The 144,179-nt window shown below is 46.7% G+C and overlaps 4 protein-coding genes across 4 annotated transcripts in view; 1 reads left to right on the top strand and 3 right to left on the bottom strand.

The window, feature by feature from the left end:
• LOC149364610 (beta-hexosaminidase subunit beta-like) overlaps positions 1-9,651 on the bottom strand; it is a 24,307-nt gene extending 14,656 nt beyond the window's left edge. The window contains exons 1-4 of the mRNA XM_089570150.1: positions 9,139-9,651; positions 3,550-3,874; positions 1,641-1,709; positions 1,504-1,553 (exon numbers count right to left, since the gene is read on the bottom strand). Of these exons, the coding sequence (XP_089426276.1) occupies positions 1,504-1,553; positions 1,641-1,709; positions 3,550-3,874; positions 9,139-9,237 (543 nt within the window). The 5' untranslated portion in view covers positions 9,238-9,651. The remainder of the gene's footprint in view (positions 1-1,503; positions 1,554-1,640; positions 1,710-3,549; positions 3,875-9,138) is intronic.
• Positions 9,652-25,590: 15,939 nt separating this feature from the next.
• On the bottom strand, positions 25,591-30,206 carry RpLP2 (ribosomal protein LP2). Its single transcript, XM_089574562.1, has 4 exons — positions 30,105-30,206; positions 28,935-29,106; positions 26,885-26,986; positions 25,591-25,704 (listed from the first exon to the last, which is right to left on the bottom strand). Exons 2-4 carry the CDS (start codon positions 29,104-29,106, stop codon positions 25,631-25,633), a joined length of 348 nt encoding a protein of 115 aa, XP_089430688.1. The 5' UTR covers positions 30,105-30,206; the 3' UTR covers positions 25,591-25,630.
• Positions 30,207-35,878: 5,672 nt separating this feature from the next.
• Positions 35,879-73,120, bottom strand: LOC149364608 (ATP-binding cassette sub-family C member 9-like). Its single transcript, XM_089574560.1, has 32 exons — positions 72,134-73,120; positions 71,582-71,779; positions 70,002-70,058; positions 69,553-69,741; positions 68,471-68,626; positions 65,219-65,356; positions 63,646-63,780; positions 59,887-60,049; positions 59,556-59,596; positions 58,604-58,741; positions 57,335-57,460; positions 56,160-56,349; positions 55,917-56,022; positions 55,101-55,196; positions 54,671-54,836; positions 53,912-54,049; positions 53,112-53,318; positions 51,299-51,680; positions 49,322-49,590; positions 48,130-48,290; positions 47,145-47,214; positions 46,395-46,552; positions 45,086-45,178; positions 44,890-44,992; positions 44,234-44,347; positions 43,379-43,502; positions 41,439-41,557; positions 40,853-41,040; positions 38,735-38,835; positions 38,604-38,653; positions 37,434-37,580; positions 35,879-36,762 (listed from the first exon to the last, which is right to left on the bottom strand). The coding sequence occupies exons 1-32, from the start codon at positions 72,677-72,679 to the stop codon at positions 36,622-36,624; spliced, it is 5,010 nt and encodes a 1,669-aa protein (XP_089430686.1). The 5' UTR covers positions 72,680-73,120; the 3' UTR covers positions 35,879-36,621.
• A 49-nt stretch (positions 73,121-73,169) lies between these two features.
• On the top strand, positions 73,170-114,176 carry spt4 (Transcription elongation factor subunit spt4). The gene is made up of 4 exons (XM_089574559.1): positions 73,170-73,329; positions 73,665-73,771; positions 80,820-80,875; positions 113,974-114,176. Exons 1-4 carry the CDS (start codon positions 73,255-73,257, stop codon positions 114,090-114,092), a joined length of 357 nt encoding a protein of 118 aa, XP_089430685.1. The 5' UTR covers positions 73,170-73,254; the 3' UTR covers positions 114,093-114,176.
• Positions 114,177-144,179: the final 30,003 nt, after the last annotated feature.

The raw sequence follows: 144,179 nt of genomic DNA, 5'->3' as shown, positions 1-144,179 counted from the left end.
ATATAAACGAAATGTGCCACGGTTGTGTACTGTATCATTGTCTTGAATTTAGAAAAGGTATTCCCGCAGTTATCAGTTATTGGTTTAATATTCACGGCTCATTTTGGTTATCTATGGTTCAGTTCCACTAGCTTTGTGGCCCTCTTGCTCAGACGGTAATTACATCATCAACAAAAACTGGCAAATGGCTATGGCGCTCAGCTGCTGACCCGGAAGACGCGGGTTCGATCGCGGCCGCGACGGTCGAATTTCGGAGGATGCAAAATTCACAAGGGTAGAAACTTGGGCGAGTCGGTAGCTGTGATCCATGGTATGAGAGGTAGCGCAAAACGGGACAAGGGACAGAGAAATGTCAGTCGGAAGTTAGCGCCTGTGTTGTGTGCGTCTTTCTCTGCCCCTTGTCCCATTTTGCACTCTCACATACCATGAATGCGAAATTCTAGAGGCCCCTGTCTATTGTGCGATGCTTAGTGAATGTTAAAGACCCCAGGTGGCCGAAATTTCCGGAACCCTTCACCACGGCGTCTCTCATAGCCTGAGTCGATTTGGGACGTTAAACGCCCATACACAATAAACCATATCAAATGGAACTTAAAGGGACACCAAGCACAACTCCATCGAAATATTGTTTTCATTAAATATTGATTATTCGGCTCTTTCTGGCTACGCTGACATTTGTCAGGCAACAGAAGACGCCTTTATGGCTGAGAAACTTGAATTCGAAAATACCCCCCCCCCCCCCCCCTCCCCGATTGCAAAACGTGACGCCTGCACAAAGACGAAGTGGTTGCCATCGTTCTGAAGTTCATGGCGTTGTAGCCTATACACGCTAAACACGAAAGGTGTCACAAGGGAGTAAGCTGTCCTCTAGCACACTCCCTTCACGGGGAAGGGTACGCTACCCAAGCACTGCGGTAGATTTTCATCAGTAAAAATACGGGATACTTGTGGTCGGTAACGGAAACAAACTCCCTCTTCAAAACATGGGAGGTTCTAGCAGTTTCGAAGATTTTAACCGCCATTGTCAGCCAGTCCTACTTGCCAAACTTAAGAACGCTGGTGCCGCATTTAAAAGCCTCTTCCTATTGCTAACTGCATCAAGATATTATGCTTTGCAGTGGCAATATGCCTCCAATATGACTCCGGAACTTGGGAAGCATACCCTCCCCATAAAAAAAAGAGTGCGCTTGAGGACAGCTTACTCCTTTTTACTCCCATATAGGTGTATTCGTGTCTAAAGCGTAGCCCCTGGGATCCATGGCGAAAATTCGGTGTCGACGAAAACAGTTTACTCGCGAAATCGGCCGGCGATGGTGACACCTGTATTGCGTTATTTGGTCTTTTCTTGCTCATAAAAGCTCCATTTTCGGTGCGAGTGATCTCTTTGTGGTTAGTACCCGGCATCCTATCGATACAGGCCCACTCCAATTTGTCCTGAGCGCCCTTTTAAACACTTGCGAGGCATAAGAATTCGTCCGTTGCTTGAATTTTTGTAACTCTTACCGCCTTGCTAACGGGATCTTGGTGAACAAGTTGGCTGAAGGTTTCAAGTCCTGAAAGAAGACAATACACGCAGCTTGAGCGCTTCAGGGGATCAAATTGTCTGATCATATTCTTAGTATACTAATTACACATCCTACCTCGAAGAGCTCCCCACACCGTTCTTGATGTTAGCATAGCATCGCCGTGTTCAGGTATGTTGAGGGTATCTGCAACAAAAAAAAATAACGTCACTGATACTCAGGTTTGTAACAACGACGCCATGTAGAAGTGCTTGTGACCAATATCAGTCGCTTTCAGATAATGCTGTCAAACCGGTACACTCGCCGGATCTGACAAGGGATGCAAAGAGCAACAAAGCCAATGGGAGAGCTAAACGACTCTTGGCTAAAAAAAAAAAAAAAAAGATCGACTAGGCGACAGGGGCATGTCATATGAGAGAGACAGATGAGATCTGTCTCTCTCAAAACAGCAATATCCTGGCAAATTTAGTGAAATTAAATGTTAAAATTTCGTCAGGTCACTTCACAAAGAAACCCGAATTCTAGAAAGTTGATTCCACTAGAACAAATTACGCTGAGCAAACCCTGGAACACCGTATTCCTTCGGTTTTATATTCCTATTTGTCTAAAAACATCGACGTTTCACAGCTGAATGCTAGGCGGCTAAAGAATATTTTTCTTCGATAGAACATGAACCGTACACAACCGGTATCAGCCTTGTATAATTCATGAACTGATTTTTCGCTGCCATCTCAACTGTGATGTATTTCTGTTTCGGACAGTGTTTGAATGCAATTGCGCTGCAATTTCAGATGTACGAGAATTTCGTAGTGCTTAATTTTTTATGACTAAATTTACATTCCTTAAATTCCACCACAGAGCATCAGGTTTTGTTTCCATGTATCTTCACTACCAGTATTGTACAATTACATGTCAACTAGTTTGTGTGTCTGATGTTTTTCTTGCATACAATTGCATGTCAACTAGTTTGTGTGTCTGATGTTTTTCTTGCATAATTTATGCTGTCAAGTGCCACATGTCATTTCTATGTAGGGGAGCGAGGACCAGACAAGCTGCGGTTGCAGCTTTTATCCTCGTCTCCCTCCCAACCACTGATGGAAAATAAAGCTTACCTATCTATCTGTTCAGCTGCCGTGATCCTGTTAGAGCAACAGATATGCTTTTTCAGAGTACTTAAAGTGACCATAACTGTCTTGCTCTTTTTTTCTGTCCGCCTACCTCGAGGCAAAAATGGAATTACATTATGTATGGCAACTAACCAAACAACCGAGACAGCAAAGTGCGAGCGGATCAATATTACTATTTGGGTTTGGTATCCGTCTTTGTAGTTTTTCAATGTTCGGGCCTTGTACATGTTTCACTATAGGCTTTTCTGACTAAGTGCACATACTCCCTCAGACTTGTGTTCTGTTGTAGTGAATTACGTTGCGAAGGGTAGATATACTGCGCAGTAAACGAAAAAAAAAAACAAAGCGGAATCCCCTTTTTGCGTTTCACTGCAGAATTTCTATACCAGAGTGTAAATATGCGTGTATTGAAGCGAGATCCTTGAAAGCTGTGCATTATTCGCTCACTATAACAGCAAGGCAACATATCAACGCAACGCGCACCTCACCGGCAAGGCGAACGCATCAACTACTTCTGGAACAACAAACTCAGTACAATTAACCCAATGCAGCTAGTCCATAACCACTAGATCGTAGTATCGAATGCCCTCAGTTTTGCTCATGATCCCTAATAACGAACGAACACTCGGCCACCCCAAAATATTTGTAAATAACCACAATGAACTACACATGCATCTCCAGTGCTAGAAAAAGCGCGTTTTACCACCGATGGACACCACGCTTTCGCTGCACAACCTTGGCACGGCGCACAAAACAAATACTTCAGCTGTGGGATACTTCGAGAAGCGAGGAAGGCATATATCTAAGAGTGTTGTGCCACAGCGTTTTCAAACAAAAATTTCTGCCAGGCTTCAGAGCTTTGTATTTGTTCGACTAGTGACTCCCCTCTGCTGACTCACAGCTCTCGTCGTCCTTGTGCTGCGGATAACCGCAGTGCTCCTCTCCCTGATACTGGGCCACCTCGACCCTGAGCGCGGGAAGGAGCCCGTGGTCGACGACGGCCGAGAAGCCCCTCTCGCCTTCTCCTCCTCCTCCCCCCCTCCGGGTCGAGTCCCCGAGGAAGACGAGCTTGCGGTACCGGGACAAAGCCTTGGCCACCACGTCACACGACTCTGCGGCTGCAGAGCTGAGGGCGAACGTCTCCGGGTCTAGGCTCCTCTGCAGCGGCCAGGACTGCCAGCTCCGGGGCTGGGGCCACGGAGACCCCGGAGGAGCACGCTTACCCTGCGCTCGGAATTCGCCGCGTTTAGTAGTATCAGCAAAATAGTTTATTCAGTAAAAATATATGACAACAGAGGCACCAAACCGAGCACAGATCACTTAGCACAGGGCCGCACATACCCAACAATTCTGGGCGAAAGCATTTTGTAGCGATAGCTACACTACGCCAGCCGCTTCGCGAGGTCAGCGTGGCTGCGCGCTGAGCCAGCTGAGCCGCGGTACCACGCTCGGCGAGCTGTGCGCATGCGCGGAGTGACGTCAGAGCACGTAGCTTATGTGCTGGAAGCCCGGGCGCCGAGCAAAATATAGAAGATAGAGAAGCCTGGGAGACCTTGCTGCGGAGCGAGGACCCCGCTAAGCAGCAACAAGCCATCCGCCTGGCGGCTGAGGCCGTGAAGAGACAATGTGTCTTCACCAGACCTTAGTTTGCGAGGCTCCTAAGTAGGGCTCCCTTAGGCCTGCGTGCCGGGGGGTCCAAAAAGGAGTCTCATTTCGGTGGAAATAAACGTTTTGATGATGATGATGTGTGCACGCGGCGCTCCTCGCCGCTGCGTCGACGGCGGAGCAGACGCCGCCCGCCTCATCAGTTGTGCGCAAGTCTCCCAACTTTATTGACCACCGGAGCTTCTTCATTGGTATAAACAATAAAGTTCAAGCCGTTACGTAAACCGTGTGTCTTACTTTCAAGCGAAACCCAAGCGTAGTCAGGGGTACCTCTCGCTACTCTACCAGGTTTAACCAGAGCTAAACCGCAGCCAATTTTTTTGAGGGGCAAACAGTTTATGAACGCGATTTTTTGATATAATGCAAAAATTCACTATAACAATCAATATATCCGAAGATAACCAGGCGGCAGTATTGCATTCTTTTTGCAATAACGTTTTTGATGTCGTCAAAAGCGTTACCCATTAGTTTTCTATGGCAGTCGTCACTGTTCGATGAGATCGACGTAAACACTTTAAAAGAAAGATTTTACTACATATCAGAAGAATGGACTGTTGCCTTCAATATCTCCATAAGAGTATCTTACAATTTTGCAATTTAAAATTTTTTTTTCCAAGAATGTTGCACATGAAGAGAGCAGTTTCTGAGGCTTTTATCTGCTGTAAGCAAAAGATGCGTGCTCATGCTTTAAGGCCCTTTGGAGTAGAGTTCGGCAATGCCAGTCAGAATGCGAGAATTGAAAAATTACGTGCTATTTCGTAATAAAACATTAAACTATGAGATCTGCTCAGATCTAGTCAAATCGCACCCGTTTGGACATTGCTGCACCATAGAAGCCGGTTGCCAAGGGGATGACTTAAAGGAAAGCAGAATGTTTAGAACACACACTGCGAATGTACTTACTTCCCACAGTATACAAATACTACATACAGTGTGTTTCACCTTAGACTTTACACAATTTTTAAAAATGGGCTTTTTGAGTTAGAAGGGCGCTTTTTTCGACAAAGCATTGTCAGCGGTATAGTACATCAGAATACAGACAAGAAGTTCTAACTAGTAGCTTGGTTAACCAATACTGAATAGTTAACTTTTAACTATTACTTTTAGGCTACCTAATTATTGAGAGGCGCGTAACCCACCGTAATATCCATATAAATTTTTAGAATTTCGAAAAGGTAGTTACAGGCCTCGGTCCTGTGGTCCATCAAATTTTGGCTACATCGCACCAAAATGCATGGCAAAGCAACTCCTCCAGTGCACGTAACTCGCCGAAATAGCTAAAGTTTTTTGGGTCACAGCGCCGAGGGCAGCCGCGTTTCCGAAATTCTAAACACCGATATGGATATTATTTGCGGTGGGCTAGACGCCACTCAATAATTAAGGAGCCTAACAGAAGCAGTTAAAAATTTATATATTCATTATTAATTAGCCAGCCTGCTAGTTAACACGTCTTAGTTGTATTCTCATGTACTACACCGCTGACAATACTATGCCGAAAAAAGTGCTCTTCTAAGTCAAAAAGCCTATCTTTAAACATTATGTAGTCTTAGGTGAAGCACCGTGTATAGTCTTCATATCAGTGCATGGGCGTCCGGAAGGGGGGGCAAGGGGGGGGGGGGGGGGGGGGGGGCGGTTGCCCCCTCCTGGAATTACGGATATTATTTATGCCCTAGTAGAAAACAACTACAAATCTACCGCCTCCCCATCCCCGGACATCAGGTGCCCCCCTCTGGAAAAAGTTCTGCGGACGCCCTTGTATCAGTGGCATCAGAACACAGTCTTCCCGCTTGTCATCATGGTTGCCCATGTTTCTTTCTTCAGCCTCGACTCAAAACGAAGGAGGAAACATTTAATTTACGGCATATGCGGCGAAATAAATGCCACGTTAACGCTATACCGGTGAAAAAAACAGCCAAAATGTGCGAATCCGGAGTGAAACTTTGCTCATTCAAGTCTTGGACTTGGCATCTCTTGTTGAGTGGGGCTGCTCATGCCTATTTGAAACATGATGTAGCCTTCATGAATTATTTGTTGAGATGAAAAGAGGGAAAGCAAAAAAGAACGACGATACCACTCAGAACAAAGAATATTGCTGCTCTTTTTAGCGCTACATCACGATGCCAACAGAGCTGAATTGTCACTATTGTAATTCATACAGGATGCGATGCTACATCCCCACTTATGACATTTGCGATATTGTTGTGCCTCGCAGAATCCTGTCGGTCACTATCTGCCGGCAAACGATCTGCCGGTAATAAATCTCTTTCAGACTCTTTCAGCTTTTGTTTTTAACTTCATGAACCACAGCCGTCTTGCAGGTTTCACGGCAGAACATGCAGGCGCAATGCATACGTGTGGCAATGATAAAAACGTCTGTCTCGTCCCCCCCCCCCCCCCCCCCCCCCCCACACACACACTTTTTTTGGACGAATATAATGATACCTGGTGTAGCGCTTACTACGAAGCAAATCAGTAAGACGGCCTCGCGTGCAGCTTTGGGCCCATAGAACCTTTATTACAGAGTCGCGCGAAGCCGTCTTAAAGGACATGACCGTCGTCGAGGATCCTACTCGTTGCAATCCTTATTGCCGAAGAATTTCGCCAATACTCAGTATCCGCTCCAAAGACACTTTGGCAACTAAAGTGTTGAGAGGCGAAAGCCGAGAACACTATGCCGTGATGAGTTCCGGTGGATGTGACGTCACACCGTTCCTGCGTCTATATCGATACCCAAATTGTACGTTTTTCGGGAATCTTTAGTGTTAATTATGCTTAATTACACATTTCTCCGTCTAATTTGACTCAAATCCGACGTTTTTTCGATCATGCTGTGACAATTTTCACTATGCCATGACGACTTCCGGTGGATGTGACGTCACATTGCTCCCGTGGCTATATCGACGTTCGCGCTATTTCGACGCAATTTTGACATTTTTGCCTATAATTCGTTAACTGATTAACCTACAGCCATCAAACTTGGCTTCTAGGTTCATTTTTTCCTCCCCTATCTGAAGCAATCATTGGTTTTCTTCTATCTTTTTTAGTTCCCGTGTTAGACGCGTGTGACATTCTTTGTTAACGGACGACAGTATGAGCCATTAAAGGCTTTCGCCTTAAAACAGCCACTTTCCCCCACTCTCACTGCGTAACCGGCGCGGAGAGATCTCAGCGGCTGGCATTCCGAGGGGGGTCGATTACGGTAATTGCACCCTGACGCTGAATCGGGGCGGCGACGGAAGCATGCAACTGGTCAGCGGGCAGGGTCGAGAGCGAACCGCTTTGCCCCGCTATGTGGCAATGTGGGGCACTCGACCGGCAACAGGAAATGCAGGCAAGGCCGCGGTAGGGAATGCCGTCTCAGACGCGAGAAAACATTTTTTTTCTAGCATTTACATACGCGGGGAAACTGACCGAAAATTTCGCCTGAGTCCTTTAACGATTTACTAGATTGGGCCAAGCGCTAACTACAAGCATATAACCGAAACTTAATTAATTTCGCGTCACAAATAACTAAAATTGTGCGCTTGACGGGTAATTAGCGCAAACTTTGACGCTTTGTATCTCGGAACAAGATACATCGTAAAGTTGACATGAAACGGAGTAAATAATATCACCTGGTATAAAAGGAAGTAAAAGGAAAGAAAAGAGCAATATACATGTTTTCCGCACTATGAGGCGTTTAAAAAGTGGATTTGGTTTGGTTTTGTTTATTGGGGTTTAACGTCCCAAAGCAACTAAGGCTATGAGGGACGCCGTAGTGAAGGGCTCCGGAAATTTAGACCGCCTGGGGTACTTTAACGTGCACTGACATCGCACAGCACACGAGCCTCTAGAATTTCGCCTTCATCGAAATTCAGCCACCACGGCCGGGATCGAACCCGCGTCTTTCGCGTCAGCAGCCGAGCGCCGTAACCACTGAGGCACAACGGCGGGGTTAAAAGGTGGATTTAGAATGACTGTAAATAAAACAGTGCGATTCAGTGTTACTCATTAAGCAGAAGTCCCACGTCGCTGTTCTTCCCAGTGAAGCCAAAATATTGTTTAAAAGCTACGATCCACTCAGCAGCGAGATCATCGCAAGGTATTATTTTCTCACCGCGATCTAATCTGGCAAGAAAACAACTGAAGAAATCTCCCACTTTGTGCGCCCCGGTTAACCTTACTAGAAGCCCGCTTTGTTGCCTTATGCAGCTGCAGCGGCATGGGTAACAACCTGCTCAGCTCTCGCTCGCAGCTGCCTACACTATTTTCTTTGCAATTATTCGCTCAGTTCCGGAGCTTCTGCAAAATGATCTGCCCTTCGTATCTGCCCCTGTGACGACAAGCAGTCGCACGCACTATGCAAAATTTCCTCCCTACCATTGAAGTTTCGCGTTACTGCTGCATCTGCGATTTGCATCAGCCAAGAAGGAAGAGAACAAGGTTAGCTGGTCTGGCTCGTCCTGACCGAAAAAAAAAAGATAACAAAAAATACGCATACATGTAAGGCCCCAGTTTATGGAGATGGTTATACAGTGCGCACCTCATTACGAAGCACGGTACGCCAGGAGGTTATCGCTGAGTACGTTACACAGTACCCTCATGTAAAAACCTAACATAAGATTGACATAAAAATATCCTAATGCAAATATTACAACGCACGCACGGATGTATGGACAGTAAAGAACAGGATGCGAGACTATAACACCACAATGCGACGTTCTAGCTTGGATGATGCCCTATTGCTCATCGTTTTGTTTATCCGAACCAGTGCCTAAGAAAGCTCGACAAATGAAAGCATGTGGCATCCATTTCCCGTTTCCCAACAAGCAGACGAAACTCACCGGAAGGGGCAGGCGGACTTCGATGTATGTTATGAAAGCGTAGGCCAGTAGGACCGGAGCGAGGACCAGTAGGAGCTTCAGCCCCGAACCGCAGGCCATGGTTCGAGCCGCGTCTTCCCTGAGAAGCCGTACGGAAGCCTAAACAAAGGAGTACAGAAATGAAAGGACGCACGGACGCAGCGCCAGAGACGGAGAGAGAGAGAGAGCAGTGCACGCGTCGACTGCTGGCCTCCTACTGGAGTCGCTCTCGGTGGCACGAGCTCGTGTGTGTGCGTGTGTGTCAGTCGGGCGCTCGCGAGCTGTTACGCTACCGGCGAGGCGAACCGATCTGTCCGGTGGCGTCGGTCGTCGTCGTCTAGTTGTTGCGACTCGCGCAGAGACGCCGACTGTGTAAACCAGTTTGGGCTTTGGCGACCTCCCTCCCTTCGTCCTCCGCCGACAGTGCGGCGACTGCGGCCCGACGACGAAACGATCTCGTTGCAATAAAGCTGGCTTCACTTGGAGCAGGACTCCCTGGGTCTACTCATGGGCAGGCTCTTATAATAAAAAGAACAAGCCGCAAACCGGGACTGGTATCGCGACACCGCTCCTGATAACGCATGGCCGGGACGGTCAGCCTGAAGCCATCCTCTCGACGTCGATGCTTTTGGCATGTTTCCATGCTGTACTTAGGACCGGTAATGAATGAATGAATGAATGAATGAATGAATGAATGAATGAATGAATGAATGAATGAATGAATGAATGAATGAATGAATGAAAAAGTAAACAAAGAAAACGATGGAGAACGAAGAAGAAAGAAAGAAAGGAACAAAGAAAGAAAGAAAGAAAAGTGATTACTGAACATGAGTACCGTACATCATCTCCTTGAAGCTAATGGCCACGCACAGAAACACACACGCACACGCAAAGAAATGAAAATTAAGGCAATGAGAGGGGAATTGTGTTTGCAGTTTCGGCAGAACTTCATATGCATATGACTTTCCAGATACCGTCCACATCAGTGCGTATACTGACGACATCTGTACCACCGGGGCATTTGGGGCCACGCGTCCGCAAACGTATACGAGTCCAGAGGCTACTGCCAATTATTTCGAATCGCTCAAGGGCTGTCTGCCTTCGAATGGCTGCATGTAGTAACAGAAAAGTGTGCTCAGATTACATTTGCCTGAAAATTCGATTGCTTTTTCCCGATAAATTTGGAGTACGATGTGGAGGACGAAGAGCACCATACCGTTGTTTACGGATCCCGGAACTCCGTGGGCTGCTTGCGGAGGAGCGTACTGACGGAGACGCTAAAGACGCCCTTCAGTGACAACTCACCTTTCCAGCTTTCGAGATCGAACGCCACCTGCTTTGCGAGCCTCACCTGTGGCTTGCGGCGCGCAGACGCTGGATTCAACTGTGCATTCCAAACATCCCTCGCCAAAGGTTCGATCCCAGCGTGGCATTTAAGTAACGCCGCCCGGCGTTAAGCGCTGTCACGTGAACCGAGATTTGCGTCACTTTTATGTGGTGGACACCTCCAAGTAATCGGGCGTATTGGCTCACCATCCAGCGTTTCTTGCAAATCCATTGTTCGGAAAGCAGTGCAAATGACGACAGGGTAAAGAGAAAAAGAGACTCTATCGTCGTCTGCTTTGTGAACAATGGATCTCTACTAACACGCCCAACTTGATTTTCCTGTCTTGTGGCTCATTCCTATAGTGGGGCCGTAGGGTGCTTTACATTGGGCTGAAATCAAGCCCATTATTCCCGTGCTCGTGCACATTCGTTCGTCACCTCTCCCCCACTTTCTTCTTCACCGCTTCCTCATCCCCCGGTGCATACAGTAGCAAGCTGGGTAGCAGTGGATCATGCCGATTCCCCTGTTTTTCAATGAAAAGAAGACTCTCCATCTTTTCTTGTCTTTTTTTTTCTGTGTTGTCAGTTCACGTTCGACATAAATGAAGAGAGGAAGAAGAAATTCCCTCTTCGCATGTTGGTATAAAATGTCACTGAGTTCTCTTGCCTTCCTAGGGCTTTTCACTGCTGCCATGTCGGAGTCACTGCTGCTTGAACAGCACACGTGTGCTACCTTGGGGGCTTGAAGCGAGCTGCGCAACGCCAGACATGGGTACAGCCTCGTACTGATCCAATAAATGTGTTAGCCAACAAAACAAAAAGAAGCAGCATATATTCTTTAAGGACAAATCAGCTAGGACTAGAATAACAATGAACGAAATTTAGCATTATAAAAAGCATCGAAAAAAGGCAGCTAAGCGCAGAAGCCGCTTTTCCTCCATGCAGCTATAGGTGCATAGCGTCACTGCAGTACTGTAACCTTTTCAGATTTCCTGCAATATCGGAAGCATTGAGGAGGTGTTTAGCGGCAAGAATGCATTTTTTACGAGGATTTCCGGTGATTCGTAATGGATAACGAGGCTTTCAGCTGTTAGGAAATATCTGGCATATATTAGCGAAAAGAGGAACGGGTTCTCGGGTTACACCCTCGCGATGTTAGCACGCGCATGTGAGATGACGCTAAGACAGAGATAGCGGCGATAACTTAACGCGCTGACGCAGACCCCTACTTCAGCGGGTAAACTTGATACCCGTGCACATAAGCGGCGCGAGGAGGGCTTTTCTCGTTTCTCAGCGGTTATGCTCCGTGGCCGTGGCCGCTTGACTTTTCCGACTTGCCGTCTCTCGTTGGATACGCTCTGCGGCCTCTTAACATCACTCGACTCGTCTGCTGAAGCGGGTGCACGCAGGGACAGACGTGATACGAGGGCAAAAGTGCAGTCATTCCGTTACTACGAAAACGACGAAAAGTTGACTAGTACAACACCCTGTTTGAGGAGATTTCATTCCATCACATGGAATGGTTTCAACATTTCGTGTTGAAATCGTGTCTAACAAATTTTCGGTGGATTCACAAGAACAGGTTTGGTGTATTAGCGATATTCACGAAATCGACGCCACACTGTGGCAGCGCCGCGAACTAGTTCGTGGAGGATCGGTGCGCGCGGAGCCCCGTTCGCCGGCACGTTCAGACGCTAATGTCATAGTTTCGCTGCAAAGTATATTTCAGACGTGCTGTTACATAGAAGCTTACGCGGAAATGAGATTGGAGAGACGCTAATTAGAGTTACTCTCTGACGCCAGTGAAGCAGTGAAAGCTAAGAAAGTTTCCACGCTGTAGCAACACGAGGTAGAAGGTCAATTTCGGCAGTACAGGCCGCAGCACAATACATGTCAGATACAAAAACTATCAAGAGAGCATGTTGTCGGGCCAGCTGATGCTGCATAATGGGATGAATTCAGCGCGAGAACCAGACTAGGGACGTAAGTCTCGCTTAGATCTTCAAGCTTAAATTTCACCCCTATCTTCCTTAACCCATTCAAAATGTTTTCTTTATCGGCCACGTTTCATGCCATGTGCTTCCAGATTTGTCCCTCGTCCGGTTTTTTGCACTGAATTAAACCAATCATGCAAAAACTATCGTGAACTGATATTTCGCTGCGTGTTAAAGAATGTCCAGAGGCTCCAGGTGAACTCGGAGCCTTCTACTACGGCGTCGTCATATAGCCTGAATATATCTCCGGCAAGAAAAAATTTATTTCGCTGTGGCCCACCCAAATGCCAGCTCAGTTCTTAACAGGCATCTATAGTATATATTCCTACAAAGATGATTCGCCCGGACAAGAACCGTCTATGTAAATACGAGGGCTGTTTGTTAACAAGCATTGCCAAGCACGCATGGCTAATGGGCAACATTTCAAGCGCAAATAGTTTTTTATATGACTGTGCCTCAGTAAGATGCCTTATTACGGTATACGTGCATCGTGATTGGTTTGTTATCCCTGGTGTGTTACCCTTACGAACGAAAGGAAAGCTGAAGACGCGATTGCTCAAATTTAGAAACCAGAGACAGATGAAAGAAGGCCTCATCCTTCTCGCTTTCCACTTGTACAAATTATTAGAAATCCATTCACGTATTTAAAGTAGCACACTGATCATAGAATGCATGAGAGCGAATAAACTCAAAAGGATCAGCTTTATTAGTTAAAACTCAAGCGACAGTGACTGAAAAACTTTTTTGCCTTGTTTTCTGCGTAAGCAGTGTGACAATCGCTGGGTCTTGTTCGCCAGTAGTGCTGAAAGCAAACAAAAATAAAAATATGATTTCAGTTCGTAGTTCGCGTATACCGCTCTTCTTCTATGCGGGATGTTTACAAACACTAGGCAGTGATTTCTTCCTTTTCCCGTTTATTCCTTTACATCCTCGATAAGAGAAATAGTTCTTTAGCTAGCAACAGGTTGCCCCCCCTCCCCACCCCGACAAACAAGCGCGAGTTTATCGTCAAGTTTCATCATCATCATCAGCCTGACTACGCCCAGTGCAGGGCAAAGGCCTCTCCCATGTCTCTCCAATTAACCTGGTCCTGTGCCAGCTGTGGCCACAGTATCTCCACAAACTTCTTAATCTCATCCGCACACCTAACTTTCTTCCCCCCCCCCCCCCCCCCCCCCCCCCCCCCCTGCGACACTTCCCTCCCTGTTCTTGGAATTCACTCCGTCACCCTAAAGGACCAGCGGTTATCTTTCCTTCGCATTACATGTCCTGCCAAAGCCCATTTCTTCCTCTTGATTTCGTCAAGAACGTCATTAACTCCTGTTTGTTCCCTCACCCACTCTGCCCATTTCCGATCTCTTAACATTACACCTATCGTTTTTCTTTCCATAGCTCGCTGCGTTGTCCTTAACTTAAGCTGAACCCTTTTCGTTAGCCTCCACGTTTCTGCTCTACAGGTGAGTGCCGGAAAGATACAGCTAAACACTTTTATCTTGAGGAATTGTAGAAAATGGAAATCATGTTCCGATGCTGCTCTTAATTTTTTCTATCTTTCTGACCTGGGATTTTATTGCACTTGTTTTATCTTTTCCTGAAATAAGAATCACGCGTGCGTTTAAAGGCATCGTCTTAGTCTGAATATCCTGGAGGTTTCTTATTTAGTACAATGTCGAACCAAGACGCGAGTTACTTTTACTATGCTCAGCTCAACTTCATTTCCTCATGACTCGAGATATGAAATAACGCATGATGAAAAATAACGCAGTGGCCAAGTGGGAGGCGAACCTGCCACTGTGCGTGCGAGGCCCGCAGCCGACTGAAACGGTATACGTCCACGCTAAGCGCTACTAAGTCTCCGATACACAAAAGCACTTAAAACAGGGGCCAACAAAACACCAGAAGGAGCCAAACGTGTGCGGAAACAAACGAAATGAAACACGACAGAAACATGATGGACAAGAAAGAAGTGAGAAGAAGGATATTACATTGCTGCCAGTTTGAATCGGTTTTAATCCGCATTGTTCACGAAAAAGGATCACTTGAGATACTTTGTTACCTTTTCCGAGAGCGTCATATAGGTAAATTCACTGACGGCTTACCATACAAGCACTTCAGCTGATGCACTTTCAGCTAATACCCATTGGTCATGCGCACGTACCGTTCTCACGTCTTTGTTTTTACTACTGGTTACCATGAGTCCTCACGTTAAAAGAAACCCACAAACCCAAGAGCAGACATTTTGGTGTTAATATACTGAACATAAAATACGCAGCGCGAAAAAGGAGAGGATAAAAAGAACGTACACACTTAAGCGCGGTTTGGTATCCACCGGCCCCATGGTGGGCACACACTTTCTCCCGGCCTGATGCTCGACTTTGTCTAGGAAAATTTGTTTGATAAAAGGGTCTTTGACTACAGGCTGTTGCTTCGACGGGTCGTTGATGCGTCGAAGGACTGAAATCCGCTTTGTGCGGTAAAAGCAGGATTGTGGCTCTCGAAGCAACGAAAAATGCTCACGAAGGGTGGGGAGACTTAAAAGCGGGCCATCATTTCTCAGGCATTGTCAGGAACAGGGAGGGTAGAAGAGTCTTTGCAGTGTTGCATCACAATAAATTTTTTTTTTTTCTGCAGCCTGCCGGGTTCGTTAGCATGCCATGAAATACACGTGTCCGCCAGTATAGGACAAGTAACCAGACGCAACCTGTCCGAATCAACGCCGGGTGTATTCTCAGAACGGGTACAGTGTCCTCAGGCTTAATGGCACATACCCGCAGCGGGGTATTGGCCAGTGTGCAATACAGGCCATGGCTGGATGTCGCGCGGCTCGTGTCACATCATCGTCTTCTCCAGCGCCGGCGACAGGAACGTACCGCTTCCATACACTATGGCAAGAGGGCTTTCCCTCGTTAAGCTACTGCCAGACCACGCTGGCTCTGCGACCGGAAGAAAACAATGCCAAGATTTAAGTTCAAAGCTGTCTTATCGGACAACCGGTTAAAAAGGGGCAGGGCTAACGCCCGGAGAACGTTACCCCTGAAAGGAAAGGCGGCGTCGCAGGAACTGCGTCGGTGTGGTGCCTATAGATAATGGCACTCGCCGAGACTGGGCTTCAGCAAAGAAAGCGAAAAGAAGACGGGGGCAAGAACGAACAAGTCACAACAACGAGCAAACTGGTTCTTCGAGCCCGCGGCTATTCAGCTATTCAGCGGTGTCGAACGACCAAGCGAAGCAGGATCACTTCGCGCCGAAGTCTGGCTAAGGTCCGAACAACCCCGCACTGATCCCAACATGAACCATACTGGACAAGAAACAAAAAATATTTAGTTACAACGCACTGGCGGCTAAGGGTCGAGAGAGGAAATGATTGCGAAACCATGCTATCAAACGTCAAGTTGTCGCTGTTGTTATGCTCTCGTCAAGTTCTATCTACGGTGTAAACTTCACGTTCGAACTTCCGTGGAACCCAAGGACAGAATCCCGGGTACCTATCCTGGGCAGAGAGGTTTAGCTCAGCGCAATCCGCCTTCCGCTACCATGATCCGCTTTCGCAGAGGTAGTGATTCAGCCGGACCCTTGGGGCTATCTTCGCATCAGCAGACTGTTTTCAGCGGTAGCGGATCGCGTTATGCTAAAACTCTCCACTGCATTACATTTAGCAAAAGTTTTTAACTGCGTGACGAAGCAGGTAAACGTTTGTAAATAAGCCCCACGTCCGCTAGAGCGTCAGTCACAAATACTCACGTGCACTGTGTCTGCGCTTGTTCGCTCATTCGTATCTCTGCGCTATTTCAATAACCACAGAATTATTCGGCTTATTTATTCACTCGGAGCAAGAGCATTACCCCTTGATGCTAAACAAGCCGCAAGTTTTGACGTTGTCCATAAAATATCGTGACCTGCGCCGCTTCTTGTCACACCCTTCCCGTATACACAAAGAACCGGGCGTGGAGCGATGCGCGCCGTCTGTTGGGGGGCTTGTACTGCGCAATTGCAGTGGACCGGTCACGGCGCCGTTTTTTACAGTTGCAATCTGTGTCGATCGTTTTGCAACATTTTGCAACAAAGTGGTGAGTTTCCGCATGGCCCAGGGCAGCGGTTTAAAGGAGTAAGTATACCGAAATTCGAGCTGTTTTCGGGGCCTCAATACAATACAAATCCAACAGCTGTTGTCGACACACAGTGGAACAATGGCCCCTAGGAACCATTGTTTGACGGGCGGACAAGCAGGTGGACTGGCGGGTGTACGGCCGGATGTGTAGATATCATTTCCACCAAAGCAGAGATGTGGTGAGCGCCACCCAGCTCGCTCGCTTTTTTTTTATATATGTAACAGCAGTTTCGGCCACCCGGTAGAAAAAAAAAAAAAACATTGGTACCAAGTGGGGATCCCAATTGGTATTGGATCCAATCTGGAACCACTTTGTTTCAAAAGGATTCAATAGGGCTTAGCAATAAAATTAGATTATCCAACTGGCTTTAGGGATTGGTTCCTACGATTCCAGCTGGTATCATGTCTTCCAGTTTTTAATAGTTTCGTGTTTGTTTTTTTTCTGGGGGGGGGGGGGGGGGGGGGTTAAAGTCCCGAAGTGACTCAGGCTATGAGGGACGCCGTAGTGTAGGCCTCCGGATAATTTCGACTACCTGACGTTCTTTAACGTGCACCGACATTGCGCAGGCAGTACGCGGGCCTATAGCATCTGCATCGAAATGCGACCCCCGCGGCTGGAATCGAACTCGCGTGTTTCGGGTCAGCAGCCGAGCACCATAACCACTGAGCCACCTCGGCGACTTTTCCGGTTGTATAATCCAACGGGAAGAGATTACAACAATTGGAATTTGCAGTACCAGTTGGATATATTCAACATATTCTTAAGATTCCAACTGGTTCCTGAGATTCGAAGTAGTGTTCCAGTTAAAAATGTAGTGCCAATTAATTTTCCAATCGGAAAATTCACAATTGTGTATTTTCCAGCAATTGGAAGCTTCAACTGTAATGTTCAAATAGAATGCCTTGAGCATTGCAAGTGAGTGAATTGTAAGGTCCAGTGGTGTGTTCCAATTGGTTCCAAATACGCGAAAGGAAATTTTCGAACTGGAAAGTTCACCAGCAAGCCATTGAGTCCCGTGAATGAAATCTGCATATTGCTAATAAAACATACTAGGGAACTAATTAGGTTTTTTGTAAATATGATGAGAGCAGCTTTATCTGCTAAATTGTTTTGATCTTTTCAACCTTCACTAAGGCGGTGGTTATATGAAGTAACTGCGTAACTGATGAGCGCCACTGATTACAGCAGGAGGATTCCGCACTGCATTCAAGGCCGCAGGAGGGTAGGTTTTCTATTCATGTTGACAGAGATAAAAATGAAGATGAAGAAAAAAAAGCCGCTTTCTTCCGAGGCTGTCACAGGCTGGAAAGGATGTACGGGCTCTCGTGCGAAGACAAAGAGCAGCGGTAGTCCGTCATGGATCGTAAGCGCAATCGGTAGCGATATTAATAATAACAGTAGTAATTGATTACGAACAAAGCAGAAATGCAGTTATGATCTCACTAAAGGCCGAACAGCGCCATGAGGGAAGGGACGGAGGACGATGAGAAAGGGAGGGAGATAGAAAGAAATCGCTCTAGTGATGGAGGGCTTCGGATTAATTTCAACCACCTGGGGACTGAACATAAGATTTGGGGGCGTTTTTTTTTTCGAAATGAGCCAAATCCAGAAACAGAAACTAAGCTAGATTTTCCTATAACGGAAAGCTCATCCCTAGATTTTACTTTTTAGGAGGTTGTCAGAAAGAAATGTGCCCAGTAGTGCCGACAAATCCTGCGCGCAAATCCTACGTAAGATAAAAAAATTAGCCAGGTCCTGCTGATGTGCAGATCAAAATGAACCAAATCCACTCGTGGGGGCCTTCTTTATCAGTTTGAGCCTCATTGGTCGGACTGTTTCTCGAGTGTGGCTTAATTTATTCCTTCCACAGCGCTATTTTCTCATTGACTGGGAAGGATATGAAGAGATCTGCGAGAATATCTGCACACAGAAGGCGACGATAACGATGGGATCATTAGCTCCGTTACCGATGTGCCTCTGCTACAGTGAGCGTTTGTTGGTGTAGTTGGTAGTAGCTTGATCAATTCATTATTACAAGCGAAATAGCAGCGGCACACAGGAACCCGGATCCAGGATCCGGAAACAGGATCCCGGCCGCGGTGGCCGAATTTCGATGCAGGCGAAATTCCCGAGGCCCGTGTACTGTGCGATATCAGTGCACGTTAAAGAACCTCAGGTGGTCGAAATTTGTGGAGCCCTTCACTACGGCGACCCTCATAGCCTGAGTCGCTTTGGGGCGTTAAACGCCAGTAAACCAAACAGGAAGCGACGATACTAGCCGCTGTCTTGTCGTTCTGTGTCCTGCACGCGTCTACCGTTTCGCTACTACTCATGAATTTAGAACGCTTATGGGGTCACTCTGCGTCCGGAAACTCCGAGGCCGGACGGGACGAGCTGACGGGAGCATGTTCCCACCACAAGGTCGACCGCGGGCGAAGAGCGGAGCGCCGCGCGACACGTTCGAACGCGGCCGAATCCTGAGACAAAGAGGAGTCTTCTCCGCGCGCGCGCGCAGCAATCACGCCATTCGTGGCGCTCATGTCGCTGCGACGCCGGCACCCTCCCTTGTTAGTTAAAGTAACTAACACGACTAAAGAGGGTGCACTGCGGGGAAGCAACACAGCTATGCAGGGTGCATTGTGGGGAAGCCAACCACAGGAAATGAGGTCCCCACACGCAACAGTGAAGTAAAATATATTCTAGCCGCCGCGGTGGCTCAGCCGTTATGGTGCTCGGCTGCTGACCCGAAAGACGCGGGTTCGATCCCGGCCGCGGCGGCTGGAATTTCTTTGGAGGAGAAATTCTAGAGGCCCGTGTACTGTGCGGTGTCAGTGCACGTTAAAGAACCCCACGTGGTCGAAATTTCCGGAGCCCTTCACTACGGCGTCTCTCATAGCCTCAGACGCTTTGGGACGTTAAACCCCATAAACCAAAACCACTAAAATATATTCTAGGTACCATATACATTTTAGCTATAGTAGGATACAACTTAAAAAAACAGCAGTTGCGAACACTGGGCCGAGGTACGCGGCGTCTTGTATTACTCCGCTGGCCAATCGCAACTGTAAACGAAATCAGCTTTTTAATGTTTGACTATATCAAACAATTCGTGAATAAAAATTCTAGAGGTCATAATTTTTTTTCTTGTCATAAGCTTCTTGTTAATGTAACAAGAAGCGTTTAAGCAGCGGACTACTTTTTCGTCGTGGAGGAATTCTGTGCGCGAAGGCTGAATATGGGCGGAGCTTCACTGCAGACTTAAGTTGTATCCGACTATAGTTTTCGCTGCCGAAGTCTAACACTAGAAAAAAAGTCTGTGACGTCAGTGCCTGCAACAGAAGCCTGCTATTCGCATTTATCTGCTTGTGCTGAAGCACAGCAGTGCCGCTGGTTGCACACAACAAATGTTCGAATTATTTTTCTGCTGTATTCACAACCGTTTTTAAGTAATAATTTCATAAACGCAGCTTGAAAACAAGTGTACAGAAAATTTTCTGAACAAAACTGGGTGAAAACCAAAGTTTCACACCGCAGAGAGTCAATCAAATCCAAAGTTAGCTTGCTGGAATTGACTAAAATATTTCAATTATTTTTCATTACGTCGTGGTGGAAAGTTGCTCCAACTAAAATGTAAAGAATATCATATAGCAGCCTGGATAGCGTCACAGTTTGTGCGTATTATGTGCGTATAACAAACTTTCGGGCTTTTCTCGGCTTGCGTTTAGGTGGATTTGGCTCATACTGAAAAAAAAAAAAAAACTCATATACAGTGTACGCTTATTGAGGCACAGGTCGTACTCAACGTTATCCGCTCTGCGCGCAGTGCAGACGTGAAAATGCGTCGGCGAAAACCTGGCACACCAGGCCTAGACTGCATTTAATAAAAGCGCAATAAAAATGTTTGTCTGTAATTATAGGAAGAAATATGCTTGCGACCGCAGAAGCACTGCGTCCGGGAATGTGCGTAGCTGTCACTCCCTCTGAATGGCGCTGCTGAGTGGACTCGTACTATGTGGAGGCTACAAAAGCCTTTGCGACATCTGTGTCTTCCACCCACAGATAACAGCAAGAGCACGATCGATTGAAAACGGGAAAACCGCACTGTTATCTTATCCGCAGCGTCTCCCAGTCGCCGCGTCGTATGTAAAGAAAGGCGCGTGTGATAGAATACGCTTCCCACGCTTCAGCCCACAAGCACAGAGGAGTGCATGGCTGATGCGCGACTCACTGTCTTAACTCATGTTAAGGGCAGCGCTCATGTTGCATGGGAAGGGCTTCTGGTGTATATGGTCCTGCGTGCGCGGAGGGATTATTGAAAGGGTATAGTACTTGTTCGGAAAGGAATGAGTGGACTCAAGACGAAACAGACGCAGTAGTCGCTGCCCCGTGTGGCTCAGGAAGACTAACTGGTTGGTGCGTTGGACCTCTATCAATTCGGTCACGTGGGTACCGTTGGCCAGGAGACGAGCCGTGCTAACCTAACGTGGAAAGCGTAGAGCGGAGATCACGGCCGTGCGTATTATGGCGTCCGCCTGTTGTGTTAAACGGACCCTGAAATACGCCTTCTGAGGAGAATAAATGAACTCTCTCAATCACTATATTATGTTGTCATGAGCACCTGAGCCAAACAATACACTTGCAAGAGAAGATTACCACAATTGTGCGCGAAAGTTGGCGAGCCCTTTCCGGCGACTGATTGGTGTTCGCACCCTCCTACGCATCGCACACTCCTGGGTAAACCGGTCAAAAGATGGCTGTTGGTTAGATTCTTTCAGGCAGTCGGGCCAGCGGAGGAGCGCCGACATTTCAGCGTTCAAAAAGTGGCGAGAGGAGAGAAAGGCGCGAAGACGCTCAAAGAATTTTGACCACAGATAACTTCCACAAAGCGCATTTAAAACATCCTTGCTGGGAGATATCCATAACGCGGCATCTCTGAACGTCCCAAGCATACCCAACTTTATTGAAAACCCCATTCGGAGTCCCTCTATGTGACAGAGGAGCACAGCACAAAAGCAGCATCGTCCTTGTTTCCTTTCTGCTGCTCAATTATACTATCATGAGCCAACTAGCTCACCAATCAGAGGAGTTTCGGTAGTCGGATGATCATAGATTTATGCAATATACTCCTACAGGCCGCTGTATTCGGACTTTGTCATGTGCCGATAACGCTTGCAACCATCCAAAAAATCATTCCCTTGCTTTTGCGATTGTCGTTCTAAGCAAATGTTTACCACACTAATAATTTGCAATTACATCCAACCAAAAGTTTTCAGCACACAAACCCAGTGCCTTTCTACCCTTTCTTTCAATAAATGCTTCCCCACCACATAAACATACTTACTGCACTGGCTGTCCCAACCATTACCGATAGCAAATTTCAATCATGCAAGTTCCAACTGAGTCTGGGTCACTACAGTTAAAGGTGCCCTGCGACGTAGATAAAGCATGGGGTCTTTATTCTTTGTATGCAGAGTAAGGGACATTGTGAGTCCCGAACGCGCAATGAGATCACCGAAATCATAATATTTGATATTTTAATCTTCGCTAGAAATGCTTGTTTCGAGCCGATGGTGTCGCAACGCAGCGGCCATTTGCGGCAGCGGAGATGAGGTGGCATACAGATAGGGCGCTGCATTTCTCATTGGTTGGGCGTCCAGTTTGCATATTGTTCCTTTATACTTGCGAAATGAATCCAAAATATTATGTCTGTGAGCACTGAAAGCTTTTCGCATGCCACAAAAACTGGAAAGAAGCAGGGAAAGCGAACGAAAACTAACAAGAATACAGCTAGGGGCGACACTTTCCATTCCGCTTCAAACGTTTCGTGGCGGCCAGCGCTGTTCAAAAAACGTTGGCTCAAAACAGAAAGCGCGCGCAGATGCAGCAATAATATGTGTTCTGTATACCTATTGCAATTCATGAAAACCCCAAAACAATGTCACGTATTCATTAACCCTTTACAATAAAACAAATTTTTCCTTCCAGAGGATTTCATTAAGAAGAGGAACAGCCGGCCTATTTGCACTTCATGCTCGCATCGAAAGCGCAATTCAGAGTTCATTCAAAACACTGAAATCCCCCGGTCAGTCTGATGAAGCATGGAATAATTGTACTCCTATACTTTGATGTTTATAGCCCAAGACAGCTGCAGCCTAAGGATGTGCTAACATTGGCCACAGTGCTCAAGTTCATTTTGTCCGCACAGGCGGTGAATTACCATGTCACCGTGGCCAAGCCTACCTTGCTAATGTGAGAGCAGTGAAAACAGCAGCACAGCGTGTGAAAGGAGCGTTGAGAGCATAGAAACTCAATGGTTGAGGAGTCTGCTCCACAATTTGTGAAAGCGAAGTACTGTCCCCCAGTGGGTGCAGTAAAAATTTGGAGCACAAGCTTAAGGGGGGACGAGGGTCTTAAAACTTTTTTATTTGTGGCCAGAATCTCATGAAATTTTGCACACAGATGCATTTTTCTCTTCTGATTCCAAATATGTAATCATAACTGAGGTGGTGGTCTTAAATCCTGCAAAGTCTAGAATGTAATTAGGTAATTTCTTACGCAGCTTTAAGAAACTTTCTCATTGCATTTTGTTTACATGGATCGATAGCGAGTTGGTTGGTTGGTTGGTTGGCCTCGAGTAGAATGGCACATACCCACTACGGGGGAGTGGCCAAGACACAGGCGGTGAACTGTTGGAATGATTAGGAGCTTTAGAGGAAAAGGAGAATTAATAGGGTATAGGCTGACAGATTGGACGACGCAACGAAAGGGGTCCTGTTAGCTGGGAGATCGAAGATGGGAGGACGGCATAATGTGCAGATTTGAATGCAACATCTGGAATGGTTCAATTTTGTATTGACTGAAAGAGAGGCAGAAAAAAAAAAAAGTTCCCATACCCGATGACATTCTTCGTTTTTCTCTAAAGGCATGTCATCCTCACATAATATGTCGAGAGAAAAAAGTCGCAGTATTTGACACTGCAGCTCGTTAAGCTAATTGTAAATTGCTATTTATACATGGCCTAAATGAAAAAAGTAAGAATGTCATCGGGTATGGGAATTCACTGGCTATCAATTCAAGTAATTAAAAGAAACAAAATGCAATGAGAAAGTGCATTAAAGCTGTGTAAGAAATTACCTAATTACACTCTAGAATTTAAGATAACTTTTGATCTATGACCGTCAGCTCAATTATGACTACATTTCTGAAATCAGAAGAGAAAAAAGCATCTGTGTGCAAAATTTCATGAGATTCTAGCCACAAATAAAAAGGTCAGTTTTAAGACCCTCGTCCCCCCTTAATAACTTCTGTCCGATTTCCTGCAACAGGATCAGTGCAGATAATGCAATGAATTTAATGCCAAGGCTCCAACGGACAGCAGAGGGGTGGAGAAAGCGCTCCGCACTGGTGAGAGAAGCATCAGAGTTCTTGATGAGCATAGTTAGCATCGCAAGTTTGGCTAATTGATATACTAAATGCATAATTAATGTAATATTCAGATAAAATACAAAAAGGTGCAGACTCGCGAGTTTGATGAAATGTACACAAAAAATGGTGCATGCATCATTTTTCTACAAGGGAACAAATAGCAATTTTTCATGTTCTTGTACGTCATCCCTGTCTGAACTATGAGAGTTCGTACATTCAGAAAGGTGCACCAGATTGGTAACTTAAGCACTGCATATTATCAGAAAAAAAAAAAATTCAGGGGGCTCTTTGTTGACCTAAAGTGCGGCGAGGCAAAAGCCTTTAGCGCAGTGTTGCTGCTTGTGTCACTGATGTGTGGTTAAGATATTAAGTACACAACTGTTGGTGAACCTTAAATGCTGGAGACACTGGAGGGCATCTGGGAGGCATCCGTCTGATTTGACACCTTTCTGCAAACACTCTCCAGCGTCCTAGCCAAGGAGAACTACATATGCGTTGGTAGGAAGTAGCGTGGCCATTAGCACGCTCGGCTGCGGAACGGAAGGATGGTGGTTCGAATCCCATCGTGCACAAAGATTCTTCTCTAGTCTCACTAGAAAAGCTTGAGACCTCTGCTGACAACCTTCCGTCATCAATGATGAGGCATTGAAGGCTTTTGCCTTAATAATGGGTGTATTAGCATGCAATCTGCAACGCCATCTTCTCAGGAGATGAACATGCTTCAGTGGTTAACAGTTTGGCGGTATATTCACGTGCGAGGACATATATGGTTGACATGGCGCATGTACACAGCTTTAGTGTTGTGTAAACCGATGTGCATACTTGCAACAACTCGGTTGTATGTTCAGTGCCAGTGTGTGCCCCTTAGTAAAGTCAATGCTTCCTGTTTTTCACATCTGCCAACATTGGTATTACTATGCCGCAGAGAGCTTCTACCTCAATATCCCTATTTTTAAATTTGTGATCGGTTTCCCTGAAACACCTGATATACAGAAACCACTACTATGCCATCAAAACGTGCAATTTTGCAAACGGGAGAAACGTGTGTGGCACTCTCTGCACTGGGAATTAACCCAAAGATTAGTGTTAAACTTGATACAAGGCACCAAACAGACAAGTCCAGCACCTTGTTCATCCTCTCAATAAATATGTCCCCCACCTCCACAAACCTGCTCATTATACTGGTTGTTCCTAACATATGCTGGACTTGCACAGTGTTTACACTTCGCAAAACAAATACAGACCACTGCTTACACAACTGACATTCAATGGTTGTGACATATTTCCAAAAAGATGCAGTGGCACTGATATTAGTTTTAAGCCCTCCACTACCAAAATTTAGTTTAGTACGGGAGGCTCAAAGGTATTGGTGCATGCCTACACTCATTTCATCACTTAACATGTTCGATTAGCTGTGTCACTGACGCACGTAAAAGGTGCAAAAACTAAGCTTAATTAGTGTTCCTGGAGCAAAGGAGCTTGGCCACCAAAAAGGTACCAAACATAACCAACATGGGAACCACATGGCTTCCGACCATCCATTCAAAATGAAGACCAGAGTTCATGAGTACAACCATGAGTTTCATTTACAATGAAATGGCTTGTTTTAATGTTGCGATGTTAGTCAAACAGGCCGAAACCCATGTCGTCGTCCTCCTCAGACTCTTCCTTCTTTTCCTCTTTCTTGGCCGATTCTGTAAGACAAAGAGGGGGGGGGAATAAGTTGAACAATGCAAAGCAAGTATTGTCTAAAAAGTGACAAAATTGTGAAAACAAATTGCACAGGTCAATAACCCATGCAATATTCGTCACCAATGCATGATGACTGAAATCATCATGTACAAACAAATCTGGCCGTGCCTAGCACTTATGCTACAATAAAATTAATGAAACAAATTACTAGAACAACGGTGCACCTTATAAACTTATTTAAAATATGACAAGTCCAACACTGAAATCCTGAACACACAGTGCACTAGTTTTCTGCAGCAGTTTTATAGCAACAGTTGTTAACGGAAGTTCCCTAGGGTGCTCACACAGGTGAGCAAAATACTGAATATGTTGGCTGCACGCAGTGCCGGAATGCCATTTACGAGAAAACCCTAGCTGCAGCGAAATAAGCTGTACAGAACAAAGGCACTTCGGAATGGCTCAAAGCGCACCTGGCATGGTGATCAGTTAGGCGCCTGTCTAACCACCTCGCGGTAAATACAGACGACTGTTGTACGCTGCTATTAAGACAAGGGTAGAGCAATGCCTATGCCCAGAAAAGTATGCACTGCACCCAAGGAGTGGGAGGTCAAAACAAAAGCCCGTTGATAAAAGCTGTCAGTGAGGGATGCCAGAGATGCGGTGCAAGTGACAAGATCATTATCAAGTGCACAGCACTCCTATAGCTATTGCAGCGTTAGATGCACTTCAGCCTGACTGCCAAGATTAACTGTCCTATTCTCTTGTACTCTGGAATTTCCCGACCCAACTTAGAAATTAGGCACTTCAAACCGAAGCCTTTAACCAGTAAAATGGAAGCATGCAATGAGACATTAATATTGTGCCAGCACGTGATGGCCAAATGCTGTTTCCACTCGAGCAGTCAGACGAGTTGAACAATTCGTCCTTAAAGTGCAGCAACGGAGTTACCACACGTCCTTAGCTAGGGCTAGTCATCGCAACTCCAGATGCTAGAATATGCAGGCCTACTCAGCACCTCCTTTATAGCAACGAGTGTTCCCCTAATAGCCACTGCCACGGCTACCAACTGCCTGCCCTGTTCCATGGTCTTCCAGAACGTTCCAAGGGAAAAAAGGTATTGGTAACAAAGCGGTATAACTCATGACCAATGCTTTTAAGTTCGTCCCAGGTGTGGACACTCACCCTTTGGAGCTGCTGCACCACCACCGGCAGCCGCCGCAGGGGCGGGCGCTGCGGCAGCAGCTGCACCACCACCAGAGGGCATGGTAGCCAGCTTTTCCTTGCCTGCAGAGAAAAGTAAAAAAAAAAAGGGGGGGGGGGGGACACAAGTTTATGACCAGCAGCTCATAGGCCTGTTTAATTAATGAAAATCTGGCTAACTACCATGCACAATAACGATAAACGATATAGCGGTCTCTCTGCATCAAAGGCAGAGGCTGCAAGGACAACGGACCAACACCCCAAAAGATGCTCAGCGACATGGTGCACCAAACCTCATTCCTTTAGCTGGAATTTTGCAAAGACGTTGAACTTGCTGCAAAACTTGTCTATTAAAGATTAACCTCCCTCTCTCTCATGACACGCTGCCCTTCACCTTTATACCCCAAGCAAAAAGGCCATTTAAAGCTAAACCAGAGAAGCTATATTTTCCACTATTCTCACGGCAGTGAAACGTCTATGTCCGCGGTAACTGGAGCCGCCATACTTTGTGGACCACGGTAGCCGAGAGCTGAGAAGCAGCAGCAAAAGCACATGCCCAGTAAGCATGGCCAGCTGCTCGTTCCGCAAACGCCCTTGGTGCCATACATTCTCACTGGTTGTAATCGGCAGTACTTTCTTGCACCACTCAAGCGCTCTCAACAAGTTTGCTCATAAATGTACACTGCTCCACACATTTGCCCGAGGCACTTGAACAGCGTGCTCCAACAGGTGTTTCATACATCTACTGCTGCCTCCCACACTCAAGTGAGTTCTTTGCAGCCTGAGCCCGGGGTCTCGAAGTCGCAATTCATACGAAAGTGCACGCAGAACAGAACGAAGCTGCGAACCCTAGCCTGACTGCAAATGATACTAATGACCACTGATGTGTTCTGTCTGCACGGTCTAGATGTGTGTGTGTGTATAGCCAGCCGAGCCATAAGAGTACAGGCTAACAATTCAGAGAAGATTTTACTAAAATAATTGATGTATTCTTCATGGCTCTTGCATGCATTCCATGTAAACAAAGGTAACGTATGGTGAATAATGCATGCCTTACAACAATTAGTAAATACCCCAACGAATAATGGCTCATAATTCCAGTCAGCTCAATTGCAAGGTATCTGTATGGAACACCCTCCTCTGCTCTTTCCCGTCTTCCCTTCCTTTTCTCCATGCTACCTTGCCAGATTACACAATCACCTACAGCACACACAACACTGCAATTGGCTGGCCCTCACTGGAGGGCCTCATCAATTTCAGTCAGCTGAGATTCTTCAACATGTCGACATCACAGAGCAAGTTTTCGCCACCACTGACATGCAGGCACCACGGCTGGGATTCCATTCCACAACCTTGGGCTCAGCAGTTAAATGCCACAGCTGTTCCAGTGGGCCGACTAATGGAACGAGTGTACAAGTGCAAAGCCAACAGATTGATCAAGATGAAATGCGTTCACACACGATTTGCTAAGCATTGGGAGCAGCGCACTTCACAGCAGTTTGTTGTACATGCACATGAGCTCCAACATGGGCATGTGCTGGCTCTGCACTCTTCAGCACGCCATCTGAGTAACATGTTTCAAGGAACTTAACAAGTGATTTGAGGTTGTCACACAAAGCAGAGTTCTTGTTCATTGTAAACCATGTAGGCATGCTTTTCTACCTACTCTGCAACAGGCATTGTGGTGTATGACTGTGTAAGTTAAGGTATGCCACCAACTTGCCCTGTGAGCAGCGAGTAGTGACATTCGTCAAATTGCCTGTCCAATCCACATTTATACTAGAACCGGTGATCAATGATTACGCTGATAAAAACATAAGCACAAGGCGAACTAACTGCCAAACAGTCCGGTTCTAACTCGACTGCAACTTGGGCCATATTTATGGATAACGCTCTCGCCACTGCATAAACTCACAAACTACCTCTACGCTAACAACTCGAAATTCAGTTTTCATAACGCACACTCTCAAAGACACGGCTTCCCTTAAGGATTCAGTGTAGTGATCAGTTCGTCACGAGAACGTTTGCTCACCCTTCGCGATTACTTCGTCGACGGACTTCCCCTTCAGCTCGCTGATGACCTTCTTGAGTCTTTCGGAGTCGGACTCGATACCGACACTGCCCAGGATCTTCTCAATGTCGGCGGCGGATGGGTCCTTGTTTCCGCCCATGGAGGCCAGCAGGTAAGCGGCGACGTAACGCATCTGAAACGTCACAGTGCTCATTCGGTCATCAAGCTCGAGTCAGAAACTTACGCAGCAGGGGCGCGATTACGAGTCGCTCAAAATCGTCTCAATCGGAAAGTGTCTCAAAAAGTGTCTCCAGATCAAAATTTGGGTGCAGATTACTTGATGGTCCATAAAGAATTCCGGAAAAGCTGTGGAGACGACACACGGAACGCGGCATTCTTTCTATGTGTCGTTAGTTGTGCTGCTTTACTGAGCATATCACCGCCTTCGCAGAACTACCAAGCGCGTGTTCTTCAGGTTTTGCCCAAGCACTGCGCCGTGGGGGGCTAACACAGGCATAACACGTGCCAGCCGACTGCCATATGCTGACTGGATTCGCACTCTTCCTGTTTCATAATAAGCTTCAACGCCAAGACCAAGACAACTCACGCAGTTTTAACCTTACACTTGCATTAGAGAGGTGAGAAAGCTGCTCAGCATACGAGCTTCACATTAGCGGCTTCGCATTACACACCGCTCGTCCCGCCAACCGTAACAAGCATAGTTAAACAGTAATTCTAACAACTGTAGTATTAAAGAAGAGAATGAATTGTGCAAAGCATGAAAGAACCTGCTTTGTCATGCGGCGACGACGACGCAGTCCCAATCTATCCCAGAGTCGGACGTAACACTTCGCCTACGCTCGGAAGCAATGCAGCCAAGAAACTAAACCACTACCACCTACCCCCTAAATACAAACAACTAGTGTTCATTTGGATAAAGTGATCCAAGGATTGGTAAAGTGCAGTTTATTTACAGGTAGGACAGCGTGCATGCAGCACGCCACAGTCCGCGCGCGCAGCACACGTGTTGATCAGCTTAGGCTTAATGGATCACAGATGGGACATTCACTTTTTAAAGTAATCAGCAATTCAGCGTTAAATTCAGCACTATCGGCAAAACGAAGACAAAGCTATCTTCTAATGTGACAACTTATAACCTGTTGGGCAAACATTAAAATGCTGTTAACTTACGTTTTAAGTCTCGTGGACACGAAACGTCTTCCACACCGCAACACAAAAACGATGAAAGGGAAGAGGAAGTTCGCAAAACGCCGGTTCTCGTTTCGACGCCAGGTGTCGCAAAGCTCCACAAATTATATGTATTTAAATAAAAATATTGCATATAAATAACGCATACAACTAAATAAAAACACTATTATTTTATAGTAAAACAAATTTATTGCAAGGTTTTAATAAATTTTTACAAAGAAACGTATTTTTGGCGCTAGTGAATAGCCAACTTTAGGGTGCCTCGATGCGCGCGCCCCCGCTTAGGGTAAAGCCACCCTTTGAACCACTGGGCGGCGGGCGCCTGTTTTCGCGCGCTCCCCCGCTCCCTCGGCTATAGTGAACTAGAATATTTCTAGTGGCGCGACCGCCTCCGCTGCAGAGGGCCTCGAGCGGAAGAAAGTTGCGGCGGCGCTGTAGTCGCCCGCACTTGAAAGCGCGTCAGCCGCGGCACCTTTCAGGCGGCCGTCGCGCTTGCAGGACACCGCTTCCGCCGATGTTTTAGGCGATTCAAGTTTACCACCACGAAGGGATGCAAAACTACTAAGGGACAAAAATGTTTGCTTTCCGCTTTCTGTCCCGTGTAGCTTCGTTGTGCATGTGGAAATATTCCGATGCTGTCGCTGGCGGACCGAAGAGTTCCGTAATTGTCTGGCCGGGGACAGCCGCTTCACATTTCGCGGTGGTATTCGTTGCAGTTTGCCTTGATTAGTATTGACCCTGTTTTATCCATGAACGAGCAAAATGAAAAAAAAAAGTGATTTTGCAAACGCTCACTACGATTCTCGCGGGCGGCTCAGCTGTATAGCTGAATGCAATATACATTCCTCGCTTCGCTCATACTCTTTGTATGGTAAATTTCATCTCACTGATGGTGCGCTTCACACAAAATATGTGCTTGCGTCCTCGCTTTCAAGCGCCAATAAATACGAAATAAAAAGGATTCCCTGTCTATGATCAAGATACCACCGACCATGAGACAAGAGCACATAAAGAAGGTAGTTCGATCGCCGTAAGTGAAATGAAACGGCGATTAATATTGTCTCCTTACTAGCATTTTGAAAGAAATACGCTTTGTCAAAATGTTAAAATTGCTCTCCGTGACTCATACGACCTCCTCCCTCTGTAACCAGCCTCGGAACTAGCTGCGGCATTTAATTACGCCGAGTCGTGGCGCTATTCTATTTGTGCTGCGTGCGTGCGTGCGCACGCGCGGGGCAGGGGACGTGACGCACCTGAATACCCTGTGTGGTACTGGATACATGTTCTTGGTTTATTAGGGAGATTCCATTATTTTTCAAAGCATTTAATATCTTCATCTATGCTTCTGTATCACAAGGAATTTGCACTGCACTTACTACTACTACTTGGTACGCACAGGTGCTTGGCACAGTCATGAACAACAAACAAAGTTTTCACAGACCACAACAATGAGTTTTACTGCACAATATGTCCACTTTTAAGCCGACCACTGCACAACAGCTTGGTTGATATGTGATCATCATATGCGACTAAGCTTTAAATGCTGGTGCGACTTTCTGCGTGCTGCATCACGAGACTTATTCAAGCCTTTAACATAAAAGTGCATGCGGGTCACCACATAAAATCCAATCATGTTGGCTGTAAGTGTTTGGTTGTGCTCCTCACATCCAATAGCTGCAATGTGCTTGTTATGTATGACAGCCAGCACATCCATGATGCTGTCGTGATGGAGCTTGTTCGAGCTGAAGCAGCCTGTAAATATATCTTCAAGGTTGGTAATAAGTTTTATAGAGGGATAGAGCAAGCCACCGAAGTCACAGGCTCTTGTGAATACTGCTGCGTTCAGCATCTTTCCTTCCGAGGCAGGTAGTAGCAGCACGCTCCTGTGCTGTTCTCGCGTAGCCAGTTGTGCAACCTGGTGCATAACAGTGGTTTAGCCGTCGCTTGGGAGGCATCGTAAACACTGATGCAGAAAACGCACGCACGGAGCAACACACCACGACGCAAACAACGACACGCAACTGCGGGAGCAGAAGGCGCGCGCAGTCGCTTCAAGTGCGGGCGACGACAGCGCCGCCGCTACTTTCTTCCAAAGCAGGGTACGCGGCGCACAACAGGAGGCGCCTCCGCTCGAGCCACTGTAAAACTTCTAGTACACTGTACCTCGGCGCTTTATCTAGCGCAGTCTACATCAACCGTCAAACGCAAATAATAGCGCAAATCCAAAGACAAACTATCGGCAACGGGCAGAAGACTACTGAGCAGATACGGCGGTGGAGCTACCATAAAGACGACACAAAGCGCGGAGACGATACCGAACGAATACAGAAACACCATCAAAGTAGCACCGATACCCAGGAATATGTACCCGAACCTACACATGGTGCGAAGGGAAGCAAGAGCAGAATATATACAAAGAACACTGGCAACTAGAAACGACACAGTGCACGTAGACGCCGCTACATACACTGAGGACAGAAACCACAAGAAAAGCAAAGTGGCAACTGTGATCACCTCGGATAACTCGGACCTAAAAGAAATCACAACCGCATCAATCCGGAACTGTACGGTAGTCGAGGCCGAAGAGGCAGCCGTGGCTCTAGCGGCAGCGGAGGGCTACCGATCCAACGTGTCCATAACCATACTCACACACTCACAAGCTGCATGCCGCAACTACCTAAACGGCAGAATCAGCCACAGCCCTCTCCGCATCCTCCGCTCAAGTGGCAAAACCGAAAACAACCAGGCCAAACACACGATAGTTTGGGTGCCGGGACATACCGACCTTACAGGAAATCAGGAGGCGGATAGGATAGCTCGAAGGTACGCAACAAACCGAGCATCCAACAATCCCGACCCCGCTGAGGAACCCGAGCCGGTAGCCCAAAGCTATACAGAGATGCTAAACTACTAGAGAGGGATCAGACGAAAATACCCGCCCCCACACAAACAACTAAATAGAGAAGATGCCGTAGCATGGCGACAGTACAAACGGGAACATTCCCATGCCTAAACGTGCTAAGCAAAATCTACCCCACGCAGTACGAGAGCAAGTTTCCGTGGTGTGGAGACAAACCAACCCTATACCGTACCACATGGGCTTGCCAGAAAATAGACGAGCTAGCCATAATAGAAAACCCGAGTGCGGAACTGTGGGAGAGGATGCTATCCAGCGACATCCTGAAAGTCCAACAAGGACTATAGTTAGGCGTGCACGCAGGGCAGCTACCCTCAGCGGAGCCCTGGACTATAGGGGAACCGACCCTGAAAAGAAGATGGAAGACTCCATCTGAAGCCGCAAAAACCACTGTAAAATAGAGCAAATAAACATTTTCCATCACCACCCGCTCCCTCCGCCATTGTGTTGTCCGCGTCGACCTCGCCGCTCTGCTGTCGTGCAGGTCACTGCTGCGTGCCTGCGCTCGCCCCGCTTTCATCACCGTGCAATGTCTGGATGTTGTGTTCCTGTGCTCCAACCATGCGAGAAATGGTTGGAGGATGTTCCATTTTCCAAGAGATCAGAAAAGGAGGCTTTAATGGCTGGTCCAGATCAAGCGTGACAAGTGCCAACCGATGAACTCCTCATGTGTCTGTAGTGTAAGTGCCGCATGTTGGTTCAGTGCTGTTTTTGTTAAGATTTATCTGATGCGTTTTTAGCAATTATATTAAACTTCGTAGTTAAAATTAACTAAAAAAAAAGTGAACAGAATTAAATGCTTTCAATTGAGGGAGGTGTGATGTAAAATAAATTTTCAACCCCCCCCCCCCCCCCCCCCCCCCACGCAGTGGATTGTGGCATTTTTCAAGTGATTTGTTTGCCTGGAGATTAAACATGCATAGGAAGGACAACAACGGGTCTGCCAGTACCCACGATGGTATGCTGAATATGCCTTGACATAACTGTCATCGAGATTTAACTCATATCTTAAAAGCGGTCCAAAACTTTTTATTGCATGCTCCTCTGCTTAGTAACAGTTCCCTTCATTGTAATCTGTCACAAATATCGGTAAATAAACGTTTTCAGGAATTTTTTTTCCTCTGCTTCTCTAGGAGGATGGTTGCTTGACACTAAGCTAGCTGATGATGCAAATTTATGTTGGGGTGGAGTGCTGTTTCGACACACCAACGGGGTCGGTGCATAAGAGATCAGTTTTGATTCTAGAGAAGCTTCACTGACATAACTGGCGCATATCTTGCATACCCGCTTTCCTTAATACTGTCCATGCCTTGACGTTGGCTGCTTGTCCCGTTTTTAAAAGCAGAAGGCTCTCCAACAAGATTTAGTATTCTATTCTCATGTAAAACAAAAGCGTACCGCAAGATTCCTTATTTTTCTTATCTTAAGCGCCCGCAAGAAGCGAGCAGCCCTCCCCCCACGAGAACAAAACCTGCATGCCGCGGGCACAAGAATGGCGGCCGCCGTAGCAGACAATGCAGCTGTCCTCACCCCGAGTGGGGGCGCGCGCTTCGAGGCACCATAGCTAACTATCTCAACCTAAAGGTAAAAAATTTAAAAGCCGCAAAAAAGTATTACACTCGTTCTTATATGAGTAGAGCACAATAACTGTTAGTAAACAATATAAGTAAAATATACTAATACGAAAACAAAACTAAAAATAAAAGTGCTGCAATCCTGTAATTATGGTAACTTTCTCGACCGCGTGACCAAAAAGAATGACAAGAGTGAAACTACGGTGAGAAGAAGAAGAGCCACAAAGGGGCAAAAGCCTAACGGCACTACACAGCCAACGCAGGTGCTGTATTCCGAGCATCACAAGTGAAACTAGGAGCTTGGCTAATGAGTTCACTTTACATGTATGCAAAGAACTACATAATATAACAGTCTGTCTCAGCCAGTATGCGAAATTTACAGCAGACACTTTCTCAAAATTACGACACACTGTAGCTTGAAATCTGCACAGGGACTGGGAGGAGGCAAAATGTGATGTTAAAGATACATTCTATCGTATAACTGGCCTGCATTTCGATGAAGGAGATACGCAAAATGCCCGAGCACTCAGTTGTAGGTTTGCTCTGTGAATTGCAGTAATCAAAATTTTCTAAGCAATGTTAGTACAGAAGGAGGCCTCTAAGCTACACTTAATTCAAGAAGGTTCAAGCTGATAAAAGTTAAAAGTTATGCAAACATAAGCACGACAAAACTCATCAGACTAGTCATTATTAAGAAGCCATTTTCCAGCCAAGTATAGTTCCATCACAGTAAGCAGAATAGCTTGCAGAACACTTCATAAAAGCTTTGTGAAGAAAGCACAATGGCGTGAATAACCTTAGTAGATTTGTGGCTTGTTGGGCTTGCTGGCGCCTATAGCTAATGAAAAGAAATTACAGCACAACAGAAGATGACAAAGTGGGAAATACTTTTTTCCTCATTCGACACTTTATCCTAGCGTTCATTCTGTTCGTGTCTTTGTCTTCTTCTATTGCACTGAAGTTTCTTTTCATACACAAGAAATACACAAAGAATCATACACAAGAAACAAGAATGTACAAGAAACAAGAATGTACAAGAGAAGGGTATATACTGGCAAGCACTGCTCTTGCAGTAAATGAGACATTTGTTTTGGGATAGTCTGGTCCATTGAGGTTTTTGCTGGCTTGCAGAGAGTTGGCCTTTCATGGTTGTTGCCTTTTATGCTCTAAATAAGCATCGACTTGCTCTACTCCCAGGCAAGTTAAGCATTGCTGAAAAGAAGATGCCACGCATGGAGAGCCACAGATCAAAGTGATGACAATAATTCTTGCTGTTTAAAAAAATGTTTATTAAATAACTTCTGAACAATGTGTACAATGTCAGCAAAATAGAGTATTCCGGGTGTAAAATAAATAGTTGCTTCTCTTGAAGGCTCTTTTTGACAATGCATTCGTGCGGTGCAGAACACTCAGGAACAGGAAAGAAAACTTAAAAACAATAAAAATAAATAAATAAGCATAAAACCTGCTCAGCACTAACCACAACACTGAAGGACAACAAGCAATACCAGTGGACCCTGGGACATGAAAAGCAGCACAAGTGCAAAAATGTGAAGCAGCGGCACTCTGCATATTTATACACAAGCAAGCGGTGCGTAGGTGATGCAAAAAAAAAATGCCTCAGGAATGGACACCCACTAAAATACTAACCCGCAATGTCTAGATGCTGCATGGAATGAGGTGGTTACTACACTTGGCACTTAGAAGCGACCCTTGAATAAAACTTAAAGCATTGTCTAGCAAGTATGATGCTTGCCAATGTACAGAGTCTATTGCAACATGCTCTCCAGAGATCCATCTTGAAGAGGTTTTCTGAAGAGCCATACTCTGAAGAAATGACAGCCTACAAAAAAGGCCAAGTAGTTCGCGTAGTTTCAGCACCGAAGAAAGCTGCTCTTGAATGAAACTACAGCATTTAGCTTTTGTACTTCCTAAACCTGTCAGCTTTGTCGCACAACAGAGCAGCCTGAGAACAAGAATTGCAAGCTGTGCTTCAAGAAAAAGATGCCTATTGTTCGGCTTCCTTCAGAAGGGACATGAATATGCTCCCTCTTCTCTGTTTCAACTCTGCTGGTGAGCCAGACTCAACAATCTGCCCAGCTTCAAGGACGATGACCTTGTCGAAGTTGAGCAGGCCAGTCACCCGGTGCTGGGAAAAAATAAAGGAAACAAATGCTGCCATCAATAAAGTCATATTTCCCATACAAAGAAAAGAAAACCCCAAACTTTCTATCTTTCCATAAAGCAGGAAGTGAAAGTGATGGCTATAGAGTAGCCTACATTCATTCGTGACCACTGTACCCAGTCCCACGCTAACATATACCACATTTTTCATTCGCCAGCACGTGAACGGAGAACTTTCTTTTTTTTGAACGACATAATGACTACAGCAAACACCACAGAACCTAGAGAAAGTCCCTCAAACGACCAGTGCGAAAAAATGTGCACAAAACTGAAGCTGTGAATGTACTGAATGACTTTGCCCACTCTCTGAGGTAAAGAAAGGTCAGTAATAACAGTGTCACAACACGTTTGCCAGTGGCATCAATGAGCAGGCCTAAATGGCCCAGAACCACTGCAATTACATTTTCACTGACTAAACGAGTGCGGGAGTTTTAATGCAGGAATGCATTTAATATCTATGTGCCCACAAAATCCGTCCTCTCTGAAATTACTGATTGGCCGAGTGCTGCGAGGAGGAATATGAGCACAGGCAAAATGTAGATGTAGCTTCCAGATGCAGCTCTTAACAAAAGGTTTGTGCACAAAGTTCTTCAAAACAACATTTGCGCATTTGTGCAGTCTGATGTGTGTACTTACAGCTATGGCCAAAACAGTTGAATCAGCCCATTCATTGAGGACGGTTTCCTGTATGAGACTGTCCAGGTTTGCATCCAAAGATGACGTTGCTTCATCCAGAACCAGCACCTTTGAGGGTTGCAGCAGTGCCCTAGCAAAGCAAAACAGCTGCACAACAGGCAGAAGAAAAGATTAACAAGGAAAAGGGTTCCAAGATTAAACTTAAAGTCATTGTGAAGGTGTGTTCTAAATGGACTGACATTCACTGCTACTGGCCTCAAATAAAGCAGTATAGAAATTGAGGGGAAAATTGAATTTCACAGCTTAAAATTGCATTTCAGAGCTTAACAAAGGTAAGCAAAATTTACTCAACGAGATGCTAGTAGTTCAGTTGGTAGACCACCAGACACGAAATTGGGAGGTCGTTGTTCGGATTGCACCTATGGCCTCTGTAAAAATCATTACTATTATCTTTTACAAATGAAATTATATGTCCCAAAGTTACAATTATGCTCTCATGGATACCATGGTGGAGACTTCCGGACTAATTCTGACCTCTTGCAGTCAAGCATGTAAAATTAGGCATCTCAGGAAACAGGTATCCAAGATATCTTGGGCACAGGTATGCACAGCTATGTACAGTCGTGCGCAAAAGTGCAGAGACCACGGGAATGGCGATGATTGCGATTTGTCTGTGCATAAAGACGTGTCTGGAAGAAATGGGTAGAAAGACAGGTTAACTTATTTGGTCAGGCACCCTATGCATAACTCGAAAGCAGGCGCTGCGCCGTGAGAAAGCGCTGACGTGCAGTTCTATCAGTTCGCGTGGTCTCTCCACTTTTGCGCATGGGTGTACATGTCTCTCCATAAGGGGAGGGCAGGCAAAGTTTATGGTAGTGTCTGTTCATGTCTTCGGGCAGCAAGGAACAGTATAGGATGAAATTTGCAGCCGCCTCCCCCAAGTTCGTTAGCCCCACTCGCCTCCCATCTAAACACGCTTATGATCCTGGTAACCAGCCATTTCAGTACAGGACAGTTCTTGCATTCCATTTCTCTTGAAACGAGACTGCATTTGCTGAGTATCATTCCTGCTGACAAGACTTCAGCAGAGCTATTATAGAGATCTCCAAAACGGCTGGGTCAAAAATATGCACTAAAGTTTGTACCAATGTGCAAATCACAACACCCAACCTGTTTCTGGCCAATGCTGAAGTTTGCTCCCTCTTCAGATACCTCCCCATCTGGAAAGTAAAAGAAATAAAGCAAAGGCTGCACAATGGAGTACACACATTAGCAGTGTCTGAAGAGATGTGTGGACTTACCTAGACCACCAGCAAGAATAACAACCTCCTTGAGGTGGGCCTTTTCCAGCACATTCCAGAGTTGTTCATCCGTGTGAACCCTTTTTGGGTCCAAGTTTTGCCTGGAACATGGTAGGGACACCACGAAGCTTGAACACCAGACACGTTTGTCTAGAGTGCTTGACCAGTGTGCTGGTGAGCAGGTGAAGTGAATTCTTATTGCAGCTGCTCTGCAAAGGGTAAAGCACTTGTGGCTGTGCAGTTCTCATGTCTACATGTCTACTAGGCTATGCTAGAGCACAAACATTATCAGTGAAAGTCAACGCTTACTTTAGAAATTCGCTTTATTTCCTCCCCTAGGCACCATTCGAGCACTCTAGACCAGTGTGATTGAGTCTGTGCACACACATATATCAATGAATAAAGTTACCTTGATATGGCTAGTGCATGCAGTAGTGAAATAAATGTGGTAAATATAATACAATCTTCAAGACCTTCAAGATTTTTAACAACAAAGTTAATTCATTTCATCCTGCCTAGGATGAAATTAAAAGACTAAACAAATATGGGATGATAACACCCAATACAAGTTGTTTCCCTGTGTTGAGACTAGCATACAAGAAAAGCCAGCATATACAGCAGCACCTAACGTTTTGCCACAAAAGAGTGAAATCTTAGCATGCCTAAAAATGGCAACAAAAGGACTTAGAGAGCAGTCTAGGAAGGCACAACACCCAACTGCAAGAGACAGCAAAAGAATAAAAAACATGAGAGCCATTAAAAGTAACAATTTTCTTTTTGTACAGCTCTGTACTGAGATGTACGCTGCAGAAGTCACCTCCAGAACTACAGACTGCATGTCCCAAATTTTTGTATGTGTGTTTTGGCTGTGAGCCAGATCAGTTTCCCTTGACCTACTCTTGCATGTAGTAGTTGGATATTTTCCTACTGGACACCTTTACAGGTCTTCTAGGATGACGTCATGTATTCTTTGCGTTACCTATATGTTTAAATTAAAGAAACTGAACTTCACAAACTGGATTTTCTTGGCAATCTATATATTTATCAGAACTATACAGCAATGGGTTGCCTTAATGAGGAACACCACTACAACAAGCATAGAAATGCCAAGAAATTAGACCAGAGTGAAGTGAAAATTGCCTTTATCATAATCCTTTACCATAATATTGTTACGGTGCATAGTCGCGATACGAAGACGACATTGTTTGGACGCTCGCCAGTTGACGACGACAAGGACGTGGCAGTTTGTGCTAGGGTGATTTGGTTTTGGTGTGCCTTCTGACTGTGGCCTGTCCCATCTGCTGCTGGGCTAACCCCCCGTAATATTTGGTGGAGGTACACTACCTTTATCATAATAAAAAAGAGTAAACACCTCTCTGCAAAAGGTATGTGAGTATCCTGGCCTTGAGAAATAATTTCTTGACATCAGTAAGGGCAAGAAAAATTATCAAAATGCGTGCACTATAAATAATAGTAGCACTGTTTGCATACATTGCAAGAATATAGTGGTACCTTTCCATAAAGTAAAGGGTAAAATTATTTTGAAAAATGCAGTCTAACTACAGGCAATATACCACACAAGCTAGCACAGCAAACTGAAGTATGAGGATGCTAAGAGCGCTTACGGTTATTCCATCCTGCTTCCAGCAGATAGAGGTAAGAGCAGAAGAGGGGAAGCAAGAGGAAACAGGAAAAGATGACCAAGAGGAGGAAAGAGAGAGAAGGGAAAGGCATGAGACAAAATGTAAACAATTTAGTGAGCGATAATCTATTTCATTCACACCAGATACTGTTACTATAACGCGTTTCTTTAATGTTGTCCATAAATTACTCATTTACGTAACACTGTCCAGGAATGCCTGAGCTGAGCTCTTTACAGCATACAAATGCTTCCCTAAACATATGACTGTGAATGTCTAGATGTCCACAAACTGACTATTCACTAAAAGAGATTGACACATGCAGACAGCAAGCTTCATTGAGCAGCTACATTACAACATCTACACAACACGGCTCAGCTGCAGCTATCACTAGTGTTAATATTTACCAGCCATGAACATTGCTATTTGACGAAAACTGAGGGATTGGTATCACTTCATTAAATGTATTCGCACAAACCTCACTGTTCCAGAAAAAAGAACAGGCTCCTGGGGAATGATGGAGAGGCGAGAGCGCAGCACATCATAGGGAACCAGGGAAATGTCAATGTTGTCGACAAAGATCTTCCCTTCTGAGATGGGAACCATCTTGAAAAGACCCATGACCAGGGATGACTTGCCACTGCCAGTCCTTCCACAGATGCCAACCTTGGGGAAGAATTGCCAATATAAGATCTGCACTGCGCAGTAAATTACTACAGACATAATTTGTTTCATGTGCCACTAGGTACCGTCAAAAACACATCTTGCATGACGGCAAGGTGTGCAACTGATACAATGTGAATCAGCCGGTATAACAGATTCAAGTCGACACAGTGAAAAGCAACAAAATCAAACAACGGCATACAGATCGAATTCTGAAGTCAGAAAGTTGCTGTTCTGGAAGCTAACTGAAGGATATTTCGAAGCCCAAGACATTATCCTATCCACCTGAGAATGAAATAAGCGCATGACGACCTAAGAGCCACCTTAGACACTGGGTTCTTTGACAAAACATATATAATAAAAAAAAGAACCCATAAAAAGTAAATTTTCCGGGGCCTCACCTTTTCACCGGGTGCGAAAGTGACTGAGATGTTCCGCAGTATGGGGTCTAGACCAGCCTCGTAGGTCATGGTGACTTTTTCGAACCGCACCTCACCTTTGCTGGGCCAGTCATCAGGCACTGAAGGACAGACAATGCAAGTCACTGTTACAAAGCATGCTAGAACTTTGAACTTCGCTTTCCACAGTAAGAAATAAATAGGTGCGTGCGTGCGTGCATGCAAGTTGCATATGAATTTCTCTGGGTACCAGGAGAGATTTGAACCTGAAATTGCACATTTGTGAATGCATATCCAGGTAGTTACGGGCCACCACCATTCTCGTTATTTTCATTGTTGGCTTTGTCATAAACCGGAGCACTGTGAGCTTGAGATTATTTCGCACCAGTGATCGATCACTTGCGCTAATCTTTTTAACTTGTGACTGAACATGCTCCTCCACAGAACAGCGATGCATGTGAAATGCTTGTAATTCCTTAAACAAGTGCTACTCACTACAAAGTGCAAAGTGATTTAAAAGTATGCTGCTGGCTGCTACCTTTCCGTACCATTTATTTCAGGCAATGATGTTGTTGTTGCATGGTGTTCAATGTCCCAAAGCAACTCAGGCTATGAAGAGTACCATAGTGGAGGGCTCCAGATAATTTTGACCAGCTGGGGTTCTTTAACATACACTGACATCATACAGTACACAGGTCTAGCATTTCACCTCCATCGAAACGCGACCGCCGTGGCTGGGATTGGACCCACGCCTTTCAGGTCAGCAGCCCAGCACCAAGACCACTGAACCACCGTGGTGGCTTTATTTCAGTGATGCTGCTGTTCTTCCTTATACTTAACGTTTAAGGCATAGTTTCAAAATATTAATGCACTGCTCTAAATTTTGACGAAATGAGATTGAGCAAATTTGGGTCATTTGCCAGTGGGACATGCTGTACCTATGAGTGCAGGTCACAGTGAGTGCAGGTCACATGCATTTAGGCTCAGGTACACTTGGCTAAGTAACATGTAAAGTGTGACAGGTTTTGCCAACTTTTGCAGAAAAGCTGACATGCCTACTTTCGTTCAGCAGCATTTCGTTCATGCTGTAACGGCAAAGTAATAAAAAAAGTGAAGCATTACAACACTTTGACTACATTAATCTGGTGCAGAAAAAAAAGACGAAGTAATATTTTTCTAGTGAATAGGTTTGTTAAATGCAGAATCCCATCACAACAAAGACATACTGTAGCATGACATGACGTGAGCAGCTCTAAATTTACGTAGGAAGCCAGACAGATACAAGCTGTGCAACACACAGAAAAAAAGAAGAGAGAGAACAGAATTCATTCAGTACGTAGCATCATCACAAAAGTACAGGTCATGGCACCAGTTTGTCAGAATCAATGGCGGCTGTTAATAATGCGTTAGCATTAGAAAGGTTTGTTCAAGTGGAAATGGCGACCGCCATCTGTCAGTGGCAGGTGACAACCGGGCTACGAACGAACTTATTATGCTATGTATTTGAACTTAGTTATACTGGCTCAGATAAAATGAGCCTCAGTATGCCACATCGGATATGTTCTGTTTTGTTTATGGGGTTTAACGTCCCAAAGCGACTCAGGCTATGAGAGACGCTGTAGTGAAGGGCTCCGGAAATTTCGACCACCCGTGGTTGCCACATCGGATATAACGACATTTCGCTTGTTAAATTCGGATATAATGAACCCAAAATTGCCACCTCGGATGTAACGAACTTTTGCGTCTGGACCTCGGATGTAATGAATTCAGTGCTGACGTCGGATATAATGAACCTCATTGCGCCACCTCGGATATAACAAAATTTAGTGTGTCACCCTTGGATATAATGAACATTTGGCCGCAACGCATTTGAATGATCCACCGAGTTTTGTCCTGCGACAGATGGTACAACAGAACTGTACACAAAGAGGAAAAATGCCCACCTTGAACTGGTGAAGGAATGCGTTCAATTGGCAGCTGACAGTACTTGGTGACTCGCTCCACTGAACTCATGTACATCTCCACATTAGAGACTTGCCTCACAAGCCAATTCAGGTAGATGGGTACCTGCATGACATGTCAAAAAAGCATCAGTTTTGCATGTGATAAAAAGACATTACAAAAAATAAATTCTTTAGTAAACCCCTGGGTCAATGCTTTGTATGAGTAGCACTGTATTTGCTATGCACAGCCAGGAAAAATGCTGTTTAAAAGTTAGAATGAGATCAAATTTAGCTCATATAATTAGGATTTGGCAATAAATGCTTAGAATTAATAACTACATGGACTGTTACTTATTGGGGTGCCATCTATAAACACATGGATTATCTATAAATGCACCATAAAATAGTAAAAAAGGAAATGATAACAAGGCCAAAGGTGTTGAGGGTTACAAAGGGCTAATAAATCATGAAAAAAAATGACAGATGCACAAAAAACCCAAATCTATTGAATAAAGATATGCACTATGCACCTGAGGTGAAAATTCTGAAGACTGTATTATTCAGGTTAGGTGGTGTTAAATTAGGTAAAATCAATCTGCTATCGAGCAATATCTTGACAGAGGTTACGGTAAAAATGAAATAAGTACTATGAAATGAGGTATAACAGAAATTAGACACTGAATAACACATTTTATTAGTAGACAACAACATTTGGCATTGTCTATAACCAAAGAGCAAATTTAATTTAAAAACCTGCCTCACTAACAAATCTGAGTTCAAAGCCCCTCATCAACTAAACTGAAGCTGGACTATACTGCCAAATCACAACAAAGGATCTAAGAAGGGTCCACTTACAAGCAGTGTGTATGTCATTGCAATACCAACAAAAGATGTGCTGGCTGTTCCTGTAATGGCTGCCGTTACAGAAGATACAGTTGCCAAAAACAGGATCACACCACCTAAGTAGTCCTGAAAAGAAAATGAAAATGTACGTGTGAGGAGGAGAAGAAAGACTTTTACTAAAAAAATATTGAAGACAAACACCATGAGTGGAGTCAGTACAAAGTGAGCAAAGCAAAAAAAAAAACAGTTTATAAAAAAAGTGCGCACTATAAACACATACGAGAAGTCAGTGCAGTCATCCTACTGAAACTTCCGCAGCTGTGCCTGTTTATGCCTTGACCGCCTAACATGCCAAGTTGCAGCTTTGCAGGCTGTTGGTTTGATGCAACCATATGAAAACCTTGATGGACTCACATGCACATATAGCCTTAGGCAATGCCTCGAGGTTTAGCATGGTTTTGCCAATTTCCTAGGTTCTTGATAGAAATCAATGTATTCTGTCATACACAAATATAAACTTGGTTTCCAAAGTGAAGTCTGGCACTGAGTACTGATTTGCAAAGCTCAGTGTGGTCAGCAACAGCAGTACATGAACGAGGAAAGCTGTGCTAATGTCCTCAAGCGGCTACGAGAAAGAAAAAGGATGAAGGTAAAAGCATCATCCTCACCAGGGAGATCCCGAGCCAGCAGTTGGCACAGTTGACCATGATGAAGGCTAGATTGTTGTCGTTGATGTGCTCATTCATTTTCTCCACAAACCTGTGTTCCTCCCTGAGTGCAGAAAAGAATGAAAAACTCAGAAACAAGAGACACTGAAGGGCTAAATATACTTCTGAACATAAAGAAGGAACTTCTGAAACTAACCTGAAGGCTCTAATTGTGCTCAGTCCGGCTAATGTCTCCGAGAAGTGAGAAAACACAGGACTTTTTGTAATACTGTCAAGGCGCTGCAGTTCTCTGAAATGAGAAGGAAAACAAAAAAAAAGGCGAAAATTAGACCAATAATCCTCTCAACATTCTTGTGAGAAATGAAACAACAGATTAGCAGAGTCAAAGACGTTTTTTTCACTTGGTCTATCCCATTTCAAACGCACAAGTAAGCTGATGCACCCCCCCCCCCCCCCCCAAGCTTCAGCTTGCCAAGAGATATCTAATTCAGCATTATAGAGTTGCTACTTACATAGGTAAACTGCACTCCCTATATTTTTAAAGTCTTAAACCTTATTAAGTGCCCATGTCTAAACACTGCATGTGGGCAGAAATTTTCACCACTTGCTTTTACAAATTTTGCAGCTCCCATAGCACTAAGCACAACTTGCAGGTACGCGTGAACTTGGGGATTCACCCCCGCCACTTCCTGTACATTTTATAATTTTTTAAAAGGTATTAAATAGGAATTTACATGGGCTAAGCCCCCCCCCCCCCAAAAAATACTTGGAGGTGCTCATTCCACCCCCTCTTGCTTCCCCTGGTTCTGGCGTCCCTGACAACTTGTGTCTCATTAGTGGCTTATTCAAAATGATTGAAATGTATGTTAATCCAAGTCATCTTATACATACTTACAACTCTGGACTAAGATATCCCGGTTTGTCAAAGTAATTACAGTTGTCTTTTACCTTTACAAGTTTCTGAAAACTATGTATATATATATGCCTAGCAGAACTACGTCAAACTTAGCAATGCATTATAGTTGCAAACAGCACATACATGTTGTAATTACTATGCATTTCCAAGCTGGACTGCCATGTAAATTTGTTTTTCATTTATTGGCTGGTTATAGAAGTGCACGTACCATATTTGAATCATCGTGACTTCTGACAATGTCAATTTTAAACGTGGTGTGGTCAAGAAATGCTAATGCACAACCCACCACTTGCTAATACAATTGATAGCAATGCTGAGAGTGGGTCTCAGATCAATTTTTTCAACATGACATCACCTCATAAACAGAAAGTGCCCTATGCTGTCTTCAGACTTATCGTCTAGTTGCACGATGATGTGACAGTATAAGGTGACTTTCAGCTCTCTGAGTCTGCGTGCACCTACATGCATGGCATTCAGCAGTGTCTATCTCTCCACAACATAAGCTCGCTTTTCGTGGATCTGAATTCTCATCCCAATTTTTCTCAAAGCAACTGCTAACAGTATAATGAAAGCAAAAGTACAAGTTCACCTTGAAGAGTGCCGGAAGAAGGACTGAATGTAATAGTAGGCTGCCACGACAAACACCACCACAAGCAGGAAGTAGGGGGTCACAAAGACATCCACCAAGATGGCCGAGATGCAGAGCATTAGGAACCGCAGCAGAACGGGCAGGGTGACCGGCAGTTTCTGTAAGGGGCGCATAAAAGAATGGAACTTGGAATGAAAAAAAGTGGGTAGGCAAGATCTGAGCTGCTGATGTCAAAGAGAGCTCATGAAAGTCCGAATGATTCTAATTAACATATCCACACCAAGTACAGTCAACAGCAGAAGTCAGCGGAATGTGTGTGCTTGAGAACAAATTTACTGTAGCAATGCTTTGCGACACAATTGCCTGGTATTGATACCAGTGGATGAACCACAGAAGCCCCCCTCTAAGTACAGGCATTTTAGGCAATTGGCTAGCATGACAGAAGATAAAAAAATTTCTTCCATACACCTGCGTCCCGCAAACGTTTGCTGGCAACTGAACATTTCAGTCTGGATAAAATAGACAACCAGGCTGAATTGTATCATAAGTGTCACAACTGAAAAAGAAAACAAATACTCTAGCACTGTCATAGGACATAAGGTTAATAGAGCTCCCCACAAGAAAATACAACTAGATTTAAACAAAAAAAATATAGAAAAAATTATGATGTTGAAGACTGATCGAATGCATTCAATGAATGCAATCCAGACACGGCAGTGAATTTCCCCATGTACTGTAATGCAACTATACCTTGTCAATAACTCCCATGTCACTTGAAAATCTATTTATGATTCTTCCAATGGGGTTGGCATCAAAGAATCTGCAAAAAAAAACATTATAGCAAGAAGTTATTAGGAAAAAGGCACATAACTGAGAACATACTGCTGCACTGTTTTAACGATGCTACGCTGACAAATAATTTCTCGGACTATCTTTCATCATTAGAGCTGCATGATGACATTTATTCATAGCTCACTGACGTTATGAGTCACAGATAAGCTGACTTTATAAGGAATTTTTTGCTATTTCGTAAAAATGCTCCAACGATTCCATTTGTCCACAGCTATCCTATAGTTTCCACTACTATGAGAATTCAACAAAACATGGAAACTTTTATCTATGGGATGAACTAAGCACAATTCACTGCTATGAGGCATTTACTAAACTCTGAAGAGGACAAGCTGTGTATTTTCTTGCGGCCACACACTAGTATTTTACAAAAAATAACTGCAGCTACAGGTCACTCTGAACCACTTTTCCAAGCAGCAGCACTTAATCTCTTTTTTGCGCCATGCAGCCATCCCTTCTGTACTGACCTCTATAAACTTGAAAGCAGGGTCTTGAGGGTTTTATAAAAGTTAAACAAATAAATAAGTTGATCATATCCATCCATGTGCAAATTGTTTCATGTGGGAACCAAAATATAATGGTTATGGTAGCATTAATGCCTGAAATATTACTTTAAATGCTTCAAAATCAGAACAAACAACTTTAAGAAGATGCTTTATGTATTTTTCTATCAAATTTCATAAAAAATAAGTAAGCACTTGTGGTACCAACATATATCCAGCTCCTAAACACACCTACTAGTATTTCTGTTAGTCACAAATCATGACAAAGAACAAACATGCTAACTTCTGTTAATCCAAGCTACATTTTCATTTGTAAAGTCTTTGTCAAAACAGGGTAGAGCAGCTTAAAGAGCTGTTTCCGCAAAATGCAGCACAGTACGTACCTCATGGGACACTGGACGATGTTGTCAATCATGGTGTTGTGGAACACCTTGACTGACCGAAGGGAGACAAGCTGAGCAGACATGTTGGTCACCAGTGAGAGGACGATGCAGAAGAGGGACAGGCCCAGGTAGCCCATCAGGTAGCTCCATGCCAGTTCATCCTGCATTTAATGAACTGCTTGTTTGTGACCTTAACCCCACAATTCAATTACCACTGGCCACAGAGCAAGAATATGTGAGACAGAAAACTGCTCCCTAGCATGGTGTCACAGTGTCACATTGTTCACGCGGCTCAGAGACAGTTAGTTGCAGCCCAACACCATCTGGTGAAGAGAACCGCAACTACCCTTGTGTAGTTGTCGTTATCTATCATGGTGCTAGTTTTTACCATAACTCATCAAATCATTTTCTTATACAAATGTACATGGTTGGTCAAAATACCCAAGCCACGATGTCTGGTTATGAACACTATAGTAAGCCTTTACAGCACCTATAGTGCTCCTCACAAATGAAGATGATATTCCCACCCCACTCTCTCTCCACAGATTTTGAGATTCGGGGGTGTGATAAGTGACCTGCTGCAAGGCTCGAAGGCAGACCTGGTGGTCTGGAAATGTTAAAGGGATGCGGAGGACAACTCCATGCAATTTATGTTAGATTCATTGTTGAGAAAATTGCATCTCAAAATTTTCCCATCAGACGATTTGATATTGCGACGTCTGTACACTGAAAAGGACTCTGTGATCGCCAAGTGAATGGCAATGCAGTCCACTTTCTGGGATCTGTGTCCCCAAAAAGCTATGTTGACGCATGCAGTTTACTAGCGAAATCGATCGATGATGGCAATACCTGTGCGTTATCTTTTGACCTGTCCTTGCAGCTCTCGTATTAAAGCTATGTGCTGTCTACTGATACAAGTCAACTCGTATTCAATTTGTACTCAAGTGTGGCTTTAACTTGTACACGCACTGCAGCCCATTTTTGAATGTGAAAATATTATAAATTTGAAACCGCATTGCACATACAGCAATAGGTATGTCCTGCACTTTTCAGCATGCAAGCAATGCCAAGACAGAAAAAGGCTCACAAAAAAAAAAAAAGAAAAAATTGTGCCCTTGGCAAGCTGTACTTCAAGGCTCCCAATAAGAAATGCGTAATAACCAGCCATGTGAATAAGACAGCACAGGCCAACCTTGGTTGCTGGAACAGTGGCATTGATGTCTCTGGACGCTTCCGACCAGCCGGTGAGCCAGAAGTCAGATCCGAGCTTGGCCCCCTGGTTTGCCGCAAACAGAACGCACACCAATGCCGCCAGCACGAAACGGCAAGAACGCATGTATGCCATGTAGACCGAGCACGGTATCTTGCCCTGCTCCCGGTCTTCGTCCTCGATCACCTTCCACTGGGCCTCTTCAACAAGAGCAAGTGAGTCGGGCCCACTCAGAAGGGGGCCGGTCGCCCCTGGGTTTCGGACAAAGAGAGCACTGTTAGGGGCCCCAAGGTCACATAAAACAATGCCAGTTATTGTTCAGTTGAACAAAACCTTGCAGGCCTAGGCATTGCCTAAATCACATGTAACTGTATCACAAATGCCAAAATTGTGTGACATTTGGAAGCTTTGCACACCCAAATAAAGCCTGTCAACAGCAACTCTAAAATGGATAGACACCATCATTAAGAAGCCTATAATGATGTTTTAGGTGAATGTTGTACAATGAGACGTGACAACATAAGGGCCCCATGACTGTCCAAACCAAAGTATTCCTAGCCCACATCAGATGCAAAGCATACTTATTACTGTCACATGCTACATACCATGAGACCTTTGGAAGCTTCACTTGCTTTTCTTACATGACTGCTTTCGTATCATTATTTGCCACTATTAATTTGCTATTATTTGCCCCAACACCACTGTTAAGGTCAAAATATAACCCTGGAACTTTCAACTGAGAGTGCCAGGCACGGTGTAGTTGACTGAATGCACCAGCTAAAACATGGTTACCTTAGTGTATGTACTACCAGCAACAAATAAAATGCTAACAACAGAACTGAAATGCCACCACAAAAACATGAACATATTAGGCCCTGGAGAAGAAATACTCTCAAGAACAGCCTTCATGCCTTTCAAAGTGAAATTAACCTTTGCTAGTACAGTAAAACCTCGTTGATACATTCCTGGTTTATACGCTCAAAATCGGGTGAATTAAAAATGTCCCAAAGAGTTACACTACTTTCATCCCGGTTAATATGCGTTGCCAGATAACATGATTTCCTGGCTACAGCATTTAAAATTTCCACAAATCATTGTTGTATAACACATACGCACGAAAAAAGCAAAAATACTGCGACAGGCGGCAGCCGCAGTGGCTTCCCCGCATTGCCTACATGCAAGAGGGCAAAACATAAAAAAAAGCTAAAACGATGTGTAATATTTCAGCTATTCTCGCCATTACTGTCGCGGGACGGTGTGTCGTGAAGTTCATTCTGCACTTCAGGCAAAGCAATGGTGACCGAATTCTGCGAGCACTAGATAAGGAGCTGTTCAGCCCATTCACCAGAAGTGCTAATAGACATTTTCATGAAGTGAAATTATCTATAAACGTCTTCGCACCTCATTCACCAGTTCCATTTCTGAAATTTATGCGGTTTCGATCAAACATTTCAATGGATAATGTGTTTTTCTGCATTTTTTAAAAATGTATTAAAGAGGTTTTACTGTACTGAGTTTTCTCTGGCTAAGATCTCATCTCACTATTCTTATTCCAACGCGGTGGCTCAGTGGTTATGGTGCTCGGCTGCTGACCCGAAAGACGCGGGTTCGATCCCGGCCGCGGCGGTTGAATTTCTTTGGGGGAGAAATTCTAGAGGCCCGTATACTGTACGATGTCAGTGCACGTTAAAGAACCCCAGGTGGTCGAAATTTCCGGAGCCCTCCACTACGGCGTCTCTCATAGCCTGAGTCGCTTTGGGACGTTAAACCCCATAAACCAACCAACCAATTGTCTTGTTCGCATTTCATTTCTTGTGTTGCTGATAGCACCTGTCGACTGCAAAAGGATGAAAGGTATTGTATCAGATGCTGCATCGTGAAAACCAGAGTCAACACTGAAAGTGGCAGTTGGACAGCACGGCGCTCTGGCTACATTCTCGGCACTTATCTCGTACTCACCATCCTCTCCACGCTGATCAGTGCCGTTGCCAAGCAGCATCTCATTTTTCTTCCCTTCGTGATCCTCCTCCTCCTCTTCTTCCTCGATGAAGTTTTCCGCTGTGTTTGAAACCCGTGAGCTCAGGCGGGACGGAGGGCTCCGCATCCATGCACCGCGAACGAGTGACGGAGTGTTGGAGCCAGCGGTTGACGTCGAGTGCATGCTGTCCGTGGAGGCACTGGTCCTGAACCGGAAGCCCACCGAAGTGGGCCTCGGAGTACAGGCACCGCGCGGCGCCGTGCCGGCTTCATCGTTGCTCAAGTCGTGCAGGGGCAGCGGGCTTGATGGATCGTGCGACAGCTGACGACTGAGGGTCACGGGGCGTGGTTGTGGTCGGAGATCCTGGGGACGACAGCAAGAACACTATGAGTAGTGCTATTTTTAGCTTTATAGAGAAAAAAAAAAAAAAATCTAGTGTAACATGTTTGAGGAGATCACTGGAGGTTGACCGTAATATGTATTTAAAAAGAAAGAATATTAAAAACTATAATTAACACCAGCCTAGGTTGGTTTGGTTTGTGGGCTTTAACGTCCCAGAGCGACTAAGTCTATGGGGGACGCCGCAGTGAAGAGCTCCGGAAATTTCGACCACCTGGGGTTCTTTAACGTGCACTGACATCGCACAGTACACGGGCCTCTAGAATTTCACCTCCATCGAAATTCGACTGCCGCGGCCAGGATCGAACCCGCCTCTTTCGGATCTGCAGCCGAGTTCCATAACCACTGAGCCATCGCGGCAGCTAACAACACCAGCCTAGAAGCAGCAGTATGGGGATAAGAAAAAGCTATGTTGTTTTCAAACATAACTGCATTCACTGATAAATTTGGACTCACCCCGTCATTTGCTAACTATGCCCGCTATGTCGGTGAGTAGAGCAACTGCCCAGCGAAGCAGCTACTTTCAGTTTGAGCCCCAAGTGAAAACTATTAGGTACTTTTTAAATTGTAATTTAAAGGGACCATGCAAAGAATTAAAAGCCGCTTGTAAATGTTAGAAGTGATGCTCAGAAGCATTGACACCAAGTATGAGTCTTCGGAACTGAGCCGGCAATTTATTATGAATTTTTAAAAATCGTGTTTTTTAAAATTCGCGGGCCGTTTGGTGTCTTCGTAGGGAGCCATTTTGGAACCAAAATCGGGAAAACAGACGTCCCTAGTCCCATGACGTCGGCAGGCCACCACACGCTGTCATTCGCTCGAGCCGCGGCAGCTACGACGTCACGGGCACACTTCCGGTAGCGGTGAAAATCGTCTGCTCGAGCCGCCGCGCGACCCCCTCGGGCAAGCGCAAGCCAGCTAGACATTGCCTTCGCGCGTATGGTTTCAATTTACCTCTGCCGCCTCTTTCTGTTGCGAGTTTGGGAGCCAAGAAAGCGCAGAGACCGGAGAGACGCTGTCGACGCACGCTGCTCCTCGGGAGTGCGACAACCGGAAGTCGTAAACCGAACGTCAGCGAATGACGTATTCATGGGCGGAGCCCAGTCCTGGAGCTTTTTTGTTTATTTTTTTATGGTGACCCGCGCTTAAGAGTTGAGGGGCGAGAGGAGAAGCGTGATTTTTAATCGTCTATAACTTCGTTGTTATTGATGCTAGCTCAAAAATTCTTGCGCTGGGGTGACGAGTGATGGATTGCCTATCTTTTTGTAATCTCAATAAATTCATTTCATAGTCCCTTTAAAGAAAGCAGTAAAGCCTTTCTTTTTGCAGACATATGCTTATGTTCAGGTAGATGGCGATGCAGACTGAAGGATTGGCAATGTCATGTGAACTTGCCTGCGTAGAACCTGAGTTGGTCAGGTAGAGGGACTGCTTGGTGATCATGCGCATGAGCTTGTGGCGCTCCTTGGTTGTGTTGTCCCTGGCGGACGGAGCCTCCTTTCTGGTGGAGCGACTCAGCACCGTCGCCAAGTCTGGCTCCAGCTTTTCGATCTCTGCCAGGTTACCTTGGCACCTAATTTTTCCTCCTTCCAGGATTACCACCTGCAAGCAAGGAACTCTCGTCATTCCTTTTTCACATTCCTTTCAAACCTTTGCCTTGCTTAATTTGTGATCATAATAGTAGCTCCTACTATGTCCCTAAATACAGATCTATACATTCGACTGATAACAGGGAGAATATCATTATAAAAAGGAGACTCATTACATATATGAACACAGATGCACACTACTGGGCACACAACGTCATACCACAGCTTTCATTTGAAATATTCCACTCTAAAAACTGACACACATCTACTTTGAAAAGCTTACAAACATATTGCGATTTTTCTAAACCAGCGAGACTTGAATGTGATTGATAATTTGAGAGAATGATCTGTGTAGATTCTTAAGGCCAATCAGGATATCAAACACAAAATATGAGAAATGTAAGCACAAGCATGTGAAATTGGTGCACAATAACGGCAGTGCAATAGTATGCAGATCACCCGTTGTGCTGTTAATTAAACCTTAACAGCTCATAAAATTTTCGGAATAAGGCTTTTGCAGGTACACCACTAAGTGGAAATAAGCTAATGGCATTTTCAGAGACATAAGATAATGCACAACATGCAATGACAGAAAACAGTCATCACCTTTGAAGCATGAATCAGCAGTTCCTGCTTGTGGGTCACAAGGACGACAGTACGATGCCTTCTAAGCAGAAGGTTCCTGACACCTTGTTCAAATACATGCATGCCAACATGGGTATCAAGTGCAGATAAGGGATCATCCTGAGAAGCAGATAAAGAGGGGGAAAAAAAAAAGAGTGCATACATTTATGAATAAAAGCTCTCAAGACATTCATTGCTGAACATCTGTGAACCGAACCGTTCTGCAGTTGTGTAATTTATGACTTATCTAGAATTTGTTCCCTCACAGTCAGTCTGCCCCAGTCTGATATTTGGCAACTGCTGCCTGCCTGCTGAAACCAGAGCTATGTGATCACTCAATGAGGGATATCTTCTGATTTATTTTATTTATTTATTCACAATACCTTACAGGGCCCAGAAGAGCATTGAGTAAGGGGGGCAAAAAATGACAAATGTGCAAAAGAAACTAATTAATACATGAGATGGCCTCAATAACAAAGCATAGAGACATAAGAAGCAGGCACATGACAGCACACAGTTAAAAAAAGACAGTGTATCTTCAACACTTGCTCAAAATGGTTTGGTGCAGGTGAAATGCAAAAATGTTCATGCACTGAGATTTTAACGCATGCTAAGAGACCTAGGTGTCTGAGATAGGCCCAGAGTACACTCTGCTCAATGCGCCACAGAGCTTGCCATGTTGCTTTGGCTTGTAGAAATCCAGCTACCGTTAACCATTAATGAGCAGTTGCATGGTCTTACCAGAATAACTGTCTTTGCTGATGAGTAGAAGGCTCGAGCAAGAGCAATCCTCTGACGCTGCCCGCCACTCAGGTTGAAGCCACGTTCACCAATTTCTGTCATGTCACGCGCTGGCAACAGGTCTATGTCTGGTTGCAATGCACAGGCTTGTATGACTTGGTGGTACCTGCAGTACAATAAGTTGCACCGTAAGATTCTACACATCAAATTCACAGAAGCATGGAGACATATATTACATATGCAATGAAGACGTGGATGTACAGAGTGTTCAGACACTGGCTAATCTAAAAGGGGCCCTTCAGTCAAGTATTCATCTGCAGATTCTTTGTGGCTATGGAGAGCCAGTCTGATTTACACATCAAAACTAGCACAAAAGTATGACATGAACAGCGGAAGACGAATCGATACTGCATCAGCACTGGTGACGCACCTCCGACCATCGTACTGCTGCCCAAACAGGATGTTCTCTTTCAGGGTAGCATTTAACAGCCATGGCTTCTGTGGTACATAAGCAATGCAACTGGTGCTGGAAGAAAGAGAAAAAAAGAAAGAAGGAATAATGACGTTTTCATTTTATCATCTTACCTTATTTGATATTCACTATAGGCAGTAAAACATTGCTTCAACTTCTTTTCCTTGCACAAGAAAATGTTTGCATTTAATACATGAATTACTATAAGTCTTCTTTGACCTAATATATGGTTCTAGACAAAAGCTTCGGGGGCAATTTACTGAGTAAATTCTAAGCAAAAGATTTCGCTTGAAGTTTCACTGCAATGGTTCTGCAATGCGTTTTGAGCATAAAATACTTTTTGAAATTTTATGTTTCACAAACCTCAAGAAGACGTGTGAACTTAACTTCCATGTAACTAAAATACAAATCTGCTTATAATAAGGCCAAAGATCACAGAAAATACATTAGCTAATCAATGCCATACTAAATCAGCAGCCGTATTTTCTTTTTGGCTACTTCACCAGGGAAGTCAAAACAGCATGACAAAACTCTGGCAGTCAGTCTAATTGGATTGCTTTAGAGTACGTGTTTGGAGCAAGAAAACTAACAAGCACTAAATGATGCTTTTTTTATTTTCTTTATTTTCAATATGTAACATCATATGTTACGTCTGGAGCTGTTTCTAAATAAAGTACTGTGACAAATGACACATCACACGCTGCAAAAATAACATGAAAAGATCAAATGAATCCGCTTTACATAAATCAAAACACAGAGCCAAAGGTTACCTACTTGGCCCACTGCACCGTTCCTTTGTATGGAGTCAGCTCTCCTAGCATGCCAGACAGAAGAGTAGTCTTCCCACTGCCAACTGGTCCGATAATGATTGTGAGCTTTCCTAGAGAGAGTGAAGAACACTTTTAAAAGCAGCAACTTGCATTTAAAATCGATGTGCAATCCTACCAATGTATATCCCCCCCCCCCAAGAAAAAAAAAAGAGACAGACAAGCAGGTACACCTTCAGTGCTTTCTCACCAGTGGGAACAGTGAAGTTCATATCCTGAAGGATCGGTATTTTGGTGTTCATGTCATACGTGAAATAGGCATGGTTCATGTTGATCACAGCCGGGCTATCAATAGGAGAATAGGCTTCCGATAGAAAAACATCAGAATCTTCTGCGGACCCCAAGAATTTTTCCAGCAGTTCGCTGTCCCTGATGTTGAGCTGAAAAGAATGAGAGTAACATAAAGCAATGGATGTATTTTCAGCAATCTGTGAACAAACTGAAAAAATCTAAATGAATCAATGCAATTTAGCAAACTAAAAAAAAAATGGCACAAACCAACAAAGCCAAGGTATGTGGCATTTAATGCTGATATCTTGAGCATGAAGCTTTACATAATTGACTCCACATAAGGTTTAACCTTTAGTGTGATTTAAAACGTGCTATTCACCTGCCTATCAAATCTTATATAGTAATTTTCAGATAACTACACTTGAAATTCAAATACAACTTTAGTGGCATGCTGAAATGAGGAATGAAAACATCACAAAAAGAAACTTGCATTTAAAACATGACGAGGTGCTTCAAATTAGCAAGCACAAATATCCACATACCTTATAAACACATACTATTAACCAAGCACAATTATAACCATGCGAAATTCTGAACAAAAATTCCCCTCACTCCCTTAATTAAGGGCAAAGAGTAACGCATAACAAAGCATTGAGACAAAAATTAAAGGGAACACTTAAGGTCCGCCTTAAGTGTATGATGCAATAGCATAATGGGTTCAATTCCCATACATGCAGAAGGCCATTCTCTAGTTTACATGCATAGATCCCTGGGAGTCATCATACCCCTCCCGGCGCAGTGGTGCAGCGGTTAAGCAATGTGCCACTGCCCTGCGAAGGCAGGAGCTCCCAGCGGTGGGCCTTATGCGACCCACGTTGCTCTTCTTGAGCGACCAATCATTAATTTAATTGCCATCTGCCACGGTGGGCAGGTTGTGATGACACCACGAGGTCACGTGACCTAGGTGGGCCACCTGCTTCCTAGGTTGCCCTCTGGGGACCCAGAGCCATGCTCATGATTTTTTCACTCACAACGCCGACTATGTTGGCACCGGATTTTCTGGAGAACGGGGTCTTTAACACTATCGCATTAAAACATTGCAGGGAAAATAAGACAATCAATAGAGGGCCTTACCAGAACACTACCACTCTCTGGAATGAATTCAACAGTAGCCTTGGGTGTGTCTTCCTTCTTTCGCCATGGAGTATCAGAACCAACTTCAGGCTGGTTCAGAAATTCTGACAGCCTCTTTGTGCTCACCTGAAACAATGTTTATCCCATCTTACAGTAAAGATTTGCATCACCAATTTCACCCCGGTCATCAACATTCTCAAGACGAAGCTAGTCCCTCAGCAAAAGAACAACTTTCAAGGGCCCAAGAAATTGGCTTATGCCTTAATAAAACACTTCCAAGAGCCCCGCCGCGGTGGCTCAGTCATTACGGCACTCGGCTGCTGACCTGAAAGACGCGGGTTCGATCCCGGCCGCGGCGGCTGAATTTCGATGGAGGCAAAATTCTAGAAACCCGTGTACTGTGAGATGTCAGTGCACGTTAAAGAACCCCAGGTGGTCGAAATTTCCAGAGCCCTTCACTACGGCGTCCCTCATAGCCTGAGTTGCTCTGGGACGTTAAACCCCAATATATCAGCCAACCGAAAGACTTCCAAGAGATCACAACAGCCGGGCCGTATGACTGCTGCAGGCAGAAAGAAGCAAAAAGCAGAAAGTAGTTTCTAATCAACCAATAAGATATGATGCACGTTAAGATCACAGTTACAGGTTTGCCAAAGCAAGAAGATGTTCCGTTACTCTTCGTGCTTTGGTTGTTCAGTTGCTGCGATAACACACTCACTTTACATGCATTATTCTTGCATTACATGCATTACATGCATTACAAGTCTTAAGAAAAGATGCCATTGGCATAGATGTTCACTTGGCCGTCTATCAATTCGACTGAAGATAACCCCAAAAAAACTAGCGCGTGATTACTATATGCTGTGATGTGACAATTTTGCATTAACACTAAGGGTGCACATTTCAGTTTTACACTGATGGCCTTCCGCTGTGTATTTGAATTTTCTTTCACCTGCTGCTCTGTGGGTTTCTGGAGGGTGGTGGGAGTGGGTGGGCCTTCTGGATGGTAGAGGAGGGTGGAGGCGAGCTGGTGGGTGGAAGGTAGAGGTAGGATGGGGCTGGGTGGGTAGGTGGGTGGGTAGGTGGGGGCTTTGGACACAGAGACAGTTGCATTTTCGCTGAATGAGGGCTATACTGCTAATGCAGTAAAAAAAAAAACTATCTTAATGTTACTACACGCCTTCCTTGGTAAAACATTAATGGAAATGTTTCAACTAGCCACAATACATCTATCAGGAGGTGGTGGTTATAAGAATGGAAATTACTCACAACAGAGTTGATGACAATAGGAATGACAACTGGAATGATGTAAAGTGGAACCGTGAGCTGATTGAACAGTGCAAGGCCAGAGAACACTTGCGATGGTGTGAGTGGTCTTCCTTCAATGACGGAGTAGAGTGAGAAGGTCTGGAAAATAACCAAAGACCATGGAAGTGTGCACCGTCACACCTGAATGTGCACTTGAAATGGGCAAAAGAGCATTTAGTCATTTAATGTACTCTGGACAGTGTAATTTTTTGTTTTCACAGACAATAGCACAAAGCATAAGGCATGTACGTCCTGAGACGATGACGATGGTGGTGCTAGAAGTACACTACACCAGGTGCAGTGCTCATGCTTTGCAAAAAAAAAAAAAAACACAGGGTAGACATGAAGCATGAATAGCACAAGTGTTTTTCTTTCCTTTTGGCCGATACTACAAGCTGTTTGCATCCTTTTATGCAAAACATAAGCCCCTTTCGAGTCATCTCAGCATAGCACTGTAACAGTCATCATAGCCGCAGCAGTGAAATGTGACGCATTATTGCAGCATTTGTTTCCTTGCGGTCAAATAGCACGTCTATCTTTCACTACATATCCAGGCTGCTTTTCAATGCCGGCCAAATGTACAAGATCCTCGTGTGTTTTATAATGTCAGTGCATGTTCAAGAGTCTCAGGTGGTCAAAATTAGTTCAAAGCCTCCCACTACAGTGTTGCTCATACATCGTGTGCTGCTGTGGGAAGTGAATCCTTACGTACCGCATCTCTCCCTAATATATCAGTTAACTCAGAGTCAAAAAGACTTGCAATGAAATGATTCTGCCACTATAATAAGCCGAGAGATTGATGAAAACTGCTAAAGTTGCTGAAAATACTGGAAGGCTTATGAACTTGTAGCACAAGTAGATAGTTAACAGAGCAAGAAAATACACCTTCGCATGATGTGAAGCTTATACATACCACAAGCGTGAGCAATATGGCTGAACCTTGTGTGATGAAAGCTGGAAAAAGAAAAAAAAATGAACAGCCTAAATACAAAAAATGAAGAACCCTGAATGCAAGAACTGCACGACTAAGCAAGGCAATAAAATAAAAGTTGCAAAAATACAATAAAAAGAAAACAATCTGCTTAGTAACATGAGGTGACTCTCTCTGGTTACACACACTAATGGTTTTCAGAAAAAAAAAGTATTTGAAGAAAAAAATGTCAGTGACAACAGCCCTACAAGGACCTAGTGTAGTTGAAAACAAAATAATCGGTATAAAATACAAGGCTGAGATGTTCACGTACTGTTTAGGGCAACAAATATTGCATCTTTTCTGAGAACTGACAGTTCCTCTTTCCGAATCTGTTTGACCATGTTGGCGTACACTTTCTCCCAGCCATGCAGCTTCAGAAGCTTGATGCCCTGGAGTAATTCACTGGTGTGCTTTATTCGTTTGTCTGAAATGGTCTAGAAAAGAAAGCATGCGATGCAAAATGTTAGAGAATCCAGGCTCCTAATATTAACTATGTGGTATTAGATGCAATTAGTGTAGCATTGGCAGCTAACTAGAACAGCCAATTTGTCCACATATTATAGACTGCATGGAAAAAGGTCAACATTAATAGGCATTCACTGTACTGTTTATGCATTTAGAATTAACATGCTGTGCAGGAAATAGCACACATTTTTTTTTTCTGTCTATTTTTAACTGCTTAATTGTGACCTATACTGTGATCTATATTGTGACCTACATATATAATTCGACATTTGGATCATTCGGCCGCTTTGACTACGCCCTTGAAGTCCGCATTAATGAGGTCTCACTGTACATGAAATTGAAGATGGCAAGATTTCTTGATACAAAAATTTTAACATATATTTTTTTTCCTCTACTAAAAATACCAATTCATACAGGACAGTAGGCAGCTGTCAGCAAAACAGCAAAAGAACCAAGAGCTAAGCACAGACAAATAAGCATGATTATCATAAGCTAATGGAGGACACAAATGAAAGCTGAAACCCTAGTTAAAAACAAAGTGTCCGTGACACTTACATAGCTCAGACATTTTATTTGTATAGTCACACATGATCTCAAGCACGTTTCATGAGCATGAAGCAATGTAGACTGCATTTCTGTATTGAAGCCTTGTTTGGCTCAGCAAACAAAAGGGCAACAGCTTTCTCAATTATCTTTTTCTCCATTGTTTTCTCCTGGCAGCTGAGTTCCCCCTCCATTTAAGAACCCCAGATGGTTGAAATTTCCAGAGCCCTTCACTACGGCGTCCCTCATAGCCTGAGTCGCTTTGGCATGTTAAACCCCCATTAGAACATAAACCTTTTCTTTCTTTTATTGTTTCATATCAATTTTCCTGGTTCCTTGCATTCAATACGAGAGAGAGAGAGAGAGAGACTCTTTAATGAAGAGCAGAGAATTTAGCCGGCGTTTAAAAATCGCTGGCATGCTACTCTGCGTAGGGAGGGGAATTTGGGAGATAAAGACAGAAGGAGAGCAGAGTGGAAGAGGTAAAAAAAAAAACGAAGATAAAATGCGGCCATGAAATGGGTACTAAGGATGCAATGGCGAGTATTGATGTAACCTATGGAGTGACGGAGTGCATAGTCCGTCAAATGGGCTGACGAAGTTCACTGCATGAAGAATGCATGAAGGTGACGTGCAAGTGAATTTAAAGCTTATCGAGATGTCCAATGTCTTTTAAATATGTGAATAGAAAGTTCATTGCAAGTCTCTGTTGCCTAAGGCAGGCTAAGGGACCTAAAACTTTGTCCATTGTAAGGGGCACTGAGCAGAGCTTCTGCATGCAATGTTCATAGTACGCACGCTCGTTAGCATATGCAGGGCACTCAAGCAAGATATGCTCCAGAGTTTCTATCGCGGCACAGTTGTCACAGTGCGGACTGTCCATTTGTCTAAAACGGTATCGTAAGCCGTTTGTATACGCAGCATTAAGACGAAGTCGATGATAAAGTGTTTCCAGATGTCGAGGAATTCTGGGTGAGAGTCTTGATCTAAGATGTGGGTCGATTGAGTGAAGAAATTGGTACTCATGTGTCGGCAAACTCCAAAGCCGATACATTTCTTCGGAAGCAAAACTTTTGGCCACCTGGGACGCATCAGATTTCGTAAAAAAGTTGTAATGTAATGTATGTTCTAATGTAATTCAATATGACTATATATACCTCCTCCTTCTCCACGATGCAGTGGTCACTATGCACGTCTTGTAATCGAATTACGCTACTAGCAGCAATGTTTCAGGCAAGCTTCACCAGAACAGCAATGTGGTTGCCATCATCTTCATGAAATCTCTAAAAGGTGTCAAAACCAAGGCAGTACGCTTTTATTTCCCACAGTGCAGATACAAAGTTAATGCCACGTGTTTCCAGCAAGGGCACGATAGCTGTTACTCTGTGCAATGTGTGAGTCGGACTATAGAAACGCAGCACAGACAGCGAGGGTTTGCAGCATGGTGGGAATGAGTCACCACGGCATGACACAAAACAGCTCTGCTCTAGTAGGCAAAGCGGAAATGGGAAGCACCGTGCTAAAGAGAGCGTGGCGCAGATAAGAGAAATTTCACCAAAAGAAAGCAACATCACACAAATAGTACAGCGCAACAGCTTATCACTTGATTCTCACATTATGCAGCATAGCTTAAATGTCTGCCAGTTGTTTTTTTTTTTCGGCTTTCATTTCAAAGTACTGCAAGTACTGCTTCAAGAGAAATTATGCCAATCTCAAAAGTAACTACAGACAGGCCTCAGAAAGTCACGTTTGAGATAGCTGTAGGTCAAAACCAAGCTGCAGATATCTTTGGGTCTATTTACAGCTTTCTGGAGCCACTTATCACGACACCTGTTGGTCAAAAGTAAGTTGCACATGTATGTGGCCCATTTAGTGCCACTTGACCTATCAAGACGCCTGAAGAAAAAAGGAAGTAGGTGTTCACACTCCAAGGTGCTCTTAACCCAGATTGAGCCTTGAGTGCCAAAGATAAGCCAGTTTCGAGCAGCAGTTACATCTGTGGGTTTCCCATCTTCGGTTGTCTCCAGTTGTTCCGTGTTGCTCATTGCATCCCAGCTGGCATCACTCTAAGCACACAGTGATCTCAAGAGAAAAGATACTGTCTGCAGCCATCATTTTTATCAAAATACAACCGTATCAAAAGGAAGAGGAACATTTTGTAAGAGCTGTACGAAACAGGAAAAACCCAATGGGCATGACGCATGCTGTGTCGACTTACCTATCTATGTCTGGTACATGCATTTTGATATATATACAGGGTGCTTCTAACATAAAAACACATAATTTTGCCTCACTTGCAGTGTGCTTTCCGAGCTGCCAACATCAAATTACAGCGATTGTAATCGAGGAAGTTTTACCCTTGCAAAATGAGTAGCAACTCCTTTTTGAAGGTTTGGTGCAAGTTACGTGAGAAACACTGTAGCCTGCATGTATGCAATGTGCACATATGCATGCGTGCACACACATGTACACACACTTACAGTGAGCAGCAAATGTTTGTGGGACGCAGGTGCACAGAAAGAACTTTTTTTCCAGTGCAGTCACGCAAGCCAACTGCCTGATATTCTTGCAAACATGTCAAGGCAGGCATGCTCCATCTGCTGGTACCAGCAGCAGGTGACAGTGCATGTGCTCCCAAGGACATGCGTCCCATAAACTTTTGCTGCCGAATGTAGATACACGCATGCATGAACGCACATACATACATGCACATGTGTAGATGTACTCTACGGAGCAAGAATGGTCAATACCACACGTTGCGGCATGGTGTGCTGCTCTTAAGTGCCTTTGGCACTTTTACGAAGTAGGAGTGATAAGGATGAAAACAACCAACAACTACCTGACATGCCTACAGACAAAAAACAGCCACCTTCTCGTCTTATCTTGACAGCAGAACTGCTGGAAAATGGCACAACAGTGAAGTCTAACCAGAGGCATATAATGTTAGGTAAGAGCTGCCTAGCATGGCAAAAAAAATTCAAAAAATCCTTGCACAAAGAGTATAATCGGTGGCTCACGCTACCAAAGACTCCTTCTGTAGCTCAGACAGCTTGGTGCAGACCCAGTACTGCAGCGGTGCTAGGATGTAGATGGTGGCTGCCCCGACGAGAGCACTGTAGCCCAACTGCTTGTACAGCAGAGCCAGAAGAATGATCAGCTGCACACACAAGGGCAGAGACACATGGGAGAAACGAGCTTTAAACATCCACACCTTTACACCCCAAAGCTGCAGGTACTACATACTATAGGAAACACTACAGCACAGAGATTCAGTTTAATGTCAACTATCTGGTGAACTACTTTAAAGAGGCACCAAGGATAATTCTATCTGATTTGAATGCATTTAATGCAAGGCCAAACAATGCGATTTTATAAAGAAGAAGAATTAGATTGTAGCAACATAGCATAGTGGGAGAGTTGGTATTGCATCTTTAAGGAACGAAACAGCGCAACTAAAACGAAGGACCAAGAAAAAGAGAGAAAAAGAGGTTTTTCCTTTCTTTTTATGTTAGTAGTTTGCGATGATGACGTGAGGCTGTGACGCAGCAATTAGAGATTATTTATATGTGCTTTTCCGATTAAAACAGTCAGTTGTAAGTCAGCGCGTGTTCGTGTCTCTCTTTTTCTTGGTCCTTCGTTTTAGTTGCGCTGTTTCGTTCCTTAAAGAATTAGATGGAGTGGATGTAGTAGCTGCCTTGTCATAAGAAACGTGGCAATGAATTGCTGTTGGCCAAGTTAGATTTTTCTTCAGTGTCCATTTAACTTGCACTAAGATGTCAGTATGTGAGCTTTCCTACATTCTGAAGAAAAGTTACACACGTACGGCTATAGTTGGATTCCGGCGACGTCAAGTTAGCTAGAATGTATTCACTTACCACCATGACTACTGGCCACAGATAACAACTTAACACGTTCATACCTGGTCTGGCAAATTAGCAGACAAATAATTCAGAAAGCACCAGAAACGGCCACTATTTTTGCTCCTGGAAAGACTTTGGTATGAACTGCTCACTTACAGACACTTTTGCTTCCTGATGCGTTTCCACAGTGAGAAAAACGTGTCAGATCATTGAAATAAGGGAGTAATTACTCATTGGCATCCACCCGAGCGCAGCCATACGGCTACAAAGAAAAGCTATACAGCTTTCTCAGAAACTTCGTGGTTAAAGAAAAATTCGTCCTGGTCCGGGGATCGAACCCAGGACCACCGCTTCACCGGAGCAGTCGCTCTACCAATTGAGCTAACTGGGACGGCAAGCTTATGGTAGGGAGAGAGCGAATTAATCAATAACTCGAAGTGGGAACCGTGTTGGTCAAGTTTCTGAGAAAGCTGTATAGCTTTCCTTTGTAGTCGTATGGCTGCGCTCGGGTGGATGCCAATCAGTAATTCCTCCCTTATTACAAATCTACTCCACCTTGGGGGATTCCCCTAAAACATTTGACCAACACAGTCAGATCATTGAACAGGAAACTGGTTTACTCCATTTGATGCAACACTCAACACCAATGCAGCACACATCACTGTACAAACACGCACTGGGCGGCAGGATGCAAGTTTTGTGTTCTTTCCAAGGGGTACAGCAGTCCGCCCTCACCTTGACGGGCACAGCCCAGATGTAATGGCCCATGGAGAACAGGAGCATTACGTTGAAAGAGTCTACTGACATGTGGTTCACAGCCATGCCCACGTCTACATCACTGGCAATGGCCAAAGACTTCAGGTACACCAAGCTCTGGAAAAAATGAAAAAGACTGTTGAAATGTGTGCATCACTGCACATGCTACCATGTGTAGTGCTCGTTAAGCCAGGTAACCACGTGCACTAATTTAGAAAGAGCTACCAGCAGGACCTAGTGTGGCAAGGAAGTAGATGACTAACTAAGCACTAGAGTATAGAGATTGCTACTATTATTACTAAGGCATAAGCTGCGTTGTGCTCTGGGCCGCCTTGATCCTCGCCCTTTCACAGGCGCCAACATTCTCGGGTCCGTGGCCACAACAGTCTACTGCCATCAAGGCTTACAAGGCACTCTTTTGTTTTTTGAGAGAGACCGCCTTGATTGACCGAGTGTGACTGTTTCCCGTTCCTTCTCTCTTCCCTCTTTAATCCCCTCATTCCCTTCCCCTGTGCAGGGTAGCCTACCGGAATCCGTTCTGGGTAACATTCTTGCCTTTCCCTCTCTCTGTATCTATCTATCTAAAGAAAAACTATAAGGAAAAATCAAATAAAGGACTGAACACAAGGAATAGCTTGCTACAAACTGTAAAACACAAGTTCTTAAAAAGCCCAAACACGTAGTACGTTACAGATTAGATTCATGAACTCTAGCTCTACTGAAAGGTTTTATAAGGTCATTCTAAGAGGAACAAAACCTATTCAGCAAAAATTTTTTATTTCTTGATATATTTACACAAAATAGTTTGATTATTAGATATAATATTTAAAGTACCCTCACAAAATTTCACTGTTAAATCTCCACAGAAATGTTTTCTAATATATATTTTTTGTTCGAGTTCCGTAAAAAGGCTGCAGAGTTAAGAAAATGTGGCAGAAGGCTGATTCACTATTCACTGCCTTCCTACCAACACGTTTCAGGTCAAGACATCATTAGATTTTTTTTTTTGCAAAGCATAAATTTTTGCTTTGAATTTTTGTGATGCAGTGTCCACTGACACAACTAGAGTGAGAAGAAAATTTCATATAAAAACTTTAAAATTCACAAATTTGAAAAACAAAGAATGTCTTGACCTGCAGTATGGCCCTAGGAACGAAACAGAACAAACGGGGTCAAAAAGAGTTAAAATAACATGCGAAGAAATCTTCTTCACAACATCAGCATCTAGTCAGAAAACTGAAACAGAGAAAAATGCCAACTGCCTGAGCGTTTCCCCTCAACATACATCTGCCACGGTTTATGAAACAACTTTTTTAGAGTACACTTCCTGGCTGATTTCAGTAAAGAAACATTGGGACAGCATAAAAAATGAAGCATTCAAGTGGATACAAAAATTATCGAAAAATTGAGTCTCCGACAATTTTTCGGGATTTCAAAGCCACGTCACCCCTTACAGGAATGGAAAAGATATGTCTGAAATACTTCCTAAAAGTGATAAAATACTTTTTAAGTAACTTGGTCAACTGCCGTAAAAGATTTTTTTTCTTCAGCTGGTGCCATTACAAATAAAAACACACAGAAAATTTAAGCAAATGCACTAGAATTCATTCCCAAGAGTTCATTGCAAAGTTCATATTATTCAATAAACTGCAAATTTCTTAAAGGCACTAATAGCCTTGGCTAAGAAACTTGTACTAAAATTAATAATTTCTGTAAACGTCACAATAAGAAGAAAAGAAAAAAAAAAAACCTTGGACATAATGAGGGCATGACAATTTTTCTCAGAGAATTCCAGTGTCTTGCGCATGCAAAGATATGATGCGTCACTGAGGAAAGCCCGTCAATCAGATAATGGACCAAACGGGCTATCTTTACAAAAGCACTTCACAGTACTGAGCAACAGGAGCAACTGCATCCTACTGTGCAGAATAATAAGAACAGGTGTCTCCTAGGAGTGTGCAACGGATTCCTGCCCACCACTTAAGATAAGGGCCACAAACGCGTGACAGTTACATCCAGCACTATGGCCTGATAAACCTTATCCCTCCACATACGCAGCACCTAGCAACATTCATTCACTGAGAGGAAATCTTAACCGAGATAACGCTCTCTTAGGTCCTTTATTTTACAGGCAATACTGCATCATGCTTTTACATACCACAGAAAATGAGTACTATTTTTTACTTTCTTTCTTGTTGCCGCTGTTTTGCAAACTGGCTGTTTGATCTAAACTGCAGTGGACTCAAACTGCTCATGTCAAGAATAACAGTACAAAAAGCCTCAGGAAGAGAGTGTCCAGAAGGGTTCAAGAGCCAGAACATATGATAAGGCAGGAATGTCTTGTGTAAATGCTCCTGGCAATAGTCACAGTAGGGCATTGATCAGATATATGTGGTACGCGAGCACAGAATATTTTTTCCCTTACTCACATAAATCAAGGTGCTTAAGCAGTTCAAAGAAACTGAAGCAGGTAGGGGGTCCTTCAGTATATACAGCAAGCAGGTCAAAAGTATTCTAATAACTGCAGCTGCAAATTTGCTTTTACTTTTTCTTTGCGACCATATCATCTCCTAGAAAGCTTTTAGATTACAGAATTTCTAAGCCAAGTAAAAGGAAGTTTAGACGACACGAATCTAATCACTATGATTTTATTTTAAGTTTCTTCATTCAGAAGACACAATGCGAGTGGACAAGAAGAATAGGGAGATACAAACACATGGCTCAATGCAGCAACTTCAAAAATGTTGCACCAACAAGCCCACCAGAACACTCTATCACACTCTATCAGTATGAAACCCACAACAACCACCTATTGCCACTGTGCTCAATATGTTTAGTCCACTACAGCAATGGCAATCCTATCTTCCTATCTTGCTTACACGCATGGAGGTTGAAAATTTCCCTCACAGTGTTAACTACTATCACGCTCACCATGGCAGCGGATGTGGGGTATTCGTTCAAACTGCCTTTGTCACAAGAAATGTGGCACATGTATATATTCCTGATATAAGTTGATATAATTTTTCTTCGTGCGAAAGGTGGCAGAAACAAAGTTAATCCAAAGCACGCCTGCTAAATCTCACTCTTGTTTTCAGTTCTCTCTCTGCCTCTGTACTGTAAAACATAAAGAGGGCTTTTGCTTAATTTTGTCGATACATCTGTCCACGGCTCAGACACATCCAAGGCCACCCATATACACTGAAGATAAAGGTCAAACCAGAATTGACTTGCCTGGAGTGCAGATCGCACATGGACGCTTTCCATGATAGCCATGTGGTTGAAATTATTCGAGAATGTGCTCTGCAAGAAGGTGGCTAAGAGGATGACGACTGACAATATGTAACCATTCCCTAGGACCTCATATGCAGTTGGATATGAGTCTGGACTCTGCAACAAAGCACCATAAAAGTGACTTGGGGTCTTTGTTGTTTGCTTGTTTGTTTTAGCACCAACAAAGGCGCTTCCTCAGTTCTATTTGGTTGAAGACAACAATCAAGTCCTAGATGTCACTGTGTGCCCTGTCAAAAGACGCAAGCAATTTTTTCAACACCCCAGTGTGAATGTTGTTAATAATTTTTGGATAAAAAGCCCTGAAGTTCAAGTTTCTTTTACCATGCACCACAAGTGAGTTGAAACAAATAGATTTTCTATAAAAATTAACTGCAATGATAACCACTGCCTTCTATAACACAAAGGCAACAGCAGTATACTGAAACTAAAACACTAGAATAGAAATGAACTGCAATATCATTGAGGTAAAAATCAAATGCAGATTAGTGAAATTAAAACTGAAAAAGAATGCACTGTTTCACACTACAATGCCGCTGAATAAAAACACTCCCAAGCTACACAAATCACGATTTGCCCATTTGTTTACATCGTCAAGGCAACGGGGAGTTCGAGAAGGAAGTGGCTATATGCTGCACTGAACAAAGCTGGCCATTGTACCATAAATCCAAAAACAAAAATAAGAAAGAAATACAAAGAAACCTTTCATGCAATTCACCCCAAAGACAGTACCTCACGGGTTACTCCAGTGCTGCCACTAAGCAGCCCTAGATGGTGTCAATGAATAGATGCCCAAAATTTCAAAGCTATAAAAAGCTGAACATAAATGGGGAGAACTGAATCATCCGAACTTCGTAATTACTAACAGGTTATTATCAAATTCCGAATGACTACCCTACAGCATGCCTGATAACAGTGGGTCTTTTAACCCAACTGCATTGAAAAATTCTCGATTCGGAGCTTGCTATGAAAAATTTGTAGACACATCCACTTAAAAAAGGTTTTCTATAGAGTTTCACACTTACCACAGTGGGGCCACTGCTTGTGGTCACATCGTCGACATACTCAAGGATCAGGCTGATAGAAATTGGGCCTACTAGGCCAACTACATCTCCTAAGACTTTGATGAAGCCACCAGCCAATGCGGTCCGCCAGTAAGTTTTCAAGAAACAGCACCATAGAGATACTTTCGTGCCCTTTTCTTCAGCCTTGGCCTAATTGGTTAGCACCGTTGAGGTGCGAAAAGGGGGGGAGGGGGGGATAAAATTTTAAAAATCTATATAACCATTGAAAATCTCAAAAGCACAGATGAACACATATGAAAAAAAGAAAACACACTTATAGGTCATTCTAGAGATCTGCCGAAGAATGTGTTAGCCACTCAAAATGAACAAAATTTATGTTGGACAGCTTAAATGCATTTGAAACCAACTTGTGCGGCCAGAAAGAACACACAAAGTCAACAAAATTCTACCTTTTCCTTTGAGTAGACGTCATTAAACCGTCTATACTGGTTTTCATTTGTATGTTTCTGGAAAAGAAAAATAAAAGTTGCTTAGTAAATAAACCATGGGTACATAAAAAAGCAACATCAAAGCCTATACATGTTAAAGTCACATACAAGATGCTAACATTAAGGGGGGAAGAGGGTCTTAGAAATAAATTTTTATTAATGAAGTCACAATTATGAAATCTTCAGGGAACATGCATTTTTGCGTGCTGATTCCAAATATGTAATATAATTGTATGTACAACAAGTCCTTGTGCACTTATGCAATATGCAAAGTAATTTTTGCCAAGAGTTTGAAACAAATTCTACTGCAGGGAACACGTTATATTGCATGCCATTGGTTTCTCTTGACATCAAGCTATGCAATAAGGGTAAAATTATCCTGTCTGTTATGGAAGGTGAGTTATAGGATTTTGAAATCATCAGTTTCTTCCTGTTTGTGAAGTGGCAAATTCAAAACCCTGTAATTCAACTTCTATGGTAGGCAGGATAATAATTTTGCCCTTATTGCATAGTTTGACGTCAGGACAAGCCAATAGAATGTGTCCTAGCACGTTTCCTGCAGTATAATTTATTGAAAGCTCTCAGCAAAAAGTTACATAACATATTATATAAGTGCACAAGGACTTATTTTACAGAAAATTTGGAATCAGCAGTATTTGGAATCAGCATGCAAAAATACATGTTTCTTGAAGATTCCATTATTATGACTTCATTAACAAAAATTTTTTTTTAAAGACCAGCTTCCCCCGTTATTCAAGATTCTGAAGGGCCCAATTTTAGTTCAATTTGCAAAAGCCCAAGCTATCCCAAGTACAATTCAGTACTGTGTCAGACAAAATTACTATAGCTGAACGAGCAGCTATAAGCATAAAGATAACACTTTTGAAACTTCCACCCTACACTCCGGCATTTTTTGCCTTTTCGTCACACAAATGCAATTGTACCTAGGTGCATACATATAATAGTGGTGAATCTCTCCTGCCATACGCTTATTCAGCCAGTAATTCTTTTGCTGAGAAGGACAAAGATATAAAGAAGGAAAAATTTGTAAAAAAACTTATAAGTTCGCCTAATGAATGGATGTTTATACAGAACACACTCTACTTATCCAGTGTTGTATGTGTTATATTTGTCTGACAGCCACTGGTTTCAGGATCTTTTTTTTTTTTTTGCACAGGCATTTCGGGAGAGGCCCTGTAAGTCTACTGATATGAATTCTATATGCATGTGGACATGCAGGTACTCGACCAAAGTTTTGTAGCATATATTTCAGTCATCTGGAGGCACCGTGCACAGTTCTCTTGAGTTACTGTAATCTAAAAGTACTAAGATGTTTTGAAAAAAGGCAAGTAATTAAGAAATAAAATTCACACGCATAGTGCTACCATGCGTCGACACCTTTGAATACCACCAGCTAAATATTTTAAAAGCTGTAAAAATAAGAGCATTGTCAAACTATAATTAGCACGGTGCGCTTCAGTGAGCATAAACAATAGCATCAAACCAGGAACAGCATATGACAAAAGGGAATGCGTCTTTACTTCTGGCAGGGAGCCAAGGTCGGCCAGCTCTAATGGACGGCGGTAGCCGAGCCGTAGCAGAGGCACAAGCCAGTGGAATGTGCACTTGGAGAGCAGCGACGCAGAACTGTACTTATATGTCACTTGGTTGTTGTCGGACAAGTCTCTGGGTTCCTCCTTGAACTCTGACTTGCAGTAGTACGTCTGTAAAAAACAGAACTGTCAAGCACCATCATTAGCAATGCTGCACGGCTTTCGGGAGTAATGCGTCGCAAGAATATACGCACAAGTCCATTCATACAATTAAGATCTGCATGACCAGGATTGTGGAGCGTTCTGGAACTGAGGTCGGAGTGCTTCAAGAAAACACCCTGGGAGGTGTCAGGCTCACATCAATTAAGTCACCACCCTACGCAAAGACTAAGTACAATTATTTTTTCCAGCGTAAGGTTAAGTGGCAGACATTCTAAGTGACAAATATAACAAACATGCACTCTACATGCACATGTCTCCTGACACCTGGACGTTACTATAACAATGCAGGTCTGCACGAAGACGAGCTTATGCACTTACCTTATGTGTGAATGTTAACAGCTCGACGACAAACATCGTAAGGTAGAAGACGAGACCAAGCCAAGTGCCTTCTAAAGTAGCATGCTCGATTGAAAGTCCTTTTCCGTACAGGATCACTAGCTTGGACATCTTCAGGGCGACAACACAGGGCCAGAAGAACAGCAGAACAGACAGTCTCCTAGGCTTGCCGTATTTTTCAACCTTGTGGAAATAGTAAATGGCCAAAACGACGGCCACCACTGACGTCGCAGCGGACAGCACAAAGTGAACATTTTGTTTCAGCCGTTCGCGCCTCAGCAGGATTAAGACGCCATCGGCCAACTCGAACAGGTGCACGGCGATGATGACAAACGTGAGGATCCATCGCGAGTTGTGCTCCTCGAACAGAGTTCTTCGCACACGGCGGTTTTGATCTGAGCAGAGAAGGAACGTGGCCACACACACTGTCACCACTAAGGCAGAGTTCAAAATGCACGTTCCCAGGTTAGCAACGCACTCTCTGTCGACGGTGTCCTCAAGTGTGATGCAAAAATCCGACACCGACATCGCTCACTTTCGTCGGTGCCTGCACGAGCAAGACAGCACAGAGCACCCACGCACTTGTGGATCAACTGGAGCAAGTGCCGTTCTGGACGGCCGGACGTGCACCGATGCATAAACAGAGTCGCATAGTTCTTTTTCTTGGCGTCCCGGCCAGCGTTTTTCCGAAAGACAAGTTCTATCGGCAGCTAAACTTAGCAGTGAAGCACGCGGACAAGCACAGCTGGGATTCTGCTCAACTCACGCGCCGCTCCGCAACTTTGTTTCCCTTGCGTCGGTGACGTAAAACACTTGGCATTTCCCCTCGCACCTCAGCAGCTATCAATCGAGAGTCAGTTTCGTGGAGACACGCAATGAACATTACGGTCCTCCGCGGCGTCACGCCCACGTAAACGCATTAACTCATTCCACTCATTCTCGGCGGCTCCAAGCAACTTGAAGTTGGCCGTGATGCGCGAGAGAAACTTTTTAGTTTTCGCGCCAGTGGCCAGATGGCGACACCTGTTCATTCTCATCGTGGCTGTCTTTCGACTTCGTTGTTGAACTTTCCCGGCTTCTGACTGCTAGCGTCGAACGTAAAGATGGCGGCCTCCTTGGAAAGCATCCCAAAAGATCTGCGAAATCTCAGAGCATGTCTTTTGTGTTCTATGATCAAGGTAAACTTTCTCTGCCGTCGTTTCTTAAGTATAACTCCTTCGTAGAGACCAGTCTGCATGCGATGTGATGACGATCTCGCCGTGCTAGGTTGAAAATCGCCTCGCATATTCTGAGTGGCGAACGAAACATCTTGCAAAAACGGTGGTATTTCGCTATCGCAGTGACCATTTCACGCTAATTGCTTTGTCTTGCACCTTGCGTTAACTTGAAGTAAAATTACCCTAGATCAACTTACCATACGCGTGTGTAGGAATTTTGAAGTCCTAGACGCTAACGCTTCAATGGCGGCCTTTGATCACGCAAATCTTTTTCAATATCTCTTTCTCTTCCTAAGACATTCGAGCAGTTTGAGTTCGATGGATGCGACAACTGTGATGAATACCTTCACATGAAGAACAACAGGGATATGGTGTATGACTGCACGAGCTCCAACTTTGACGGGTAAGTAGGAGCGCTTTTTTTTGGCATGTGTTCTTGTGGCGCGCTTGACGTTATCGTATCGCACGTGTTACGGAAGAAGCCATGTGGGATTTCACCGTTGTTGCCCTTCACGCCGCTTGTGCCTAGCGATGTCATTATGCAGCGCATCATGTTCGCCTCTGTGCATTGATGCGTCCTGCTTAAAATGCCGCTAAGAAGCACTGCACGCGGTGCAGGCTAATCGCACGTACGTCAGAAGCTGCTATTCTAGGACCATGCGACAGTATGTGCTGCGCACCAAAAGACAAATGCGAGACGATAGAAAAAACTATGTTGATTTGTGCGTCACGTAAGTGGTGCCGTTTGTTGCAGAACAAAAAAAAGAGAACTTAGCCTAACTGTTTACTTCTTTGACGTATTGTAACATGAAAAGAAACTTGTACGAAAATTCATCTACTGTTAAAGAAAAAGAATTGAAGAAAGTTTATTTCCATCATCACCTTTCCATGATGCTTGAATAATTACGAGCTTATGAAAGTAAGTTGCTATCTAGAATATGAAATGGGCCCTGTCAATGTGCTTTTAGGTTATTTAAATTTTATGCATAGCTGGCAGTGTGCTGGTGGAATACGGCATTGTTTTGGGAGGAGTAGGACTGTAAAGTGGAGGTTGGTGTGGGACATTATCTTAAGTCGTGTCTTGGTGCTGCATGGTACTAAAAGATCAGTCAACTTTGTGGCTATAGTTGAAAGAATGATGATTTTATAGCAACAATGAAGTTGATGAAAAAAAATAGGAATGCAGAACCTCTGCTTTCAGTTGCAAAAAGATGTCAGTACCATATACATAGGACCCTTTATTTTGGGGTAAAACCCAATTTTACCTGATTCTTGCATCCTGAACAGCTTTCTTAAAAATTGGATTAGGTCCGATTTCTACCTGAAAACATCCCCTCCAAGCTGCCTCGGTGGCTCAGTAGCTATGGTGCTCGGCTGCTGACCCAAACGATGCCGGTCAGGTCCTGGTAGTGGCGGACGAATTTCTATGAAAGCGAAATTCTAGGAGCCCATTTTAAAGAACCTCAGGTGGGGCCTTCCACTACAACGTTCCTCATGGCCTGAGCCATTTGGGGACCTTAGATCGTATAAAACCAAACCACAATGTCCCTTCCAGAGGACACATATAAGCAGAAAAATGAAGGGCCCGTTTTGCATATACATGAAAGCATCTAGAGAACATACATTTTCCAGTGCACAAAGCTGAATACACCGCACAAAAATTAGCAGACATCCTATGCTTACTGCAGGAGGCCATTTTAATCAACTGCTGATCTTAACTTCTTCTAGCGCTTTTTATTCATGACACGATTTCTTCAAGCGCTATCCAGGCTGACGATGGCCTGCTCCTAAGCTCTTATGTGTTTAAAGCGGCCGCTGTGCTGTCAGGTGAATGTTTTCGCCATGGGCCTCCCTGTCTTGCACCCACATAGAAGTGCTGAATAGGAGATTGTTAAATACGAGATTGTTATTGTATGCAAACAAACATTTGTAATATCTGAGAAAAAAGATTTGATTTTGTAAGCAGTTTTGTAAGGTAATCTATGTGCTATTTTGATGCTGTTTGGGAAATACTGAGCAAGAAAGAGGACATATGGTGCCCTGCACAAAAGCGAGTGCTTGTAGTAAATTGGCTTTTGCTGCTGCAGAAAGGACCCGAAAAAGCCCAAGTTATGGAAATTTTGTCCAAATAACCTGATCTTTACCCAAAATTCAGCTAAGAAAGTATTGTCCGATCTTTACCTGTCGAATTCTGGAAAAAATAAAACCCAAAAACGAAGGGCCGCACATATAGAACACAAACGTTAGGCTCTCATTACCACAAACAGAAAAAATTTGCGAGCCCAAAATGAGTGCAGTCGGACTTCACATTTAGCAAAACTTGGTGTCTGTAATGGGAGTGAACAAAATGTTTCTGTTGGAATAGGGGGTTTATTTGGAGAAGCTTCGGAATGGGAGCAGGGCCAACAGCAGCCTGAAATTGGCCAGTCCAGCTAGGAGCGTGCACTAGGCGATGGCCATGTGGATTGCATATATGCCCGTCTTCTTCTGTACACTGTGCATTTTTATTGGTGTCTCATTCCTCCCTTTGGGTGCACCATTTCTCCCACCTGAGCGGATGTGGAATAAGGCAAAAATTTGTTCATGGTAAATCAGTTTTTATTTTGGTACTTCAAGGTTAGGCCACTGTACTTTTTACATGTGGAGATTACATATCCTGACACTGCTTATTCTGACAGAAGCACCAAATAGAGAAAAGTAAAAATTGCTTGATAAAAGCTGTCCCTGCCCTCCCAGCTCTTCAATGTGTATGTTGGAAAGGTACTTGTCTGGTTTACTGTACATGTGAATTGAACTGGGCTCCTTTTTCTTTTTCAATATTAAAGGTGCACTGAAGAGGAATCTGAACTTGTCTTTTTGCCGCGAGAACTTCATCTACACATTCCGTGCATTCTTAGAAACTTCAAATTATTGCCCTGTGTGGCCGATTTCCCTAACTTATATTGGATTAACTCCGGTTCCCGCTTTTTTAAAAAAATTCCCCGCAGACGGTGGGAGAAGTCAACCAACGCATGGAGTGCCTTTCAGGCAGTCGCGTGGCGGCTTGCTTTCGCTTTTATTTTGTTTTTTAGATTTCCGTAAATAAATAGATCTAGTCAGAGACTACATAGCTGCAAATTAGGCCTACGGTAATAAAAAATACGGGTAGACTCTTTGCTTTCACCGATCACTACTTATCACTCCGCCGGTGGCAGAGTGGTAAGCCGCCACGGGACTGGTTGAAAGGTTTGTTGGCTCCGCCCACCGTCTGCAGGGAATTAAAAAAAAAGACAGGAGCCGGGACGTTTAATCGGATTTAAAGTAGGGAAATCAGCTGCACAGGGCAATAATTCAAAGTTTCTAAGAACGCTCGGAACGTGTAGACCGAGTTCCAGTGGTAAAAAGACGAGTTCAGATTCCTCTTCAGTGCACCTTTAAGGTTTTTAACATGACTGTAGTGTGGGGTGCAGCGAGAACTTCGTTGTTTTGATGACCAGAGACAACACGGGCATGCGTTATCATCTGTCCCGTCCCTGTACCAGTCGTTTTGTGAACTAGTAATGTCAACCACTCTACCTGCACGTTAGTGTAAGGTCAAGAAAGCCAAAGGTTACAAGGACATCATGCCTTTGGTTGATCGGGTGATGCTGTCTACGTCGGGTTTGTCCTTATTTCCTGGAATCATTCCGAAGCCTTCGACGATATCATTCATCAAGAGGCGAATGTTTAAATGCAGTTTTCTGCCTCCATTGTGTTTTCTCCTGAATGACTCGCAATCACATAGTGACTTTCTGACCGCTTACTGTTTGCTGTAGTCTTATGTGCTGATGGTGTGACATTCCCACCTACTTTCTATGCTAGCAGTTTTGATAGGCACAGTCACCGAGCCATTCGGTGTGTTCCTGTTCGTCGAATGATACCCCCACTCCCTGTGCCGCACGTCTCGAGAGTCCAGTCCTTTGTCACGTGAACTGTACCCTGCTTTTAATTTAGCTTTCACCAGCATGGGCCTTCTTTGATGTGTTCGTTTTCTGCAATTTAGTGCTGTCAAAAGCATTTAAAGGAAGCAGGTGAGAAGAAAAAAAAGAGGCAAATGTGACTCACTGAGGGCACTATTATAATGGCTAATAGGAAGGATCAGATATATTCCTACGTATCCGGGTGCTACCTCACTGCATGGCTTGTAAAGGTCAGTCGAAACAACACTAGTTTTGTCTTTCCCTGCATGTCGCTAGTAGTGATGACGTCGCATCATCGACGCGTTTTGATTGGTCCGAAGGTCTGCGGCCTCCGGGCTGCTCGGCGCGAAACAACACTAGTTTTGTCTTTCCCTGCATGTCGCTAGTAGTGATGACGTCGCATCGTCGACGCGTTTTGATTGTTCTGAAGGTCTGCGGCCTCCGGGCTGCTCGGAGTGAATAGTTTTGTCTTTCCCTGCATGTCGCTAGTAGTGGAGACGTCGCATCGTCGACGCGTTTTGATTGTTCCGAAGGTCTGCGGCCTCCGGGCCGCTCGGCGTGAATAGTTTTGTCTTTCCCTGCATGTCGCTAGTAGTGGAGACGTCGCATCGTCGACGCGTTTTGATTGGTCCGAAGGTCTGCGGCCTCCGGGCTGCTCGGCGCGAAACAACACTAGTTTTGTCTTTCCCTGCATGTCGCTAGTAGTGATGACGTCGCATCGTCGACGCGTTTTGATTGTTCCGAAGGTCTGCGGCCTCCGGGCTGCTCGGCGCGAAACAACACTAGTTTTGTCTTTCCCTGCATGTCACTAGTAGTGATGACGTCGCATCATCGACGCGTTTTGATTGGTCCGAAGGTCTGCGGCCTCCGGGCTGCTCGGCGCGAAACAGCACTAGTTTTGTCTTTCCCTGCATGTCGCTAGTAGTGATGACGTCGCATCGTCGACGCGTTTTGATTGTTCCGAAGGTCTGCGGCCTCCGGGCTGCTCGGCGCGAAACAACACTAGTTTTGTCTTTCCCTGCATGTCGCTAGTAGTGATGACGTCGCATCGTCGACGCGTTTTGATTGTTCCGAAGGTCTGCGGCCTCCGGGCTGCTCGGCGTGAATAGTTTTGTCTTTCCCTGCATGTCGCTAGTAGTGGAGACGTCGCATCGTCGACGCGTTTTGATTGTTCCGAAGGTCTGCGGCCTCCGGGCCGCTCGGCGTGATTAGTTTTGTCTTTCCTTGCATGTCGCTAGTAGTGGAGACGTCGCATCGTCGACGCGTTTTGATTGGTCCGAAGGTCTGCGGCCTCCGGGCTGCTCGGCGCGAAACAACACTAGTTTTGTCTTTCCCTGCATGTCGCTAGTAGTGATGACGTCGCATCGTCGACGCGTTTTGATTGTTCCGAAGGTCTGCGGCCTCCGGGATGCTCGGCGCGAAACAACACTAGTTTTGTCTTTCCCTGCATGTCACTAGTAGTGATGACGTCGCATCATCGACGCGTTTTGATTGGTCCGAAGGTCTGCGGCCTCCGGGCTGCTCGGCGCGAAACAACACTAGTTTTGCCTTTCCCTGCATGTCGCTAGTAGTGCTGACGTCGCATCATCGACGCGTTTTGATTGGTCCGAAGGTCTGCGGCCTCCGGGCTGCTCGGCGCGGAACAACACTAGTTTTGTCTTTCCCTGCATGTCGCTAGTAGTGATGACGTCGCATCGTCGACGCGTTTTGATTGTTCCGAAGGTCTGCAGCCTCCGGGCTGCTCGGCGCGAAACAACACTAGGTTTGTCTTTCCCTGCATGCCACTAGTAGTGCTGACGTCGCATCGTCGACGCGTTTTGATTGTTCCGAAGGTCTGCGGCCTCCGGGCCGCTCGGCGTGAATAGTTTTGTCTTTCCCTGCATGTCGCTAGTAGTGGAGACGTCGCATCGTCGACGCGTTTTGATTGGTCCGAAGGTCTGCGGCCTCCGGGCTGCTCGGCGCCCGACTGGAACGCGCTGTGATGCAGCGCTTTGGACAGGGTCTTCCATCATTGGCTGGAGATGTTAAAAAATTTCTCTGTGTAGACTGCTGGCATGTTCGGCCCCCGAATATCGCGCTCAAAGAAGCGTTGCTTTTTTGTCTAATGGCTTCATCATTATAAACTTCATTTACTACTTTTATTGGCGATAGCACAACCTCCTGCAAGCGCAGCCATAAGTGCTTTGCCAGCAATTAACGGCCATTTTTCCTTAATGCTGGTAACTCGAATGGTCAGGCGGACGAAAAAGCGAAAACAAACTCCGCCGCGGTGGCTCAGTGGTTAGGGCGCCCGGCTACTGAGCCGAAGAGCCCGGGTTCGAACCTGGCCCGGCGGCCACGTTTCGATGGTGGCGAGACGTAAAGGGGCCCGTGTGCTGTACGATGCCAGTGCGTGTAAAAGAACCCCAGGTGGTCGAAACTTACAGAGCCCTTCATTCACTACTGTGTCCCGCATAGCCTGAGTCGTTTTGGGAAGTTAGACCACCATAAACTAAACTAAACAGTATTTTACAATTACTTGCGACCACCGTCAGACTACGCATTGTTGTGAGCGAAATTTGGGTTTGAGAAAGAAAGGCGCAATAACTTGAGAGCTTTAGAACTGGGTGATCCTCTCGGTTGGGGGGAGGGGGAAGTAGCAGGAGAATATCGGGTTGCCAGTGGGCATGCGCAGAACGATAACGCCCCCTGGATTACAGTTCTGTGCATGCGTACTGGCGCTCCCCTATTCCCCTATCTCCCTAAGCGATTGGGGCGATAGGGTCACCCAACAAACATCTCTCGGCGACTTCTGGGAGCGTGGCCCAGCAAGTGGCAGGCGTACCTGCCGTCTCTAATCGGGAGAAGAAAGGTGGTGGGGGGACGCTCGACACACGCAGAACCGGCTCAGAGGCGAAAGTGGACGATTTTGCCCACCAGGCCACGCCCCCTTTGACGTCACGTTGTTTACATCGTTGAGGTCTATTCTAAAACTCCCTACTGTCTCACAGAGGTACAGGGGAGTCTTTTGCATTTCGATTCCGCGCCCTTGTGCGGCGACCATGTGGCAGTCTCTGCGTTTTTCCCCGTCTGCTTTATTTGCTTCTCTTGGGTAGTATCTAAAGAAGGGAGAGAGTAAGGACAAATGTAGTGGGAAAAGCGCGTTTAAGCTACCACATCGTTGAAAGCGCTTTCAAAGCCAACACCGGCCTCGTTCTTATCAGTGCAAGAAGACTGACCACATTGTTTTCGTTGTAATTGATGTAGCATAGCCGACGAAAAGCTTCATGCGACGTCTTCAGTGAACTACCGGCTGTTCGGGCCTCAACTGCCTCAGTAGCCTATTCTTTTTTTTTTTCTAATCGTGCTGAACAAAAACGGACATGACCAACTGCCGCAATAAAACTGGCGTGAGCAAAACTTACTGAGGCGATGAATGAATTTCGAACGCGAGCGCAGTGTTTCGCATTCCGCCGCTCCGTTCGTTGGCGGTGAGAGCAAGCTGGCCTAACGGACGTTTTCGTTTTCTTTCAGCATGATCGCCCTGATGAACCCCGAGGACAGCTGGGTGGCCAAGTGGCAGAGAATCAGTGAGTCTTAAATGGTGTGTTCCTCGGTGTATGCTGAACGCGTATCCCACCGCTCTAGTGGAGCTTCAGCCATGTGTGTTGTCTTGAGAAGTGGGAACAAGACGCGGAGCACAGCACTGGACAACACGCACTAGCGCTGCTGTTCGCACCGTTTGTTCGTGTAGCCTGTTGAGCGTGAGCGATGCAGGTAGGGGCTTATTAAATACATTTAGCATAGCGCGTACCGCGAGACTCTACTGCGCCACGGCCACCCGGATCGGCGCGCGCGGCCGGGTAGCCCCGCCGCGCGCGCGTGATCAAGGCGGCCGTGACTGAGCATGCGCAGATCTCCCTGAGGTCGCCAGACGGCGCCACGTTCCCGCCAACAGGCTGCAAGCCTGCTTCGTAGGGGACCAATAAGCGCGTGCGCAGTGGTGGCGCGCGGTACACGGTAAGCGGGTAGCGGTACGCGCTATGCTAAAAGTAACTTATATTTCACTCTTTTAGCCTGAACTGCCCAGTGTCTGTCCCTGTTTTATCAGCGCTTTGCGCAGTAGCCTGTCCGAGAGTATCGTTTGCTGAGCGCCTATTAGGCCGTTTTCAAATCTCGCGGGTAAACGCACGCACCACATGATCAGTGCAACCTGAATAGTGCCGCTAGGAGGACACTGTAAGGAACCATGACTTCGGTGGAGGTGTTTGCGAAAACTGTCTTCACGGATAGCCGTTTTTATCATTCCTTTATCTCTGCTTTATTACCTCCTCCGAAATGGTCTTGAGTTGAATGTCTTTGCATTTTTCTACGACGACCCTGATGAAGGTTGTCTACCGTACATGGAAAAATGTTGAAGCAAACGCAGTGCACTCGTAGCAGTTTCTGCCACTGGAACGCATATAAGTCCAGAGCGCCTACTTACGGGTCGAAAGAAGGTTAGCTTGCTGGTTCGATAGCTACTCTCAGGGCGGCTGTCGTGTAAAGAAAAAGAAAATAGAGCGCGCGTCACAACGCACTGAATGAAGACTGCATAAATCCTCTCCTTAAACGCTTCGCTTTTCTGGGGAATTCCCTCTGGCTTTGATGGCTTTTCTTGCGCGCGCTTTTTCCCTTTTTCTTTTTTTCCCTCTGGTATATCTGGTTCGCTGTGGCATCCGTTCTGGGAATTTTCTAGTTCGTGGAAAGGCAGTGACTCGAAGCGTTCGCAGTGTCCTTTTTCGGGGTCGTTGCTGCTAGCTTTGTGCAAACACTTTTCTTCCAATCGGCAAACGTGTGGTAATCTTGCGACCGTTTTATTGCGTCGTGAAAGTTGGTTAGCCGACGGGGAGGAATACGCGGAAAAGAGCTAAGCAACATGGCGACGCGTCTTTGGGCTCCCTGACGTCCTCCTTCACGTTCTGGACGAGTTTTGCTGCATTCTCTATTTCTATTATTGGAAACCAGTACTTAACTGGGGATGTGTGATAGGCTTAGAGTTAGTATAGTTGATTTGATTTTTTTATTTTCGTGTTCCACACTGTGAGAAACGAAGTAGTTTATTAATTAATTTTGGGGGGATTAACTTCGAGCATCCGGATGTTCTTTAACGGGCTCCGAAGGAGTCAGTACACCGGCGTTTTTACATGTCGTTTCCGTCTAAATGCGACCGCCGCTGACGGGAGTCGAACACGCGACTTCGTGCATCATTAGGTACCTTTAGCATACCCTGTACCGTGTTACCAGTACCGGTACCAGAGTACCAGGAGCCCGCGCGCAGTCAATGCGCATGCGCAAATCGCCTTGATGGCGCCAGGTACCTGGCAGCTGCGCGTGCGCCTGCAGCATCGGGACCAATGAGCGCGTGCTCACCGGCGGTGGACGGGCTCCGGTACTCCGGTAACGGTAACATGGTACACGGTATGCTAAAGGTAACTAGTAGCAGAACGTAGTAGCCGCTGAGTCACAGCGGCGGGCCACGCCTAGCTTATGGGTGTATTGTGCTCCCACTTCGATTCCGTAAGCTCGCTTTTTTTTTTCCTTTTTGGTTCCAAACTAATTTTTGTATTGATTTGCTTTGTCGTTCTTACGAAGCACGATGATATTCCGCGCCTTGGTGAGCGTTTTTCTTCTTTTTGTCTTTGTTCCGTCAAGCCGCCGCGGTGGCTCAGTGGCTATGGTGCTCGGCTGCTGGCCCGAAAGACGCGGGTTCGATCCCTTCCGCGGCGGTTGAATTTCTTTGTAGGAGAAATTCGAGGCTCGCGTACTGTGCGATGTCAGGGCACGTTAAAGAACCCCAGGTGGTCGAAATTTCCGGAGCCCTCCACTACAGCGTCTCTCATAGCCTCAGTCGCTTTGGGACGTTAAACCCCATAAACCAACCAACCTTTGTTCCGTCAGGAGGCAAAGAAAGTTTGTCAGAAATGCAAAATATATGAAAACGGTTCACATCTTGAGATATCGTCGCGTGTTCGGCAGAAGAAACAGTAAAAAAAAATATTAGGCTACGAGCGTAGCAAAGTGTCCTAATAGATAAAAAAAAAAGGTGGAGGCACCCTACTTTTTATCTTGCTTATGCACTGTTGTCGAATGCAGAGCGATGGCGATGAGTGGAGAGGGGGGGGGGGTGAAATAAACTGTGGAGGCTTTTAGATAGCCGCAACATGCCTGCAGATACGCAGTATGCCCGCAAACGTTTCCAAACCAAATATTAGGAAATAAGTGAAAAGGAGGAAGAGAAAGAAATGCGGGGAACTGAATAGCGTGTCGGGCGTACGTATACTGCACAGGGTGCGGCAAACGAATTTTCTCCCAATTTCAATGGCATCGAAGCTGTCGCTCTTCTACGTCTCTGCAAGCTCTGTGTATTTTTTTTTCTCTCTCTCTCTGTTTTCCTGTGGCATTTTTAAGCCGCGCATTATTCGGTCATCCTTTTGAAGCATCCCCTCCCCTGTTTGCCCCGTGCCATTACGTGATCGTGAACAACGGCCCATCCATCCCGTGTAAAGTCTGTCTCTCGACCGCGCACAACGATCGAGCGGTCGAAATTGAGGGGCGTCGCCGCTGGCCCTGACCGTGAAAAAGACGGACGAAAATAAACCACATAGGCGCAGAAGGGGCGGCCGTTCGGAACCGCGCGCGCGCCGAATAACTGCACTCACTGCGTTGCCCGCAAAAAAAAAAGAAATAGAGAAAAAGAGTGCAAACGGGATAGAGAATGCGTGGTTTCTTTCTTTCTTTCTTTCTTTCTTTCTTTCTTTCTTTCTTTCTTTCTTTCTTTCTTTCTTTCTTTCTTTTCTCTGGCTGCTAACAGCTTTCCATTTTTTTTCGGTCAGAGCGTTATTTGTAGCTATCTTTGGTGTGTTTGTGCTCGTGGAAGGTATCGTCATCTTGGGAGGTTGTCGGTAGTTTCGGTTTTCCTTCTTTTGTGGCTTAAAGCGAGGAAGAAAAGAAGGCGCGTCTGTAGGCGAAGACGGCCGACATATTGGCCGGAACTGTACCGCGCATGCGCACACACGCTTGCGCGCTCACTGGGCCTTCTCCGGTTATATGTCGTCGATAACGGCGTGCGGTCACATTATGGCGCGGCGCCCGACAAAGCGGACCCGGTCACTCGGACTTCCGGCGGCGCCGCGAGGATTTGTCTCGAAGAGTGAGCGCGCTGCGCCCCTCGCCTCTTCCCGTCTCGCGTGTCGGGGACGCCGAGGCTCTCTGAGGAGACGAAGACGGCGATGACGGCTGGCTGCCGTATGACAGCAGCGCTTGTGGCCGCATCCAGCCGCGTCCCTGTGCTATACTCGGTTTCATACATAGCAGGCAACGTTGCCAAAGCTAGTTCAGCTGTTTGCGCAGGCTAAGTCCGCGCGCAAAAAAGTAGTTCTCCATAAAACCGAAGAGAACGCAGGCATATTTCGTTGCGACAAATCTTACGTACCGCGATTGGCACCTCGTGGATTCTCTTTACCTCTTGCCACATTTTCGTTCTGCGACTCGTCGAGACTTCGAGAAGTTAAAAAGTACACGTGGCGGTATGATACGCGGTTGATAGGGCGAATCGCTGCTACTCAATCCGCGCCCAAAAAGTAGTTCACACTCCGTGAAAATTATGGCCAGAGAGCCCGCACACTGAGCGCCTGACAGCTTCGACCGTGGTTTTTCAATGCTACCACATCGTTTTATGCCGCTCTGTATGTTCGTCCGAACACTGACCGGAGTTTCGAAAGAACGAATGATACGTGGCGGAGTAATATGGTTTCCCGGCCGCACTATTTCAGCAACCTCCGCAGCGTTGCCTGCTATGTATGAAACGGAGTATATGTTTGCTTTAGACTCACTAGATAAATTATCCAGTTACTGTACTAGTTGAGGGCTCCAGGCTAATTTTGACCACTGGTGGGAAGGAGGGCGGGGTGTGGCTGTGGAAGTTGGAAAAATTATCTTTTGCGGAAAGAAAATGCGCAGTAACTGTCTCACTCTCGGTGACACCTCATCACCCGTGTTTGCAAGATGAACCTGAGTTGCGTCATGCCAGTACACGTTAAAGAGAATCCCGAGTAGTAGAAATTAATCCAGGGCCCTCGACTATGGCGCCTCTTTATGTCTCCCTTCTTTCACATCCTCTTCCATCCCTTCCCTCAGTTTCCTCGTTACCGGTTATTATTGGCAGTGCTGTGTCGCCCTTTTTTGAGACGGACTTTTCGCGCCCACTAAGGGCAATCAGCTCCTGAGCCACCAAGGTGGGATTAGTTGGAAACGATCGTAGGCGAGCGGTTCCGACAATAGCCACGTTTACATGAATGCGACAAGTCGACTCCAGTCCACTTTTTGAGGGAAAGTGCCGAAACGTCGAGGAAGACAGTAGAGGACGAGTGACGCCTTTCCTTTATCATCTTTGTGATCAAGGAATTAACGTCAGCATTATACATTAACAATATGCTAAAAGCATTCTTTGTGGCACAAGCCTTAGTATAGTATAGTTTACTGTGGCGGGTGTATTCCACAATCGCTTTCTACTGTATAGTGATGTGTGCTTTTAAATGTCCCTGTATGTGCATTGTGAATAGCTCGAAGCTCGTCAAGTGGAACTTTACACTTTTTCTTCGAGCCCTCCTCTCTTATGGAAGAAATAGATAGATAGATTGATTCATTCACTCATTCATTCATTCATTCATTCATTCATTCATTCATTCATTCATTCATTGAAATCTGCTCTTTTTCTCAAAAAGTTTGCTGGAGTCGACATGCCTCGCATTCTTGTTACCGAGGCTAGTGAGGCTCCCAATTTTCTTGCTCCTTCGTATTGGCTTCGACGATTCCATCCAGTCGTCTCCTCGCACAGCAGTGCTCGTGTACGACGAGCTGTCATGGCGGGGCAAGACGCAGTGCGAAAGTGGAGCGCATACCTCCTATCCCATTTTTCACAATGTAGCGGCTCGAAAGCGAACGCCGGTGCGTTTACGCCGACTTGCGTCAATGGGCAAAGTTTGCGGTCGCGGAGAATCCGCGTGGGCGGCTGGGCTATTCGACCGAAACGGATGCGGAACAAAACAAGGGGCTTGCCGCAATATATAGCCCGTGGGCCGTGGCTTGGGTAGCTTTTACGGACCTGCCGGCCTTCTCTTCGTTGTTTACACGGGTGAGTCGAAACGGGCGCGGAATGTTACTTGACTCATCCTTGCCGGCGCGCTCACGAACACGTCCGGCCGTTATTATTGTGGCCCAGCGCTCTTTTTGGAAGCGTACGGGTATCCGGCAGGGAGGCAAACGGCACGTGAGATTGCACCCCGAACAGATTTTTATAGCGAAGCTCTTATGCGCCCGTGCCTGGCTTCCGCGTCGTAGTCGGCGTCGTCGGCGTAACCGTTTGTGCAAGTAGAAGAGAGAAACGCCACCTGGAAGATGGCTGCCTCGGGAAGATCCCGAAGCGTGGCAAGCACACTTCCCTGTCATGCCACCTGCCACGCCACCTGCCATGCCACTATGCGTCGGCTTAGGGCCGTTTCACATGCATGCGATTCTCGCCTGCGACGCTGCGAATTCTGTCGGTCTGCGACTGGGGAGGGCCGTCGGTCTAGCCGCAGACGGCCTGCGACCGAACTCCGTCCGGTTGGAATTCAGTCTCAGGGTCTCGCTCTGCGACTGACCAATGGGCAGCGCCGATACGGCTCGTGACGTGACGTCACGCGCCGTCTCGGCGTGGTGTCATGTGGGAGCTGTTCCCGCGGCGTAAGCAAAACTGTTTATTCTAACCAAAACATACGAAATATTGCCTTGCATCTAAAAATACGCCGGTCATAACAACATCAACACATTCCGTGCAGCGTTTCTGTCGCGTTTAATCGTGGGTTGCCTGTGCGAACATCGAACAACCTTGCGTGTCCCTCCGACCGAATTCGCTGGGTACGCGTTGCATGTGAAAGAACTGTGCGAAAATCGCACTGCGACGTCACCGACTAGGCCGACTATTTTCATTCTAGTCGCAGCATGTGAAACGGCCCTTAGTCGGCGTAACACGCCACCTGACAGGTAATACCCCTGCTACACGGGCGTTTCGAATGTCTTCCAACCGAATGCCATTCGACTCGACTGCCGAACTAACGCTGCTACACGAAGTTTTTCAACGGCATTCGGTTCAGATGACATTCGAGTCGACGGAGCTCTGCGGAGACATTCCAGATTTTGGAATGCCTTCGAAACGCGAACACAGCCCGAACTAACCAATAGCCGTCGCCGCCGCCGTCGCTTCGCCCCGCCCACCGCCGCGCGACTGCTTTCGGCTCTGTGGCTGTTCATTTCGATACCCACTACTCGCTTTTTTCTGCTGTTTGTTTAGCGAATAGTTCATGTTCCGTCTAAGTGAGTGCTTGCAGATAATAGTACACCAATGAACATTTACCGCGTGTGCATGAAATTTCCCCAGGAGTGCGCCGATGAGGACGACTGCAGTCATACTGCTGTTTATATTGGTTTACATCGCTTCGTATGAACAGCTTGTGCTCGTTTGCAAGACACAAAACGAAATATGCGCTTTAGTTCTATTTAATAATCCCTTCTCTTCTGTACCGGTTGTACCCGTGCTTGTTTACGCAGTGCGACAATCTGTGGGAAGCGCCGACGCGATCGCTCGCCTGAGAAACACTTGACAGCCGGGTTGTTGACATCGGATGATCGGCGCTTCTCGCTAATTTTCCGGCGTCCTCCGACGTGCCGAGTACTTTATTTTAAACTACTTTATCCAGAAGTATGTTTGGTGACCGTTCGCGTTAACTAAAATGGCCTAACTTGTTAGTCACAAGCTAGCGACGGCGACGACTGCTGCTGGTCGTAATGCACTGCTCGGCAGCTCGAGTCACACCGCCGCTTCCCGTTCATCGTATGCGCGTCCTGCGATGCAAGCAATAGTTGATTTCATGTCACTTTTGTCAAAACTACACTCGTTGACCATTTGCATTCGCTAAAACTTGTGAATTCGTTCTTCACAACCACCGCAATCACCGACCCAACCCTGCGGACTCGCTAGGCCTAGTCGTCGCTGAAGGGAACGGAGTCGTCGTCGACTGAAATTAATTTGGCAAGTGGTTATCGCTGTTGAGTGTCCAAGTGTGCACATGTGAAATATAGCCGTTCGTTTCGCTTATGTATAAGCGCGCATGTATTCGCACTGTCCCCTCATCAGCGTGATTTCGCTCAGCCGCCGAACTCCCGAGGGCATGAAGGCTGACCGTCCGCCGATCGGATTCGTCGGTGTCGTTTAGCCAAAAAACTTGTCCCACTACAATATTAAAGTGAACTGGATAGTTCACTATAATCACATGATGCTGTTCACCGTGATAGTGCCGTTGTCGGACTAGTGTGACCGTCGTCGTCGTTGTACGTTGAAAACGAGCTGAGAATTTCGAATGCGTTTGGAAAGTGCCGTGTAGCACCGCGGGAGTCCGTCGAGTTCGAATGCCATTCCAAATCTCGACGGCCATTCGACTCAGATGTCATTCGAAAGTACCCGTGTAGCACAGGTATAACAGGTAGTAGCAGATTGAAATGCCACCTGCCACGGCGAATAGCGGGTGAATGCACAGCTGGAAGGTGGCTGCCTCGGGAATATCCCGAAGGGTGGAAAAACTAAAATATGTGGAGCTGCGCTCGAACTTCGCATTGTCGACTGTCGTAATCGTCTATCAGTTTTTTTTTATTCTGGGTAAACTTGATTTCTACCAAGATATGGGCCTCCTTGAGAGCGTATTTTTACCAGTACACAAAGCTAGACACCTTTCAGATGGGTGTTTTCGGTGAACTGGTGATTTTGGACCTCTTATAACGCTTGCTTTCATGACGCGGTTGGACCTGAGGATATAATACCCCTGTCAAGCGCCAGAATTAAGTGCACTTACGAAGAGCATCACTTGCTAAAAGTACAAACGGCATACCATCAAGTGCACTTGCCGAAGTGCGCACTCAGGTCGGAGTGCGTTCTCGGAATACACTTTGAGCGCCGAGTGCGTGGCCTCGACGGTAGCGACTTTTTGGCCATAAAATGTCATATATGTATAACAGAATGCGCATACAAATTGATTTTACCTGTTACATATATTTTTCTGTTTGTGCAGTAATTTTATGATAGCAACCAGCAAAACAACGCGCTGTAGTCCGCCATGTTGTTTGTTGTCAGGATTCTGGATGTTTAGGAACTTGTCTTGACTGTTACCGTAAAACAAATTTAATATAGTCGTGGCCGAAAATCGAGGTATATTCATCCTTATGTCCTCTATTGCTCTAATTGAGCATAATTCTGATGGTTACGCTTGCAGATCGTCAAAAAAAAAGGGAAATCCTTTGTTTCGATAAGACGTTGAAAAACCTTCAATTTCGGAGCTCGGAACCAGTATGAACCTTACAAACATATATGAAGAACGAAGTATTTTTTGCGTACGATTTATTTAATTCAATTACGACACAATTGTGCTTACTGGCGTTCGCTGCCAACGTCTGTGTGTTGCTGTGTGGGGCTGCGTTCAAACAATGCCGATAACCGTTTTTTCAGGGCGAGCTTTGTCTCTTTTAGTTGGTGGCTTTCGACCTCCTAAAGCGGCGCTAGGGAACATAGACACATATATAGACGCAAGCGCCGCTCCTGTCTTTTTGTGTGCGCCTTTGTTTTCGTGACGCCAAAGCCGCGCCGTTTTGAAACCCCTCGTGTCTGCGTCCCGCATATCTGTGCGCGCGCGATGACGGCCGTTTGGAGCAGCGAACGCGATCTACACTCTAAACAGAAAGGAGTGAAAAGGGAGTAGGTTGTCCACTAGCATTAAAGAGTGTGCAATAGATGGCAGCTTACTCCATTTTTACTCCCTTAAAAGAGTGCGCTTTAATCGGAAAGGAGTGAAAAGGGAGTAAGAGAGAGTGCGCTTTAATCGGAAAGGAGTAAGCTGTTCTTTATGGCAAAAGGGAGTGCGCTTTAATCGGAAGGGAGTAAAGAGGGAGTGCGCTTTAATCGGATAAGAGTAAAAAGGGAGCACTCTTTAATGCTAGAGGGCAGCTTATTTCCTTTTCACTCCCATATGGCGGCAACCGTGCTTAGAGTGTGTGCTAGAGAACAGCTTACTTCCTTTTTACTCTCATATAGGTGCATTCGTGTTGCCACTGTAGGGCTGCACGGTGGCGCGGTCGCGTCACCCTCGCTGTTTGTGCGCGTTCTTCAGCTTGGCGACACGCGGAGAAATTGCGGTGGTGGTGGTGAAGAGCATTTATTTAGTAATTTACAGAGAGGTGCTCGGGGAGAGGCCCCTAATGGGTCTCCCCCTTACAATACTAGGCGGAGTCCCTCATTCCGGGATCCCGTTGGTCGAGACCGCTACACAAGTCCGCCGAACCAGGGTCTGTTGGGCCGATAGTTCCTGGCAGCTGAGCAGGGCCGCCTCCCAGTCCTCTCGGGTAGGGGAAGGGGTGATTTGGGGGAGAGAAGGATTTTTTCTGCATGCCCAAACCATGTGGGAGGTGTGCAGCTACGAAGACCGCGGAGGTTCGCGGATGCGAGTCTCGTTTTGTTTGAGTAGCTCTAACTGGGCGCTTGCCATCCGAGGGCGTAACCACAGTGTCGTGAACGCAGCGCTCCATCGGTGTGGTTTGAGTTGCGACACGACCGTCAGGTCGTATTGCCGCTCGAGGGGTGCAAAGGATAGGCGGGCGACGATGTGTGAAAGACGCTGAAAGTCTGATACTTCTTTTATTGTTATTATGTGTTTGCTGTCAGGTTTTATTCATTTAAGTTAAGTTTAAACTGGTGACGTCAGAGCTGGGAAAAGATTGGTATCATGTCGACGACAAAAAGAGGCATGCACTTTCCTTCTGGATAGACCAAGTTTCTTTTATACGAGATTCTTCTGGGGCAATGCATTTAGTAGCAATCTAATTGAAAACCGGGGATATAGATTTTATTTTACTTAAGGTCGAGTGGGACTTTATTTTGTGATAGAAAAATTCGACTTCTGAAACGTGCGACTTTCAGATTGAACATTTCTTTAGCATCCAGAGAATATAATAGAAAATTTACTTGAGTACTCGCGACTCCAAGGAGGCAGTTTTTTATCCTTTTTCTTCGTACTACCGCCGCGGTGGCTGAGTGGTTGTGGTGCTCGGCTGCTGACCCGAAAGACGCGGGTTCGATCCTGGCCACGGCGGTCGAATTTCGATGGAGGCAAAATTCTAGAGGTCCGTGTACTGTGGGTGGTCGAAATTTCCGGAGCCCTTCACTGAGCGTCCCTCATAGCCTTAGTCGCTTTGGGACCCAATAAACCAAACCTTTTTCTTCGTGGGAATGGGAATTTGGAGTTTTAAAAAGGGGGAGTTTTCGGAGGCTTTATTTGTATAATGCTGAATTCCAATGGCAGATCGAGACCGCTCCGTCGGATCGCGTACGGAGCGCGTCGGAGCGCGTAGATTTGCCACCTCCCAGTTTGCGATTGGAATGCCAGTGATCCCTCGGGAGCGCGACGCCAGCGCCGCAGCGGCGACCGCGGAAACTAGGCGCGCCGCCGGAGCGGACGCCCTACTAGCTTCGTGTTCGAGTGCGACAGGAGTTGCGCGAGGCGCGATCTCCGCGTTGACAGACGCCGTCTCGGCGAAACAAAAAGGAGGTAGTACGAAGGCCGTAATGTAAAACCAAAACCAAAGCGTATGTACAGGATGGTCCACTCTCCGTGAACACGCGAGTATGCGGCCGCGGTCTTCGGAGAGCCGGTGAGCCTGTCCCTACCGTTCACGAAAGAAGTGGCGGACGACGCGCAGGCAATTTGCTCGCTGCTCGATTTTCCAGCCTTGCGACTGCGAGACGCAAGCCGCTGAACCAATCAGCGAGACAGTCGAGCTTTCGGCAACGACGCCGCCCGCGGACACGCCGAGCGACTAACTGCGCTGCCCCCCGGCCAACGTTTCTAGATAAAGACAGTTGGAAAACTCTGTCCGGGTATGCGGCCCCTTTCTGTCGCCGATTTCATCTCAAAGAGATGCGAGCGCCATCTCTTGGGTGGTGGGAGTACCGCGTTTGTTTTCTATGACCTCCGTGACCACCTCAAGCATCGGTACTTTAACATTGCGCTTGATCTCAGAGGCCACGATTTCTCTTCACCGCCGCGGCGCCCATTGGCTCATTGCATTGCGCCCATTGCGCTCTACGTCTGGGGTACGTGAGGTAAGGATGCTCGAGGTTGAGCTTTTGGCTGTAAATATCGGCAAAAATTGGAAGCCCTTCTTTCCGCGGTTTAGAGAAACATGACGTACCGATTGCCTCCTCGTAGTTTATGTTGATTATATTATCGAAAAACGTTGAACTGGGAGTAGCAGGCGACGCGCTCATCCTAAAGCGACCGCAGCGCCACCGCCTAGACGGCGATCGCGTGGGGCCGCTCTGCTCCATGGCTCGCCGGCGAAGTTTCCCAACTGTCTTTATCTAGAAACGTTGCCCCCGGCCAACGTTTCTCCCTGGCTGCCGTAGTCGTCGCTAAGCCTAACTGTTTTTCATCGATGCCGCAGCTGAGGGCGCTTCGGAATTGGCCAGCGCTGTAGTAAAGGTGCTACTCGCGTCACCGTTTTACTGTGCTCCTCGTCTCATAATAAAATAAAGACATGATCGATTTCTGCGACGCCTCCAACAGCGGAGCTAGCAGACAGCAGGCCAGCCGCACTGGGCATCAGGAAGAAATTTGCTTGTATCGCAGTTATCACTTCTACCAGCAACTCGGTATTGGCCAACGATCCTCAAAAATGATTCATTTGTTACATTCCTCTACTCCAGGGCTTGTTATGAACGCGAACAAAGAATATTAGCGCATTTTTCTGACGCCGGCGGCAGGCATATACAGGCCGGCAGTTTCACACTCGCTGTCCGTTTCAGACGAATCTTCACTGCTGGACTCTGAGCTTTCAGTGCCCGAGTCGGAACTGTCACTTCCATGAAGCAAAATTAGTGCCGCACGGCTCGAAGCAAGATCATTGTCGTCCACTGTTGACTGGAAAGTGCCCGTCTGTCCCGGCTCGCCCGGCTCACCACGTAGCGACGACAGGAACGAAGCGGCTGCTGCCGGTCGCGACCGGAAGCAGACGCGGCGGAAAAGAAAACGTCACGCGAGGTTCCTGTCAAATCCGCCGATTTCGGCAGATCAAGAATCGCTGCTCCACGGAGCGATCCGGGATTTACGCCTGATCCCGATCTGCCATTGGAACATACAACTCGCGCTCCCATTTTACCATTGGAATACGACTGATCCAAACCGAGCAGAAAAACTTGATCCCGATCTGCCATTGGAATTCACCATTAAATTTCTCTCAAAACAGCATTCCTGCAGGTTTATGTACCTTTTTCTCAGGAACTATAAGGCGTAAGCAAACAAAATTTTTCAGATTTCATTGAATGTCTTTTTTGCATCACTGGAACTGGCACCAGAAGCCTAAGTCGATTTGTATTTTGATGATTTAAAAAAAACCGTTGATGGGTGGCAATTTCTTTGCACCAAGGAACAGAAAAAAAATTGTATTTTGTTTTTTTTTTTTTTTTCTCAGAGCGCACAATTTTAGTCTCACTTGCGTATAATAACCGTTTCTACTCTCGTGTGAAGTTTCAGGACTCCGCATTCATTAGATTTCTAAATAAAAAAATGGTTCTTAGTGGGGAAGAGTAAAAATAAAAGTAAATAGTGCTGGAGAAAATTTTAATGCGAGCGGCATCCATCTCGAAGATTGCTTGCAAATTTCATAACCCTAGATTTTATTTCAACTACTCTACAACTTGTTTTTGAAAACCATTTTCGAAGAGGGGCTACAGCCAGCAAAATAATGGTTATGTGTTGTTTTTTTGTAATGGTGTGCAAGATTTTAGTAAACCTTGAACACCACGTGGAATTCGCCTGCACCCAATTAATAATTTGCAATTGAATCGTCGCTCACATTTTTTGGTTGCATCAGCCGAGCAGCGGCTGTGACATCAAAGTTCAGCTTCTATAGACTGTCCATTGACTTCGGTCTATAGAGTCTGTACGCCTTCTATAGACATATCCTATGTCTATAGGCAATACAAATCCTATATACAATATATAGATTTATGGCCATACACTTTTCGTAGACTTTTTTCATAGCCGGACCATAGTCTATGAATAGAAAAAAGAAAATATAGGAAGACAGTAGAGTCTATAAGAAATCTATAGACAGTCTGTAGACCGGTTTTATAAGGGATTTCACGTGAGGAGTGCAAAGCAGCGATATTTTAGCCGCTTCTTCATTCGTTGTCATTGAAAGTTTTGAGGTAGGGTTGAATAAGGTTAGCAGCAAATTAAAACCGAACTTAACTTTGACGTCATAGCTACTTATTCAAACCATAGCCGAAACAGCGTCAGGGAAAATATCAATGCGAAGTTAGTTACCGCGCTGGCGAATTCCGCCTGGTCATCCACATGTGGCATCTACGTGCATGGACCACACATAAGGAGAACGAGCCACATGCTTTAGAACGTTGTTCGAAGGGAAAAAGGGCTGAACAAATGAAGTAAGTCTTGGAAAGACTGGCGTTTTAGATGGGTGACGCTCGTGTTCAGGGTGTCGGATCGTGGGAAACGTGTTTTTCAGTGAACTCCGTGGCAGAAATCATTGATGTACGATGACATTAGGTCCGGAACTGAAAGTCGCAGTGGCCGGCCGCTTTGGACATCCGAGACAAGAACAACTTGAGCGTATTGTGTCCTCTGTAGAAAGTGAAGTGAAGACATTAACTGAAACGACAAGCAACGTCAGCGGTATAGAGCCGATGTCGTTGCCGAGATGTATACTTTGCTGTGTAATCGTACTAGGACCGTGACGAAAGCCGTGTTTCTCGGCTCAAGATTCTCCTAGAATCCTGGAATCTAACCTACCCGGTCTAATTCATGCACCTGCAAGGGAATATACAGCCACACTTTCTGGACTGCTTTTCGCCAAGGTTCCGTCGAGCCACGACCCCTTCCAATGAAGGGCTCTGTTAAGGACACCACGCGCATGCGCGTCCATCGCATGTGCGTCTTTCGTCTCCCTTGAAAATGCGGTCATCCGCGGCCGCGGTCACAAATGTGAGTGGCCGATTGGGGTGCGCAACTGGACTATGGGGAACCAGTGTCCCTAATGTACCCGGCAGGTGTCGCCCAGGAGTGGCGATGGGGAATAGGGAAATTTCGTGGAAGAAGAGAGTTGGCGGTGTAGGACCGACAGAAGGAGAGCCTGCGGCCATGTGGCTTTTTCTTTCTTGGGGGAGGGGGGGGGGGGGGGTGGTTGTGGCGTGCGTTTAAAAGCGGGTGGAGATGAAAGCGAAGAACCGTTATAATTTTTCCCTCACTTTCCCGCTCGCGCTTTGACCGTCGACCACCGAGACCACGACGCATTTGCACCGCATCCGCCCCTCGGTTCTTTCACCTTTCCCGTTGGTCCCGGGTTGCGGGAAAGCGGGGGGAGGGGGGGGGTATGAACTATACGAGAAAGTGGGAAAGTTGAGGGAGGGAAATATTGGTTCTTTCGCTTTGCTCACCATCTTTCTGTTTATTTTTTTAAAATCGCCCTCGTCCGCTCGCGCGCGCGTGCGTCCCGTCGTGTTTTACGTCACCCAGTGAAAGTTTTGAGCGGGAAAAAGAAAACAGAAAGAAACGGGTCAGTAAAGATTGTAGAATTGGGGATGAAATCCCCCAAAATCGGCGGGGTCTCTTCCCCCTGGCTCTCCCTTTTGAAGAAAAAGAAAGGAAGAAAACTTTCCCCGTCATTTGCTTCTAGTTTCATTTGGTTTTAGCGTGGAATCCGCTTTCCACCTCCATGTTTGTTACGCCAGAGTCTAAAAATAGAGAAAGTTTAAAGTTCAAGGGGTGGGCGATGTGAGAAGCAGGAAGATCAAGGTGGGGGGGGGGGGGCAAGTAACAGGGAGAATAGATTGTGTGGAGAGCTGTGAGCGCAAACCGGAGAGTGGGCAGGGCAGGGATGTGGACGTACCTCCGTTGTCGTCATATCGCCTTCCGCCGCCTGCCTTCTTTCTGCCCCTATGGTCGTCGCGAGGTGAGGGGGGTTGGAGAGATGAAAGGCCCACCAGGGCGGGGTGCGGGCTCTCCCGGCTGAGGACGTTGTCGTCCTGCGTCCGCTGCTTCTTGGATGCTGCTGTGGGCCGATGGGTCTCTTTCGTCCCGGGAGCACACATACGACCAGGGGAGGGTTCTTTGCCTCCGTCGCCGTAACCTATGCAGCCGTCCGCCGCCCCTGTTGGTACATTGCCGGCCGGCAACGTATATGACCGTCGGTTCTATATCTTTCCGAGAATGACGACAGTACGTCAAAAAAGTGCCGCTATGCGCACGCCGCTCCCAGTGCGTCTGTGTGTGTGCCCGCTTGCTTGCTTGCTTGCGTAATACCGGCCTCCAGGACCGGGAACAGATGTTGCGTCGACAGCGGACCACCACCTATTCGTGGAAAAAAAGAAAAAGAAAAGATATTAGCTGCGTTCAGAAATTCACTTTTCACTTTTCCCTGCTCGCCCCTTGCTCTTCCTTGCTTGTCCTTTCTCCCTGATCCTCGCGTCCTGCGAGCCGCGGCCGGACCGAAAATATCGCCTTTTGTCCGAATAATGGGAAGGTTCGGTGAAGAATAAACCGCCGATTGTGTCGCCGGTCACAAAAGAGTAACGTTTCGCTGTGGGGAGTAGTAGGAGAGACTCGGCCCTGCAATTAGCGCCCGCGGACATCTGCGCGGGGAGTGCGGAGAGGTAGCCCATGCCCAACGGGTCTTTATGCACTGGTTCGATTGCGGCAAGCTTGCTGAAGTGAAAATATGAAAAAAAAAGAAGAAAAGAAAGGAGCTCACACGTGTGCTCAGTTTCTTCAGGGCAGTAGGGCGGGGAAAAGAAAAAGCTAAACAAAGGTCAACCAGCGAACACGGTGTCCCTGGTTATTTGAAGAAAGCATGTGTAAATTAAGGTGAGATGCTTAATTTATAGTTATGCACATGTACTCAATATACACGGGTATTTATGTGTTTATGGAGATGCTTTCTATATAGAAACCGTCAAGTGGTGTTTTGGACAGCACTTTAAACTTTCGAGGTTGAGAGAAACCGGCGTCATTGCTGCACCAAAGCTTAATAGCTCCTATCGCTATTTCTTGGCTGCCGGTTGCGTAAACGGTGGCGTACGCATTCTTGACAAAATGTGCGGACGCTTACGCTTTGCTGTGCGAAGTGTACATCTTTCGGCGAAAGTGAGTGAGCGTAGTGGCATCGTTAAATAGACACCCTAGTTATTTATGACGTAGAGTCGTCCTTCTTACCAGGCTAGCAGGATTTACTTTTCATTTTTTTTATGCGGAATTATGACTTTCTACCGTATGAAAGCGATGCTGCGAGATTGGTGAACTAAATAACAAGTTTTTTACACTTTTTTTTCGCCTTCGCATAATCTTCACGTGTTGTGGAGAGCACTTATGTTCCACTCAGGTGGAGCCCAGTGCGACCTCCTGGAAATGGTCCTAAGACTGTACTTGCCCTTGTTGCGTACAGAGTGTGGCAAGCGGACAACAAATGCGCCCAGCGCAACATGTCTTGTTGCGCAGTCTACACGTACCTCATGAACGAGCGACTTTCGCCCAAAGAAATGCGTTCGTGGAACACTGCGTAGAGCCGCCATGTACTTACCTGTAGTCTCAATCTGCGCACCGGGGTTATTCCCGCTTCTGGGATTTCACATCGGGGGACATTAGTTAACCTCAGTGTCATTTGAACACCTTTTACCTTCCTGCTGTATGGCACAGTTTGACAGGTTCCGCGTTCTTCTCAAATGCCACAATGTGGCTTTATCTATTTTGTCTCTTATCAGGTTTGTATGCAGACTGCAATGTATCGCCTAAAAGGTTTTCAAGTGCCAATCTGAAATTATGTTCCGGGTTCGGCTAGCGGATATGTAATCGTGTGTGTACGCGTTCCATTCTTTTAGGAACGCGTACATACACGTGAAGTCATTCGTGCGGTCTGGCAGCTATGTGCGCAATGAATTGTCCTTACTATCTGATAATTATCCTGCATGTGTTCGAGGCTTTGTGTTTTCTTGCCCCTGCTTGGCCCGAATGCTTAAGGTCTGCTGTATTGTATGAATATAAAATAATACATTAGGTGTATATAGATGCTTAAAAATATGTAGCTTGTCTTTGTTGTCCCGTCTCCCTCTGTGCAGTGTCTGGAAGATTGTTGGATTAAGAAGGGCTGTTTTACTGTCTGGTACAAAAGTATTTGGACCGCGTGCACCGTATACGAAGCTGATAGCTCTATTATGGTTTATTGGGGTTTAACAAGCGACTCGGGCTATGAGGTACGCCTATAGTGAAGGGCTCCGGAAATTTCGACCACCTGGGGATCTTTAGCGTGCGCTGACATCGCACAGTACACGGGCGTCTAGAATTTCGCCTCCATGGGAATTCGGCCGCCGCGGCCGGTATCGAACCCGCGTCTTTCAGGTCAGCAGCCGAGCGCCATAACCACTGAGCCACCGCGGCGGATTTGATGGCTCTATTACTAGCCGCTGGCTGGCGTTATGACGGGCGAAAGTTAAAAATTTTGTTGTTTCACTTCCATAAGTGTGGTCTGCAGCCGGCGCCTAATAGAGCTGTCGGCTTGGCTTGCGGCTCACGCGGTCCAGAGAATTTTGTCTCCGACTGTATATTTTGAGGCATTGCCCTGCTATGTTAGATAAACGCCGTGTGCAGACCCGTAGAGACTCCACTGCCTCGTCAAGCGCCTTTCGCTCGCAGGCTGTCATGACCTTTATCAGAGCCGTTACATGGTTAAGGAGTTTTCGCAAGGCACGTAAAGACATTGACAACGTAACAAACCATTTTCATCTCGAAACAATGTACAGGCGTCTCGAAAAAGATGTCATGTTCTGGCTTCCGCGGCGGTTCAGCGGCACTTCCATCGCTACTGTTATCACGCGGACTACGTGAGCGGAGAAGCCCTCCTCAGGTTTCTTTTTGGATTTCGGCCGCAGTCGGTTTTTCTTCCTTCGCAGTCCGAAACTTTGTTCTTGTGAAGCGTTTGCTGCTGTTGCAGTTTCGGTAACCGAAGGGGTGAGCGGTGCGTCGAAAGCAGCATATGCACTTGCATTTATCGCGGCCAGATAAAAGGCTATTCCGTCATCAAGTCTACTGAACAAAAAGACCTTGTTCCGCTTTCCTAAGCGAGGCAAGTGTATGTGTGTGTTGCTCCCGTGCTAATTTTGCTTGTTTCTTTTCATTTCTCGTTGATTTTGGTTTTTATGTAACGAAATTTTTAGATTTAAACATTTATTGACGTTTCTGTCTTACGGCCTGATCGCGTAAATTCCTCACGGTTATCTTTTTTGTCTTACGACGATATTGTCACGTTGTAGTGACGGCAGTCCAGCGGTCAGGAAGACACCAGAAAGACTTGCAAACGAAGCTCTTTATTTGGGCTGACTTGCGCCCGCAAAATAACTGAATCACTCGGTGGCGGCGTAAGCAACAAGCGTGCTTGTCAATCGTCGAGCTACGAATGTCCGCCGCTCGCGGCATCGCTCAATTTAAAGGCGGCAAGGAAACTTCCAGATAACAGGACAAAATCATCTACAGTAATCTAGAAAAATCTAGATGAGCCTTTCATGGCTGCGATCAATCGAGATTAGTCTGGTGGCTTCTCGCGTCACGAACAAAAGTGATACCAACCCTTTCCTGCAGCCTTGAGCGTGAACGAACAAACACTACAATGATACGTGGCAATATATTTCATAATGCAGCCACTACTCAAAACTCGGCCATGTTTGCTTTAATTGTTCATAAAGTTCATTTTCTACAAGCAAGCAAACATAAACTGTACGTGCCTTTTGAGCACGCAGGGGCGCTCATATATCACCGAAGAAAAAAAAAAAGCACACCGAAAATGCGTTCTGAGTTGAGCGCCGTGAAAAGTGTGCCGAATTTTCGATCGGTAAATAACAACCGTCCAACCCCTACGTGTTATCAGGCGGTGCGACGAAACAGGTTGTTATCGTATGCGTTTATTTTGTGTGAACATGCGTGTTCGTCGCCTGAAGTTCATTGAGGCTGGCGTATTTTGCGTGTCTGAGACTCTGAGCTCATCATTCCAGTTTCCTGGATATTCTGCTACACCATCGCTCAGTGTCAAATTTTGGTCAGGAATTTCAGCCCGCTCAAATAAATACACGGCTGCGTCGAGGAGGAAGCGGCACAGCCAGTTTCGAAACTCTGTTCAAAAATTTACCCGGCGGCGTTGAAGACTAGCTGTGATGCGAAGCTTATTTGTTCGAATTTGCTTCATTCAAACTTCCGGTTTATTCGAACTGACACTTTCGTTCCGTCGACATGTCGCGAATACTAAAGGTAGAGAATTCCTCATAATTGGAACAGATTTTCGGTCCTCTTCGAATTCGAATTGCCGTCTTTGCCTTCTTTTGATTTAGAAAAGGCACACTTTTGGTGTGAAAGACACACTTCTGGTCTCTTCTTGCACAAGGGCACCATCTCCCGTTGTCCATCGTGAAGAATACGGTCACCTTGCGAAGGAAGCCCACCCGCAGCCAAGAGGGACGTGTGCGATCGCGCGCTCGAAGGCGCGATTTCTTGCGCTTTAATGCTAGATTGCAGGTAATTCCGGAAAGATCGGCGGTTTTTCCGCGGCCACTCGTAGCTGCGGAGCGCGTGCGACTTGAATGCGAAGGGGAACGTTGCTTCGAAGAAAACAAAAGACGTCCGACTCATGAGCCATTGCGTCGATTGCGACAAGTGACGCGAAAGATCAACGCGCGATACGCTTGGTGGTTTTCCCCCCCTTTCAAACTCTACGCGAGACTGGAAGATAGAAGCGACGTATCGTTCGGTTCCGTGACGCGTAGGGGAGGTCATGTCACAATCGTCGCGGGATCGACGCCGACGACCCTTTGAAAGAGTGTCGGAGACACCCTTTCACCGCGCTTCCGCCCCCGACGACGCTCGAACTGACTCGATACGTTGGCGAGAGATGGCGCCACCGAAGCGCTTGTTTGGAAGACGTGTTGGGAAGGGCGCGAATCTCGAAGTCCGCGTGATTCAGTATTTCCGCGATGCGCGGCATTAACCTGTTGTCGTCAAGCTGCGCCTGCTGTGTACTTCTGTCACGGTAATGGCTTCACGTACACACAACTTTTGTTGTGCTTTTTCGTAATCGGCTGTGACTGTCAACTGTGCGCGGCTTCTTCATGAGTCTGAGATAATAGTTGGCCGGTATCGAAAGGCTGCCGCTTTCTAATCACAGAGACCACTGTCACCGAAAGCGAAGCTTTTATAACCTGGAAAACACCGCAAAACGAAATACAGGTGTCGTCGACTACGATTTGGCCGCGGATCCTACGCTACACCGCCATTCACTTCGAAACTGTGGAAACCTCATTTTCGGTAATGACTTGACGAATTTGAATTGCCTGGCGGGAAGATTTTTAAACCGAGCTCCCTCGGCGATATATGCGTCGTTTGCTTCCGGGCACTTGCGCCGTCTAGCTTTGCCAGAGTGCACTTATAAGCGCACCTCACTTGCGCGCTTGACAGGGTTATTAACTTCCTCTGAAGGTGTCGCTACAGGCCGTCCCAAGATTAGCAGCTTTTTCGTCGTCTTGACCTGTCAACGGCTGGGTAATTCAAGTGCAGGCTTGTCTTGTTGCGTGGAGTTGCTGGGCAAATTATTGCCTTTGAGCCGACTAGGGCGTTAGTATGCGAGCGTATTTTTTAACGCTTGAGGCGCCACCTGCATGCTGAGCAGTGAGCCACTTAGCGGTTATTTCTTTCATTTGACGAGCGTATTTTCCATTTGCAAACTATCGTGGGGTCTTGGCGAAAGGGCAGTGCTTTTCCGCTTTGGCTAACCGGCTTTCTTTTTCTTTTTTTTAGCTGCGTAAGAAGGGCAGATGATGATTAGTAGCGGAGTGGTCGGGGACGGGGGCTCGCGTGCCTAACTACACAGGCGCCGTACCACTGGAATCAAATGTACAAACTAATGCACGTAATTTAAGTGCGTGTAAAGGCAGAAAAGCGATTAGTCACTTCATCGGAATGCCTCTGACTTCATGTTCAGTGTTGGCAGCGGACTTTCTCGCGCAACATCAAAAGTTTATTCGTGCTTGAAATAACCTGTCGGAGTTGATCTCGTTATTAGAGAGTTTTAGTATAGCGTACGTAGACATACGCAAAGGCATAGCGAACGCTATAAAATAGCGTCATTCGCACTGCGTGTGCGCCAAACACTATTTCAAACCGAGGTTTTACGTACGTTCGCGTTATGTACGCTAATTTTCGAATTCGAATTTAGCGTGCGTGCTCTTGCGTACGCCAGGAAAAATAGCGTTTTCAGCATGGCGGCGTCCACGTCGCCCGCTTTGGAGAGATATTGTCAATGTTATTGGGTTTTTAGGCATATTAATTGCCCTCAAATGGAACATGTGATATTCGCTTTGTCTCCTCTCGCCGACAGCAGAACGAATGAGTGATAAACTTGCCCTGTTTTGGATTCTGTGTTACGATTCCGCCGTTCCTAAGTCTAACAAAACACTGTGGATTGACTTGATTTGGATTTTGACGCCAAGTAGTCATAACCTTGCCAAAAGTAGCCGTGTCGGCCGGCGGTCGGCTGGCCCACAAGCGGTCGTGGCTGGCCCGTCGCAGTGCTCGTAGCACGTGTTGGTGCTGGCATCGTCGCAGTGCTCGTAGCACGACTCATTTGGGGACGCCATACAACCGGCTATCTACGTGATACGACTTGGACAAGCTTGACCAATGCCTTGGCTAAGCGCGAAAATAATGACACACAATGTTTTTACATTATAACACCAGATGGCGCCACTGCGGCCTTGGCTATTATTGCGTTCGTGTTTTGTACGGTAAACTAAAAGTGCTCTTGCGACTTCCACAGTAACCTTCCGCTAAATGCTTGCGTATAACGTATGTAAGCGCTCATACGCTATACTAAAAGTCTTTTTGACGTGGAAAAGAAGTCCACAGATCGAGCTCATTGTCTTCGGTTAAACTTGAATGGCGAGAACGTCCGGGTCTGGTTGCTGGCAGGTCGTCAAATTAGTCTGTCGAAGTTTGATCTCTCTACTGACTTAGACTAGAGGGCCTTGTTGCAGATAGGTCGTCAAGTGGGGCGCATCTGCAGAACGCTTCGCTAGCATTTTCCAACCAGCTCGTTGTTCTCGGGACGTAACATAGCGGGCCGTAATTGGAATGGCCGCCCAGTTTTACTGTTGTCTCGCACCGCATGCTCTATAGTGTCACACATCTGATCCTAATGGAGAGTAGACGAGCGGGCACTGTTTCTCTCTGTAGAGCTTTTTTATTGACGTATCTATGCTTGCCAAAGCGAGCTACGCTGCATGCTTTGTAGCGGAGTGCTCCGCGCGGTTAATAATATTGACCATCCGGAGTTCTTAGGACTCTTCTTTGGCATTCTATCGACTAAGACAGTGCAGGGGCAGTGGAATTGGACCCACCAATTCGTGGTCAGCCGCCAAATGATGTGTGGCTGCTGGCGAGGAGGTCCCCGCATCCGATAGAAGTGGCGACGGAGGGGGGGGGGGGGGGGGGATAAATCGGTTGCTCTGGGTTCTGGCTCTGGGGTCCTCTCCTAGCTTCTTTTTCTTCTTGGCCCTAGCTTTTGACCTCGCCGTCGCATGGCCGTCTCCCCTCGTGTAAGGTAGGCATCGCTTTACCTCCGGTGAGCGTTGCTTCATTTCGCTGGAAGAATGACGACCCGCAACTCAACGGACATCGTTCGTGCTGCTCGCTCGGCGCCCGGGTCCCGAGCCTCTCGTTTCCAGGAATCGTAACTTTTCCCCGCGCGGTTTTGTGCGCGCCCGCGGTTCGGCAGTCGCGAAGGTCATCGCAGTGCGCTCCGCAGACCGGCCGCAGATACCCAAGTTCTTCGGGGATCCCGCACATGGGGTCCGCTCCTGTATCGCTGTTTTTTATTATTTTTTTTTCGTTTTTACGTTCCTTAACGGCGCAGTTTTGGCGAGAGTTTTGTATACGCCTAGGCGCGCCGCGTCTGTCCGGCGAGCGGAGATAGGTTAGCGCGGGGACTTGGGCGCGGACGGCGGTACTTTACGTTTCCTCTCGTACAGGGAGTAAAAAGAGAGAGAGAATAAAAAAAGGAAGCAGTAACTTTCCTTTCTTTCTTCTTTTCTTTCGTTCATGGAGCGTCTATCAGCATTCATCGGGAGGGAAGCTCTTATGAGGAGGGCAGGGTCGGAATTTACGACGTCCCTTTCAGCGGACAAGATGCGCAACCAAACGGTCACGGGGTCACAACACACGGCGCGTTTTGTACCGAATCCAGCTCGAAGACGGGGATTTGGGGGGCGGCTCTGGATAAAAGCGATAAAAGAAAGGAAGCGTTGGAACGGGACATCGCCTGGGTCAGTGTGCCCTTCTGATGCATGGCTTGTATCCGTCGCGGAGTTGAAGCTTTTCGTTTTTTGCGCCCCTGGCTTGTACGGTACCGTATGGTTCTACTACTCTTCTCTAATGTCCACCTGTAGGTTTCAGCATGTGCATTTTTTCTTTACGTCACAGTTGGCCGATTCTCGCGCTAGAATCCGCGGGCGTTGCCTTGTATCGCAGGCGTCCGATCGCAAGTCTTCCCTAGTTATCGCACATTGTCGACGCGCGCCGGTAAGGTACCGAATGCGTCAGATTCAGTATATACACGCGTGTATGTGTGTTCGTGTGCGTGCTTGCGTACTCAAGACGTGTCGTATTTGACATGCAGCTATTACGTGGCTGCTCTATAGCGTGTTCTGTTCGCTTTATATAAATAAATACATAGGCTGTGGGGAAGAACAGGAAAAGGGAAGCCGCTTCGTACAATGAGCAGTTGTTTATGTGACACCCCGTCCGAGTGGACAGTGTTGATCTCGAGAGAAGTCGGGACGCTTGTCGTCCCCGTCGGTCTTGTCCGCGGGTCTTGTCGTTGTAAATCAACGCAGTGCTTTCGCCTTTCGGGCGACAGACTGCGCTTTATTCGTTTAGAGTGATCGGACGTCGCTCGCATATGGCTACGACGATGGAGAGCTGTGCCGCGGCAGTGGCATGTGTACCGTCCGAACCGGCGACATGTGTGTATGTAAAAGCTCGCTTCCTTCCTTTGTGAGAGCAGCAGCCGCGACAGCTGTGGGCGCCGCCGGTGTGCGTCCGAGTCATCGCCCGTTTCCTGCCTTTGCGCCGCGTTAGTGCTTACGTAATTTAGCCGCGGCGTTTATAAACGCTGACTGCCGGAGCGTGTCGGGCGTCTGCTGTCGCCCCGCATGCGGCCGGAAAGTGAAAGTTTACAGCTCTCCTTCTCGTTTGACTTTTTTTTTTTTTTTTTGACGTGAGTGAGAACGCGGACAGCCTCGTGTCTTGCACCTTCTTACGTCTTCTTACAGTTGGCGGTAGTGTGTGTGAAGCAGGGCCGGTACCGGCTTCCGAAGTCCTTAAATCGTGAACTTGAGGGGCCGACGTCTTACTTTCTCCTGTCACAGGTGGTACGTGAGATCGAGCGGCCGTAGTACGTGACGCTCTTTGCCTTATATATTTTTGCGTGCGCGTTTACACGTTTTCTTCGGTTTTCGTTTTCGCATCGCGTAAGCTCGGAGCTTTTTGTCCGAAACGATGAGATGATGTCTGCGGTTGATCTTGGAAGACTGTGTTTCGCCCTCACCCGCCGTGCTGGTATTAGGGAGGCGACGGGCTTTTGTGGAACTACGCTTCGAAAACCGTTCCTTCGCTCTCGCCCGCCCTACTCGGACTTGAGGGAACGTCGGTCTTTCGGGCCGTGTTTGCTCGTCACCTCGAAGATTTGAATGGACTGCCGAGAAGGGTTTTACACTAGTTTATTACTTCATCCTCTTGCCGCCATCTCCTGCCGTTTGATTACAAACACATCGATTAAATAACTTTTGAAAACAACGTGCACCACTCGGTACCTAAGTTCACGCCTCCGGGTGGTCTCCCTTCAATTTAGAATAAGGGAGTATTCACTGACGTCACAGCGGCTGCCATTTTATTGTCCTTGGAGCACTGTGAAAGGCTGCGGACGTGTCTTATGGGGTTATCGCGTCCTGCTCCGGCCTGCAGTGTTGAAGCTAGGCGCTGGACAACAAAATGGTACTCGTGACTTCACGTGAATAAATTCCCTAATCTTCCTACTCGCCCGCCGGAGTTAGCCGCGAATCACAGCGTGCCGCAACTCTCTCGCCGCGCTCACCTCCCACACCGCTCACTTGGAAGGTCAGCCGCACGTGACTCCCGAATTCCCGGAAGCTCTCCCGCTGTCCCTCGCCGCCGTGGGTCATCCGATGCATCGTCCTTACACGACGACCAAGGATGTGTCGAGCGATTAGCTGGCGTCGCCGGCTTGCGAGTTTGCGGCCACTGTTTGTGCTCACTTCCGCCGTGCGCGCCACACAGCGCCGTGTGCGGGGGTGCTAAAAGGCCTCGTCCTTTGTATGCCGACGGCTTCGGGTGGCGCCGTTCACTTGTTGGGTGCGGTTGTTTGGTTATTGAAGATGACGCCTAGGATCGCATGCTTTCGATTGCAGCTGTTGCCAATGTCCGCCAGCCTGCGGCCGGATGTCGTTGTACAGACAGCTCCAGTGTGAAAGGGACCAGTCAGTTTGGACACAAGGACGAATTCTTGTGCCATTTCTGCGCTGAAGTTGAAAATGTCTGTTAGGCAATATCTGTCCAGAGGAAAACTATTCAGAACAAATGAAAACTCTGCGCTTTTCATTTAGGGTGTAGTCATTGGTTGCGTGCGGATAACGTGTTCCTCTTCATATTGGAGCTAACGGTACTTTCGTGAACGGACTAAACGCGATTTTTTTTTTATTTGTTAACAATCTTTCTGAAACTTAGCACCCAGGTATATCATTGAATGCTGATTTCGAATATGCATTTAGATTTGAAATATCTCAGCTGGAAGGAAGTATACGGCAAAATAAAATATCCTAATTAGGTCACTTCTTGTGGGCTTTTATAGTAATTTATCACTTAAAGACAGATTTTTTAAAAAATACGCAGACATTTGCAAAGTCCCAAAGGACATCCTAAAGCTAACAAAATGTCTATAAAGTCATTTTGTTGACCATAAATAAATAACAAAGTTGAAAAGAAAAAATGATGTGGTTGTAATTAGCCCACACTTCTCCTTAATGCTAATATATCATATTTAAAGGAAAAAAGAAGGCATTAGGATGTGCAGCGGAGTTTTGGAAATGCCTGCATATTCTTAAAAAAAGCTTTTTTTTAACTAATAAGTTACTATAAAGGCCCGTAAGAAATAGCCTAATTGGGATGTTATTTTGCGATAAATTTTCTTCCAGGTGAGATATTTAAAATCTAAATGCATATTTGAAATGGAATTCTATAATACACCTGCGTTCCAAGTTTTATCAAGCTATGTAGACAAATAAAAACCAAGTTTTTAAGACCCTCATCCCCCTTAAATTTAGAAGTGCGACAGTACCCGCATCGCCCTTTTTGTTCTTTTTTTTTTAAAGGCGCTCTCAAAGCATGCCCGGTGTAGCACGTCGCGGAGTGTACCGGAGGCCAGGCGTGCCCGTAATCGCGTCTCATTTGTTGAACACTACAGGCATTCCCGTAAAGCGGCTACCGTTCGCCCATGTGGCACCTCTTCTCTGGCGTTTTGTGAGCGATCGCGGCGAAAGAGCTCAAATGTCCGTGAGCTACCTTTTCCCGATGCCTATGCGCCTTTTTCAGCCTTTGTCATGCCGTCAGCGCGCCGTTCGTCGCGTAGAAAAAAAAAAAAAAAGAAAGCAAAGTATGGCGCACGCCGGTCGTAACTTCTGTAGAAATGAGTTCGCATCGATCGCTCATAACAATCTTTGTTGTCGTTTAGATGTCGTCATCCACTGAGTGGCGCGTGGTGCTTACGCTCGCGAAACTCTTCCTACTTGTAGAAGTAGGGATCTTTAGAATAGGGCAACCCTATCCATTAGAAGGGTAGGGAAATAGCGGGCTAATTCTCGTGCGCATGCTCACCACAATTACCCCAGGGGCTTTATAAAAGCCTCTAATGTCTTCACGGGGGTGGGCCCATCGGCTGCTCAGCGGCGCTATGTATGAGGCAAGAAAAGTTGGAATGAGTGCTTGACAATCCTCCTCCAGCGACTTCGCTGTCCGCCGTTCTCGCGTATTACATGATACAAAAAAAAAAAGTTGATTACGGACGTGTTGCCTTTCGATTGAACTATAGGCACGACAGCGCTGACAAAGGCAGGCGCGGATACGTCGTACTTGCAGCTGCGCTGTTGCGTGCACTGCTGCCAATGCCGCCGTTCCCGCTTTCAGAGCGGCGTGCGCCTTCTACGGCTCTGCGCGAACAGCCGCCGAACTAAAGCTAAATCGGAGAAGTGTCAAGTTTTGCCTTTTAGGCTGGCTCCTTTTCGTAGAGGGTTGCAATTCGAATGTGTTGTATGAGTCTGAAAATTGAGGATTGCCCCTATTCCGGAACCTCATCACATTTCGACACGTCTAGTACCCGCAGGCAGCGACGCGCTTGCGGAGTGGTTTGTGCATTCCGTTGTGCACTGCACCGTATAAGTGTCGATAGTCGCCCTCGTTTTTCTGTGCAGACACCGGGATAAGTACCACTGGTGGTTCTAAAACACACTGCAATCTGCGCCTCTAGAACTTTGAGCCAATAAGTGTTTCTTTGTTTATGCTAATGGCGTCCGCCTGTTGCGTCGAATCGGTGACTCGATTTCGTCCAGAAACGAACCTTTCGAGCGTGAAGTATTGTCGCATGATCACTCGTTCGGTGCTGCACTTCAAGCATGCGGACCACCGCTTATTGGCGAAGCACGGGCATTTTGCCGCTGGAAAACAACTTTATTGGAGGCCAGTAGAGGTCTTCGTCGAAAGGAACGATCGCTCCACTGGGGGTTCGTTGGGGATCCCCAGTCCGAAAGAAGGGAATCACTCTAGGAGGGAGAGCGAAATAGGAAAAGGTGAAGAGAACGTCACATATGCCCGGAATGGGTTCTGTATCTGCCCTTATCTCGCGACTCTCTGACTGTGAGCTGTTTCGCGCTCTCCGAAGTTGCAGAGTATTAGATGAGCTTTGTTAGCATGGAAATTTTTGGCAGGTACACATCTGCCAAGAATGTTTCGGGTGCGATTGGAGGGGAGGGGGGGGGGGGGGCGCAATTTTCCTTGACGTTCTTGTATAGAAAGCGTCGAACCACCGCTTCCGTGCGCGCGAACTGTCTGGTCAGCCCGATAGGCCTGGCTATCGCATTTTAGGAAAGCTCGTAATATACTTCGCACCGCAGTCCGATGGCAGCGGATAGTCCCGGCGGCTTAATCCGCCCTTTCGTAAGTTCTACGAACTACACGTGCAGTGTACACGTGTTGACTGAGATCTCACTGGCGGCCGCATTGGAGGCCAACAGATCAAGCGCTGCATGAGTATTCAAAAGTCGAGAATACTGCGTGTGTGGCGCCGCAGGTCGCAGATTGCATCTAAATAGATGCCGTCCCCATCGTGGCCGCGGAAGTGACCGTCGGTGGCAGCGCGGAAGCGCCCAGAGTTGCACTAAACGACTGCATTGTGCGCGCCCGCCCGCCAGTCGGCGCCAGCTTCATCCCTCCGCCTGCGCCAAGGTTGTTTCGGTTTCGGGTGGCATGCGTATGTTCTCACTTTTACCGAAGGTTACGTTGGCGCGGTGACAGGTCCGCTTGCATCGGCTTAGCGGAGTCGCCATCTCTTTTTTTTTTTTTTTTACCCGGTCCCAGCGTCCGCGCAGCGAAGGCCTTGTGAGTGTCTCCCCTCCTTCCCGTTTATGGAATTTTCGTTTTTCCTCGAAGGATGGTTTTGATTCCTCTCGCTTGCTAAGTAGATCCTTCCGTAGAATAGATTGTGCGGAGCCTCGAGACGCCACCACGCCGCGGCCTCGCTTCTCATTGTCCGCCTTGCTTGTTATGTGCGCGTTTGTGCTGTGTCCGAGACACCCCCTGCGCAACTCCCCCTCCCTGCCTCCTTGCCTTTGTCGGTGGTTAGCTTCCTTGCGCTCTTTCTTCCGCGAGCGAGGTGTGTGTGTGTTGTGAGTGGGAGCGGCGACTGCCAAGGTCAGTTTCGCTGTGAGCAGAGGGGGCCACTGGGTCACAAGGAAACCACCTTCCGCCTTCTTAACTTTCGCCGACCCGAAGAAGTAATGAAAAGCGACTGGCGTTCGGCGTGGAGATCAGCCTCTTGCGGAGGAGAGCTTTTGCCTTGCGGTGGACTCGAAGATGCTCGGAGTTTTGGGCCACTTTGCGGGAATTTATTTTGGGTAGGATTTTCGGCAGGAATCTTGTTTTCGGTCGGTAATGTTTTTAGACATCAGTTTATGCGTAGCGAGGTTGTCCAAAGCTGTAACATGGAATTACGATACGGGATGTTTGAACAGGAGACCCTGTTGTACTCGCTACAACATTTGCCGACATCGCCATTAAGCTCTCAGTCGGAAGTTTTAAGAGCCTTCTCTAACGATTTTTTTTTTCTACATTCTGAATGAACGTATGGCTTACGCGCGGTTCTGGGGTTCTTCAAAGGTGGGCGCGATTTCCTTCGATGATCGTGTACAGTGTTGGGGGAACGTTGGTGCATTTTTTTTTATGATTCTACGCGGCGACATAAAAGTACTCTTTCGCGACTTACGAACATTACAAGGCGGCATCGTGTCTAGCTGTCGCAGTTTTGTGTTGTCTTTTCCCGAGAGTTCTATTCACACGCTGTCCCTTGTGAAAATGCGCGTACTTCCCCTCCGCGTAACTTGGTGCTCCTCGGCTCCCATCGCATGCGTTATTGCCATGTGGCGCCGCTTTGCACTGGCGGTGTTCGCACAGTCGGGGGAGGAGAGCACTGTAGAGATCCCTCCGGTGGGCGGTGGCGGGGCGTCCTTGAGGAGTCGATCGCGTTCACTAGAAACGGCGTAGCCGCCGTGGAGGGGTGGCTGGGCGGGCGACCCTGAAAATGTGTGCCTTGAGTTCCGCTCAAAAAAAGTTGCGAGTCCGCATAGCGACCAATACGACATCTCGATCACGTCTCGAGCCTCCTATCCCGCGTATGTCATCCCCCCCTCTTCCTTCGTCTCGCACATCCGACATTGGGATGCACGGACGGGAGCGTAACTCGGGGCGTGTTACGTAAGCGGAAGCTGCCTCGTGGCGTTTGCCGCTCTGCAGGAAGAGGATGGCGACATGCTTGCTTCTGGAAACGCGTTCACGCAGGTGTACATGTGCGAGCAGCACGAAAGGGAACACCTTTCGTGCTGTACAGTCTTTGTCAAAAATTTAGAGCCCAGGGCGTTTGCTTCTAAGCCTCGCAGTGGGACTCCTGTAAGTACGTGGCAGTCCTACCCATTGGAGGAGGCAGGACCAGAAATCTTACTTTCAGCAAATTTGGAGCGCTGGAGATGCATGCATTACGAGCCAGACAGTGTGCTTCAGAAGCGAACCCCTTGGGCTCCAAACTTTTGACCAAGGCTGTATAGTGCAGCTGTATCGCGCCTGTTCGTCGAAGAGAGTGTTTACAAAAATAAACGCTTGTTCGCGTGTGTGCGTGTATCGTCGAGCCGAAATGGAGCGCGAAAGCAGTTGGCACCTCTTTGTTGGAGTCTGTGGTGTGTTTATGGTTGTTTAACGTCCCAAAGCGACTCAGGCTATGATGGACGCCGTAGTGAAGGGCTCCGGAAATTTCGACCATATGGGGTTCTTTAACGTGCACTGACATCGCACAGTATACGGGCCTCTAGAATTTCTCCTCTATCGAAACTCCACCACCGCGGCCGGGATCGAACCCGCGTCTTTCAGATCAGCAGTCAAGCACCACTGAACCAACGAGTTGCGCAAAACCGCGTTCGCCGAAGCGACGACGCAGGTGTGATCAACAGATATCCGTAGTCAGGTTGCGTACGTGCATTCGTCATGACGCCTCGGGTTTAAGCATCAGTCACGCCAATTGCTCGCATGCGTCAATGTTAGAGCGATGGGGTATGCTTGTGTCGTTTCGTATTAAATGATTCAGCGGCTGTGCCGGCCCCATAGTACATTCAAAAGTCCCTTTGCTCGGTGTAACCGATATTATTAAGGCGAAAGCCTTTAATGCCTCATCGTTGGCGACAGAGGGTTGTCAGCAGAGGTGTCACGCTTTTTCTAGTCAAACCAGAAAAAAAATGTTTGTGCACGATGGGATTCGAACCACCATCCTTCCGTTCCGCAGCCGAGCGTGCTAATGGCTGCGCTACTTCCTGCCAACGCACATGTTTTTCGGTTTATAAAGCTTGAGGGACTGTTGAACTTCGAGATTGTAGAAAACCATTCTTATCACGGCGGCCGTACCACCACTTCCAGCAGTTCCCAAACGAGTGCACCAATGGTCGGACTGCGGTCGCACCCAGCCCGTTGTGCGTAAGCTAGGCATTGTGCGGCTCATCATTTTTCTCTCTCTTAAAGGCAGCCCTAAGCCACCGAATGTGGTCGCACGCGTATGTTGGAGAAGCGGCGAGCTCGGGCAGTAGCTGAAGTCCTCCTCGACGTCTTTGACGGCAAAATTGGCGAACGGCAGTATAATCACTGCGTTACCGGACGGTCACTAGCTTCTTGGCCTCTGTGCAGATGACACCTTATGAATTCGGTCATTCTCCTTTGAATTTGCGCGACCTTCTTGCGCCATATTCGGCTAGTCAGAATTCATTACTTTATTTTCACTGCTCGCCATGTACTTGTTTACATATTTATATAACCCTGGACGCATGTTCCGCCCGGCGTTGCGTTTTCCCGCAGTGATCGAACAAAATCGGTTTGAAAGATGATGGGCAGGCTGTTGTGCAAGTATTTCTGAAGGCACTTTTGTTGCATTTCAAACCGGACTGATTCTTCGCAGCCTTCATCCTTCGGTAGCGTCATATTAAGGCGAAAACCTTTAATGGCTCATACTGTCTTCCGTCCGTTAATAAAGCGTGTCACAGGCGTTTGACTCGGGAACTAAAAGCGATAGAAGAAAACCATAGGTTGCTACAGATAGAGGAGGAAAAAATGAACCTAGAAGCCAAGTTTGATGACTTAGTGTAATTAATTATAGGCAAAAATTTCGAAATTGCGTCGATATAGCCACGGGAACGGTGTGACGTCATTGCCACCGGAAGTCGTCATGGCATAGTGAAAGTTTTCACAGGATGGTCGGGACAACTTCGGATTTGTGTCAAATTAGATAGAAAAAGTGTAATTAAGCGTAATTAACACTTAAGATCCCCGAAATATGTATAATTTGGGTATCGATATAGACATGGGAACGGTTTGACGTCACATCCGCCGGAAGTCGTCACGGCATAGTGTCCTCGGCTTTCGCCTCTGAGCACTTTCGTTGCCAAAGTGTCCTCGCAATTTTTTGCACGAATTTCTGTGATTTCCTTTTACGGTAACCCACCTCCGGACATCAGTTACGGTAGTACAGATTTGACTATGCATTCAGAAGAGAGCACCTTTGTGTGTTTGTGTGTTTGCATGTGTGTCTCACACATACTGTAGAAGCTTGTAAAGCTGCTTTCACGACCCCCTTTGCCCTCTTGCAGGTCGCAAGGCCAAGGGTATCTACGCCATCTCGGTGTCTGGCCGGCTGCCGCTGGCCACGGTGCGCGAACTCAAGAGCAGGGGAATCACCTACAAGTCCCGGGACACCAGCACCGTCTGAGGCGACAGCTGGCGCCCTCTCTTTCTCCATTCCTCTCCACCCATCCCTTTCTCTCGGGTTACTGTAAATAAAGTGTGCATATCAGTTTTCGTCTCCCCTGTCTCTCTCCCTCCCTTTGTTTCCGTGCACTCTGCGGCTCCACTGCAGGCTCAAGCAGAGAGTCTTAGGATAGCAGATGGGTGACCCTGCTGGAACGTTCCGTATCAGCCGCTTATATGGAATTGGGGGAATATGGAGTCGAAATGATATGGATGCATGTGGATACCCATATGTTCTCCATACGTCACCTGTATGGTGTCTATAAGCTTTCTATATAACTTCCTTGTGATTTCTATATAGTGTGTATGACGTCATATAGAGTCCTTAAGTGTCCATATGCGCCTTCCACATAGTCCACGTCGACTCCATATGCTATATATAGAATCCATATAATCCATATGGATACATACGGAATTATGGGACTCGTCATATGGAAGCTTTCAGTAAGGGAAGTGAGCGGGCCATAGCACTGCTTGTTCTGCATGAATTCACCTCTAGTCAAACGACACCTCTATGTACAGTTCTAGAACTCCGATCGCATACTAAAAAAAAGAAAAATTCACGTACTGAGCTGTGAGTGGAAGCTTTTTTTTAAAGGGCTTTTCGGTGATCGCCAGAATCCTCCAGTTTCGCTGAGGAGTACCGAAGCAGCGATGCATGCGTGAGTACTACTAGCAGCGTGGCGGGAAAAAAAGAATTGTCTCTTCTGGTACAGCAGGCTGGTCGGGCCTTTTTCTTCTTGCTTAGTTTGAAGTTGCTCGGTTCGTATTTTGTTTCCTCAAAACTAGTAAAAGTACCATGAAAGGCCAAATGTTCCGCTCAGTGATAATGCGTGTGCACAGCAGTGAAGTAAATCTGGTGCTTCTTGATTAGCTTGGCAAAAAAAAAAAAAAAACTTCCTGCGAGACAATCCTGATATGTTTGATTACTGGCCCCCTGCTTATAATTTCGGAAGGAAACTGAGAAAACGGAAAGTTCGCTTTCTTTCTTTACCGTGGGAGAAATTAGCGTTCTTTGTAGGTTTGTTTCATTATTTTTCACTGAAAATTATTAGTTGCATTAACGTGGAGCATATCAAAACGAAGCTAAATGAATGTGCTATTAGATGGCTTGCATTTCAAATGCAAATATTAGGCAGTAATGCGAGATTTTATTTGTGCAATACAAACTGATAAAAATTAGGTTAACAATTTGCAACGTGAAGCTTCTAAGGTGAAAATAATACTTTGGTCCTGAAATGCAGAAAAGAGTTCGTTTTATTGCATGAAGCACTGGAAAATTTCAATGCTTTCGAGCTGCAAAAAATGCTTTCTGGAGGCAAAAGGCGCGCGTGTGCTGTGCGATGTCAGTGCACGTTAAAGGTCCCCAGGTGGTCGAAATTATTCCGGAGACCTCCACTAGGGCACCTCTTTCACTTTTTCTTCTTTCACTCCCACCTTTATACCTTCCCTTACAGCTCGGTTCGGGTGTCCGCTGAGATTTGAGACAGTTACTGCGCCATTTCCTTTCCTCAAAAAAAAAAAAAAATCGAGTAGCTGTGTTTGGAGATGGTGCAGACTTTTTCTTTCTCAAAATATGTTCATTGGAAAATGGTAGAAAGTACAAACACATCAGCTAGCGACAGCAATGTGCTTCTGAACGATAGAAATAGTAAATATGAAATTGTAAAGCACAAGGAAAGTTGCAAAATACAAAAATTAATGGAAAGTGACCGCAAAGCATTGAAAGATATGCGAACACCATGAGAGAAAAGAGTTGGGTAATACGTATCATGCACACGAAATGTTTTGAGCAGGAAAAGAAAACCTTCACGAATGCTCGCCGAGCATGACGATGCTAGAAAACTAAGGAATGCATTACCTTTTCTCCAGCGAACAGCAAGATTGGGTAATGAATCATTGGAACTGGAATTCTTGTTCGAATACAGCCTGGCGTGGCGGGAGTTTAATTGCCATGCTCGCTAAGAAAGGTTTTGCTTCGTTCTGTTCGGCACCACACAAAAATTTACCGCTTGGTAACATACATTCTAATTAATTCAAAACTGAAAGTTGAATTATTAGACAATGCAACTGGTAGCGTAACAAGTGGGGAAGTGCGTCGGTAGCCTTGAAGTAACCCACGATATCTGTGAGTGAGTCGCCGATGACCTGTGGTCAATGGACACTGTAAGGAAAGTTACATAGGTCATACTGCAACAGAACATTGAATTTGGATGTATCATGCACGGACTCCTACAGGAAAAAAATGATTGCTGTCTTCCGAGATTTGCTTCAGGCTGCCTTCATTAGTTCGTTACTTTCATTTGTATTACCGCTTGCTGAATTCGGGAAATTCCGAAAATCTTTAACAGGGAGACATCAGATGCGAGAAACAGCGTTTGTCAACACATCTTCAATGCTACACCACACGTGATGAATAATCTCAAAGAAAAGTTCACTTTTACTGGCGAAACAAATTGTAAAGGGACCTCAGTTGGATCAAAAAAGCTGGTCATTCACGTCTGTATACGTATGCGCATTTCCTCTTGTAAGCACCTCCGGCCGCAACGCTTGGCGCAGCTAAGAAGGCAGAAGTTTCGCATGGCAGTTGCCTCAGTTTTCTCTGTTCTTGTTATGGGAGCTTTAATTCAAGTCCGCGTGTTTTATAAACGTGTAAGTATAGGGTTGTCACCGGTGTATTCATTCGCAAGTAGGACGGGGAATTCTTATCCTATTGTTATGATGATGCTCGACTATCAGCATCAAGGGCTCGGTTCAGTTTTTGAAAAAGTTAGCAAAAGGATTCATCCGTACTGTAGCATTACATTTACGAAGCAGCTGAGAAAAACGAAACTCCGACCTTCATTTGGGAAATTCGTCGGATTGCGGGAGAATTTGTGTCACGGCTGCTGTCGGATGTTCGAAAGCCGACGCGGCTACAAGTGAATAGGGAGCTTCTAGGACTAGGTACGTCTGATGAAAATTTGGTGAGAAAAATTGGCAGTATTAAAATCAACGGCATGAATTTGACATGGAAATAAAGACCAGTCATCCTGATCCTCATCGAGACCTTGTAATGGCATTAAATCTTTCTCTCTCTATTCTTTCATTTTTTAAGTCTGAATCATTTTCCCCTTATGCATTTCTTTCTCAAGAGAAGGCACGCATAAGGACTATTATCCAATATACGTAATATTCTAAATCGAATTGGGAAAAAGGGTCAAATTTTTTTAGAGAAAAGCCATGGAAGCGCCATCAGCCACCCGCGCATCACTGCATAAAACTCGTTCAAGACCTCGAGTCTTCTTGCATCGCAAGCTCCACGTTCGCTACAATTGATGGCAAGAGGCTTCGTTTATTTGTCCGAACTAGAACTCGCTTCAAATGGTCGCCGTTTTGAATCAATAGCCGCCGTTTTAAAAATCGCTACCGGTTTTGCACAACATTCCTAAAGAAGCTTTCCTTTAATGACACATAGACCCGCAAGGGATACACTTCGAACGTGAGAAGTTTACAAGAGTCGGATACAACTCGTCTGTAGTGAAGCTCCGCCCACATTCAGGACCGCTGAACAGAATACATCCATGATAAAAAGCAGAAGCTAATGGCGCGACGAAATTTTAAGTTCAAGAGTTTTGATGCCTCTGGCTTGTTTGGTTGGTTGGTTTGTGAGGTTTAACGTCCCAAAGTGACCAGGCTATGAAAGACGCCGTAGTGGAAAGCTCCGGAAGATTTCGACCACTTGGATTTCTTTAACGTGCACTGACATGGCACAGTACACGTGCCTCTGGCAAACGCTGCGGCAGGGATCGAACCAGCGTATTTCGGGTAAGCAGCCGACCACCGTAACCACTGAGCCACCTAAACTCCACATTTAGTAACACAAAACTTAGTAACCTGAAGTCACCTTTAGTAACCTAAATCTACTAAAATCGGCTACAACTGAAGTCTTCGTCGAAGCTTTGCCCACATTCAGGACCGCCGAACAGAATACCTTGCTGACAAAATGTAGACCATTTTTAAAGCTTTTCTTGTTCTCTAAACAAGAAGCTAATGGAAGAGGAAATTATACACGCAAGAGTTTTGATGCATCTGGCTTGTTTTATACAAACATCAAAAAGCTGATTTTGTTCAATGTTGTGATTGGTCAGCGAAGTTCTTTTTTTTTTAAGTTGTATCCTAGTATAGCTTCTCTTTTCTTGAAATTAAGTTATACTTTACTTCGTCAGAAGACCTCGTAATTTTTTGGCAATGGGCAAAATGGCGCCATGCTTTAGGGCAGGCCACCGTGAACACTTTACCACAGACGGAAACCTGCTAACAATCATCTCAAGATGTCCAAGGCCCATGGCTGGGAACCAGCGTGGTGCCACTGGTGTGGCGAAGTAAAAGTTTCCGTCACGAGCTCCCTCATGGCCATCGGCCCGCTGAGCCATCTGCGAGGTCGCACGTAAGCGGCACGTGCGCAGAGCACCACTTTCAAGGGCGCACGCGGTGGGCACCGGGTGCCCCTTGGCAACAGCAGCACCTGGTCAAGGGAAGACAATGGGGACACTGGGGCGCCCACTGCACAACGAAAGGGAAACGCGCGTTCCCCTTTTGTCTGCGCCTTTCCCTACGGCGCACGCGTACGTCGGCCTTCTCTACAAACCCACTCCGACCACCCTACCCTTGCAGCTTCCGATCCGTGCGTCCTGCTTCCATTGACTGCCTCCAGCCGTACGCAAATTTTGATCAAGGAAAAAAAAAAAGGGAAATCCTTTCCCCGCCAGACGGCTCGGACTGTCGTCTTCGTCTTTCCCTCTCGCCCCCTTTAGCGCCAGCTTTCGGGGAACGTCGTCGTCTTGCAGACGGCATCAGAGGTGGTCCTTGTCTGCAAGTAAAAAGCGTTGAAGGCATCGCGACGGCTCGAGACTTTCATTTTTTTCTTTTCACCCCGTCTCATTCTGCGCCATGTTTACTATTCTGACCGGTCGCGCTTGTTTGTTTCGTGGCCGTATGAAGGGAGCGCACGTGCAGGGTTACACCAATCCCCCCGTTCCCCTGACCCCCCTCTGTTAGTGGCCAAAGAGGGGCACCCCGCCGCCAGCACCCGCAGGCCTCCGCCATCCGTATTCAGGACATCAAGGTGGACAATGGTGGGAAAAAAAGAGGAAGGGGCTTGCAGGAGTTTGGGGCTTCTCCAATCCTTTTTCTGGACCGGACGAAAGCGGCAGACGCCGTCTTCCCTCTTCTTCCGTCGGTCGCTTTGAGGAGGGAGTAGCAAGGAGAAAGAGGTACACAGAGGGGAAGGGGGGGGGTGCTATTGGGCCGACTGCAAAGGGGAGGTAAGAGGTAGCGCGCGTATAAAATATTACACGTACAAACAGTGGGGCAGTTTTCGATTTCCAGAGCACTACCCTTTCTCGTCTCTTTCTTTCTCTCTCTGTGGCCTGGCAGGAAGGATGGAGGGGTCATCGTCTGGGTCTTCGACCCAGACGATCCAGCGTTGACGCACGCCGCACATACACCACGCCAAAGGCGGCAGGGAGCAGCGGAGAGGGTGTCGGGAGGGTTCTGAACGGGGTAGTCCCCCCCCCCCCCCCCCCCTCCTGCCCGCCGCTGTTTCCGAATCAGTTTTTGGTGCTCTAGCGCACTTTCCCCGGCTTTTTCGGGAAAGCCCTCGCCGCTTTTGTCCCACATCCGGTAGGTACGCAGGCGGGCGCGTGGACATTGAGATAAGACGTCGTAAATAATTTTGTTTTCTTCCATTTTCTTGTTCTTTTCTTGGGGCAGAGTGGTCCGGTACGGCTACTGTGTGCGCTCGATTCAGAGCGCGATATCCGCTCCCCCCCCCCCCCCCACCCCACGTTCTCTCCATACCACCACGTTCCATCTCGATCGCCGTCGCAAGACGTGTCTGCAAAGAGTTGCCTTCTGCGTTTTTCGCACAGATTTTCATAGCTGCTGCTGCGGTTATATTTGGAGCACCCTTTCACTTTCCACCACGTCCTCGCCGGATCTGAGCGTCTTTTCCTCTAAGCTGCCCCTTGCAGTCTTGCTTCACTTTTACCCTCTCTCTTTGCTCTTTGTACCTTCTTCCGCCAGCAGCGCCCTCAGAGCTTTGCTTGTTAATGCGCTTCTTCAGCTCTGCTTGTCTGAACTCCTTTTCTAGAGCAGCGCCCCGGCTACAAGAAAAGCGCGACAGGGCGCACAGAATTTCATTTTCGCAGTCACCTGGTCCAGTTGAGAAATGAGGCTGCGAAAAACTGGCTTGGTTCGCCTCTGTGGCCTAGGCTACCTCCCCAACCTCCCATTTTCAAAGCGAGTATATTGCGGTCATCGAAAACTGTGAACAGCTGACGTGAAGAAATGTTCGATGCATGAACACAGCCGCTTAGGTATATGGGCGTTTCCTATATCGGCAGTTACTTAGTTGTCGGGTTCACTGCGAGAGTTCGATGAGAAAGCAGGCATTTTGGGACCCACTCAAACAATAAAATCACAGGATATTTAATGCGGATTCAAGAAAAAGCGGTAAAGGTGACTTCATGTTGCGTGTATTTGAAGTGGCATTCTTCCTGAAAGCCGCTTCAAGCATGTTTACTCGTGCGTCTCAAACAACCGAACGCCATAAAGCACGCAAGTCACAGTCTGATATTCTCCCTGCATGCATAAAAAAGCCTCACATTGCGAGGTAATATTTACAACTGCCGCGTCTCAACATCGAGGTCTCAGTGCAAACCGGCCTACATTTACGCTGACGCTGAGTGGAATGAAAAATGGCTTCCTGTTTCTGGTTTCATTGCCGTAATGCGCTGATGCAACCAATCATTCATACACCTTCCCGCAAGTCATGGAGATTTTGCACACAGCCATTTGCCGCCAGATGACGCTTGCGAAACTCTTGTGTCATACGTTCTTTATCAAAAACAAAATAAGAAATTCTTCAGCGGGCCAATCAGACGGCTGTCTGATGCTTCAAGTGTAGGAGCTGAGCTATCTATAGCCAGTGCTAGAGTGCTGTCTGTTGTGTGTTGTGACTGAGAGAAGGATGAAAAGGAAATTGCACGGGCCTGCCTACTGGCTCGAGCCGAGCCACCACCGCTGCCGCGTGCAGACAGAGGAGAATTAAAAGATCAGAGGAAAGATTGGTTGGTTTGGTTTATGGGGTTTAACGTCCCAAAACGACTAATACCCCTGTCACACTAGCAAATTTAATGCCATTCGAACCTAATGGCATTCGATGCATCGAATGTCATTCGGTCTCTTTCGGTGCTACACGGAAAAAAATAATGTCATTCGAAAATGATGGCATCGACGATCAATGAAAAAAACATAGTCGAACTGAACGACATCAGCACGCATAAAATATGTTTAAAATTGTTGTGCAGTGTTTCAAAAGCGTGTGAGAACATTTGTGTGCCGTATTATAAGCTTAAAATATCATTTCCGGCCATTCTGCACCGCTTTAGCCATCAAAAGCCAAGCCAAGTACAAAGTCAACTACAAATCCGATAAATGTAAATAAACAAAATGGCTGGCATGGTGGCGCGCGGACACGCGCGGAGCTTGGAAATGTCTTCCAAAAGGTGAACTGCTCAGTTACGTCTTTAAGTACCTTCGAGCCTAACGAACATGGCACGCCAACCAACAAGAATCACGCATCCCAAAATGACCGACGGTCGCAGGAAAGACGCTGCTTCAAGCTCGGCCGCTGCGGTAGGCTGCTGAGACCGAGAGTAACAGCTATACACGACAGCCTCTAGTGTGAACAGATTCACACAAATATTAACTTTTTTTTAGCAGAACTAAATAAATGCACTTTCTAGGTTTGGCAATGGGCACATTATTTTTTTTCGCGTCGCTTGTTCCTGCTGCGTATCTGGTGTCCAGAGTACGCATTCGGTTCGAGATCGAGTGCGAATGAGTTCCCCTAACTCATTCGATGGCGAATGTCATTCGAACCTAATGACATTACATGTTCCCGTGTAGCAGTCGATTAATGACATTAGGTGCTAATGTCATTCGATTCGAATGACATTAGATTTGCTAGTGTGACAGGGGTATAAGGCTATGAGAGACGCCGTAGTGGAGGGCTCCGGAAATTTCGACCACCTGGGGTTCTTTAACGTGCACTGACATCGCACAGCACACGGGCCTCGAATTTCTCCTCCAAAGAAATTCTGCCGCCACGGCCGGGATCGAACCCGCGTCTTTCGGGCCAGCAGCCGAGCACCATAGCCACTGAGCCACCGCGGCGGCTAGATCAGAGGAAAGAGAAAAAGGAAAGAAAAGACGCGCGTCGCAGCAACAACTGCGTCCGCCGGAGCGGACGCTGCTCAAAAAACAGATAAGCGGCCGAAGCCGCGCTCGCCGAAGCGATATTCGTGACTTTAGTGTTGACTATTGACTTGCCTGCACTGGTGCCTGTAGTGAGCTACTAGTCGAAACTAATCGGAACTAATCGGAGCACACTGTAAGTATAATATCCATATCAGCTTTTGGCTATTTGGCTATTTTGGCTAATTTTGGCTGTTTAAAGGAGTTAGATGCATTGGAGAGGTTGCTTTGCCTGCAAGTTTCTCGAGAGCGCATGTATTTTGGTGGGATGTAGGCAAAATTTGTTGGGCCACAGCGCCGAGGGTAACCGCGTTTTCGAAATTCTAGAAACTGATATGGATATTACTTACGGTGAGATATACACGCCTCCCAATAATAAAGGAGTCTCACAGTAATAGTTAAAAAGTTAAATATTCAGTTTTAGTTAACCAGCCTGCTAGTTATTATACGTCTCAGCTGTATTCTGATATACTGCACCGCTGATAGTACTGTGCCGAAAACAGCGCTCTTCTGACTCAAAAAGCCTATTTTTAAAAAAAAACTGGCAGTGGCTTAGGTCGGCTATGTTAGGATATACGTAGCGAAAGCGAGCGCAACGACGAAGCAAGAGGTGTGACGTCATACCAAACGGCGGCGGCTGCTCCGCGGCGAGGCGCGCGCTGTGACGTCATGCCAGATGGCGCGGCGAGCGCGCGGCGTCCGCCAGCTGCGGCGGTTGCTAGGCAACGGCCCAAGGTCGGCCTCTGTGCCTCCTCGGAGCACCGCCACAGCGAAATCGCAAGTTCATGGCCAATGTAGCTTTCGCTACGAAATTGCGTAACGAACATGCAACACCTCGCATCAAGTGCGCTCGCCACTCGTATTTCACGTCATATCTCGATGTTTCAGATTCGCTGAACAACGAGAGCCCACTTTGATGCAAGAAGAGGTCATCATCATCATCATGAACCTGACTACACCCACTGCAGGGCAAAGGCCTCTCCCATGTCTCTCCAATTAACCCTGTCCTTTGTCAGTTGCGGCCACCGTATCCCCGCAAACTTCTTAATCTCATCCGCCCACCTAACTTTCTGCCCTCAAACGTAGCAAACGTTTCAGAAGGTTGGAGCTTCTGCCGCGGGGAGCCGACAGATTTTTTTTTTAATGCGATGTTGATTGCTTGGTTTGGTTTGGTTTATGGGGTTTAACGTCCTAAAGCAACTAAGGCTATGAGAGACGCCGTAGTGGAGGGCTCCGGAAATTTCGACCACCTGGGGTTCTTTAACGTGCACTGACATCGCACAGTACACGGGCTCTTGATTGCCTCAGGGCATAAAATGATATGTAATGATAGATGAGGATGCCTAATCGTCTTCGTACGCTGCAGGAGTTCGCCAGAAAGCGACGAAAGGATCAGACCTCGAATTTCACAGCGTGGAAACCTCAGCTGCGCTGCATTTTGCATTACCGGATATCGTAATAATTTTATTTTATTTTTGAGTTTTGAATTAAGATGCCGTTAAAAAAAATGACATCATTAGGCCCTCTTATTACATTCTACAGCTTGTAAACGGGAACTTTCATGGATGCCCTTTAAAGTAATTCGTACTTTAATTAATAGAATAGTTAGTTAAAAACTCTGAGATCACTGCGGCGACCCGCACTAGAGCAATGCGAAAGCAAAACGTCCACATACTGTATCGACGTCCGTGGCTGTTTTGACGTCTGAGTGTATTTTTTCGTGTTTAATTAATTACCTAATTGCACCTCATCAACCAAATTTTTCCCACAGCAACATTTTATCACGCACTATTTGTCACAGTCGCACACTTTCACACATTTACGTTCAGAGGGCAACGTAATCGTGCGGACAAAATTTGCGCATACGTTTTGCGGACACATTTTGATGGTTCTCATCAGTGTCCCAGGCATCTTTTAACAACACTGATTTTGTACTGAGCAGTACCGAGAGATGGCGCGGCAAATTAAAAACACGAGATGACTCTCAACTTTTGTTTGTTCACAACTGGCCATTTCTCAAGCCTGCCAATTCTATGTTCAGTTGCAGTATTTATCCAGTTTTAATAGTTGCGGACTGGTCACTTCTCAAGTCGGCCAACTTTGTCGAGCTGCAGTGTTCATTTACCCAGCTTCATTTGTGCAAAACTGGCCACTTCTTAAGCCGGCCAACCCTCGATCCAGCCGCAGGATTTATCCAGTTTTATTTGTGCAAAACTGGCCATTTTTCAATTTGGCAGTCATATCTTCAGCTGCAGCATTTACACAGTTCTAATAGTGCCGAATTGACCACTTTTCGAGCCAGCCATCTCCCTTTCCAGTTGCATTATTTATCCACTTCAATTTTTGCAGAACTGACCACTCCTTAAGTTGGCCAACTCTCGGTCCAGCAGCAGCATTTGTCCACTTTTAATACGGCCAATCTGACCACTTCTCAAGTCGCCCGGCTCTGTGTCCAGTGGTAACATTTACATAGTTTTATTTGTGCATAACTTGTCCCTTTTCACGTTGGCTAGCTCTCTCTACAGCTGCAGCATTTATCCACTTTTATTTTTGCAGAACTGGCCACTTCTGGAATCGGCCAACTCTCAGTCGAGCTGGATCACCTATCCGGATTTAAATGCACCGGACCGGCCACTTCAAAAGTCGGTCAACTTTCGGTCCAGCTGGAGCATTTATTGTTTTATTTGTTCAACACTTGCCACTTTTCAAGTTGTCCAGCTCATTGTTCAGCTGCAGCATTTATCCACTTTTAAAGGGCCAAGCTGGCCACTTCTCAAGTCGCCCGACCCTGTGTCCAGCGGCAACGTTTATTTAGTTTTATTTATGCAAACTTTGCCACTACATATGTTCAGAACATTGGTTCAGGTTACAAGCAACAGCATGTACGGAGGGCTATAGCAGTAACGCTGTATTTTAATTGGACGTGTACTGCACCGGAGATAGCCATTTCAGGAGTGCTGCGATAGTGCTAAGTGTTCATTCCACATATATGTAACTTTTCCCTAGAGTGTTAACTGTCTTTACACCGAACACCCATTCAGACAGCCCCAAAATATGGGGCAGATCTGGAAGAGGCGGGTCTTTGGGTAAGCGAACTGAACATGGAGACGTGGGGAAACTCGGAGTACAGCAGATAGGATTCAGTTTGATTTAGCTGCGGGAAGCGTCATGGAAAATTAAACTGTAATGAGGTTTTTACAGAGCTGGTTGCAATCTGCGGCTTGAAACGGGCGATTATCAAATGGGAGGGCAGTATGGAGATCCATCGTTCAGCAGGGAACAGGTGAAGACGCCGTGCCGTAGAGTGACGCTCAGAGATCTTACATCTTCGGGTTATCGATTGCTCTTGGTGCAGGATGAGCGGCACTTGAGTGATTGACTGCTGCAAGTGGCTTCCAGAAGATGCTGCCCACTTGAGTAGGGCACCACACGTGGCCACTGCTGCTATCGATCTGCGGAGAACGAGACCTTCACCGGCACGTGGCACTAACTACACTTTCTCCGAACCCCGAACCAGCCCGTTTCGTTTCGGCGCTCCGAAGGCGGTTGGTGTCCGGCGCCCAGTCGCGTGTGCGAGAGCAGCGCTTCGGAGACAATGCGCCGCTGTGGGTCACGCAGAGATCAGCACGCGGCCGTGTCCTTGACCCAAACGTCGGCGGAGCTTCGCGCCGCGCCCAGGCGTGCGCAGCGGCGGCGGCGGCCGGCCGGTGTGGTGACCTATAGAGCGCCGCTGGCCAAATTGCCGGGCGACGAAAAGGTGCGCCGCGCATCGCACTCTCGCTCCTCTGCGCAGCGCAAGATAAATGAGCGCTCAGGGGCATCCGCCGGAATGATCTCCGCCGGTGCGTGCACTCCGCCAGCTCGGCCCCGCCGGAGCGTCATTCGGAGAAGTTGCGTGCAGTCGCGTAGGGGCTGCGTGGAGAAAGCTAATCCTCCGCTCGAGCATCGCCAATAGACGGGGCGTTGAGCAACGGCGGTATGAACACGCAAGATACACAAGTGCAATGGGAGACGCACTCGGTACACATCTGCCAACAATAAGTTTGCTGACGCCTTGCTTTGATTGATGGCTGCAAGAACTTTCGGTCAAAGATCGTAGAAATTCACGGTGTGCATTACGCCGATCAGACGTCGCACGGTGCGCTATTCACTTTCAAATGTCTCTATGTCTCTGTGCTGTTTTTAAGCAGATCTCAACAAAACTCAGCGGACTTTATCCGCAAAGAAAACATTGTGGAGCGCATCAGTGAACGCGCCTGCGAAAAATATGCTGTCCTGCATCCTCATAAGACCAGCGCAAATTAAGCTCCTCTTCATTCGAGCTGCGTACACAGATGGACTAGTTCGGCGCCGGCCACACGCACGAGACAGTTGTTTCTTCTCTGAAATCGCAAGTGCTTGCGCGATGTCGAGCCAAGTGTTTGTCGGGTATGGACGCAGGAGGCACGCCTTGCATGTTCGGGTTAACTTCGTGGATGCCTCTACAAGGACAAGTGGGGTATCTCTGTCGACTCCTCTCATCTCCCGACATGCTGCACCTAATTGGCTCAAGGAGGCGCGTGGTTGCGCGTGCTCGCGCGGAAAGAATGCGCGCGCCTCATCGGGACAACCAGTGAGGGCGAGGAGGGTGCGCGCGAGCGAGGGCCTGTGCAGCAGCAGCGGCAGCATCAGCAACAGAGCTGCGTAATTACGCGTGCTACCAGCAGTGCATCGCGCAGTGCTCTCAGCTGGCGCGTCCATCCATCGTGTGCGCTGCGAGCGGGGGGGCACCCCTTCTTCGCGCCGCCCATTGCGAGACTGGGGATGCGTCGGGCCCACATTGGTCCCAAGGCCGCATTTATTATGTCGTTGACCCCCTCTTTGGGCTTTCTTTCTTTTTGGGGAACTGGTTTCGGCCACCCCCGAGTGTGTGTCTCCACACGCTGACCGAAACGCCCTGGGCGCGCGCAGATGGGTTTCCAGCTGGAAACGGGCGGGCCCTTCTCGCACCTACGTAATAGCGCGCGCGCGCGCGCCCCACTGATCGGCGCAGCACCAGGACCACTTTCGCCGCCGCACCACCGGGCCCCCCACGCGTGCGACGTGCGGCCGTCCTCGTGCAACCCACGCGAACGGGCGCGCACTTCGGGGTACGACTCCCTCGCGTCGGCCCGGCAAGGGGTCACCGAGGAACGGTGCGAACGGGACGCGGCCCGGCCTCACTGTCCGGACAGGCTTCCCGAAGGGGGTCTTCCCCGGTGCGGCGAGAGTGGTCTGGCTGCCTCTTCATCGCACAAGGGGGGGCGGAAGGCACTGTCGGGATACATGCGAGCAGCGCTGTGCATGGTACTGCGCATGCTTTGAAAGCTAACACATGGAACTTTAGCCCTGCTGGGCAAGGTTGGTGGTTCCAGATGGAAAACAAACTAACAAACAAAAAAAACCTGCAAGATCTTCGTACATGACCACTGCTACGTATTTGTCGGTTGCGTACGCATCATAACTGTCTAGGCGTCTTCTCAACACATGCCATGAGAGACTAAATAGGCCGTTTCTTCGCACAAAACAGTGCTTCAGCAACAGAAAACACACGGATGCCCACCGATGCCATGCTGCACTGATGTCGGATCGGCCCTGCAAGGAACGATGGCCCATGAATGCACTTCTGGCGCCCCGCAACAGTCACCAGACTGAAAACATGTGACTGTTGGAGTGCGTCAACGAGTCAGTAAACTCCTGTAACCTGTGGCACAACACACAGTCAAGCATAAGCTGCTGAAAGGCCTTTAGCGTAAGCTGTAAGGTAGTCTTGCATCTGCAGTGTCACCGGCAGTGCATTTTTTATACAGTACACTGGCCGGCATAAGTCTTACCTGCGTTTTGAGTGGTACTTTGAAGTGCAGCAACTAATTGCACAGATTTCTATATCTACAGGTACTTTGAAATGCAGCAACTAATTGCACAGATTTCTATATCTACAGGTACTTTGAAATGCAGCAACTAATTGCACAGATTTCTATATCTACAGGTACTTTTAAGTGCAGCAACTAATTGCACAGATTTCTATATCTACAGCGTGCGAATAGTACTTTTCCCACACCGAATTGAATACGAATAGTGTAGCTAAAAACCAAGTCGAAAACGAATCGAATTGGGATGAACTCGAGATCAATACGAATCGAATAAGTATACTAATATTCGTTACCTGGGCTATAGTTCGTAGAAAACGAGTTACACGCACAGGAAAATTACGTTTTACTCCTGATGACGAAAGAGAATAAACTGGAGCAACACCTCAGGACATGAGATAGGTAACAGCTACGTATGAGCCATGGCCTCCGAGATCGGGCATCAAGGCAGGCAGAGTTTGCTGGTCTTGTCTGAGCCCTGCCAGCGGCGTCTAGTCATAGAAGGACATGTATGAGCATTATGAACGCACCAAATGAATAGACCGCGGCGCGGCGATGAATCCTTCATCCCGCGCGTACTAACCGCGGCAGGATCATGCTGCCTGGATGCGGGCCCTTCTTCTTGAACAGCCGTCGAAGAATAATACGGCAGGTCTTATTCGAGCCTCATACCAGTTACTGAAAAGCATTCGAAAAGTTGAGAACACATTTGGTTCGTTTCGAGTCAGTTTTAACCTACACTGTTTGATTCGGTGGAATGATAGAACACGGATATTATTCAAAACTTTGTAGTGCTCGCACACCCGTACAATTTTCACGTAGTTTTCGGCGTTCCACACACGCCACAGTCCGCAGTATTACGAGTTTATTCAAGCATGCTCCTAGAATTTGAAACGGGCTGGCCCTTGAGATCAGTCCCCACTCTCTCCTGTCATCATCATCATCATCATCATCATCATCAGCCTGACTACGTCCACTGCAGGGCAAAGGCCTCTCCCATGTCTCTCGAATTAACCCTGTCCTTCGCCAGCCGCGGCCACCATATCCCCGCAAAGAAATGTTTTCCACCGCTCCAACCTACCGCCAATGAACAACGGTGAAGTGACACAGTGAAGACGCAGAACTGAACGTCCCTTGAACGGAGGCGGCGGCAGACTCATTTCATGGACGACCTGTTCGGAAATGTGTTCGGACGCCCGCGCTCCCGATCACAACTCTGGGTGATCACACAACTGTGATCATAGGTCTGTGATCACATGTCTCTGTGATAGAGGCCGCTTTTCCTATTGGGGCCACTTCTGCGACTGTCTATAGCGTCCGTTCTCAAAAGTTATCCGTAGAGAGCACGTCAGACGAATACTCTTCGTGGCGATGCTGAGCGGCATTATTTTCGTTTTCTCTTTTCCGAATGTGCAAGGGTCGGCAAAAGTGGTGGCTCAACTTTCCCGATAATCCTTCTTGCCGCCGGATACCGTCGTGGCCGGCTCTGGTCTTTTCTTCTCGCCGGCCCCTTGGGGCCCCACTTATGGGGAAGCGAACGCAACGCTGTCGCCGCGACAGCAGTGGGCCGAACGGCGGCAGCTCACCTAAGGCGAAATTGTGTCGCACGACATAAAAAGGGACCACTTGTTCAAATGATGGTGCCCATCCAGGAAGACTAATCACTGCTCTGCTCCAGATGCATAATTAATGGCGTGTAATTGCACCGCAAGAAAAGCACGAGGCAAAGTGGAAGAACGCGCCGTTTCCACTGTTTCTTCCGCGCCAAGTTGCGACAGCTCTGCTTATTAGCCGCGCCGTAAGTAATGGCACCAATTTTCGGGCGTCCTGATAAATTCTGCCGTCTTTCTCCCTCTCTGCTTCTGCTGGCGCCAAATATTGTGATGCCGCTGCTGGTTTCGGCGTGCCTGATTGCCTCATTCTGGCAAACAGAAAAGTAACAGTAACCGCGTATAAGTGCGCGGTGACGCGATGACGAACGCGTAGTTAGCCTCGTAATAGGACCGGGCGCGCGCATGTCCGTTCTTTTTCCAGCTCCTCGGATGGCAAGAAGGACGCGTGCTCGGTCCAGAGTTCCCCAAAATTTTCCACTGACGTCCAAGAAACGACTCTGCAGAAGCAGTGCCTTGGGCTATACCACGTGCGTTGAGCATCGCCGGAAGAAAAAGAAAAGCATCGTGTGTCCATGAAACTAGCGCCAAGCCAATAGACATCGTTGAAGAACCGTCTCTGGTAGATAAAGTAAAGGCTGCTTACTAAATACTTGACGCGTCAGCCAAATTGAGATACGGGTGGAGAATATACTAGACAAAGGACACAAACGCATGCGGGGCATAGAAATCGGCTGAGTAGGTAGAAAGGGTATATTTCGCAATCGTTCTTTGGCATACTTCCATGCATATGATATACGGTCTCCGCTGATCACCGACTTGAAGAGAAGTATCAGAAAATGGCGCTTTCTCGCCGTGTTATCGTACCTTGGACGTATGTAATGACATCTTTCTTTGCAGTTGCTCTTGAGTGTGTCGCAGATCAAATATTTTTCCCGAGAACAACCCGAAATAAGGCCCGAAGAGAGTAGATGCGGCGTGTTTTCCTAAGGGTTCTGTTCAAGAGAGTGTATACCATCAGTGACAACATGAGCTGCGGTGGTTTGGTCCCAAGAATAGGTGCAGGTTTGCTTTCGAAACCATCTCTGACCTCGCTTACCCACGACCCGTCTGGAAAAGGAGACGACGTTCCGTGACGGGCGCGCTGCCTGCCAGGTGTCCCGTCCAGGGAGCATCGCCCTACGCTGGCGACAGAGCCATCGTTGTATGCGTGCCTGCCTCATTGCCGTCGCTTGCACAAGAACGCTCGTCCCAGCGGACGTGGCGCGGACGCTGCTCTTCTCAGAAGCACGAGTTCGGCGGCGCACACGAAGAAGCCTGCCCGGTGGCTCGGCCGGGGCCATTCTCTGAAATAACCCCGGAAACCCGAAAGGAGCCCGAGGAAAAAGCGGCGCAGCCCACAAGCGATCGGAGAAACTTTCTCTCTTCTCTTTATCATCGTTCGCCCCAAGCCACGACGTCGTAAGAAGCCAGTAATGAAGAAGCGAGCGCCGGCGATATCCATCCCTTGGTTACACCAGGCACGCGGCAAGACGTAATTCGGTGCTTTATTTTTCTTCTTCTCCTTTCTCTAGCTGTTTCTATCTTGCTTCCATCGCGTCTTGCTCTTCTTTTTTGCGCGCGCTGACGCTGGTGGTCCCGGAGGCAGCAGCAGCAGCAGAAGGAGCCAGGGGAGTGCAGAACAGTCACGGGTCGCCAATGGAGCATAGCTGTGGAAGAAGAGAAGACGTTGCCGCCGCCGCAACCGGTTGGTTCCCGGAGGGAGATTCTGTTGCGTGGCATTGAACCGACCGGCCGGCGACGGAATCTGGCCGCCCTCATCAGCGTCCACGATTGGCCCTCGCTCTGCCTCGGGGCTCAGCCACTTTCCCGTTCCGTTAACTCCGCGCCGGGGCCAAGGGGAGAAAGTGCGGCGGTCGCGACGATAAGGCGGCGAGCGCTCTGCTTCCTGGACGACGGCGAAGTGGTAGCACGTGGAGTTGAACGTCCCGTGCGAACCGATGTCGACGGACCTTCCGGAACTGCCAGCCGTGACCCAGTCACTCGAAGGGGGTCCGCGTGGCAATGCCAGTCCCGGCAGCGACCGCCGCCTGTCCTGGGTTTCGGCGCAGTGAACGCTGTTTTGGCGGCAGCATTTTGTGATAAGGCTTGAGACACCGCCACCGTCTTTCAGCAATATACGCCAATGCTGTGGCACGGCAACCGGGTCTGCAATCCCTACAAAAGGGGCATCCGGTTTCGTACTTGTTCGTGCCAGAGTCATTCCTTTGATATCGTCGTTTATTTCCATCGAAACCGCGGCGCATTCAGAAACGCTGGCTTCTCCAATGTGCTGTCTCTCCCTGCTTTTTTGGCGAGCTAAAGCAGGGACACCATAATATGCCTGGCCATCCTCGAGAGTAACTTGGTCACAAGTGCGACGGAACGTGTTTTGCCACTTGTGTTATTGTTCTCGCGGTGATTATGATGTTGGTCTAACGTATAACACGCCTCGATAGTTTCTTAACACCCACCGCGCAATGACTTTGGCGTTCAACTGCTGATCCCAAGGTCGCGGAATCGAGCCACGGCCGCTACATTCTGGTGGAGGCGAGATGCAAGGATGCCCCCGTGGGCTGTGCGATGTCAACGCACGTCCGGAGCCCTTCACTACAGCTTCCCACATAGTCCATATGTGCCCCTTCGGGACGTTAAACCCCTCATGCCATACTACATACCGTACCAGTTCATACATGGCCCTTAATGGAGACTAGCGCTATTCACTCGCCAATCTCTCCCTCATTACTCGGTCCACATGTCCGCCTCATTCGCTTGCCCTGCGGGAGGTCCGCGGTAATCATGCTTTTAGTGGAATTCTAAACGAAAATATCACAAGGGTACAAGGACGACTAGGTCAAGAGGGAAGTGGCTCTGCAGCAGCCATTTTCTGGCACTGGGAAGTTTGCGCTCACGAATCGCTATTTGCAGCAGCGGATGTATGTGGTAATTTCTTTTAATGCGATAGAATTTAGGTTGTCGTTTCAGAAAAAAAATTCCTGCTTCTTTTTCACGAAATTTCCTGATTGGTCAAGTGAGATCGCGTGACCTTGTGACGTCATTGCAGCCTGCCCACCATGGCACGTGGCAACCTAACCACCGAGTTGTGAGCTGCCTGTCCCCCATATTGTAGGTGGCAATGAAATTAATCCAAATAAATTCAGTGCGTTTTCCACCTGCCCACCATGGCACTGCACATGAGCCCTATGGGAGCCCGGGAAGATCAACCAGGCTCTCACAAGCCTCCACCGGTGGCAGTTTGAAAGACCCTCCTACCGGGGCAGTGACGCATCGGTTAACCGTTGCACTGCCCCAGTTGTGGTGTGATGACTAACCGCGATCAATAAATGCGATTGAGAGGGGCGTGGCATCACCAACACCACGTGACCACCAGTGAACGACTCAAAGGGCTCCGCCAAATTTGAAAATCTTAGGACCCCAAAAATACGGAAGTTGGCCCACCCACGAAAATTCCAGAGGACCCGCAAAATTTTTGGGAGTAGGCACACCCCAATAAATAGATTAAGGTGGTTGTTAAGAGGGAACAGCGTGAATACAGGACAAAGAGAGGAACGTGCAACACACGCGCTGACTTGCAACTGAAGTTTATTCGAAAGATGCACGCACAATAAATAGTCTCGAGGCAAGCTGTCAGCTGAGTCAACGTCAGGGGCGGCTTAAAGGGCCGGATAAAGGCGATAAAATGTTAAAAGCTATAAAATTTTAACAAGGAACGATGCCTGTGGGAAGAGTTACATGAGAATATGAAAACAACAAGTTGCAGGTGAAGAACGGATAATGTCCATGCGGTTGGGTGAAAAAGGAACGTGGCTAGCACTTTATGTAAGCACTTTATGTAGTTTCAAGGAAGAAGCCAACTTTAGCCTTTCGCGAGCATATATTGGGCGCACCTTGATGAGGAGAGATGTCCTGACAATGGGATAACCTGCTCCTCAACACGGTCTTCTCAGCTGACGGCAGCATCCAGCGGAGCCCTGGAATAGGGGCAACCGACCGTTGCGGATGGACTCATCTGACCACATAAAAAAAAAAAAGCACTTGTGCTAGAGCCAAATAAAGTTATCCTATCCTATCCAAGTTTGGGAGCGACCGTTAACATCGGTTTGTTAAAGTCATATGAGTATCTGATCTCGCTTCGGCGAGCGCGGCTTCGGCCGCTTATCTGATTTTTTCAGCAGCGTCCGCTCCGGCGGACGCAGTTGTTGCTGCGACGCGCGTCTTTTCTTGCCTTTTTCTCTTTCCTCTGATCTCTTACCTCTCCTCTATCTGCACGTTGGCAGTGGTGGTGGCTTGGCTAGAGCCAGTAGCAGGCCCGTGCAATTTCCTTTTCATCCTTCTCTCAGTCACAACAACAACAACAACAACGGTTTGTTAAACAGTTATTCCATCGCATTCGAACTCCTAAGTACGTCTGTCACTTCAACCGCCTTCTACGCACTCTTCGCTTTCGGATTTGTATGTTGAATTTCTGTCGTTTCGAAAAGAATCAGTTACGCAGGTAGTTTCTCAGCTTCACAAGAGCCAGAAAAAATTTCTTGCAAACTAAACTTTACTTCTGCGGGTAAACGGTAATGTGAAACTTTCTTTTTTCTTTCCCCGATTTTTGAAGTTCTACTTCGCGCAACGCAACCAAACCACGGTGGTCAGTAACGTTTCCCGAGAGTCTCTGTGTTGATTTGATGGCGATGCCACGCGAAACTCGGGCTGAGATCTACCCGCACTGGACAGGTTGTTCATTTCATCCCGAGAACGCAACGTCAAATGAAGGCAGCTTTATTTCGAAACCAAATTACCACACTTAGTGGACGACATATCAGTCATGAGATTTTTTTTTCTTTAGTTGTTCCTCAGACAGTGTCTAAGAGGAGGCCAAAGGCTAAGAGCCTGACGAGGCCTTGGCCCCTTGTACAAATTTTTGCATCAACGAACAGAACTCAGGCATAATACTTCGGCAAGTAGCAGAGAAAAAATGTAAACAATTCTTTAAAAGACAAAATTTTACCGTCCTGTACATCAGTCTCAAACGATCCAAAGTTGTAAGAAAACGCGGATTCTGTAAACATATCCAGGTTTGCATACAAAGGGCACAGGCAATAGGAAACATCAAGTGCAAAACCGGCGTGCAATAAGCGAAGAAACACTGAAAACATTGTGCGCGATACTCAGATGGCCTGTCGAAACGGTGAAGCACTAACAATGACCCAGCGCTATAGCTGCTGCATGGAGGATTCATAGCAGAAAAACAAAAGCACTGGCCGACAGGTCAGTCCGCGGGTATCCTGCGCCATTTCCCATCCAATTAACTGCCCCCCCCCCCCCCCCCCCCCCCCCCCCTGATCCGTGCCTCTTCGCCCAACAACAAATGGTTTTCTGAATGGCGTTCTTTACTTGAATCTCATTTTCCCGGCATAAATTCCTTGTGGGGCACGAACCACTCACCCCTCTGTTTTCTGATCTTCTAAGTTTTGTTGGTAACGTGGTCTTCCTTAGCAGATAAAACTAAAATGTTTCCTTTAAACTATCATGGACGAAAGTCTCCATGACGCATTGCTGGCATCAATCATTTCATTTGACTAGCACGCATAAGAACACGTGACTCCGACCTTCAGCTCACAAGCGTTGTTTAGATCAAACAGACTGATCGGCTTCTGTTGCCGTCGCCATTTCTGAAGGCTTTTATCCCCATATATACATCGCTTTATGGCCCGCCGCGGTGGCTCAGCGATTACGGCGCTCGGCTGCTGACCCGAAAGACGCGGGTTCGATCTCGGCCGCGGCGGCCGAATTTCGATGTAGGCGAAACTCTAGAGGCCCATGTACTGTGCGATGTCAGTGCACGTTAAAGAACCCCCAAGTGGTCCAAATTTCTGGAGCCCTTCACTACAGCGTCTCTCATAGCCTGAGTCGCTTTGGGACGTTAAACCCCAATAAACAAAAAAACAACAAAACAAACAAACCTATACGCCACTTTATACAGGCGGAAAGGTAGAACGTACATGCGAAAAAAGATTTTGCGTAATTTTTTATTGCCTCTTCATAGATTAGGTGCGATCGAGTAGGCTGCTGAATATTAAGGCTCTCTGACACTGGAAGGTTCTGCCCCGAATATTCGCGGCGGTTACAACACAGCTACCGGCCTGTACGGCCTTGACACGATTACGCGTACAGTTGTGCTGATTAAAATGCGCACTTTCTGCGCTGAAAAGTCTAAAATGGTGCCCCTCTTAGATAACGCCATTTAATTTTTTTCTTGGTAAAAATTGATTTCGTGAATCTTGCGGCTCTAACGATGTTTGTTCGGCCTCAAAAGACGCATTTATTTCTGAGAAAACTGGACTTGCAATTGACCTTGAATTTGCAACTGGGACTTGCAAAAGCCCCACTGGTGCCTGTAGGGCGCCTTGATGTCCGCAGGTGGCTGTGTTTGAGAGCGCCACTTGCCGGGGTAGTGGCGTACAGTCTTTGTCAAAAGTAACCAGGCAGCATGGTTTTTCTTCTCAGTCGTATATTTAAACTATTATGCCAGCCCTCAAGCTCTAAATCTCTGTGTGGTAAGGAGAACCCCTGTCCTCACCTTCAAAGAACATTTCGATCTGAGGGAAAGCCGTAAAGGCTCTACTATACAAATGAGAAGCAAACCATGCAGCCTGGTTACTTTTGACAAAAACTGTACCTCCTTACCGCTGCACCACTGCGCCAGTAGTGGTATGAGGCATGTTCGCGATCTATGAATCTATCTATGAATGCTGTCAAAATGCACTCCTAAGGTATAGGTCAAGCGTCATCCAACGTTTTTTTTTTTTTTTTGCAGTGCACTGGTCAAAACATGATCATACAACGTGCATAGAGCTGCAGAGTTCCTACAGTTACATTACAGTTAATACAGCAATCGCGTACATCCTGTTTGCTGTACAGACGTGCTCTCTCGAGACGGCGCCAGCGCCGACTGCGACGCGACGCCGTGGCCGGCGCGCGCGGGCGTCGCTTCGACGCTGCAGCCTCTCTCCAAACTTTGCCGGTGTTGCAGAAACATTTCCACGCCGGAGCCACGGGCATTCCCCGTACGTGATGCTATGTGCCGGCATCTACGTAACACGGCGTGGAAACAAGCGCAAGATTGAGCTGTGCAGGAAAGAGGGCGAGTCCTCGTTCGCGAGTAAACGCGCTAATGTGGGTTAGCAGTGCCAAGCACTGGCGTCACTGCCGTGGCATGTCCTGTCACACGCCGCGCTCGTGGGGCGAGCGGAGAGCGCCCTTGGCCGAATATCCCGCGCGTACATGGACGGGGAACGCGGATGGTACATGGACTCCGAGACGTGCGAACACCGCTGCTTAGCGCGTACAATAAAAAAAGAAAGAAAAGAAAGAGGAGAACGAACTCTTTGTGCAGTCACGCTTGATCCTTGAATGAGCAGAAAAGAATTACCAGGAAAGGTAACCGACCGCGTTCAGAAGTTGACCGCTTTTTAATTAGCCTCGGGTCTAAATCATTCCGGAGACTTCCACTATGGCACCTCTTTCTCTATTTCTTCTTTCACTCTCACCTTCCTCCCTTCCCTTATGGCGCGGTTCAGGTGTCTGCCGAGATATTGGTTTTGGTTTTGGTTTATGAGGTTTAACGTCCCGAAGCGACTAAGGCTATGAGAGACGCCGTAGTGGAGGGCTCCGGAAATTTCGACCACCTGGGGTTCTTTAACGTGCACTGACATCGCACAGTACATGGGCCTCTAGAATTATCCGCCGAGATATGTGAGACAGATACTGCGTCGTATCCTTTCCTCAAAAACCAATTTACCTCTGGCCAAACAAACAATACGACGTTTCGTTTTAAAATGTGTGTTCTCTTTCAGAACTAATGAGTGGTTAGTAGGAACTTAGTACGTGAGTAATACCTGAGGAGCCAGCTACACTTGAAGAGTGAATGCGTGTGTGTAGTTTATGCCTTGTGGGTGGGAGTCCATCGTGCACGCTTTCAAGGTCGTGAAAAGCATTTTTCAGCGGCCTTTCGAGTCATGCAAAGCACCGCGCTTGGGCAGTCTTTGTTCAACAATTTTACAGCTTTTATTCTCTGTGAAAAGCAACACATTTTGAATACAGATTGTCCAGTGGAGTTGCTCTCAGACAAGGAGGCAGCAATCGGGAGGCCAGGCCATTATATCGCTTTGATCACGTTGCTGGCATCTCGCAAGCGCATGGAAATTTGTTTTGAGGAAAGAAAGACGCAGTAGCTGTCTCGCTTCGCGGTGGGCATCTCAGCCACGCTGTGAGGGAAGCGTTGAAGGATGGAGTGAATGAAGGAAGAGAGAAAGAGGTGCCGCAGTGTAAGGTTGTGGAATGATTTTGACCGCCTGGGGATCTTAGACGTGCACTGGCATCGCTCAGCACGCGGGCGTCTTTTGCGCTTCGCCTCTACCATAGCCTCTACTGAAACACGGCTGCCGCGGCGAGGATTGTTCCCGCGTCTTCGGGCTCAGCTGCCGGGCACCCACTTGGCCACCAAGGAGGATCGAACGCAGTGCTGCTGACGAGGAGGTGATGAAGAGAGGGAATGCACAGTAATTGTCTCATTCTTGGAGGACGCAGTTTCATCTTTACTGTGTGTCGGTGTCATCGGTTAAGCCCGTTACGCTTTGTGGTAAGGGCCCTGTTATATTTGTCTCTGTTAACGGTTATATGCGAGCGCATAGTTATATGTCCATAGTTATATGGTTATATGCAGTTTTGTCGGTAACGCGTTACAATTAGCGGCGTTACCGGTAACGCGTTACTTTTTTCGGTAACTTAGTAACGTACTCGTTATCATTTCGGAACTGTAACGGGTAACGTACTTGCGTTAAAATTTTCCGGTAACGTGCGGTGTCACGTTACTAGTTACTTTTTATTTCAGTTGTCCCCCCTCCGCCTCTTTTTCAGAAAAAAAAAACGCCGAAAATGATGTTGCAAATAAACAAAACCGACGGGTTCTCTCGACGACCCTTGTTGCGGCTCGCATACATGCCAGAAAACACCTGCCCTTGACAACGCACTCAACTAAAAAAAAAAAAGCACGAACACGTATTCACACGCTTGTCTTCACTCCCAAACCACTCACACACACAACTATCTAAAGAATGGACGCTTGGCGAGCCACCAATGGACCATTTGCAGAAATCTGTAAGTCAGTTTCTCCGTGAGCTTGTTTTCCAGCCGAAAGGTCTTCCCAGGTGACACTCTCGCATTCTGTGTGGAAGCAGTTCCCTCTTCTGAGCACTTTACTTCAAGATGGCCCCAAGACAGCCGCCGAAAGAGTATGTACAATGGTACGGCACAGAAAAGGGGATAGCAGTCAACTGGCTGTAGCACCGAAGTAGAGGCAAAAAGGAAATGGGCCTTTGTTAATACCTGTGCCGGCTCTCCCCTGTCCTTTCTTGCTGTCGCTCCCCTCTATACTTCTCCTCACTATCCTCTCCCTTTCCCTTTCATTTCCGCCGGCTGCAGCTCGGGTGTTTAAGATATTAGATAGCAATTGCCGCGGCTGGCAACACTCTTTTGCTTCACTTTTTTATTTTTAAATAAACCACTACCACCCCCTAGTGAGCTACCTCACACTAAACATTCTAAATTTTTTTTTGCTGAACAACACTGCCGCTCCAACTTTCTCCCGTTATAGTCATGCCCCCCTTCTCCCCTAGCCAGAACAAGGAACAACGCACTACCCACAGCACTCTGACTAAGGACGGCCCCCCTCTTTTCCTGCCTAGACTCTGTTGCAAGCAGAGTGCGACCATCCGGAGTTTCCCTTCGCTTGAAGAATATGAGCGTGTCGTCAGGGTTTGAGATCTTTTCGTTGGAAAACAAGTCTTGCAGAGAAGACGAGTTATAGGTTACAGTTACGGCGAAGACGCACTGATTAAAATCTATGGTCATGGAGTAACGGCAAAGTAACGTGCGATACTTTTTTTCGGTAACGGCAACGCGTTACCTTTTTTTGTAGGTAACGTAGGGCGGTAACAGGTTATTTTTTTTCTTAGCGTAACGAGTAACGTATTTAGGTACTTTTTTTCGGTAACCCCTACAACACTGGGCTTATATGCGAGCGCGAGCGCACTTCCCGCGCAAATATGTTTTATGTTTAGTGCTTCGCTTTTCGTTACACTAGTGGCGGTGGCAAAAGCGTTCATTCGAAGTAAAGGAGCTTACGACGTATTGCCGGGTGCTGCCCCTAGACCACAGCATTCTGGTTTGGTTTGGTTTATAGGGTTTAACGTCTCAAAGCAACTCAGGCTATGAGGGACGCCGTAGTGAAGGACTCCGGAAATTTTGACCACCTGGGGTTTTAGGTTTCAACGTGCACTGACATCGCACAGTACAGGAGCCTCTAGAAATTCGACTCCACCGAAATTCGACCGCCGCGGCCGGTATCGAACCCGCGTCTTTCGGGTAAACAGCTGATCACCTTAACTACTGCAGACGTGGTGAGGGAAATTTCTGGCCAGCTCAACCTCGTGCAGTGTAACTGGTCGTTTCCGACTGAAATGTTTGAAATGACGGTCTTTAAAGAGAGGGCCTGTGGCTACAGCATGTTTTTTGCGGCCAACTACTAGACAAACTAAATGCAGCGCAAATGAGAACTACGAAGACACATAGTGGACACGCACTGCGCTGTCACACATCTTGTGCCTTCGTGCTGGTCACTTGCCAACTACCAACCAACTAGTCCGCACTTCAACACCAAAATACGTAGCCCACACTTCTGAAGCACAGACCAAGGTCTGTGCTTCAAACTCTGCTCTCATGCAGCAGAACGGCGTTTCGAGTCCTTTCGCCAATCCGACAGCTACATGAATGACTTGATGCTGTGTTAACTAGTGTCCTAGTTCGTCCTGGCTTGCTGAATGACAATCGCACCAGCCGTGGTGGCTGAGGCTGTTGCGTTCGGCAGTTGCTCTCAGGTTCGCTGCAGGGTCGAATCTCGGCGGCGACGTCTGCATTTAGGTGGAGGCGAAATACAAAGACGCCCGTGTGCGGCGCGATTTGAGCGCAGGTTATAGAAACCTACGTGGCACGAATTAATCCGGCGCTCCCGCACAGTTCATATTCAGATTAGGGGCGTTAAACTCCATACGCGATACCGTGAATGGCAATCGCAATAACAGAACGTCGGGAGCATCTAGCTCGCTTGCAAAATACCAGCTGTCTGCATCTATATAAAGTCAAAACTGCTATTGTCAAAAGGCGAGAACTACCCGCCGCGGTGGCTCAGCGGTTACTGCGCTCGGCTGCTGGCCCGAAAGACGCGGGCTCGGTCACAGCCGCGGCGGCTGAATTTCGATGGAGGCGAAATTATAGATGCCCATGTGCTGTGCGACGTCAGTGCGCGTTAAAGAACCCCAGGTAGTCGAAATATCCGGAGCCCTTCAATACGGCGTCCCTCATAGCCTGGTCACAGATAATTGCGCTTTTGAAAAAGACTTGGGACATCACAGGGACGCCACAGACTCTGGTGCGCAAACTGTTAACTGAGGTTTTTATTGCGATGGACACACATATATAAGCTTCACATGTCATAACAGAACCCCCCCTCCCCTCCCCCCCCCCCCCAAAAAAAAAAAAAAAACGCAGTTAAGCAGCAATTTTGCAGTCATATCAACAAGCAAAAAAAGGATTGTATCCCAGCTGATCGGTTTGCATTTGTTAATACAATTCCAAGAGTTGCATTTCCTGTTTGGAAAGCAAAACCGAAGGGTCACTTACATAAGTCCCTCTTCCCGATTCCATGCAGTAAGCTTCCCACAGCGTCCGTGTTGTCCCAAGTCTTTTTCAAAAGCGCAATTATGTGTGACCATGTTAACTACCAACTAGCCCAATTTGAAACCCTCTTAATGCCCATAGCCTGAGTCGCTTTGGGCGTCAAACCCCAATAAATCATATCAAAGCAAAAGGCGAGAATTGGCATGGAAGCTGGCCATCATACGCTTTTTTTTTTACTTGTCACCTTCATTTCCTGTACCTTTCTCTTTTACGGTCCAGCACATAAAATTCGCTATGCAAGTAGACTGCAATGAGGGTTGGTTGCACGTGATGAGCCGCCGCTGTTGCGTGAGCAGCTCACTGAAAAAGCCTTCACTTTTGGTGAAGAAAGAGGGGGGAAGTCTGGCGGCTTCGCCTGCTTGCTCTGCATGACAGCGGCCGTTGCGCAAAAAAACAAAACAAAAAAAATCTGGAAGCAGACTTTTCCTCCATTCCTGTGGTGCAATACGCCCGTTGTAGCATTGTACACCACGAATTCGACTTGTTCCTTGTTGCTGGGCAGTTGTCGCCGAAGCGGGCGACTCCTTTACGCTGACGGAGCTGTCGGGGAGGGTCCTTGAATCCCACCTCCTTTTTAATCCGCTCGGTGACGTCAGCAGCCATGGTGCAGAGTAAAATTCTTTTAAATTGGAAGGAGGATGGGCTGATCACGTGTCTTCGACTACTGGGGAAGGAGGTTGGGGAAGGAAGGAATTCTGTTTTATGTAATGCCGGCCATGTTTCGAAACGGGGAGGGGGCGCGCATTAGCCTACCTGGTCACATTCTCATTGGAATCGCTTCCTAAGAGCGTTTGATAGAACAGGGAGGCTACTTTTTTTCCCCGAATAAAAATGGGAGAGGGAGTACACTGATCGTTGAGCTTGATTGCTCTACATCTGGATATACGATTATTGGTTGGACATACGTTTTAAGACCGAGGACAGTGTCTTTATGAGCCCAAAGCTACGTACCCCAAGAGTGTCCAAGGAGAACATAAGATTGCCGAAATACCTCATTCATCAAAAATAAAATGAATGAATGAATGAATGAATGAATGAATGAATGAATGAATGAATGAATGAATGAATGAATGAATGAATGAATGAATGAATGAATGAATGGTATATCACTGAGTATCTCAGCAGAAACAGTTTGTGCATCTTGTCTCCGTGGACAACCTCAAATACCCGACTTGATATCTGCTTCTTATAATCATTGTTTGATCATGTGACTAAGGCTGGCAATTTTAAGACGATTCGAAAACTGGTTGTTCAACGCTGACCGGTCGATTCTGGAGAGGGCCACCATGTTCAGACCCAATTCTCACCCTTGATGAGGTTGGTTCTTGTAATCCAGTCACTTCAGATATATGTCTCTTAACTTCCTGTTGTGCATGTCGTTAATTGTCTCCGGATGACGGCACTTCGCACCCACACAGGCACCGGCTCAGTTCGATGGATATGAGCTGCAGAGAATTCGCCGATTTCAGCGCTTGCGTATGCGCGCATATTAGTTTTTACTTTTCCTTTTTGAACTGACGAATTGTTTTTCTTTTCTTTTTCAGTATATCTTTTTATGGGCGATAGGCAGAAGATCAAACCTTTTCAATGGCCACTATTTCTCACTGGCGCAGATTCGACGGGGCTGAGTAAGTTTATCCTTTCATGTTCCTGTGTTGAAACCTAACGATGTAAAGTTCACTCCAATTAATTAATGGTTGCTTGATAATTACGCGTAGAAAGCACACTTTCTCCTACTTTCTAATTAGTTTTCTTCTCGGCGTATAATATCCAAAAGTAATTCTCAACTTACAAGGGAAATAACCAAAAAATCGCCGTTTTGTACAAAATTGTTCTCTTTCATACTGCAGGGACCTGTGCAGCAGACAGCAAACGTTTACGGCAGTCAGCTGCGCAGGAGAAAAATTATTTAATCGCAATCATGGAAGCCGTCATAAAAATGCTTGCGTATCTGGGGGGCACCCATTGGAATCAACACAAGGCAACCAAGTGGGAAGGCAGCCCAAGAATGATTTTTTTTTTTCTCCCGAAACACATCCATTCCGCAAACGTTTGCTGCCGACTGTGCTTGCCCTGACCGGGAACGGACAGACAGTAGGTGCAGCCAGTACTCGGATGCCCTCCAGTATCCGAATAAAACGAACATCTCCCGTTCGTTCCACCGACACAGCGCGCAGAAGCCGAGTGCGGAGAGAGATACGAGGACAGCTACAGACTGGTGCGATTTCAGTCTACCCACCCATCTATACCAATCGGTCCAGTAGCACGCTTCTCCAGAACCCCGCTTCAACCCCTCCATTCACTCAGCTCTGTCACACCGCCCGCGGCGAGACTCCATTCGCATGCTAAACTTCGGTGTCCTTACGTCCACCGTGAGAGGGAGACACGCAGCAACAAAATGAA

Source organism: Amblyomma mixtum, chromosome 2 (assembly GCF_055824585.1).
Source record: "Amblyomma mixtum isolate Tamu chromosome 2, ASM5582458v1, whole genome shotgun sequence".
NCBI lineage: Eukaryota > Metazoa > Arthropoda > Arachnida > Ixodida > Ixodidae > Amblyomma > Amblyomma mixtum.
Note: the sequence above shows the minus strand (reverse complement) of the source record. Positions and strands in the feature narration are given on the sequence as shown.

Excerpts from the sequence above, each read along its gene's own strand:
- RpLP2 (XM_089574562.1), bottom strand. The coding sequence starts at position 29,106 with ATGCGTTACGTCGCCGCTTACCTGCTGGCCTCCATGGGCGGAAACAAG. Across the intron at positions 26,987-28,934 it reads CGACGAAGTAATCGCGAAGG|GCAAGGAAAAGCTGGCTACC; the intron begins GTGAGCAAACGT and ends TTTTCTCTGCAG. Across the intron at positions 25,705-26,884 it reads TGGTGCAGCAGCTCCAAAGG|AATCGGCCAAGAAAGAGGAA; the intron begins GTGAGTGTCCAC and ends TTTGTCTTACAG.
- LOC149364608 (XM_089574560.1), bottom strand. The coding sequence starts at position 72,679 with ATGTCGGTGTCGGATTTTTGCATCACACTTGAGGACACCGTCGACAGA. Across the intron at positions 70,059-71,581 it reads ACCTTGGCTCCCTGCCAGAA|AAACATACAAATGAAAACCA; the intron begins GTAAAGACGCAT and ends TTTCTTTTCCAG. Across the intron at positions 55,197-55,916 it reads GGAACGGTGCAGTGGGCCAA|CACCAGTTGCATTGCTTATG; the intron begins GTAGGTAACCTT and ends TCTTTCTTCCAG.
- spt4 (XM_089574559.1), top strand. The coding sequence starts at position 73,255 with ATGGCGGCCTCCTTGGAAAGCATCCCAAAAGATCTGCGAAATCTCAGA. Across the intron at positions 73,330-73,664 it reads TTTTGTGTTCTATGATCAAG|ACATTCGAGCAGTTTGAGTT; the intron begins GTAAACTTTCTC and ends TCTCTTCCTAAG. Across the intron at positions 80,876-113,973 it reads GGCCAAGTGGCAGAGAATCA|GTCGCAAGGCCAAGGGTATC; the intron begins GTGAGTCTTAAA and ends GCCCTCTTGCAG.